The sequence below is a fragment of the Amblyomma mixtum genome, chromosome 8 (genome assembly GCF_055824585.1).
Source record: "Amblyomma mixtum isolate Tamu chromosome 8, ASM5582458v1, whole genome shotgun sequence".
NCBI lineage: Eukaryota > Metazoa > Arthropoda > Arachnida > Ixodida > Ixodidae > Amblyomma > Amblyomma mixtum.
In genome coordinates this window covers 99306409-99425340 of record NC_143019.1, presented here as the reverse complement: position 1 = coordinate 99425340, position 118932 = coordinate 99306409, and the positions used below count along the sequence as shown (strand labels likewise).

Genomic DNA, 118932 nt, shown 5'->3' with positions numbered 1-118932 from the left:
GACGGATCTATTTTCGGGAGTGCATACATAAGTACATCGCAATTCAGAAACTTGCTCCTGAATCTCCCGAGTGGCTCGAAAGAGTGGAGCCTTTGGTGGCGCTTAGAGAGTTATAAAAGACGAATCCACACCCCACCAGGCGGATAATGTTGTTTAATGTTGCTCGCTGTGCCCTGTATGTGTATATGTGTGTTGTGCTTCTTGCTGAAGTCAGGCAATATAGAAATGATTTCGCGTGGTAGAGTGGTTAGCGTGCTCGTCTCGCATTCCGGAGGCCCAGGTTCGATTCCACAACTCAACCTATTTCCTACTGAGTTTTATTTATTGATATCCCTGCCTTTCCCCCTCTCATTATCTCTCTTTCTCTACTTCTGGGATTTTTCGCTCACAGCCAACGCCACCAACGACAGCACCGGCTTTTCTGTGACACGGGGCACTTAATACGATCGCGTTAAAACAAAAATATTACCAATACACATGACTTGAGAACACACTGCACTAGGGTTCGGTGCTCGTGCTCACGGTTTCATGCTGATGAAGCGTTCCATGGACCTAGTCAGTGGCATCCAGGTAGCCGGCGTCGAGGTGGTGTTCGAAGTGCTCAGGCTGGCATCGCTGGCGGCGTCGTGTTAGTGGAGGCGATGTCGGCGTTGTGAGCGCCACCCGGTTGGATGGCAACGGCGTTGGAGGCACCGCTCACCGTAGCAGGTGGTTTCGTCAGCAGTTGGCTCCCCGGAACGGGCTCAGGAACGGCAGTTAGCCTACAGTGCGACGCCGTAGAACTCTAGATCAGCGGTGCAGTAGCCGGTGTTGCTCTTTTCCAGCCGAGGTGTTCCTGACCTGCCGGAACCTCCGCATCTCTGTTGTTCCCCCCCCCCCTCCCCCCCCTCCCCACTTGACACGCTATTCCTATCGTTTTTTATTGTTGCTGTTGTTGCCTTGGTGGCATGGCACATACACACGATGTGGGATAGGCCAGGGTTCAGTGAGGAAAGCCAAAAAAAGGTAAACTGGGGCAAAGCTAATAGATCAATTTATGGCTCTTGGGTGGGCTGCTTCAAAGATTCCCCTCTGTCTCCCAGGTGATATTCCTCTCAGATTGCCTCTCTGTTCTATTGGCGCTGGAGTCCAAACGGGACGATCTCTTGAGCCGCTCACTAAAATCTTTCATTCCTGGATGGGTGAAAAAGGTGCGCTTGGTTTGGATCCCAGGTCACTGCGGTATTTTTCACAACGATACAGCAGACTTAGCAAAATCTGCTCTGAATGCGCCGGTCACCTGTAGCGTCCCTAATCTCACCCTTTTCGGAATGTCTCGCTTTCAGTATATTACCACCCTGTGCAACGATTCCTTGCTCTCTACCGTTGACTACGAACATCTCATGCACCCATGGAAGGTGTGGTAGCGATCACTCTCGTGCGGTGCAGGATCCGCAGCTTAAATCTTTACTTATGCAGATACTAGTTCAGTCCCTCAAACCTTTGCCCGACTTGTGGAGACGTGGAAACGTTGGAGCATTTCCTACTCTATAGCCGAAGGTTTGCACATCAGTAAAGGAGGACGTATATAGAAATTCCAATTACTCGAATGGGACTCACTTTCTTCTTCTTCTTCTTCACCATATGAAAATTTGTCAGTTCCGCTTCTTCTTTCCTTCGGTGCTAAAAATCTCTCAGCAATTGTTTCTTCCACCCAATTGCCTAATTGTTTCGCCCGTGTATATATCCCAATTATTTTTATCTGTATTTATTTTCTTTTTTCTTTTAATTTATAGTTCAATCTTTAACTTTCTGAATTTCTACCTAAAGTTACATCATTAGCTTGTCGCTTTCATAACCTTGACATTGGTACACGTCATCCTTGTCGTCGTCGTCAGCGTCTTCTCTTCTCCACCAATCATCTCTTTCCACCGCACCGAATACTTCATCTTCTTTATTTTTCGGTTAATACACGTCATGCTTATCGCGGTCCTCGTCGTCTTCTCTAAATTTCTTTAGTTCATACTTGAAAACGAGAGAGAGAGAGAAAGGTATTTTAATGAGAGGAAAAGGAGGAGAAGTTGGACGGCGGTAACATGGCCCTGGCCTGCAACTGCACATTGGGGAAAGGGAAGGGGACGAAAGGTAAAGTGCAAGTAAACGTTGATGATGGCTTAATATAAAGTTTCATGGGTGATGTCCACACACACACACACACACACACACACACACACACACACACACACGCACACGCACACGCACACGCACACGCACACGCACACGCACACACACACACACACACACACACACACACACACACACACACACACATTGGCTGGCACTCGCATCGCGGTAAGCAGACGCACCTGAAGTTCATGTCTTGAACACAAACATCGACACAAATGTAAACCGTCTAAACTGTGTAAACCATGTAGGTTGTGCATAGGCGGTCAGGTGTATACTACGCTGACGTGGCAGGGCCGTCGCCCAATTGATTCTACACGGCCGCAGTAGTTCACCAGGATCAATGCGTTAACGGCCTCTCCTTTCGAGCTCGAAATTCAGGGCACGCCGAGGAAGTAGCCATTGCGCTTGTAGCCTCGGACTTGAATTCGAACGTAATCGTGACAGATTCGCGTCGAGCCTGTCAACACTACCTGGCTGGTGAGATTTCACCTTTGGCCTACTGTATATTAAAACGCGCAGTGAGGGAATCGGACCCTTCGCCGAAACGCATAGTTTGGACACCGGGCCATCAGGGCGTTAGAGGTAATGAGGCTGCGGACGCGGCTGCCCGAGCGTTTACCCACCGGGCACCTCATCCAGGCTCTTCCGGCTCAGAGATTGTGCAACCGCTTCTGCGGTTGAGAAATTCTTGACAGCTATTGCGAACGCCATCGGCTTTTCCCGGTCCCTGCTAAGGGCCTGAGTAAAGCTGATGAGCGAACTCTGAGGCGCTTGCAGACCAACACTCTGTTGTGTCCTGCAATAGTGAAACATGTCGACCCCAAAATTGATGGGCGCTGCCCTCACTGTGGGGAAGTGTCCGATACCTTCCACATGGTTTGGGCCTGTCAAAAGAATCCTTCCCTTCCCCCCAATCCTTCCCCTTCCCGAGAGGCATGGGAGGCAGCCCTGCTCAACTGCTCGGGGCTGGAGTCTCAAAGGGCTCTAGTCCAACGGGAGCGAGTAGCGGCCTCGTCCAGCGGGGTCCCGGACTAAGGACTCCACCAATGTAAAGGGCCATTTTTGGTCTGCAAACACTGCTTTTGTTTAATAAAAAGTTTTCACCACCACCAGACGGGTATCCAGGCCTGTTCAACATAAAAACTTGAGCACGGCCTTTGTCACGCACCACCAATAAGAACGTTTCGTCCTGGCGAGAAGAAGAGTTTCTTAAGATCTTCAGAGAGAGGACGAGAGTCCAGTCGTCTTACGGTGGCTTCCAATGTTCTGCTCTCATCAGTGTAGTTCGGGCACTCGCAAAGAAGGCGTCTAATAGTCTCAGGAGTGCGGCACTGAACGCAATTTGGGTTAGTTTCTATTCCGATCTTGTGAAGGTAGTGTTTGTTGTAGGCAACGCTAAGCCGTAACCGATGGATTAATGTCTCATGACCTCACATTACCATAGATGGCAGATGAAATCTTGAGCCAACGTAAAAGCTTAGAGACGCGGTCCTATTGATAGCTGGAATCGGTTTATTTGTTTATTGGGGTTTAACGTCCCAAAGCAACTCAGGCTATGAGGGAAGCCGTAGTGAAAGGCTCCGGAAATTTCGACCACCTGTGGTTCTATACCGTGCACTGACATCGCACAGTACACGAGACTCTAGAATTTCGCCTTCATCGAAATTCAGCCGCCGCGGCCGGGATCGAACCCGCGTCTGTAGGGTCAGCAGCCGAGCACCGTAACCACTGAGCCTCCGCGGCGATACTGGAGCCTTTCTGGCGCATTTAATCCAAGCCGCAATGCACATGCACTGGAATTATTCGATGGCTTGCATCATTTTAGTGCAACTGCATTGCGGCTTGCTTTAAATGCGCCAGAAAGGCTCCAGAATCGCACCTGGAAAAGGCTATTGCAATGAAGGCACCATCATTGCCAGCCGAGCCCCGGCATCAGCACGCTCGTTTCCGCTATGGCGCAATGACTCGATATCCACTGAAGCCTTATGATATGGCCGCGGTGAAAAGCCTCGGCTAACAAACGCACAATCTGTTGAACCAGCTGCTCGCATGTCCTGGGTTTAACATAAGTTTTCATGGCCTGCAATGCCGATCTCGAGTCGCAGAATATATTCAATTGGTGCGCTGACTGGTGACCAATATAACAGACAGCCTCTCTTATGGCTGCCAATTCAGTTGCCATAGATGACGTTTTTTTTGCATTAGCCTGAAACGGTGACATAAGGCATTTCCTGACACTATCAGCACTGCAGCTGAAGAGGTGGTCATAACGAATCCGTCCACAAAAACGTGCTGGGAGTGACCATACATAGATGCAATATATGACAACGCCACCTGTTTCAGATCGACAGTTGAGATGTGCGTCTTCTTTGTTGTCCCTGGAATGGTTGTAGGCATATATGGTTTCGGTTCTGTCGAAAGTGGAACTCCGCAATGTGGTATGCCATGTAGTTCGAAGGCACCGCATTGCACTGCATCCGGAGGGCTTTGAAAAAGGCTGAATGTGGACTAATAGAACTAATATTGTTCAGGCGAGGACGATCCCTGGTCAGATGTCGCAAATGCACATGAAGCGGCTCCTTTTGAAAACAAATTCGTGCTGGGCAGGCGCGGGCCTCGTAAAATGTGCTCCATGTATAAGTTCTGTGTGGCAAACCCAAGCATACTCTTAAAGCAAGAGCCAGCGCACTTTCACGCGCACGCAGGCCTGATAGTCTGACAACCGCAAGAACGGGTGCACTGTATCTGAGAATACCGACTCCCAGCGCCTGGTACAATTGAAGTAAAGATCGCTCGGACGGACCCCATGATATCCCTCCCATACACCGCACAATGCTTGCAAAGCTGTCAAGCTTTTTCTTGAGCAAAGAAATGTGCTTCGTCCAGGACAGCTAGGTCACGGTCTATCGTAACACCTAAGAATCTGTGGTTATGGTTATGGTTTATGGGGCTTAACGTCCCAAAGCGACTAAGGCTATTAGAGACGCCGTAGTGAAGGGCTCCGGAAATTTCGACCACCTGGGGTTCTTTGGCGTGTTACAGCTGCAACAATTTGTCCGCCGATTGTGACTGGATACCACGACTTTAACTCGTGTTTGAAAGCCAAGATTACGCTGTTAGTTTGGGGAAAGTTCAAGCTCATGATGGCTCAACTAAGCAGCTGTAATGGAATTCGAGCGCTGCAACCTTGCTTGCACTTGGGGACGCATGACACATGATGCCGTTATGCAAATATCGTCTGCGTAGGTGGATATCGAAACACTGTTCGGTAGTGGCTTGAAAAGGCCGATAAGCGCGAGATTAAACAACGTTGGACTGAGCACTCCTCCCTTAGGAACACCGCGAGCAACATGATGATGTGCTTTGTCTCCTAAGAGAGTCTCCATGTAGGCTGTCTGGTTTGTCAGATCGCTTGCAATCCTATTGCGCAGTCGTCCGCCTATACCCCATTCATAGATTGAATTTAATTTTGCATCGTGCTGAACATTGTCGAGTGCGCCCCTGATGTCGAGGAAAAGAGCTGCAGTCAACCTGTAACGGCGTTTTTTATGTTCTACCGTCGACACAAGTTTCATTACACTGTCGATGACAGATCGGCCTGTGCGCAAAACCCGTCATTGTGGAATGGTATAGGCCACGTTTTTCAAGGAACCGTTTTCAAACTTCCTATTATATGTGACACCCCTCCCCCGGCCTCTTCCTCCGTTGCGGCGAACGCCCGATAGCGCCCTGCGTTGCAGCGGGGGCCGCACGGTGATCGAGCCCCAATCTCTGCAACTCCCCAGCCGTAACGCATAGCCGCCACCGTCCGCCACTGCGTGTACCCCCCCCCCCCCCCCCCCAATCTCTCTTCCTCCGTGGCAGCGACCGCGCGATAGCGCGTGGTGTTCTCCAGTTGCCGAAGCGCCAGCTCGGCATTAGGGGATCACGGTGCGTGCATTGCAAGCCGTAATGCATAGCCATGTTCACTTGACTCGCTAGCAGCGTCAGCGGCATTACACAGTCGCTGCAATCTCTTTGCCGCGAAACGTACCTATGCGCCCTTTCGCCTACCCCTTCCAGAAATGCATGGGAGACTGACCTCCTCAACTGCTGCTCGCTTGAGTTCCAAAGGGCTCTGGTGAAACGGGCGAGAGACGGGGCCTCGTCATGCGGTGTCCCGGACTAGGGACGCCGACCATGTAGCGGGGCAACTCGGTGGCTCCAAAACTCTATTTCATCAATTAAGAGTTTTCAACACCACCACCCGCGCACTGCCTCCCGCGACCTTAACTGCGATAAGTCAATTGCTCCCTTCGCTGCTGCTCCAATGCCATTATTTGGGGCGGCAGTCACAGCGCCGGATCGGTGGCGGCGGATCTCCATGTGCGCCTCGCCTGAGCCGAAACGCATAGCCGCCGCCGTTCGCCACTGCGAACCGCCTGCCTTTATTAATAGTTTACTCTGCGCCATTTCTTTCTTAGCCATGAGTGAGGCAACAGATGGAAGTCGTTCATGAAAACCTCGCGAAATACTTGCTTATACCTCGTCGTTCAGAACAAGGCATTGGTGCAGCAAGTCGAGCATATATCCATCTATTTCTCCTAAAAGCTTCCTTCCTGACAATCAAGAACTGTTGGTGGAGTGTTTCTTGAAGAAGGAATATATGTGAAAAATAACCAGTTATCTGTAATTGTTCGTACATGTCTTATATATCGAAAGGCTTAAACAGCTGATGAGCTGCGCTCAAATTTTGCATTAGGAAGTAACGTAATGGTCGGCAATTTTTTTATCCAATATTTTTATATTTGTTCACATCGTTCTCTCTTATATTATATTTATATTATTATAGTTATTCTTCTTTATAAATTTTATTTTGCGCTTCGCTGCCCCCTAAGGTCCTGCATAACGCTGTGGCATTGAAGAACAAGAGTAGAGCTTGTGGTTTAAAAAGGAGAGATGAAAGTTAAAAATCAGAATTGGCTTTTGAGGAAAGCGAATGACGCATTAACACTTACATATCTCGGTGGACAACCGAACCGAGCATTAAGAGAATTTATAAAATAGAGAATAAAATAAGAAAGGAAGAAAGAGGTGCCGTTGTAGGGAGCTCCGGAATAATTTTTTTTCCTTATTAAAATTCTTATTGTTTCTTTATTACCGTTTCCTTTTATTTTAATTCTTAATGTTTTGAGAACCTGTCAGTCGCCGCCCGTGTCCTAGCCAATCCCCCGCAGTGGGCGCGTGCCATTATCTTCTTAGCAAACACAAGAATGATCTAGAACACCTGTGGATCTTTATCGTGCACTCATTCCGCACAGCACGCGGCACCTTTTGCGTTTCGCCTCCATTGAAGCACGCCCATCCGGCAACTTCAACCGGTAACGTAGGAAATGAATGACCGTCGGACACTGCGCTCCCGTGCGAACCCCAACCCCACCAGAGAGGAGTGGGAGGCGGCCCTGCTCGGCTGTCAGGAGCTTAAGACCCAAAAGGGCTTGATTCACCGGACGCGGGCGGCGTTGCTTGCCAGTGGGGCCCCGGAATGTGGGCTTCTCCTAATATTTTTAGGGTAAAGGGCCAATAGGGCCTACCCTAATCACCTCTCTGTAAAAATTTAAAGCAAGATAAATCTTTTTCCCCACCACCTGTGCGTACGTTCGAAAGCGACCGCTAGGATGTCCTCAATGGCACCCCTATAGGAGGTTCTCGAACACCATTACCAGTGTCCCGCAACCACTCTGCTGAAACACCTCCGAAAGTTTTTCTACTTCGTCTTCGAAAATGCGCTGCGTGACGACACGCTCAAAGCTGCTTTTTCTTCGTCAGTGCGGCGCTGGTCGAGGTGGCGCTGAAGCTGCTTCACGAGAGGCACGAGCGGCGCAGAGCAGCTCAGTCCTGGCTCGTTCCTCGTGCGGCTCGCAGTGCCGTTCGTTCCTGGAACGCCCGCCTCGGTCCCCAAGAGCAGCAGCCCTCGCCGACGCCCTAGCCCTCCCCTGAGATGGGTAAGCGCCGCTTCCACCTGGGCATTTTGTGCCGCCTGCCTCCTTTTGAGGGCACTAAGGTTCCCTTCACGCGTAGTCGCGATTTAGGAGTGTAATGCTGGCTTTTTACGTGGCAGGTAGCCTTCGGGATGCCCTTGCACGCACGCGCCTTTGCGGCGAATGCGGAAGCTATGTACTAGTTCCGCCTCTTTGTGCCCCTCTCTTCGGTACACTTAGCTTTAAAGGCTGACGTAATATGATCTCATTTTTCAGCCGCTAGCCTGCTGGCGGTCATTGTCAGAAACAGGCGGGTTCGGTGCCCGGGTACCTGAGTAACCAAAACTGTGCGCATGCAGCTCCTCCCGAATTCGAATGCCATCCTCGAACCCGTTAGCTGTACTGGATATTGTGCAGGGTATTTCGCGCTGGCGAAATTAGACCAGTCAGCTCGCTTAGCCTAACCAATCGAATTCTTTGGTTGGGCCATTTAGGCCTAGCCGGGTGCCCAGCTATCTTGGTACTGGATGCTCTTTTTTTCATCCTGTATGGACTGCTGTGTACCTATTGGGCCATATCAAGGTATATGTTTTCGTTAAATTTTTGTAAATTTCCCGATTTCTACCTGTTTTCGCCATGCTTTTTTGATTGCCCTCGCCGGGATCGATATGTCCTCGGAGATCTCTCGCTGTGCTGAGTCGAAATGAAAGTCGAAACGGACCTCCGCGCGCTCTGTTTTTTCTCGAAATTACCGTCGCGAAGCTGTTCAAGGTTTCAGCAGTCTTCGAGGAATGTCTTTCATTTTTATAGCAGTCGCACCCGGCGTGCTTTAGTTAACTGTGGCAGCCCATCCTTGCGCGCAGGTTTTTAATGCGGCTTTTAAAGGAATCACCAAAATGTTCCAGCTGCAATTACGGCGTTTCAGCCGATGACACTTTGTTGTATTCCATATGGAGTTTGCTCCCTTGCCGACGTCGGTCGGACCGCCGACGCTTGCAAACCGTCTCTTTAAGCTCCATAAGGCGTCTACGTGGTGTGGATACTTAGCAGAACTTGAAAAAAAAAAGAAACACTTTTTTCCTACCTCGTGCACCGATGTGACAGCTCTATCGCACCTCCAATGATTGCGCCCACGTCAGGCTTAACCACTGTCGCATGTCCACAGTGCGCGCATACTCAGAAAACACTGAAATATTCTGAGAACATAGTGAGGATATTTTTCTGAGAACATTATTTATTTTAAGATGGGTCTTCAGACGGTCCTCAAAATATACTGAATAACTCCTCATGTCCGTTCTCAGAGGAGCCGCTGAATCGCAATAGCTGATGTTTTGAGTACATTCTGAGAATGTTATTGTTGGTCAAGCTCCTTCAAAAAAATGATAAAAGTTCATGAAGATCATTTAGTTGCTGCGCTCATCAGTTTCTTCACAGCTGTCTTCAGCCATCCCTGTGCAAGTTGCCGGTTTTCAAGGTGAAAGCCTTTAATGCCTCACACTGTCGTGACCAAGACGTCTTAGCAAACGTGTCCGCGTTTCGGATTTACGCCTTATATGGGCATATGCCAATCACTAGCAAATCGATACTTAATTGGGAGCAATCGAAATACATTGTAACATGATATGATGGGATTTTATTTTTCATATAATTGTACTTAATGACTAAATGACTAGTTGGTAATTAGTGGTATTTAAGAAGTGGCATGTGGGACTGTGCACTGTACCTGTAACTTAACACTACTGTGCGATGTCAGTGCACATTAAAGAACCCCAGGCGGTCGAAAATTTCCGCACCCCTTCACTCCGGCGTCCCTCACAGCCTGAATCGCTTTATGACTTTAAACTCTCAGAAACCGGAAAAAAAAAATTCAGGGGGCCCTTTAGCTCTCTACAGTGCTGCAAGGCGAAAGCGTTTCCTGGCCACTGTTTGTTTTTATTTGCTTTTTGTGTTTCATATTTTCTTGTATATTTATTTTATCCTTTTCTTAATTTTTTTTGTTTTTTTACTTTCACCATATTTTTATTTTATTTTTTCATTTTGTTTATTTCCTTATTTTTATTCTTTATTTTCTTTTTCTTGACTTTACTCATTTTATTTTATTTATGTAGCCCATGCATTCACTAGATGCGCCTTTATTCATGCTGGAACCTTGAGCCTTTTAAGCAGTGACGCCGAAAGGCGGACGAATCTGCCGACACGTCTGTCGACACTCCTGCCGACGCGTCTGTCGACACGGCTGGCGACGCGTCTGTCGACACTCCTGCCGACGCGTCTGCTAACGACAGTATGAGGCATTAAAGGCTTTCGCCTTAAAATATCTCTGCCTCTCCCGTAACCGAGAGTAGAGTAAGCATGAAATGTTTACGGGCAAACACGAAGCGTACGCGGACACGACGAGACGCAGGCCTGACAAGAATATGTATGCAGCGCATTCGAAACTGTCTGAAGTGCGTAGAGGCGAAAGCGATTTCAGCACCACTTTGCCTATGTGACACTGGTGACGTCGCCACTGAATTACGTCACACAAAATTGATGGCGAAGTAATGACAAATTACTAATTAGTGACTAATTACTGATTAATGACTAAATGTTAATTAACTGGTTTGGTTTAAGTTTGGTTTATTGGGTTTAACGTCCCAAAGCGACTAAGGCTATGAGAGACTCCGTAGTGGCGGGCTCCGGTAATTTCGACCACTTGGGGTTCTTTAACGTGCACTGACATCGCACAGTACACGGGCCTTTAGAATTTCTCCTCCAAAGAAATTCAACCGCCGCGGCCGGGATCGAACCCGCGTCTTTCGGGTCAGCAGCCGAGCACCATAACCACTGAGCCACCGCGGCAACTGCTGATTGACGACGCTTAAGCTGCGCCTTTAGGAGTGGAACGCGATAGCGTGTTGTAGCGCGGCCAGTCAGTCCACGGAACAGCGCCACCCGTTCGGCGCGATGCCTTGCCCTTTGAACGCGACGCATTTTGAGTAAAGGAAATTGCGCAGTAATTGTCATCTCGGTGGACAACCGAACCGCACCGTACAGGAGGGGAGGAACCCCACCACCCGTTCGGCGCGATGCCTTGCCCTTTGAACACAAAACTTTTTGACCAAAGGAAATGGCGCAGTAATTCTGTCATCTCTGTGGACACCCGAACCGTACCGTAAAGGAAGGGAGGAACGCCACCACCCGTTCGGCGCGATGCCTTGCCCTTTGAACGCAACGTTTTTTGAGGAAAGCGAAAGGCGCAGTAATTCCCTGTCAGCTCGGTGGACACCCGAACCGCACTGTACAAGAAGGAAGGAACGCCACCAACCGCTCGGCGTGAAGCTACGAGCGCCTTTATGCCGGTCCTGTAGGAGGGCTTAGAGAGTCTCGTTAAATCTCGGTGCCAAATACTCTCGTTTCAGTGCCCGTATGAGTGGAATTCAGTGCCCGGATGTTGGCTGTCGGTCTCGGCGTGACGTCACCACACTGCCGACAATGGGAGCTAAAAGCATTTGACCTTGTCGCGCCCTTGTCGCGCCCTGTCGCGCCCCTTGTCGCGCCCGGGTGCAGTGCCCCGCTTCATTTTGCTCAAGGCCGCCCGGAGGTCGTGGAGCTGGAACAGGATTGCTGTATGTTTTCGCTTCGTCGAGCGCTGCTTCGGCCGCTCATCTGTTTTCTTGAGCAGCGTCCGCTCCGGCGGACGCAGTTGTTGCTGCGACGCGCGTATTTTCTTTTCTTTTTCTCTTTCTTCTAATCTTTTAACTCTCCTCTATCTGCACGTGGCAGCGGTGGTGGCTCGGCTGGAGCCAGTAGGCAGGCCCATGCAACTTCCTTTTCATCCTTCTCTGTCACAAGTCACACCAACGTCACAGTTGTCCCACCGGATCCACGCCGCTTCTCTCGTGCTCTGTCTCATGTGCTTTAAGGGAAGAGCACGTACTGCATCGGTGTTTCAACCAGGCCATGTCGACCGACACGTACAAGGCGAAGCTTCAACGATTTGCCGCAACTAGGAAACGTGCTCAAGAAACGGATGAAGAACGGGAAGAACGTTTAGCTAAACGACGTGCATACGATGCAGCCGGACGAATGCGGTCAACATCTTGGGCAAAACTTTCAGAAACGTAAGCTTTACTAAGAGCACCACCAAGACACACCACAAGCCAAACCAGGTGCAGCCAGGGCTATTGCTTTTGCAACTTACCGGACTTCACCAAGCTAAGCCTCTGCCGATTTTTTGATGTTGTTGTGACTGAGAGAAAGAAAACATGTACTACAGCTGGTATGACGTCACAGCGGCAGTAGCGCCACAGGTGTGCAGTGCGGCAAACACAGACCGTAACTGTAGTCGGGCTCTCTGAAGTAGCGAGTGGTGGGTGGTGAAAACATTTATTAATCATAGAGAGAGGTGTTGGGGGTCGTGACCTGAAGGGTCACGCCCTTACAACCACTAGGTGGGATGCCTAGTCAGGCACACCATTGGCGTTTGCCGCAGCCCGGGCGCGCTGCGTTAAGGCCCTTTGGGCCTCGAGGGTGCAGCAACCGGACAGGGTCGCCTCCCAGTCCTCTCGGGTGGGGTTCGGGATAGGGGGTAGGGATGGGTTCTGCTGGCAGGCCCACACCATGTGGTAGGTGTCAGACACCTCCCCACAGTGTGAGCACCGCCCGTCGAATTTAGGATCGAAATGCTTTAGAACTGCCGGGCACAACATCGTGTTGGTGAGCAGGCGCAGGAGTCCCCCCCCCGCGTTGTCCTTCCCCAGCCCTTTGCATGGGGTGGGAAGAGTTTGGTGCGTGGATTTGTAATAATCGCATATTTCCTTAAAAGTGTAAATTGGATTGAAATGGAAGTCCTGGTCGGCGTCGGGTCCCGTGGGAAATGCCCGGAGAGAGAGCGCGCGGGCGGCGGCGTCGGCTGCCTCATTTCCGTGGACGCCTTGGTGACCTGGAGCCCAAACGATAGATCGGTGCGCGGGATCCGAGTCTCGGCTACAATTTTGGTAAATACGATAAGCTAGGGGAGTAACCCACCCTTGCGTGACGTTTCGACAAGCCCCTCGTGAGTCGGTGATTATGTATTTGGAGGAGGTGTCAGAGGCTGCCAAAGCGATGGCAACCTCTTCTGCGTGAATTGCTGACTGGGCCTTGAAAGTAAGGGCGTCTACTGTTTTACCCTCGTGGACGACCGCGGCCGTGTACCATCCCCTAGAGTCCGGGCCGGACGCGTCCACGTAGAAGACTCCTGGTTTGCTCCGAAAATGGCGGTCCAAGGCTTCCGCCCGCGCCAGGCGCCTGCCATTATGATCCTCTTTGGACATATTGGTGGGGAGAGGCCGCACGTGGAGGGCGCGTCTCCAGTGTACGGGAAGGCGGCATCTCTCCTCTGTGAATTGAGTGTGCTGGATGTGTAGTCGGGCTAAAAGGCGGCGACCCGACCCTGTCTTTGTGAGACGAGTGTATTGGTTGTTGAGGTGGGCCTCCCGAAGCTCCCTAAAAGTGTTCACCATCCCCAGTGCCATAAGGCGGCTGGTAGAGGTAGAAACTGGGAGGTCCAGCGCTCGTTTCATGATTTTGCGGAGGATGACCTCGAGGGAATCCTCCTCCTGTTTCCGCAGGTGGAGGTAGGGAGTCGAATGCAAGATTCGACTGGTCACGAATGCGTTCGCCAGCCGCAAGGCGTCTTTGCATCGTAACCCACCGCGCTTGTTGGAAACCCGGCGGACCATGCGGCCCACCTGGTCCCCCACCTGCCGGAGCTTGGCGAGTGTTGTGTCGCAGCGTCGCTGGTTGTGCATGAAGAGTCCAAGGACTCTGATTTCCTTGGATTCGCGAATGGGACCGCTTTGCAACGAGAGATTGATTTGGGTCGAGCATGTGCGCGAGGGACGTAAATGCACGAATTCCGATTTCTGCGGGGAGCATTGCAGACCACAGTCTCGAGCATAGCGATCCACTATGCTGGCGGCCGTTTGCAGGCTAGTCTCCATATCCCCCAGGCGTCCTTGCGTAGCCCAGATGGTGATGTCGTCGGCGTATAGCGCGTGCTGGACCCCTTCGACCGCACCAAGCAGGGCGGGTAGGCGCATCATGGCAATGTTGAATAGCAGAGGGGACAGCACCGCGCCTTGTGGAGTCCCCCTCGTTCCGAGCAAGAAAGGTCCGTGCTCTTCGTCCTGTATTCTGATGTAGGACAGTCTGTCCGTGAGAAATTGTTTAACGTAATTGAAGGTATTGGTGCCGCAGTGAGTTTGACTCAAATGTGTGAGTATGACCTCGTGAGTTACGTTATCGAACGCTCCTTTCAGGTCGAGCGCAAGGACAATTTTATCGTTGTGGGGGTGTGTAATAGGGTTCAAGATTTCGCGGTCGAGTTGGAGCAGGACATCCTGTGCGAGTCGGTCGCCCATAATGTACAGCTGGTATGACACCATAGCGGGGGCTTGCCACAGGTGCGCGGCGCGGCGTAACTTCAGCCGGGCTATCTGAAGGAGAGAGTTGGTCGCCCATATTCACTGAGCTAAAGGTCAAACGTAACTGCGGCTGGGTCACGCGAAGGCTTGAAAGTGCGAGTATTATGCGAGGCGGAGGAGCAGCCACGCGTGTAGTGAAAAATTCAGGGGGGGCCACTTTGTTGACCTAAAGTGCGGTGAGGGAAAAGCCTTAAGCGCAGTGTTGCTGCTTGTGTCACTGATGTGTGGTTAAGATAAGCTTCGCCTCTTAGCGGAACGCGACAGCGTCTTGCAACACTACCATGGAGTCCACAGAACGTCATCGCCCATTCGCCTCTACGCCTTGCTCGTCGGTAAATTAGTTTTTGAGGAAGAGAAATGCATCTCTCGCATACCTCGGTGGAGACCTGAACCTTCCTGTAAGGGAAGGGATGATGGGAGTGGACGAAGGCGCCGTATTAGCCAGACACGTCTTTGTTCATTCCAAAACATCGAGCTGGCATGGCGGAGTGTTTAGCTTGCTCATCTCGCACTGCGGAGACCCTGGTTCGATTCCCAAACTGGACCAATTTCCTGCTCGGTTTTAAGGCGGAAGCCTTTAATGCCTCATCGTTGTAAGCAGGAGTTGTCGACAGAAATGTCACGCGTTTCAATTGGTAGGAATGGTTGTGACGTCACTGTGCGCGAATTTCGAACGGGGCCAATTGTACTTTGGCTAGTAACCATGCAACCAATTAAAAGGATATGTTTAGTGATGCTCGAATTAAGTGGGAATGAGTTTAGTTCTTTGCTTAATTAACCAATTAGCCTAATTAACCGTTCTAGCCAGGCCAGATAAATAAAAGGAATAGGAAATTGGTGGAGCTCTGGAATCGAACCCCGGTCTCCAGAGTGCTGGACGAACATGCTAGCCACTCCCACATGCCAGCTCTTTTTTTTTTCTTCTTTATTGCCTGGCTTTGACAGCTCGATGGTTTGAATGAAGGCGCATCTAGTGAATATGGTGTCTTCGTTCACTCCCATCTTCCCCCTTCCCGCTGCGGCGAGGTTCAGATGCCCACCGAGATATGGGAGCACATTTCCTTTCCTCAAAAACCAGTTTACCGACGAACAAGGCGTAGAACCGAACGGGCGATGGCGTTCTGTGGACTCCCTGACAGCGTTCCAAGACGCTGTCGCGTTTCACTCTTAGAGGCGAAGCTTAACACCTTAACAACACGTCAGTGACACAAACAGCAACACCGCGCGTAGGGCTTCCGCCTCACCGCACTTTAGGTCAACAATGCCCCCCTGAATTTTAAGCATGGAATGCATTTAGCTCCCGTTGTCCGAAGTGTGGTGACGTCACGCCGAGAACGAGAGCCAACATCCGGGCACTGAATTCCGCTCATCCGGGAACCGAAACGAGAGCATTCGGGCAACGTACGAGATTTAACAAGACACTCTAAGCCCTCCTACAGGACCGGCAAACAAGCGCCGGTAGCTTCGCGCCGAACGGGTGGTGTCGTTCCTCCCTTCCTGTACCGTGCGGTTCGGGTGTCCACCGAGATGACAGAGAATTACCGCGCAATTTCCTTTCCTCCAAAAGCCTTGCGTTCAAAGGCCAAGGCATCGCGCCGAACGGATGATAAAGTTCCACCCTTCCTGTACCGTGCGGTACGGGTGTCCACCGATATGACAGAATTACTGCGTAATTTACTTTCCTCAAAATCCGTCACGTTTAAAGGGGAAAGCTTCGCGCCGAACGCGTGGTGGCGTTCCACCGTTCCGGTACGGTACGGTGCGGTTCGGGTGTCCACCGATATCACTGGGAATTACTTCGTTTTCTTTCCTCAAAAAGCGTCGCGTTCAAAGGGGAAGCATCGCGGCGAACGGGTGGGGGCGTTCCACCCTTCCGGTACGGTGCGGTTCGGGTGTCCACCGATGTCACAGGAAATTACTGCGTAATTTCCTTTCCTTCAAAAGCGCAGCGTTCAAAGGGCAAGGCATCGCGGCGAACTGGTGGTGGCGTTCCACCCTTCCGGTACGGTGCGGTTCGGGTGTCCACCAATATCGCAGGGAATTACTGCGTAATTTCCTTTTCTCAAAAAGCGTAGCGTTCAAAGGGGACGGCATCGCGGCGAACGGGTGGTGGCGTTCCCGTGGACGGCCTGGGAGCGCTACAACACGCTGTCGCGTTCCACTCCTAAAAGCGAAGCTTAAACGTAATTAATTACCAGTTAATTATTATTAATTAATTAATCAGTAATTAGTCACTAGTTAGTAATTTGTCATTCATTCGTCATCAATTATGTGTGACGTAATCCAGTGGTCGCATTCACCAGTGTCGCATAGGCAAAGTGGTGAGGAAAACACTTTCGCCTCTAGCACTTAGACAGCTTTGAATGCGCTGCATATACATTATTGTCAGGCCTCCGTATCGCCGTGTCCGCGTGCGTGTGTTATGCCCGTAAACATTTCATGCTTACTCTACTCTCGGTTACGGGAGAGGCAGAGATTTTTATTTGTGGTTTGACTAGAAAGGTTAATTGCGCTAACTGGTCTTTACCATTCTTCTAATGTCATGCATTATGTCCTGCTACTCACCTGTCAAGTGATGGCTCTCTCCAGAATGCTCGACACAATGTCTACGAAACGTCTAGAAACGTCTAAACAATATTGATGGATAATGATGCTCATTTCGTGAGGCTAGTATGCTTAAGGATAGTTAACGTGACCTTAACTCGTCCACTATTAGTGTTAGTTAAGGTAGAGCGCAATGCACAGCCCCACATGCCACTTCTTAACTACTACTAATTACCAATTAGTCATTGTCATTAAGTACAATGATATAATCATGAAATCCTTTTATATCATGTTCCGATGTCTCGATTGCACCCGATTTATTTTCTATTGGCAATTGATTGGCATATGCCCTTATAAGGCATGCATCCGAAACGCGGACACATTTGCCAACATGTCTTGCTCAGGACAGTATGAGGCATTAAAAACTTTCACCTTAATATAGTGCTGTCTTAGAATGTTCCTTTAGAGACATGTACTGTGGTGTGCCTTACCTTTCGGGTGTACACCAAGATATGAGAGACAGACGTTTGCTTTCTTTAAAACCAATTTTCATTTCATTTCATTTTCCTAAATGCCCTTGCGGCGCGGTTCGGGTATGGACCGAGATATGATAGTCAGGAGTCCTTTCCTTTCTTCCCATAAACCAATTTTCTTATCATTTTCATTCCCTTACGGCGCGGTTCGGGTGTCCACCGAGATATTAGTTTCCTGGCACACTGTCTGTGCTTGTTTGTTAGTTTTTTGCACCTCTCCTGTGAGGTCCCTCGATTCTGCGCATGTGCAGCTGGAATTAATTCTGATCACGGAGCATACGGCAGACTCGAGTTTGACAAGCCTAGTGAAGCTTTTCGCTTCAAAACCGAGTAGAAAATTGGTCGAGTTGGGAAATTGAACCAGGGTCTCCGGAGTGCGAGATGAGCACGCTAACTCCTCCGCCATGCCAGCTCGATGGTTTGGAATGAACATAGGAGCGTGTAGCTAATACGGCGTCTTCCTTCACTCCCATCTTCCTCCCTTCCCTTGCGGCGAGGTTTAAGTGTCCACTGAGATATGCGAGAGGGGGTTACATTTCCGTTCTTTAAAAACCAATTTACCGTCGAGCAAGGCGTAGAGCCGAATAAGCGATGGTATTCTGCGAGCTCCCTGGCAGTGTTGCAAGACGCTGTCGCTTAACCACATCTTAACCCCACAGTAGTGACACAGGCAACAGCACTGTGCTTAAATCTTTCGCCCCACCGCACTTTAGGTCAACAAAGTGCCCCCTGAATTTTAAGGCGAAAGCCTTTAATGGCTCCTACTGTCGTGACCAAGACGTGTGAGCAAATTTATCAGCGTTTCAGATTGGTCGAGATTGTCATGTCACTGCGCGCGAATTTTGGCGTCTCTCCACCGAAATATGTGACTTACTGCGAAATTTCTTTTCCTCAAATACAATGTTCGACTGGTGTCCACCGACGTCTGCGACACAGTTACTGCGTAATTTCCTTTCCTCCAATACAATTTTCATTTTCTTCATTACGGCCCCTCTTTCTCTTTCTTCTTTGACTCCACTTCCTCCATTCCTGTACGGTGCGATTCAGGTGTCCACCGAGATGACAGAGAAATACAGCTCCATTTCCTTTCCTCAAAAAGCGTCGAGTTCAAAGGGCAGGGCATCGCGCCAAACGGGTGGTGGCGTTCCATGGACTCCCTGGCAGCGCTACAACACGCTGTCACGTCCCTCTCCTAAAGGCAAAGGTTAAGCGGCATTATTTTACAGTTAATTAACGCACCAAAAGAATCTGGAGTGAACAACCGCGTGGCAGAATGCAGCACTCAGGCTTTCGCCTTTCACCACTTTAGCCGCTAAAGTTCCTCCTGTAGGATGGGGGTTTGTTAAAGGCACTGGGACCTCGGGAGCAGGGCGGTAACAGTCCGTGGTCGGCGAAGGCGAGAACACAGCACGCGCAACGATGGCAGCGCCGCCGGTGTGGTGGTGGAAAACATTTATGTACAGGTATAATACAGGAGGTTATGCATGAGCTGACCCAGAGGGGGCCAGCCCTTACAAATACTAGGTGGAGGTCCCTAGTTCGGGACCCCAGTGGCATCGGCCGCCGCCCAGGCTCGCGCGACCAAGGCCCGTTGGGCCTGCAGGTCAGAGCAGCCGAGCAGGGTCGCCTCCCAGTCCTCCCGGGTTGGGTTGGGGTGAGGGGGGATAGCAGGGTTGGAGGGGCAGGCCCACACCATGTGGTAGATGTCCGAAGACTTCTCCGCACAGTGCGGACAGCTGCCCGAGAAAGAAGGGTCGAAGTGTTTCAGAGCTGCCGGGCACAGCAAAGTATCAGTATACAGGCGGAGCAGAAGCCGCTCCTCCGCCTTTGACAGACCTTTACACGGGCGGGGATAAAGACCATGGCCAGATTGATAGAGTAAAACGATGTCTTTGAAGGTGTAAGCTGGAATAAATTCGATTTCCTGATCGTCAGGGTCGGAGGGGAATGTCCGGTGAGAGAGCGCGCGGGCGGCGGCGTCAGCTGCCTCATTTCCCTCAAGGCCCATGTGAGCGGGAGCCCAAACGATACGCCGGTGCGCGGGGTCACCGGTGTAGACGCTGTTTTGAAGAATGCGGTAGGCTAGATACGGTACCCAGCCCTGCTCGACGTTCCGACATGCCCCTCGCGAGTCGGAAATAATTGTTTTTGAATTGGAATCAGATGCAGCCATCGCAATGGCGACCTCCTCCGCGTGTGATATGTCACGGGCTCGGAAAGTAAGGCCGTTCACTGTTTTGGATTGGTGGACGACTGCGGCTGTGTACCATCCCCCATGGTGGGGGCCTGAGGCATCCACGTAGAATACGCCGGGTTTCGATCCATAGTGGCGGGCCAGGGCTTCCGCCCGCGCCAGGCGCCGGCCATTATGGTCCTCACGGTTCATGTTCGCGGGAGGAGGGCGCACGTGGAGGGCGCATCTCCACTGGGATGGAATACGTACGCGCTCTTCCATGAGAGTGGTATGTTGGATGTGTAGCCGGGCAAGGAGGCGGCGACCCGACGATGTCTTCGAGAGACGTGTGTATTGGTTAGTCAAGTGGGCTTCCCGGAGCTCCCGAAATGTGTTCACCATGCCTAGGCCCAGGAGGCGCTTGTTGGAGGTGGTCACGGGGAGGCCTAGAGCCCGCTTAATAATTTTGCGGAGGATGACTTCAAGTGAATCCTCGTCTTGCTTCCGCAGGTGGAGGTAGGGAGTCGAATATAGAATTCGACTGGTTACAAATGCATGCGCCAGCCGCAAGGTGTCCTTACATCGTAACCCCCCGCGCTTGTTAGAAACCCGGCGGACCAAGCGGCCCACCTGGTCCCCCACCTGACGGAGTTTGGCCAATGTTGTTTCTGACCGTCTGTCTTGATGTATAAAGAGCCCCAGTACCCGGACTTCGATATTTTCAGGGATTGGACCTGTCTCAAGAGACAATGAAATTTTGGCTGTGCACTTTGGTGAGGGGCGTATGTGCACAAATTCAGACTTTTGGGTGGAGCATTGGAGGCCGCAGCGGCCAGCATAACGGTCCACTATGGTCGCCGCCTCCTGCAGGTTAGCCTCAATGTCTGCAAGGGAACCGTGCGTGGCCCACAGGGTGATGTCATCAGCATACAGCGCATGCTGCAAACCGGCGACAGCATCCAGCTGGGCCGGTAGGCGCATCATAGCCAAATTGAATAAGAGAGGAGAGAGCACCGCGCCCTGGGGTGTACCCCTGGTTCCTAAATGAAAAGGGCCATGTTCTTTATCCTGGATCCGAATGTAAGATTGTCTGTCGGTTAAAAATTGCCGAATGTATTGAAAGGCATTTCTGCCGCAGTTTGTTTGAGAGAGGTGGGTGAGAATCATCTCGTGGGTAACGTTGTCAACTGCACCCTTCAAATCCAAGGCGAGTACGACCTTGTCATTGTGAGGGCATTCCACGGGGTCGAGGACAGCCCGATTGAGTTGTAGCAGGACATCTTGTGCAGATCTGTGTGGGCGAAATCCGAACATGGTGTCTGCGAAAAGGTGTTTGGATTCCATGAACTCGGACAACCTGTCACGTACCATCGTCTCCATGAGTTTGCCCACACAGGAAGTCAGAGAGATGGGGCGGAGGTTGTCCGTGTTGATGGCCTTGCCAGCTTTAGGAATGAAGGTGACCAGGGCGGTCTTCCACTCGATGGGTAGTGGCACTTCCCCAAGCCAGATTGAGTTAATGTAATTCAATAAAGACATGTATGCTGGGTCGGGAAGGTTGGCTAACAATTTGACTGTAATTTTGTCCCGACCCGGAGCGGTGCCGCGTTTCGTTTTTGCCAGGGCCGCCTTCAGGTCGTGGAGCTGGAATGGTTGATCCAGCTCAACGTTCTCAGAACCTGCATAAGAGTACGCCGGCCCGCAGGAGTCCTGGGTGGTGCACAAGTACTGGTCCCGAAGCTTGTGCGCCAATTGATTTGTGTTGCCCTGAAAGCTGTGTATTGCTCTTTGGAGGTGTTTTTGAGTTTCCGTGCGTGTTTGCGTTGGGTCAATTAGGGCGCGAAAGAGTCGCCACGTGTTCCGGCTGGACATTTGCCGCGCGGCCGTATTGCATCGGGCCACCCAGTTGGAGTCGGCGAGTTGGGCCGCATAGTCAGCCGCTCGTTGAGTGAGCTCGGCGATGCGGGCTTTAAGTTTCCGGTTGTGCTTTTGCCGGCGCCACCGACGGACGAGGCAATGCCGGGCCTCCCAGAGATGGAGCAGGTGGTTGTCCACATCCGAGACCGCCTCTGAGAGCTGAATTGGAGTTTCGGAGGAGCGAAGGCCAGAGACCAATTGTTGTGACCAAGACTGGTAGCCCTGCTCATGTATGGGTGTGACATTGTTATAATTCTGCCTGAACTTGGTCCAATCTGGGAGTCGGGCTTGTGTTGTTGGTCGCGCGAAAGGAAGGGTCCTAATCGTAGTATTCAGGAGGCAGTGGTTGCTGCCGAGGGTTTCCTCGGTGTTGACCCAGTCTGCATATTGAATGCTGCGGGTGAAGGTCAAGTCCGGACATGTATCCCTAGTCACGGAGTTGCCTATACGAGTTGGGTGGACTGGGTCAGTGTGAAGAGTGAGGCCCAGCGTTGACGCAAGCTCCGCCAACTTGCGTCTCCGCTTCGCTTCACGGCAGTAACCCCACATCCGAGCGGGAGCGTTGAAATCGCCCACAATCAGGAGGGGGTCTCGACCCGCAACTCCCAGTGCGCGGCTAAAGAGGTCCGCAAATGATAACATTCGGCAATTTCGGATTGCAGTATACATTGAGTATGTGTAGCGGTGGGTCCTGTTTGCGGAGTGGGAGGAGGGTCACCATTACATAGGAGTATTGAAGTTGAATGTCTAAGTCGACCTGGTTGGCTGTATAATTTCTATGGACGCATAGACACGACGAGGGGTCCTGCTGGAACGTCGTATAATTTGTTAGTACAGCGCCTTTCCCTGGCTCTTGGAGGGCAACTACGGCAGGCAAATGCTGAAAGGTTGAAAGGAAAAGTCGGAGGTCGGCCCGCTTGGAACGGGACCGGAGCCCCCGACAGTTCCATTGAGTAATCGGAAAGGGGGAAGCCGATTTGGAAAGAGGGGAGCGCCTACACCGGTGGTGTCCCGCCATGCTCAGATTTAGAGGTGAGAGGTGGAAGTGAGGTTGCCCCCGAGCCAGATACCAGGGGCTGAAGCTCAGCAACTGGAAGGGGGCAGCTATCTTCGTCATCGTCAAGGTCATTTACTCGGCGGGACAATCTGGAGGGCCGACCAGATACGTCCTTAAGAGGACCGGTTCTTCGAGAAAGGCGGGTGTTAGTCCCGACGTGTTGAGCGATCATAGAGGGGATGGCCTCCATGACTCTAGCGATGAGGCGTTCCATCGCAGTTTCCAACAGGGTGTCAAATTTGGCATTAAGACGGGCTTCGAGTTCGGCAAGGGAAGGTTCCAGAGCCGGCGCCACCGCCGTCTCGCTCTCCATAGCGTCCGTGTCGGGGGTACTAGGGGGAGGGGGAGTTGTTTTAGCTTCTAAGGCTTCAATTTTGGCAAGTAGCATCTCGTTTTGTGCCCGGAGAGAAGCTACAAGGTTGTGGAGCTCAGCGTCAGCCGCCGAGCGAGGGGGAGGGGAGAGGGGGTGGGAGGAGGAGGCAACCCTGCCTGAACCGCTCAACTGTTTGCCATTTTTGACAGCGTTGGCCCAGGAACCGGCCGCGCCACTCTTGTCTTGGGAGCGGGCTTGCTTCTCCTGGCCGCCGTGTGGGGGCGGGGGTGGCACTTGACAGCCCTTGACGTCCTTCCCGCTGGTAGGCGTCTGTCGTTTTGAAGCGTCGCTGCCGACGCTACCAGGGTGATGTGGCTGCCTGCCCGTCACGCTCGATTTCCCGCCCTTAGGGGCGGCTGGCTTGGTATGCCGATATTTAGCACTGCAGTCCCGCGAGTTCGTGGCATGGCCACCACCACAAACCGCACATTTTGGCATACACTGGTGAGGGGCCCGCACCCCCTCTTTTATGGGTGCCTGCTGTCCACACAGGCCACACTTGTCTTGTGTTGGGTTGGGACAAGAGTCCGCCCGATGGCCGACAGTTCCACACAAACTGCAGGCCGGAATAGTGCGCAAATATTGGTGCACTGTGACAATCTCAGAATTGTAGTGTACGTATCGAGGCCTCACCGTGCCGGCAAAAGTGAGCCGAGCCTTGTTTGAGGAGCCGAATTTTCGGATATCGAGTAAAGTGCCGCTCCTCCACTGCACGCAAGGTTGGAGAGACTCAGACGTCTCTTCGTTGGCCACCGTAATGACCCCATAGCAGACGTCCGCTTCGTGTTCTTTGAGATGGCCGGCGAGAGGCACATCTCCTTTGGTCGATTTGATAGAAAAGTCGCCTAGCAGACGGTCTGCGACGTGAGCGTTCCGGGTGCTGGCGAGGATCAAATTTTGTTCCTTGCTTAAAAGGAGGCTCAACTTGGCTGCCTGAGGCGCCCCGAGGAAAGCGCCGAACGCGGCACCGAGCTCGCCGTGTTGAAAGGCGTCCCGGATGGCGAACGATTTCCGGGGCTTGATCACGATGACAAAGTCGTCCTTTTGAAACTTTGGTAAAGGCTTGGGCCTCCACTTGGTAACTGGGTTGCGGCCCTTACGGCCGGAGTCCTTCGCCGCTTGCGAGGCGGGAGCTTGGCGGGTAGCATTTTCGGCGGTTGCCGAGGCGTCCGCCGCTATTCTGGCCTCTCGTCTGGAGCGACGCTCAAGTAGACGGAGGAGAGATTCATTGCGGATCGGGTCCGCGGGTGCCGATTTGGGTTCCGCAGTAACGGGAACGGTCGACCAAGACATGGCGTCCGGGTCATAACCGCGTTGAACGGGCGTTTCCGTCATCTTGCAGAAAGCAGGAGCTCCCTCGCAGCCGAACGCCGGCGCAGCCTTTAGGCTTATCGTCGGCACCGGAGGCGGGAAGGAAAACCCGCTTTAAAATTTGAAACACTGGGCCCACCTGAATGAAATTGGTGTCCACGGATGCCGATCAGCTTGCCGAATCCAAAGTGAGCAAAATTGATGAGGTCCGACGACTTGAGTCGTGGCTCCTGTCAAAAAATGATGGAGCCGAAGCGCCACACGTCTGACAGACGCGATACGCTGCCGCGTTCCTCCTAGGCAGAACGGTCGTCTTCGTCTTCACAATTGCCCCCGGGGAAAAGAGGAGCCAACCTGGCGACTTAGGGCGCGGGCAGGATGGCTGGGTCGTAGAATGGCTTGAGGCGCTGCACATGAACAGTCTCGCGTCCACGGCAGCGGCGATCAGAAGACGGCACGAGAGGTTCGGCTGTGTAGTTAACTGGAGATGTACGCGCTACACTCTAAGAACAAAAGGAGTGCGGGGAACTCCTTTCGATGGAGTATACGCTTGTCCCATATTTCACTCCTTTATCCAGAGTCGCCGCACTCCTGCTAGGCGCACTCCCTCTGCAGGAGTAGAAACACTCCTTTATTACAAATGGCTGGGAAAAAAAAAGCTACGCCGGAGGGAGGATTCGAACCGGGAAACTCTGCATTGCGAGCCGAGTGCGCTACCTCTCGCCTATACCTGGGACGAGTGGTTATACTTTTCAGTAGTTATATATGCTAACATTTTGAGTCCAGCGGCAGTTTCGTGCGTATATGTCGCGAGTTCTGTTCTCTAAATTGGTAGATCGCTGGCTGGTTAGAGTTGGCACAGCTCAGTAAATGATGAAACAGTAAAGGCAACATCTGAACGCCACAACGCCACGGTAAATCTTTACTCGACAGCAATTTCATGGTGCACAGTACGTTGACTCGCCCTTCGCGAACGAGTTAACTGGTGTCCTGATGCACTATTATTCGTATTAAAATGATGTGTAGCTTCCCTAGAGCACTCGTCGATCATTCATACCGTAGTAGGAATGCCATATAAAGTGTTTAGACTAATGTTTCGCCGTCGACCGCGAAGGTTTACGGGATCTGACAGAAGTGTTTTCCTTTAACAGAAGCATGAAGGCGCTAGACACCGCAGCGGACACGGGACAAGAAAGAAGACGACACAGGGCGGTACTTGCAACTAAAATTTTATTTGAAACTTCATGGCTTTGACAGGTAACAGGTTGGGTGGCTTCCTTTTAACGTTCTTTTTCTTCCTTTGTCTTGTGGTTTTTCTGCTTCCACATGCGGTCGACGGTTTTTAACACTTATGATTTATGTAGATTGTGACTCGCATGATGAGCTTTGCATAACGTTTTAAAGTCTGATTTCTGTACATTGTGACGCGCATATCTTTCCTGTGCATTGTTGTCAGTTAGGTTTTGCTATCTGTTGCTTTTCATTCATCTTTTTTACCTGATTGTAAGATCACACGTGCCTCTGTCTTTATAAAGCCATGAAGTTTCAAATAAAATTTTAGTTGCAAGTACCGCCCTGTGTCGTCTTCTTTCTTGTCCCGTGTCCGCTGCGGTGTCTAGCGTCTTCATGTCTCACCAACTGGCCTACACAGCTACCCTCCTAATTTAACAGAAGCATCGCTCGTTTCTGCGAACCGCTTTTTCTTGGAGGTTGTTGTGCTGAAATAGATGTTGCAAAATGTGAATGGCGGTTCCGAAGGGCATAAAATATATTCACACAGCAATAAACTAATGTTTAGGATAAATTGCGACAGTTACCATGACAGTCTCTTCTTAAACGCATTCTACGGAAGTGCATGACTTCGCTGAACGGTATAGACTATTATACAGAACCCCGCGGCGGTCGCATTTCGATGAATGCGAAACTCCAAAGCCTCATGCACTGCGCGATGTTAGTGCACTTCGCTTTGGGATGTCGCGATGTCAGTGCAGTTGCTTTGGGACGTAAAATCCATTGAAATCAAATTAAATATGCTGTATGAATGCAACGCAATAATCTCCAAAGTGTACACTGCACGTATCGGTTATGTACAAGGTCTGGCTCTGTGGGCGGAGCACAGCGCACTTTCTTGTTTGGTTGTTTTTGCTTATCACTAGTTTGCAAGAGATGCGAGTCACAGGTCACTATATATATGGCTCCGCTGCAGTACAAAAGCTAAGAAAATAAACAACTTCCAACTCCCTCAGGCCCTAGAGGGAGTGCGCTCGCAGTTTTACTCTTTACCGAAGGAGTCGTTTCACTCCTGAGGCAGTTTGGGCGGAGTAAACTGCTGCTAGAGAGAGTACAGTAGCCGGTATACTCTATCATAGAGAGTATCAGTTCTTAGAGTGTAGGACACGGTATGGGCCATGGTATTTGGCGAGAAATTTTGACGACAGGCTCGGAGTATTTGTCGGCATCCACAGCCACACAAGGGAGCCATTGGGGAAGTGTGGCGTTGTTTGATTGAGGTCGTGGCGGGATTTCTCTCTGCACTGGTTGTCAGTTGTGAGAGCACGGGCGATGCGGCGACAGTCTTCGGCGTGCTGGGCGGCTTCAGATAGAGGCGTATACTAGGAAGCGTCGGGTTGGTACGGCAGAATGGTGTCGATGGTAGCAGAAGGGTGACGGCCGTAAAGAAGAAAGAAAGGAGAGAAGCCAGTAGTGGACTGCGTTGCGGTATTGTACGCATAGGTTACATACGGAAGCACAAGATCCCAGTTAGACTGGTTTGAAGAGAGGTACATAGATAACATGTCACCGAGGGTACGGTTAAAGCGCTCGGTGAGACCGTTGGTTTGCGGATGATATGCGGAGGTGGTGCGATGAATTACATTGCACTTGGTGAGCAGTGCCTTCACAACATCGGATAAGAAGGCGCGGCGTCTGTCGCTCAGCAATTCGCGAGGGGCGCCATGACGAAGGATGAATCGGTTAAAAATAAACGAGGCAACTTCGGAGGCTGTGGCAGCTGGAAGGGCGGCGGTTTCGGCATACCTTGTCAAATGGTCAACCGCGACGGTAGCCCAACGGTTGCCGGCCGAAGTGTACGGAAGGGGGCCGTATAAATCAATGCCGACGCGGTCATATGCGCGTGGCGGGCAGGGTAGCGGCTGCAATTCTCCAGCAGAACGTTGAGGTGGCGGCTTGCGACGTTGACAGGTAAGGCACGAGCGCACGTATTTGAGGATGAAGGTGTACATGCCACGCCAATAATATCGTAGCCGGATGCGAGCGTAGGTCTTGAACACTCCGACATGACCACACTCCGGGTAAGCGTGAAAATGGGCGCAAACTTCCGAGCGAAGGTGACGGGGAATAACTAGCAACCACTTGCGGCCATCTGAGCTGTAGTTGCGGCGATAAAGGAGGTTATCACGAATTGAGAAATGGGAAGCATGGCGGCGAAGAGCACGCGACGGAGAAGCAGCCGTAGGGTTTGTGAGGAAGTCAAGAAGAGAAGAGATCCATGGGTCGACACGCTGCGCCGAAGGCATGGCGTTGATGTGAAGCATCGGTGAGGAGGCGTCTAAGGTTGAAAGGCTCGAAGTATTGGCTGGGAGTGGGCAGCGCGATAGAGCATCGGCGTCGATGTTTGCGGCCCGTACGATACACGACGCGGATGTCGTATTCCTGGAGGCGAAGGGCCCACCTCGCGAGGCGACCGGATGGGTCTTTCAGAGAGGACAGCCAGCACAGCGCGTGGTGGTCGGTCACGACTTGCGCGAGTTGCGCGAGTACGGCGCCGAGGCCTACCCCACTGGCGTCAGTATGGCAGCGCCGCCGCTAGGCAGAACGGTCGTCTTCGTCTTCACACTCCTAATTTTTATGCGAAGCGTACTACTTTAGCTAGCACTTCAGCCCTTCACCGTGGTTATGCGCCTCCAAATCACGTGATACATGACGTCACACCACGTGACACGATGACGTCACGACAGTAGAGAAACGGGGGCCCACCTCGCGCCGTCGCTGTGGTTGTGCGCCTTCAAATTACGTGATACATGACGTCATATCACGTGACACGATGACGTCACGACAGTGGAGAAACGGGGGCCCACCTCGCGCCATCGCTGTGGTTGTGCGCCTTCAAATCACGTGATACATGACGTCACACCACGTGACACGATGACGTCATGACAGTGGAGAAACGGGGGCCCACCACGCGCCGTCGCTGTGGTTGGGCGCCTCCAAATCACGTGACACGATTATGCCACACCACGTGACACGATGACGTCACGGCAGTGGAGAAGCGGGGGCCCACCTCGCTCCGTCGCTGTGGTTGTGCGCCTCCAAATCACGTGATACATAACGTCACACCACGTGACACGATAACATCACGACAGTGGAGAAACGGGGGCCCACCTCGCGCCGTCGCTGTGGTTGTGCGCCTCCAAATTACGCGACACGATGATGCTTCGTATTCTCCAGGCTTAACCAAGTTAAGCCTCAGCCATTTTTTTTACGTTTCTTCTGAGCTGCTGTCTTTTGTGCTGCCCACAGAAATATAAATGGAAAGTCAGCAGTTGAGTATGTTAATTCAGTTCAAGCATGGAAGCTGGCAGTTCTTAATACTACTAGTACAATAAAGAGTTACAACTATGCATTTTAGTATCTGAATGTTACAACTTGCTGTGCGAATCCACCCTTAAGCATCAACAACTGCCGCCGCGGTGGCTCAGTGGTTATGGTGCTCGGCTGCTGACCCGAAAGACGCGGGTTCGATCCCGGCCGCGGCGGTTGAATTTCTTTGGAGGAGAAATTCTAGAGGCCCGTGTACTGTGCGATGTCAGTGCACGTTAAAGAACACCAGGTGGTCGAAATTTCCGGAGCCCTCCACTGAGGCGTCTCTCATAGCCTTAGTTTCTTTGGGACGTTAAACCCCATAAACCAAACCAAACCGAACAACTGCCATAAGAGTTAATCAGTGCCACATGTATCCCTGTTTCTGCACCTCAACTGCGGTACAGTCCTCCCGTCATTTCGGAAAGGTTACTCGGCTTTTTCGGAGTTTGAAGCTAAGCCACTAAGCTCTCGCCGATGACTGAAGCGAAGAAAAACAGCTATGGCTACGGACGTAGCCACAGCATGCGACGAATGACTCTACTGCCCACGTTTGAAGCTTGCGCCGAAAATTCGCTATGTCGTCGCCATCGCGCTCCTGATACGCTTCACAACCAACTTTGCCATGTCGTATGACCTCGCCGTCGCGTTCCTGATACGCTTCACAACCAACTTTGCCATCAACGAAAGGAAAGTAGTCTTGATTGCAATCAGCCCTTCTATCTACAATATCAATGTTCCAGGTTCAATGACTTCGCTTCTGAAATCAGGCTTCGGCGCGTCCTGCGTGTTGGCAAAAAATTAGGCAGTGGCTTAGTGTCACCCAACTTCCCGAACCCGCGTCTTTCGGGTCAGCAGCCGAGCACCATAACCACTGAGCCACCGCGGCGGCAGTTGTTGATGCTTAAGGGTGGATTCGCACAGCAAGTTGTAACATTCAGATACTAAAATGCATAGTTTTAACTCTTTATTGTACTAGTAGTATTAAGAACTGCCGTAAGAGTTAATCAGTGCCACATGTATCCCTGTTTCTGCACCTCAACTGCGGTACATTCCCTCTGCGCACGCCGTATCAGTGAGCGGTGGTGGAGGGGAGAGGGAGCCACGTACAGAGGCTAGTCACTCCGGGGGGGGGGGGGGGGGTTCCTTCTCCCCCGTTCGGCGCGCGCCCGCGACCCGCGTCCGCACGGCGCTGTTTTTTGTTTCTTTGTTTCCAAAATTGCGCCGAATTTTGTGACACTTAGCTCTGGTAAAGCCGGATATACAAGCAAAAAGCGGCAGTTTATTTGTCCACCCAGCAACACATAGACGGTCCCCAGGCACCCTGAAATTCAAGCCCATTGGCTCGGGCTTTTTCGTGAAAGGAAAAGCTTATGGCTCATGGCTAGGGGCATAGACACCCAGACACCCTTAGAGCATGTGAGGGTAGCCGTCTCGGACTCGAAGGAGATGCGCTCGACTGAGCGTGGTAAGCTCAGCGGAGACCGGCCACCAAGTGACAAGAGGTTTTTGGCCGTTTGGTGCCTAGCTTTCACCAGTCACAAGCCCGAGAATGGGTCGGAGCCAAAGGTTCACAAACAAAACAAAGTTTATACAGCAATGAGACGATACAGAGGATTTAACATTCACTCGTACAAACACACAATGTGATAAACAAAACAATGCAACTCGTGCATAGTTAGACTCGAGAGAGAGTATAATACAAAGGCAATATTGCACCTAAAGTTCACTAACAGAAGGGAGAGGCAAACAAAACAGATTGTTCACCGGGCACTGCGACAGTCCGACGACCCGAGGTCCACGACGATGCCATCCCGCAGACTGGCGAACGTTGCATCGTTCGTCCGATGCTGGTCGAGTGGTGTGGTCCCGGTAGTCAAGCGTGCGCGCTTCTCCGAAGCATAACGGCTGCTTGGACTAATCTGACAGCGGTCAACGTCCTTCTTTTATAGGCTCGCTCTCACGTCTGTTTGTTCTACCCGCCAGAGTAGGCGCGCACAGACACGCATCATCGACAGTGCTGTCTCCTGCTCCCCTTCACCGGCCGCGCGTCCCCATTGGTCACAGGTCGGGGGTCGCATCTCGAAGGTTCGGGCTAGTTCTGGCGTGGCGCCGTCGCCGACGTCCGAGCGCAGAGGAGGGGGGCATGTCTTAGCGCACGCAAGGCTACGCCCTTTTCCTCCGGTTAGCAGGAGAAGCGACTCGACGATCGAAAGGAATCTGAGGCATGGATGTCTCATTCCCTCTGCGCACGCCGTATCAGTGAGCGGTGGTGGAGGGGAGAGGGAGCCACATACAGAGGCTAGTCACACCGGGGGAGGGGGGTCCCTTCTCCCCCGTTCGGCGCGCGCCCGCGACCCGCGTCCGCGCGGCGCTGTTTTTTGTTTCTTTGTTTCCAAAATTGCGCCGAATTTTGTGACACTTAGCTGTGGTAAAGCCGGATATACAAGCGAAAAGCGGCAGTTTATTTGTCCACCCAGCAACACATAGACGGTCCCCAGGCACTCTGGAATTCAAGCCCATTGGCTCGGGCTCTTTCGTGATAGGAAAAGGTTCTGGCTCATGGCTAGGGGCATAGTTTACACCATGGAGGGCTGGAACCGGTTAGCAGGAACAGTCAGCACGATGGTATCATCACATAAAAGAACTACATTCACAACAGCGAGACACCAGAACTCAGATTTTCGCAGGGCATGAACCACCAGCGGTGCGGATTGTAGAATAAAGTTCAGTACAAGATTACAATACCCGTGGCCGCAGAGGACCGGCCGCCAACTTTTTTTCTCGTTTGCACTTCGTGCCGAAAAAAATGCTCTTTGTTCATGTACAATTAGCGTATTTACATTAACGAACCTGCATGAATTCGCTGTATTCAGCTGAATGCGCTTGCTCTCGTTTCCGCGCGCAACGATTTGCGTGAAAGGTTTGCTGTCGTTAACCAAAAACCTTTTCTATATGAGGTTCTTGAAGGGAGAGAAACTGTTCAGACTCGAGGTTAGAGCCGCGCAGTAATGCATCTCAAAAACTAGGACAGCATAGAACTATGTTAGAATGTAAAATACGAGCATTATTTTAGCGGCGATTTTCATGCATGCGTGTTCGCCGATGTGGCTAGAAATAACATTGTGAGGACCATGAACCCACTCGTATGACCAGAGGACATCATTGCGTGGACGTTTCCAGTACAATTCAACCTAGAGCATTATGAGGACATATTGATGTTTTAGAAGCCTTGTGGACGTTTGGACAAATTGAGGACGCCCTCAGTATGTTCGGTGTTGTCTGGGGTGTTTTCTTAGCGGCCTCCATGGGCCTTTATGCTCACATCCACCTGGAACCCACACCGTCTGATAGCCTTTGTGGCCGGTTGTGAACTTTGGCATATTGCCCACTGATGGAATTTGCGGTCCACTCTGTGCCGATATACCTAGCCCACAGACAGCCTTATGTCCCACCCCTAGCTGTAGAGCATTGGAATTCTATCTCCTACTGATGGTGTTTCTCCATTTTCCAGATGATATTCACGGCGACCTAGGGATTGTATGGCCGTTTTCCTGATGGCTCACATTGGCCACCAACCGTTTTTTAGGCCAACGTTGAGCAGGAATACATTGCCCAACGACGGCCTTTAGGTCTGATTCATAGCAGGAATACATTGCCCAACGACGGCCTCTAGGTTCCATTCATAGCAGGAATACATTGTCCAATGACGGCCTTTAGGTCCCATTCATAATAGTAGTGCAATTAGATCTCACTCGTGCTATGTCCCTGTGCCAGGACTGGAAGTTGGTCCCCTGTGACGTCATTGCGTTTGTGACGTCATGCAACGTCAGAATAATAAAATTCAGTGGGCACTGTCTAAAGTGCGTAGAGGCGAAAGCTTTTCCAAACCACTTTGACTGCCTCTTTGGAACAGGTGGATGACGCCACACATACTGACTAATTCAAAATTTATGGCTAATTACTGATTGACTAAATAATAATTAACTGCTAATTACGTTTAAGTTTCGCCGTTAGGAGTGGAATGCGACCGTGGAATGCGACGCTTTTTAAGGAATGGAAATGCCGCAGTAATTCTCTGTAATCTCGCTGGATACCCGAACCGCAGTGCGCAGGAAGGGAGGAAGTAGGACTGAAAGGAGGGAGAGTGGCCGTAATGAAGAAAATGAAAATTGTATTTGAGGAAAGGAAATTACGCAGTAGCTGTCTCACATATCTCGGTGAACACCCCTCATCCATTTGTAGAGGAAGTGAGGAAATTGGTGTGATGAGTCACACCAGGCACTTGATGTAATACCGGCAGACGTACGATACAATAAGCAATTAAATGCTTTCGTCTCAATAAAGAAATTTAATTCCGGTCTAGGTAGAAATCGAACCCAGGCCGCCGTCGTGCGAGATGACGTGACAAGATAGCGAAAAATTCGGGGTGGCACTTTGTTGACCTAAAGCGCGGTGAGGCGAAATCCTTAAGCGCAGTGTTGCTGCTTGTGTCATTGATGTGTGGTTAAGATGTTAAGCTTCGCCTCTAAGAGTGGAACACGACAGCGTCTTGCAGCGCTGCCAGAGTGTCCATAGAATGCCATCGCCAGTTCGGTTCTACGCCTTGCTCGTCGGTAAATGAGTTTTTGAGTAAAGGAAATATGTCTCTCATATCTCGGTGGACACCTAAACCTCGCCGTAACGGGAAAGGAGAAAGATGGGAGTGAACGAAGACACCGTATTTAATATACGGGCCTTTGTTCATTCCAAACCATCGAGCTGGCATGGTAGCGTGCTCGTCTCGCACTCCGGAGAAGGGGGTTCGATTCCCAAGCTCGGCCAATTTCCTCATCATCATCATCATCACCATCAGCCTGACTACACCCACTGCAGGGCAAAGGCCTCTCCCATGTCTCTCCAATTAACCCTGTCCTTTGTCAGTTGCCGCCACTGTATCCCCGCAAACTTCTTAATCTCATCCGCCCACCTAAATTTCTGCCGTCCCCTGCTACGTTTGCTTTCTCTTGGAATCCACTCCGTTACCCTTAAGGACAAGCGGTTATCTTGCCTTCGCATTACATGCCCTGCCCAAGCCCATTTCTTCCTCTTGATTTCAACTAAGATGTCGTTAACCTGCGTTTGTTCCCTCACCCACTCCGCCCGCTTTCTATCTCTTAACGTTACACCTATAATTTTCCTTTCCATAGCTCGCTGCGTTGTTCTTAACTTAAGCTGAACCCTCTTTGTTAGCCTCCACGTTTCTGCCCCATAGGTGAGTACCGGTAGGATACAGCTGTTGTATACTTTTCTCTTCAGGGATATTGGTAAGCTACCATTCATGATCTGAGAGAACCTGCCATATGCGCTCCACCCCATTCTTATTCTTCTAGTTATTTCCCTCTCATGATACGGATCTGCGGTCACTACCTGCCCTAAGTAGGCATATTCTCTTACTACTTCCAGCACCTTGCTACCAACTGTAGTCAACCAACTGATCAGGCAGGCGTTCGTAAAGGATACTCGACAATAGATCACATTCACACCATCAATCAGGTGATAGAGAAATGCGCAGAATATAACCAACCTCTATATATAGCCTTCATTGATTACGAGAAAGCATTTGACTCAGTGGAAACCTCAGCTGTCATGCAGGCATTGCGGAATCAGGGTGTAGAAGAGTGCTATGTGAAAATATTGGAAGACATTTATAACGATTGCACAGCTACTATAGTTCTCCATAAAGTCAGCAATAAAATTCCAATACGGAAAGGTGTCAGGCAGGGAGACACGATCTCGCCAATGCTCTTCACTGCCTGCTTACAGGAGGTATTCCGGGGACTGGAATGGGAACAGTTGGGGATAAGAGTTAATAGAGAATACCTGAGTAATTTGCGATTCGCTGATGACATTGCCTTGCTAAGCGACTCAGGACAAGAACTGCAAAGCATGATCAATCACAGGCAGAGCAGAACGGTGGGGCTAAGAATTAACATGCAGAAAACCAAAGTAATGTTCAACAGCCTAGCAAGGGAACAGCCAATTTCCTACTTCCTACTCGGTTTTATTTATTTATCTGGTGTGACTAGAAAGGTTAATTAGGCTAATTGGTTAAGTAAGCAATTAACTAAACTCAGTCCCACTTACTTGGAGCATCACTATAAGATCCCGTTAATTGGTTGCATGGTTAGTAGCCAAAGTACAATTGGCCCCATTTGAAATTCGCACACTGTGACGTCACAACCGTTAAGACCAATTGAAAAGCGTGACAATTCTGGCGACAACTGCTGCTTACAACGATGAGGTATTAAAGGCTTCCGCCTTAAAATTGAGAGCCTGATAATGTCACACTTGATGTGAGTTAGCAATCGCTGCCCCGGCACCCAGCAGACGGGAGGAATGATGGAAAAACGCGCGGCGCAAAACCGCGCCCACCGAATCAACGACGCTGGGTTGAGCAACAGACATCGCAGATGCTGTTGTTGCGACTGTAGGAACGATAAAAGGGAAAGCGCACGGGCCTGCTCCCTGGCTCGGGCTGAGGCACAATCGCTGCCGCGCGCAGAGGGACTTCAGAGGTAAAGGGAGAGATTGAAAGAATACACGCGCGTCGCAACAACCGCATCCACCGAAGCTGGGTTGAGCAACAGACATCGCAGATGCTGTTGTTGCGACTGTAGGAACGATAAAAGGGAAAGCGCACGGGCCTGCTCCCTGGCTCGGGCTGAGCCACAATCGCTGCCGCGCGCAGAGGGACTTCAGAGGTTTAGGGAGAGATTAAAAGAATACACGCGCGTCGCAACAACCGCGTCCACCGAAGCTGGGATGAGCAACAGACATCGCAGATGCTGTTGATGCGACTGAGGAACGCTGAAAGCAAAGCGCGCGGGCCTGCTCCCGGGCTCAGGCTGAGCCACAATCGCTGCCCCGTGCAGAGAGAGTTAACAGGTAAAGGGATAGATTGAAAGAATACACCCGCGTCGCAACTGCGTCCACCGAAGCTGGGTTGAGCAACAGACATCGCTGATGCTGTTGGTGCGACTTTAGGAACGGTGAAAGCGAAAGCGCACGGGCCTGCTCCCGGGCTCAGGCTGAGCCACAATCGCTGCCCCGTGCAGGGAGTTAACAGGTAAAGGGATAGATTGAAAGAATACACCCGCGTCGCAACTGCGTCCACCGAAGCTGGGTTGAGCAACAGACATCGCAGATGCTGTTGGTGCGACTGTAGGAACGGTGAAAGCGAAAGCGCACGGGCCTGCTCCCGGGCTCAGGCTGAGCCACAATCGCTGCCCCGTGCAGAGAGTTAACAGGTAAAGGGATAGATTGAAAGAATACACCCGCGTCGCAACTGCGTCCACCGAAGCTGGGTTGAGCAACAGACATCGCAGATGCTGTTGCTGCGACTGTACGAACGGTGAAAGGGAAAGTGCACGGGCCTGCACCCTGGCTCATGCTGAGCCACAATCGCTGCCGTGTGCAGAGGAGAAAGTTGAGAGGTAAAAGGAGATTGAAAGAACAGACGCTCATGGCATGAAGTGACCGCGCCGCTGCAGCAGATGCTGTTAGTGCGACTGTAGGAGCGGTGAAAGGGAAAGCCCACGGGCCTGCTCCCTGGCTCAGGCTGAGCCACAATCGCTGCCGCGTGCAGAGAGAGTTGAGAGGTAAAGGTATCGTATATCGCAGATACAGACGAAATCTCCGCGATGTAAGCTCTGATTTATTTCTATGTGGTGGCAATATTCCCGAATGCATTCACCAAATCTTCGAGCAGCCGTTCCATGCATTTCGGATGGTGGCAAAGCATTTCTGTTTCCGTACAGCTTACATTTTTTAGTCAAAATGATGCTGGCTTATGACTGGGGTTCGGACCGATGACATATGCACCTTCAGTTGCATGATTTGCAGCGTGATTGAGGTGTCCACTGAGATGTCGAGATTTCAGAGCGAGTCTCTTCTTGCGCTCAGAATTTTGTAGCGATAGCTACATTACCCGCAGTTTCTTCCTTTCGCTGTGGGCCTTCGGCGCCACACGTGCGCACGTGCGAGGAGCCGAGTGACGTCACAGTCGCGCAGCGAGTGATGTCACAGCCGCGCAGCGTTGACGACACTGCCGCGCTGCTCGGCTCCGACCGAGAGGAGCCACCGAGTGACGTCAAAGCTGCCGGTACTATGGCAACGACTCTCGCCTTCGACCGAGAGGGACTGCGCATGAGCGACTCGCAGATGGCGCGTCGTGCTCTACTGCGCATGCGCGGCAAGGGGAGGACGAGGGTCGAGGTATATAAACGATGGTGATGCGGTGGTGGATAAAAAAGGGAGGTGGTGACGAAGCGCGGCTTCGGCCGCTTATCTGTTTTTTCAGCCAGCGTCCGCTTCGGCGGACACGGTTGTTGCTGCGACGCGCGTCTTTCCTTTCTTCTCTTTTATCTTTGAACTCTCCTCTATCTGCACGTGGCAGCGGTGGTGGCTCGGCTGGAGCCAGTTGGCAGGCCCGTGCACTTTTCTTTTCATTCTTGTCTCAGTCGCAACAACAAAAAAAACGCGCTGTCATGGCTGCCAAGGAGAGGGAGACCGACGTTGTGCGGTGTACGAGACGGGAAAAACTCCCTTTAACCGTACCTCTCGCTGCGTGCACCTCCTGGCATAGCGCAGCTAAGCTACTGCAAGATTTAAGGCGAAAGCCTTTAACGCCTCATACTGCCGTTAGCAGCTGCGTCGGCAGATGTGTCCGCGTTTCGGTGTTCGCGTGCCTTATATGGGCGTATGCCATTCATTACTTAATCGTTACTTAGTGGATGGCATTCGGATGATATCTGAACGCAATTTAAGGCATTCTATGACACTTGCATGATAATTAAATGACTAGTTGAGCTTTATTAACCTTTCTAGTCAGACCACATAAATAAATAAAAACGAGTAGGAAATTTATAGAATTGGGGATTCGAACCACGGTCTCCAGAGTGCGAGACGGGCAATGCCAGCTCGATGGTTTCGAATGAACAAAGGCGCGTCTAGTGAATGCGGTGTCTTCGTTCACTCCCATCTTCCTCCCTTCCCGTTACAGTTGCGGCGAGGTTCAGGTGTCCACCGAGTTAGGCGAGCCAGATACATTTCCTTTCATCAAAAACCAATTTACCGACAAGCAAGGCATACAGCCGAACGGGCGATGGCGTTCTGTGAACGTCCTGGCAGCTTTGCAAGACGGTGTCGCGTTCCATTTTTAGAGGTGAAGCTTAAGAGCTTAAGCACACATCAGTGACCCAAGCAGCAACACTGCGTTTAAGGCTTTCGCCTCATCGCGCTTTAGGTCAGCAAAGTGCCCCCCTCAATTTTATGCGAAGCATATTACTAGAGCTACACTACAGCCCGTCGAGCGCGGCGGTGGAGCTACCATTGACCTTGAGCGTGACCACGTGACACCACGTGACAACATGACGTCACAGCAGAGGAGAGATGGGCTGCCGGCTCGCGCGGTCGGCCGCGGCGGTGGAGGCTCCACATCAGAGGCGCGGCGGCTGACCACGTGACAACATGACGTCAAAGCAGAGGAGAGATGGGCTGCCGGCTCGCGCGGTCGTTCGCGGCGGTGGAGGCTCCACATCAGAGGCGCTGCAGCTGACCACGTGACGCTACAGCAGCGGTATAAAGCTGAGCTTTCCTCGTTCTCCTGGCACTTACGAGGCGGCCAGGTGTTGGGATGCCGCCTAGAAGCAGGGCTGATTTGAACGAGAAGCGAAAGCTTCAGCGTGCCACAGAGACCGATGAAGAGCGGGATGAACGTCAACCAAGGAAAGCCATGTATTACCAAGCCTAGCCATCAATATGCTTCGCATCTGACTAGGCTTGACCTTAGCTAAGCCTCAGCCATTTTTTTTTGGCTTAGTGTCCAGGTTCACGTTCGAAGGATTTCTGTGTTCGCCTGAGGCTACGTCCCATTTTGAGCTTAAAACTAGCTCCTCGTGGATTCTACCCACTTCCAGCTTGGTAGCATTTCCCATTAATGGTTTTATGACAGACGTCTAGCCAACCAAATGCCTATAAATAGCAGTTAGGCCCGCTTACAGTTGGATAAGAGCTCTAAAGACGCCTATTAACACACGTAAACGACCAAGGACCAAACCGAGAATATATATGTATTCCTTAGAATGTGAACGCTGGTTTCACCGAATAAAATTGGTTTGGGGAACGAAAGTGGCGCAGTATCGATTTCACATATCTTGGTGGACACCTGAACAGCGCCGAAGGGAAGGGAGGAAGCTGGCAGTGGAAGAAGAAACAGATAGAGGTGCCTTTGTGAAGGCCTTAAATTGGTTTTTCAGGAAAAGAAATAGCGCAGTATCTGTCTCACATATATCGACATACACCTGAACCGTGCTGTAAGGGAAGGGAGGAAGGTAGGAGTGAAAGAGGTGCCGTCGTGGAGGTCTCCGGAATAATTTCGGCCACCTGGGGATCTTTAACGTGCCCTGACATCGCACAGCACACGGGCGCCTCTTGTGTTTCGCCTCCATCGAAATGCGGCCGCCACGGTCGCCTTCGATCCCGGGCACCCGAGATCGGGATATGAGCGCCTTAGCAACTGAACCACCGTAGCGGGTAGTTTCTCGTCTTTCTGCGTTCATCCGCTGAGCTTGTTGTCAACTCTAGCCATACCCATGAGCGCTCTCAAGTGCGCTGCATTAGTCAACTCCTTAGGCGACACCGTACCATTCTGAGTCGCTTAGTGGAGCAATTAATTAGCCTGGAATGAAAAGAGATATTGTAATATGAGAACTATTTTAGTACGAAAAGAATCGTACGATCTTCAGAGCCGAGTACAAACCTTGCTTTTACATCTTGCTTGTGCACCTTGCGTCTTGCTTGTGCATCGCTCGTTGCCATAGCAACTGTGACGCCAAGCAGAAAAAGAGCGGCCCGGGCCACCCCCGAAATTTGACCTTGGCTAATTTGAACCAGAATGGATGTCCAATCACGTTTGGGCGTACGCAATGCGATGGTGACCTCCACATTTGGCCCAGGATACCTCCGAAATTCCACCTTGAACGAATTGGACCAGTATCGATCTCCAACCATAATTGAACGTGCACGGCACATTTGCTAGTTCCAAATTTGCGCGGCTGTTGCTAAAATTTGGCTCCGGTGACCCCCAAGATTTGACCTCGGCTGATTTCGGCCAAAATAGGTGTTCAAACATAATTGACCATGGGTGACACGATGGTGACTTTCACATTTATCCCTGGTTATTTCGAAAAATTTATCCGGCCAATCTCAAAACATTTATCCGTGCCACCCCCAAAAAAGTTGTTTACAGCTTTGATATTTGCTCTATCTCGTTGCTCTAGTGGTGCTTGTGGCGCCATGGTTTACGTTACCCAGCTTTCGCACGTCACACATCGGTTTAAGCAGATTAAACCCTGGCAAATGTTTCCTAACCCAATTGACAAAACAGCTTCAGTTATATCACCGCTGCTTCACAACAAGTTTCGCCTGCATCTTACACTGACGCTGCTATTATTTTTTCCAACTTATGAGTCGCGTCCTGGAGCTACATTACCCGCAGTCTCTTCCTTTCGCTGTGGGCCTTCGGCGCCACACGTGCGCACGTGTGAGGAGCCGAGTGACGTCACACCCGCGCAGCGTGTGACGTCACAGCCGCGCAGCGTGTGACGTCACTGCCGCGCTGCTCGGCAGCGCGTTTTTTTTGTTGTTGTTGCGACTGAGACAAGAATGGTTGGTTGGTTTATGGGGTTTAACGTCCCAAAGCGCGAGACAAGAATGAAAAGTTGGTCAAATGTTTAGGGGAATCCCCCAAGGTGGAGTAGATTTGTAATAAGGGAGTAATTACTCATTGGCATCCACCCAAGCGCAGCCATACGGCTACAAAGGAAAGTAATTACTCCCTTATTAATGAGTAATTACTCCCTTATTAAGAATGAAAAGTGCACGGGCCTGCCAACTGGCTCCAGCCGAGCCACCACCGCTGCCACGTGCAGATAGAGGAGAGTTCAAAGATAAAAGAGAAGAAAGGAAAGACGCGCGTCGCAGCAACAACCGCGTCCGCCGAAGCGGACGTTGGCTGAAAAAAGATAAGCGGCCGAAGCGGCGACACTGGTGACATCACCACTGGATGACGTCACACATAACTGATGGCGAAGTAAGGACAAATTACTAATTAATGACTAATTACCGAATATTGACTAAGTACTAGATTGCTTATTAATGGCACTTAAGCTTCACTTTTAGTATTGGAACGCGACAGCTTGTTGTAGCGCTGCTAGGCAGTCCACGGAACGTATGCCACCACCCATTCGGCGCGATGACTTGCCCTTTGAACGCAACGCTTTTCGAGGAAAGGAAAGGTATTTGTCACGCATAGCTTGGTGGACACCTGAACGTCGTCGTAACGTGAAGGGAGGAAGATGGGAGTGAACGAAGACACCGTATTTATTAGACGCGCCTTTGTTCATTCCAAACCATCGAGCTGGCATGGCGGAGTGGATAGCATGCTCTTCTCGCACGCCGAAGACCGGGGTTCGATTCTCAAGCTCGACCAATTTCCTATTCGATTTTTTTATTTATATGGCCTGACTAGAAAAGTTAATTAGGCTAATTGGGTAATTAGGCAATTAACTAACCTCAGCCCACTTACTTGGAGCATCACTATACCATCCCTTTAATTGGTTGGATGGTTGCTAGCCAAAGTACAATTGCCCCCTTTGAAATTCGTGCTCTGTGGCGTCACGACCATTTAGGCCAACTGAAAAGCGTGACATTTTAGTCGACAACTGCCGCTTACAACGATGAGGCATTAAAGGCTTCCGCCTTAAAAATGGCACAGTATCTCTCAACTCCTCAGACATCTGAACTGCGCTAGGAGTCCGCCTCGATATGAGAAACAGATACTGCGCCATTTTCCTTTCCTCAAAAGCTAATTTACCACTTTACCAACACATCTTTTAACATACAAAACCTACAGCTGTGTCCTACCGCACTTGCCGTACATGTATATGTAAAACCACTGCAATGATTTGCAGAGCCTTGGTCGAGCTTTGCCCGAAAGACTTCAGATCATATGGTCCGGTATTAATCAGTGTTGTAGAGCAGCCATGGTACAAGTGAAGTCATCTCAATGGGTTTAGCAAAAAAATAGCAGGGTTTAATCTGGCTAAACAGATGTGACTTGCGTAAGCGCGGTAAAGCGCGGTAAACCATGGCCCCACAATCGACACTAAAGCAACGAGATATCGCAAACTTGAAAGTTCTGAATAACTTTTTGGGGGGGTGGCCCAGATAAATGTTCTGAGTGTGGCCGGGATAATTTTTTCGAAATGACCCGGGAGAAAGGTGAAAGTTGCGATTCGAATGTTTTCTACCTTCTAGTGCAATCGAATACGAGTGAAAACCGAAGCGACAAAGGTGAATCTCTCAGCAGGGACGACGACCAGACGCAAGCTCTTGAAAAGGCAGTTGGGCACTGTTTCATGGCAACAGCTCGACTACACTTCTTACGTTACGTCACCTCCCCGCTTTTCAGCCACCAATCTTCCAATCGCTGTTTACTTCTACCATGGATTCATATAACCATTTTATCTCCAAGTCCTAGAACCTGGGGAGTGTGACTGTGCCCGCATCGACATCCGATGGATAGCACTACATTCTAGTATAAAATGTTCAGTCGTTTCTACATTCTTAGCACACTCTGCACATGTGCCATATTTGTGGTTACATTTTTTTTGTCCTCGCTTTCAAGGACACTGATCTACCCTGTGAGAATTCGGCACTGCCTTTGTAATTGTCATATAACGATCCTTTCTGTGCCCTTTGCCACTTCTGGATGGTTCAACTCTCTGCTAGTTTTCAATTGAGTGAATAAAGGTTTTGCATGCTGTCGCAAGCTCGCTATTTATCTCTGCTTGTTTCATGCGTATTTTTGGTTAGCTACTTAGTCCTTTAACGTCGTTGGCGAGCCAACGGTCTTTATAAGCATTTAAACTTCCTGCTATCGTCCGATTTCCTCACGCGTTCTACATAAAATATATTGTTATCAGCTTCCCTTCCTTCAAACGATGCTCATACCTTCTCATATTGCACTGCCTGCGTCGCTTGAGCTTTTGCCGTGAACACAGTGCTGATCCTCCCATATCTCTGATTTATTTCTATTCCTGACCGAATTTCTGCCTTTCTGCAAGAAACCGCATTTTGGCAGTAAAGCCTTACACCTGCTAGAGTGCACCTGCTGGCTGCCGTGGCAGGCGCAAAACTCTCTTCCACAGTGGCATGACAATAGCTGTCCGTTATTTTGAGGGCCTTCTTTAGGGGTCACTTACGACTCCATTACTGAGTAGTGCCCGAATATCTCGCTTTGCTTTCAGCTAAACTTGACAAACGCACATCGATGAAGCTAACCAGCAAATAGCGATATCACGATAGTCTCTTAAAGGGGCTGCGGAACACTGCCTGGGGGAATACCGGCTATACTTCAGGTGGGTTCTTTATGTCACACAGATGCTGACTTAAAAAGAATTACAGGAATCGATGCACAGGAACGGGAGTTATTCAGTGAAGAAATTTCAAAATACAAGCAAACAAAACGCTGCCCTCAACTCGATTTTGGCGGGGCTTCCCACTCCTATTTCGCTCTCCCAATGACGGCACCTGGCGCAACCAATCAAAACAGCCAGCCAGAGCACGTCGCGGAAGTTTGTACTCCATGGTTGCTTGCTCTCTGTGAGACTGGCAGCGTTGTTTCCATGCCAGAGCGCCCCTGGTGGTGTATTTTTATTTTACTTGCTTTGCAGGGCTTTTATCTAAGACAAACAAATTGTTTTTGTTGATCTAATATAAAACGCAGACAGGTGACAAAATGTGTCTCACGCAATTTGCAGGATATTTACTGTTTGTCCGGTCATCAAGCTCGCGCCAGGTGATGTCATATCCGCTGCTAAAAACCCGCCACTGTGTGGTGACACCGTCAGAGCAATGAAGTTTTTTTTGGGAGGACATTAAAATATTAAAAAACGGAATGTACGCGGTATTACCGACGCTAATAGCACCATTATAACTTACTGTATGCAATGAACAGGCAAAACAGTTAACTAAGATTGTGTTTCTGGGCCCCTTTAAGTATAAGTCGTCCAGCCATGCAGCGCAGTTCCAGCGAGGTGCCACCTAGACTCCGCTTCCTTTTTTTTTAAAACGCCCGCTGCCTCGTCAACAATCAACAACACGAATAGAACTGGAATAAGAACACAGAAGAGGACCGACGCTGGACAAGGATTTTGGTTGTCTGAAAAAGATTTTGTCTTAATCTTTTATGTCCGATCTCTTTGTTCTCCCATATAGGTAGCTCATATAATAAAAGCGTACGTTCGCTGCCATCCCTGCCGCTACCATTTTATAGCATACCATGTTAGCAGGAAAGCTAACGCCAATTTACAATTCCGCTCTTGTGCTCCGTATGTGAGGTCACATAGACCGTTTCAGATGGTAAAATTACAGCGGTATCGTAATGTACTCTGCTGCCATGAAAAACTTGAATAGCATTGCTAATCATTTTTAAATCAGGATGCTTATAAGTGCAAAAAATAAGTTCTCTGAGCAGATTTTCTTGCTTAAGCAGTCAGTTATTGGTTTCTTTGTTGTTTCTGCGTATGTTCTTGGCAGTACGTGGCTGCACCGCCAAGGGTCAGCACATGTTTTCTATAACTTACCCCTCCTGTATTCTTCCATGTAGATGACATGTGGAAGGCCTACAGCTTTTTGTTCTTATTGCTACGTTTGTTTTCTTGCAGCTGATGAACAGGCGTCTGCTGTTGATCGTAAGTACTGCTACAACCATGGTTGCGTCAGAATAGTGGACAGCGTTATATCCGTAGTGTGAAAGAGTGCGCTGTGACATCACACATCAGTGCTGGTTATTCTATGGCTGTTTCGCTTATGGACATTTCGGCGCATGCGAATTAATTCAGGCGGAGTTCTCCTCGGCAGAGCTACCGCGAACTATGCCAGAGGCAGAGCTCGAAGTGTTGGCTCTCGTAAGGGAAGAGGAGTAGGTAGACACCTGGCGCCTGCAGGTTGTTACCAGGATTAATGTGCATCTAGAGATCATTGAACATGCCAGATTGAAAGGTTTGCTTCAGAACCGTTTCAATCAGTGCGCCGACTCCGCGGAGGTTGGCAGATGAAGCGCCAGCTAAGAACGGCAAGTAAACAGCCGCTGTTTGTTGTGAGGCGCTTTGGAAGTGCTTAGCAGTGCCCTTTTAGGTTACCTTACGGCCATTTATATTTCTGTATGTTGGTGTTTGTATCGGCTTCATTTTGTTGCTAAGAGCTTATCTAGGAGCTTTGGCACGTTAATTTATAGCCAACAGGTGTCTGACAGTTACAGAACCTTAAAAATGTTGCCCAGTAAGTGTCAGATTTGAATGAATGAGCCCTATGCGAAAGTTTCAACTTATGTATGATCAAAGAGCCAAAGAGCCCACCGGGCAGCTCCTTCCACATGCGAGCCGTTCTTGTAACAAACGGCACGACGTCACTGGTGATGAAGACTAATGAGTGGAGCTTCACGTGACAACTTTGCAGCCTTGTTGTCTAAAGCAGGCATTGTTGGCCGCAGTATGGGAGTCTAGAGAGATTTATTTACCTGCATCGTCTCAGCCATCACGCCGAGACCACAAGAGGAAAGATAAAAAATGGCTCGGGTTAAACGTGGCTTGAACCTAGTGTTATGACCGAGGGCTGTATTAAGCATGGTCACCGCTGCTTCAAATCAAGGGCGAAGGAATAAAATCTTAAAAAATCATTAAGCGCAGATCAAGTTCTAATGAAACGACAGAATGCGATATCGGTGTTCGTGTTCAATCTTTATCCACATATATTTTCCAAATGAGACTCGTGTAGACGTGAAAAAAGGAGTATGCTTCCAATTATGCGAACACATTCAGTCTATCAATATTTTGTTTAGTTATTATGAGTCGGACAAGGGTACAATAAATAAGATGTGAAATTACAATGCATTTTAAGTTTGCCGTTTGATTTGCACAGGCAGAAAGGTCCCGCGTCGTGACAATGCTCCAGAGACCGATGAAAGTATCTTACACTACTGAGTTACGTGCACGTCTAAAGTAAGGTGTGAGGAAAAGGTTATGTCCAGTATTTTATCGTCTTCAACGATCTCAGTCCATTTCCTTTAAAAGTAATAGTATTCTTGAAATTAATAGGCTTTTTTCTAGATATATAAAATAACATCTTTGTTTTCTTTGCATTAATGCTATATGATTGCCTTGCGACCAGGAGCACAATATTGGCAGCAGGCTATTGCATTTTGCTGCTAAAGTGTTGATGTTACGTGCGGCTAAGAGTATAGTACTATCGTCAAATAAATTATAAGTGTAGGTGTTTTGTTAATATTCACTATTTCATTGATGTAAACGTTAAATAAATGCGGAGCCTGAATACTTCCTTGGGGTACACCTCTTGAAATAGGAAGAACATGTGATCGATGGGGACCCAAAAACTCGGATTGTGAGCTATTTTTAAGTGATTCAGCAGTTTTAGAGGTAGGCTGCAAATTTTTGAGCACACTGTTTATCAAGGTGTCATGAATTAAGCAATCGAAAGCTTTTCAGAAATCCATGAATAGTCGCAGCGTGAAGAACATAACGCTTTTAGCTATTAAGGAAACCATAGTACTAAATATTGATGTTTCTGTGGATCGTCGTTTACGAAAGCCGAGCTGCGCTTCCGAGAGTGTATTATGTCTTCTGAAAAAAATTATTACTCGAATGAAAAGAATATCTTCTTTCGAGGAATCGGTATTGACCTGTAGTTCGATAATAAATTCTTTTCATCGCCTTTGTGTACTACAGACACTCTAGCTATCTTCTTAGAGCTCAAAATATTCCAGAAGTTTGTGATAAATTAAATATGTGAGTAACTGCTGGGGCACTAATACCTAGAACGTACTTCGCTAGTTTCATCTGTGTGTCGCTAATGTCCAAGGCCTGACGGTCCTTCAAGATCATGAATATTTCAATGATTTCATCTGCGTCATTGGGTGCATGAAAAAAGCTTTCACACACGGGCTGGTCGGCATTATTACAAAAAGTCATATTAGGGTGTTCATGAGCTATCTAAAAAGCGCGTGTTGAAAACGTTCAGCAGTTCTTGACCAGCAACGTCTGGATTATTGAGTGTTAATTTCTCAGCTCACCTCAAGATCTAGACACGGTTTATTACCTTGCATGCGGCGTCCGAATGCATACCGAGGAACCCATCGCTTTCTACTTTCTGGATTGTTTAAGCATTTTCATTGGGAAGTAATTAGCATAAGTGCGCGTGAACGCTTCAAGGAACTTAGCATAGGCGTCATTTGCATTTTGTATTCGCAACACAAATGACTAATAATGCTGTCAGATTTCTTGTTTAAATGATTCAAGAGCTGCTCGAAGCAGCTTTTAGCTTTCAAAACCTTCCAGTGCTATCCGGAGAATAAAATTGGCAGACGCTCAGCTTGGTCAAGAAAGGAAATTGCGAAAGCAACTTCATACGTTTCTTCAGCCCGCCGTCGTTTCCTAGCTTGAGCGAATCGTTGCAGCCTTGCCTTGTGCATGTCGGACGACATGGCCTGGCTGAAACACACAGCGTGGTTACGCCGGGACGACCGATGTTGATGCGACTGAGAGAAGAATGACAAGGAAAGTGCACGGGCCTGCCAACTGGCTCCAGTTGAGCCACTACCGCTGCCACATGCAGATAGAGGAGAGTTAAAATATCAGAGGAAAGAGAAAAAGGAAAGAAAAGACGCGCGTCGCAGCAACAAACGCGTCCGCCGAAGCGGACGCTGGCTGAAAAAAGATAAGCGGCCGTAGCCGCGCTTCGCGACGACTGCGACGAGCCGGGTCGGAGCCCCATATATCTCCGTCTGGCGTGACGTCATCACAGCGAGCGCCTCCTCGCGGCAGCGGCACGCAGCTGCTGCTCGGCGCACCGTGGTTACCCTGGGACAACCGCGACGAGACGAGTTGGGGCTCTTTCTCTCTCCGGCTGGCGTGACGTCACAGCGGAGGTCATGCTAAAGGTCAAACGTGGTTACACTGGCGGCACGACGCTGAAGGGCTCAATACTGCGAGCAGTATTGCTTTCGCAATAAATGTTCAATTCGTGAAGTTCAAGTACCTTACTCAAAGGCGTGAAGAGGGTACGGCTTGAGGAGGCTGGCCGCATGAGGAAACTGGTTTTTGGAAAATTGCTTTTTAGGATAGGAAATGGCGCTAATTGTCTCATCTCGGCAAGCACCCGAACCGCGCCGTAAGTTAAAGGGCGGGAGTGAAGAAAAGAAACAGATGCTTGAGAGGAGGGCTGCGCAATAATTTCGGCCACTTGCTGATCATGAACGTGCGCTGACATTGCACAACACACGGGCGCCTTTGCGTTTCGCCTCCATTAATACGTGGCCAGCGCGGTTGGGTTCGAACGCGGAAAATGCGGCTAAGACGGGCGCGCTACCCAAGGAGCACAAAAATGGCCTGGCTTAGCTCATGGTTCAGCCTAGGATGCGAAGCAGTTTTGCGGTCTGGCGAGCCGCCCTCTCCCTGGCCGACGTCTCGCTGCTCAACTGGCCTTTTGCGTGACGTCAGTATCTCCTAGCGGTAGGAGCGGGAGTTAGGCCGCCGGCGGAGGCTGCGCGTCCGCAAGCGAGCGCACGAGGCCCCAGCTTTCACAGCTGTTGTGACGTCATATCACGTGGTGCGCCGATGAAGGTCAAGTGGTAGCTACGCGGCCGTGCGCGGCGCAGCTAGGAAGAGCTCGGCTCTGCGAGTAATATGCTTCACATAATAATCGGACCACCATAGCAAGCACGGGCGCAGAAGGCGCAGAAGGCGCCCGTGTGCTGCGTGATATCAGTGCATGTTACGCTGACGTAACGCATTTTTTTATCCATAGCTCAAGTGACCGACTGACTCATGGCTCACCGTGCGGAAGAAATTAAATCTTACAGAGAATGATTACTACAATCGAATCGGAGTGAAAGCACGTATGTGCGCTACGTTGAAGACGACAGTTGGCAGGCAGTTCCACGGGACGGAGAAGGAAGTTTATGAAGACGACGCTCAGCAATGCATAGCACGAGAGGGCGGTGCAGTTCAACACGAGGCGTGTTGGTTGCGGTGATAGCCTGTGGTCTCGCTTAAAGGCCCTTAAACGAGATCTGTTCTCGCCGCCTCGGGTTCGACCCCCAATCATGGATATCGATTCAATTTCTTTTTCTTTTTCATGGTTTTGACCTCTAAATCAGCTGAAGGTCAAAACTAGGCACCCGGCGATCGAAGCACGAGGTCCCGTAGTGATGCTTTCGCTGCAAAACTTAAGAGCAGGGAGTGGGATTGGAACGCGCACTGGCGTGAACAAATTCGTTCCGTACGCCGGTCCCTTAGACCGATACGCAATTGATTGTATCACGAAAACACTGCTTCACGGAATCAAACCCAAGCAATAACGTTATGGCGTCCCTGACCTTGAGGGTTCAGAAATAACAAATACTTAAGCTGCAAAGCGCGTCATCGTCTTAAAAAAACTGAAATTTGGTTTTGAGGAAAGGTAATGTCGTAGTAACTGTCATTAATGTCGCAATAGGGCTGTGCGCTGCATTTGTTGACGTTAGCGTTTTGCCAGAAACGCTGCTCTCGAGCAACAGGCTGCCTGAAAAATTCAGGGGGAACTGACTCTAAAGGGCGTAAAGGCGAAAGCGTTTTCCCCACCACTTTGCCTGTGTGACACTGGTGACGTCACCACTGGATGACGTCAACTAATGAGGAATTAATAACAAACTACTAATTAGTGGCTAATTACTAATTATTTAATAAATGCTTATTAATTACTAATTAAGGACGCTTTAGCTTCGCCTTTAGGAGAGGAACGCGACAGCGTGTTGTAGCGCTGCCAGGATGTCTACGGAACGCCACCACCCGTTCGGCGCGATGCCTCGCCCTTTGAACGCTACGCTTTTTGAGGAAAGGAAATGGCGCGGTAATTCTGTCATCCCGATGGACACCCGAACTGCAACGTACATGAAGGGAGGAACGCCACCACCCGCCCGGCGCGATGCCTTGCCCTTAGAACACAACGCTTTTTGAGGAAAGGAAACAGCGCAGTAATTCGGTCATCTCGGTGGACACCTGAACCGCACCGTACAGGAAGGGAGGAAGTGGGATTGAAAGAAGAAAGAGAAAGAGGGGCCGTAATAAACTGAATATTATATTTGACGAAAGGAAATTAAGCAGTAACTGTCTCGCATATCTCGGTAGACACCAGTCAAAACGCGGACACCATCTGCTGACACGGCCGCCGACATGTCTGCTAACGACAGTGAGGCATTAAAGGCTTTCGCCAATACAGAGGACACTCTGCGTAGCGATCACTGTATAATCAACACCACCATTTTATGCGTCCCCTGAAACGTCCACTAATACAAGCTTGTGTCCCGGACTGGACGACTATCCGCACTTGCCTGCCTATCGTAGAACCTCTCCAGTCAGGATACGGCACCTGATCCAAATCGCTCACGTGTACACTAACACAACACAAAAACCAGATACAGCTCACGGAAACACGCATGGACGTGGATAGCCTCCCCCTCCACCTTTGGGAGGCTCGCCGCAGCCTCACCGCAGCTGACCCTAACTGGGTGGACCGGAGCAACACGGCTCCGAGTCAGATGTGTCTGGCCGCAACACGTGGCGCTTCTTCCACGCTCTCATCTATCCAGTACAAACAAGCTCGTAAACCAAACGCCACTTACGTAGGGCCTTGCACAACTATACATGAACGACAACACAGCTAGCGCACACGCTCAGGCATCCATACCTGTGCACCACCATGTATCCCGGCCGGCCGCGTTCTCGTGTGCAGGAGAACAGAACACGAATCTGGACTGCCCTTCCCAGGACCACGACCTCCGAGCGGCGTTATGAAGCCCGGCACTGGACCCGGCCGCGGCAAGGTTACGGTCAAGCTCTACGACATCCTCTCCGACTCAGCCTATGCTGCGCTCCTCAAATACACCAATAGCATTCGGGCCGGAGAGACTCCTCTCGACTGGAAGTCGGCTGTCGTCTCCTTCATCCCGAAGACCGGGAAACCTATTGATGTGGACAATCTTCGCTCCTGCTCCCTCACATCTTGGGTCGGAAAGCTGATGCACACGATGGTGCCCAACGGACTCGCCAACTTGAAACTGCACGTTTTCGCTTTCTGCCCTCGCAACTCAGTACAGGATGTACCTCTGCGGCTCCGCCGTGACATCTTCGATTTTGTTGAATGAACCTACAATGACAAGGTGGCCCTGGACTTGGGCCTTAAAAGCGCATTCGACAACGTCAATCACGAAGTAACCCTAGACCACCTCAGTCACACCAACTGTGGCCACAACACATTGCATTACATAAGTTTCTCATAGACCGTCAAGCCTTTATACGCATAGAAGATGCGGAACACGGGCCACACACTATCGGTTGGTTTGGTTAATGGGGTTTAACGTCCCAAAGCGACTCAGGCTATGAGAGACGCCGTAGTGAAGGGCTCCGGAAATTTCGACCACCTGGGGTTCTTTAACGTGCACTGACATCGCACAGTACACGGGCCTCTAGAATTTCTCCTCCAAAGAAATTCTGCCGCCGCGGCCGGGATCGAACCCGCGTCTTTTGGGTCAGCAGCCGCTTCGAGAGGAACACCCAAGGTGCTGTCGTGGCTCCCCTTCTCTTCAATTTGGCAATGTTTCATCTACCCTCCAAAATGTTTTATCTACACGGGATACATCATGCTCGTTACGTGGATAGTATTACAATCTGGGCCACGCAAGGTAACCTTGCCCACACGGAATTCTGCGTGCAAGCAGCGGCAACTCTCGCCGCCGACTGAGCGGCCTACTGCGGACTCCAGTGCACCCAAGCTAAATCTGAAGTTGTGCACGTCGTTCTTCCACTCTGGACACAGCTTTGCTACGCATTAGGGCCGATCCGAGAAGCCAAGGAGATCCGCGTCCTTGGCTTCTTAATACACCAGCTTCGCAGGGCCGACACCACGCTGGAATAACTTCGAACAGTGGGAGACTAGGTGGTGCGCATGGTTCGCCGGGTCTCCAGCAAGCGGGGAGGATTACAAAGCAATGATGCACTGTGGCTTGCCCACGCTTTTGTCACGAGTAGAGCCCTCTGCTCTACCCCCTTTTTGCACCTGTGCAAACACGATAGTGACGAACTGGACGTCATAGACCGGAAAGTCATCAAGCGTGCTCTCGACCTTACGGTCGCCACGTCCACGTAGACTTCTGGCCCTGGGCGTGGTGAACACCCTCCAGGAGCTTCGATAAGGCCACTTATGAATGAATACACGCGTCTACACATCAAACACGACTAGCACTTCGAGGGAGTGGAGAGACTGCCAGAACCCTGGAGATGCGCCCTCCGGGTGAGACCCCTTCCCCGCAACATCTCCAGAGAAGACCACAGCGGTAGTCGCCAGGTGCGCGTGGAATCTTGGCGCGATACTAAGGTCACCGAGACAACGGATGGGCGGACTCTGTTCGTCCGTCCGTTACATCACAATTGAGTCTTAACTGGTCGTTACTAGCCACAAGTCATTCCTAACTAGTCATTAACCAGTCCCGAAAAGTTAGTCATGATAGGTTAGTTACGACTAGTGAGTCATGACAAGTTAGTCATTAACCAGTCAAGACTTGCCATTAAACAATCATGACAAGTCAGTCATTAACCAATCATGAGTAGCTAGTCATCAACTAACTAGTTATGTCTAATATTTAACCAGTCATGTATCAGTTATGAATAGTCAGTAATTAACCAATCATTACTAGTTAGTCATTAACCAGTCATGACCAGTTAGTGATGGTTCATGACTAATTAGTCATTACTAGCCAATCGAAGTCGCCCTATAGCCGCCTCGTGTGTGCCCCGGCCGTCGTCTCGTTGATGCCAGGGCGTTCCCCTCGCGCACTTCAGATCGTCAAGTGCCCCTTGATTTTTTTTTTGTTGTATGTTGCTCGTGCCCGGACTGTCTCCAAAACATCGGAGCTCCTGCTGTAAAAGCAGGGGTCGTTTAATAACTTCTGCACAGCAAAGGAGATGGTGTTGAACTCCTCCAGTTCACACGTTGCCCACCCTTAATCACAGAATAGAGATGCGTGCTCTGCGACCAACAGGGACAGATCCCTGGACACCGCTCCTGGCCCAGTGGTGCAGCGGTTAAGCTAGCCATGCGCCAGTGCGGTGCGATGGGAGGTGCTGCTACTTGGGGCGTTTTGCGACTCGGGTTGCTCTTCCTGAGCGCTAAATATTAATGAAATTGCTACGTGCCACAGTGGGAATTTTTTCTCACAATGTAGTAAGTAGAATGTAGGTCAAGTGACCTAGGCGGCTCAGCTGTCTGCGAAGTTAATCCTCTGGGGATTTCCCTGTGTTTTTAGCTTAGACAGCGGCGCATACGCCGGCAACGCTGATGCTGGGTTTTCTGCGATACTAGCTCTTTGACGCTATCGCGTTACTAAGGCGCAAGTTTTTTTTCTGGGGCTGTGTCAAAAACCTGGTCCAACTGTACGGTCTCCGAGAGAAGTTTTCAGCGCCGTCCATTGCCGTGGCGGCGTTCATAACGCCCCATACATATCCGCTGAGCAATGCAGCAGAGCTATGGCAAGTAAACCTTCAAGGCTTACGGTTAAGCCACGGTTAACCAACGGTTAAGCGATTCACCACTGCTCTGCAACACACGTGTTGCCACCGGCGGTGGTTTACGAAACTGAGCTAACTGTTTCTGAGCATCCTCTCGCGACCAATAATTTTACTGCAACCAGCCATGGTGCGCAGTTTCTTGAAAGCGGCAGGTTGGCATGACGTCACAAGGTTACGTGACCTGGGAGGCCCACCTTTCTAGGTTGCTACTCGGGGAGGTTCCGTGTATTTACGCACATGGACAGCGAGGTCAGATTTTTGCGTCACGAGCTCCTTAACCCTATCGCATTAAAATGTGATGTGTACTCGACTGTACCACTTTGCAGTGGTTGGCTATTTTATTAGGTCTTTAGCTGCACTGTTCGTAGTCAAGTTAAAAGCAAAGCTACACTTTCTACCCTATTCAGTTTTGAAAAAGTACTTCTTTATACCCCTAATCAGGAAGCTCAGTGCACTATTATAGAACAGGCGCAGTATCGCACCCATGTTGCGGTTGTCCGCGTACCAGTTGTGGGCCGCATCTCATTCCCTGCCCTTAGGGTAGCGGGGTGGTCACGTCGCAGTTCTCCTACCACAGCTGCCCCGGCTCTGTCGCTAGAATTGATTTATGTTTTTTTTTATTTTTCAGAGCCACCAGCAGCATCGTCCAGCTGTGAGTCTATGCATTTTTATTTCATTGGTGACCGAAGCTAACAGTAGTCAAAAACGAACATTACTTTTCCCGCTGTTCAAAGACCCTCAAACCAAATGAGCTTTCGTGTACGCCTGTTGCTGCGTACTGGCTCTGAGTTTATAACGACAATCGGCTGGAAAGAACGCGTAAAAACACGTGCCGAACAAGTAACCAGTTTGTCAGGGCAGAATAGAGGAATGATGGCTATGCAGTTGGTATCGCTAAAACCACTACAGGCGGCAACCACTTGTTGTACATTGCCCACAGGGCCAGACTCTCAGCCCATTAGCGACCATTCTTTTGTTACTGGGGGAGACTGCGATGCTTTGTAATGCGCCCCGCAAATAATCATGATGGTCTCTACACTATATACATTATCCGCGGAGCAGGAACTTTGAAGACTAGCGTTGAAAGTCTGACGTCTTAAACCGCAAACCACATTAGGGGGATGTAATTTATGGAACCGCCGTGGCGTCGATGGAAAGAGCGGTGCTCAGTTCGCCCTCCACCACCAACCCCTCTGTCCCCATCGGCATCAATGGCTTTGTAACTTGCAACAAATAATTTGTAAAACACATCGAAACAAAAACCTACTCAGTGAACCTTCCAAAGCATTTAATTCGACAGAGGAGAAAAAGCAGCACGTAGCAGTAAAAAACGTGCACTAATCGGAAAGCGCGACGAATATTTTGAGATTGGTACTAAAGTGTGATTTAACACCATAACTACTCAGGCCGAATAAAGCAGTAAGAATTCACGCTTTGCGTGTGCAAGTAAAATGCGTTTACATATCTCGAGGAATGCTTGGCTTACAAACAGTACGAAGGTATGGGGTAAGTGCGTTTTCACTGCCATCTAGCTAAGACTCGACGGACAAGTATAGCGTTATCCCTCGGTCAGCTCCCTCGTACTCCTCGCTCATCTGCAGCTGCACCACCCCCTCAGCCCTGTAATCAGTGTGGTCAAGTGAGCGAATGAAGTTAGGAAGTGCGTAAGCAGCCGCAGCTTGGCCAGGACAGTGTTCATTTCGATGTTTCACGCAAGCCATTTTGTGGACCTAGCTTTAGCGGCGACGCATCATCCACAATTGCCCCCATTTGCAAAATCAGGTGACTCATATCCCCCATATAACCACCGGCTCATTTAACATGCACATGTTGCAAAATACTGCACCATTGGACCATGAATTTTTGCGATAAGTCTTCCCCATTCAATTGAACATGGACCTGTACCGTCACGCCGGAAACCCTTCATGATTTAACTCAAAGGTCAAAGACCGAGAACCGATTCATAATTTTTATGCACTTTTCAAAATTGTTCGGTCCGGCTTCGCACGTGAGATTGCTTTACAAGATTAACCGCCTACTTTGCCATAATCCTCTTGTATATTGGATGGTTATATATTTGTGAAATTGCCCCCCGCAGGTAGAATACAATGAACAAGTACTTCAAAGAGGACAAGGAAAAGCTGCCTACTTTATCTAAAACCGGCAGAAGAGCAAGGATTCACCTACCATATTTCTCTCACCGAGCGAAGATTAAGTCCCTAAAGTTTTTAGACCGGTGTACACACCGTTGTACACAAGCATTTTGGAATAAATGTGGCACAAGCCCTCGTAGTTAGCAGGGTGTGATGGTTTAAGCAGTTTATAAATGGAATAAAGTAAGGCCGCAACGGCGCAGAAGGGGCAGACTGCCGCTGAAAGTGCTTCTGTCCAGCGACGGAACCGCGACAGGGGGAAAATGAACGAAAATGAACTAGACGCAAATAAGTAAGATAGGTTGGCCAGTACAAAGAAAGAAAAATAAGTGCCCAGAAAAAAAAAAGAAAAACGAACTGCAGGCAATGACGATACAATAAATATGCACACAATTTTCATACTGCATTCAAATCAAAATGTTGCCCCGGCCACCGCGGTCGAATTTCGATGGAGGCTTAATTCGAGACGCCCGTGTACTGTGCGATGTCAGTGCACGAGAACCCCAGGTGGTCGAAATATGCGGAGCCTTTAACTACGGCTTCCCTCATGGCCTTCACTTTAAGACGTTAACCCCCCCCCCCCCCCCCTCCCATTACACACACATACAAAATGCCACTTTCCATGAAGCTTTTTACAATGTTTGCAATGTTTTCATATTTGGCACACACCGAATTCGGGTTCACATCTGTTCCAGGGTTCGCGAACAAAAGGCGATAAATTTCCTCTTAGCTTGCATGCCATGCACATATCAGTGCGGGTGTTCATTAAACCATATACTAGTAACGCAGTGTAGTTTTTGTGAAAGTCTTAACTGCCGGCGAAACGGCGAACCTGGGGATGCGTAGCGGCCAACACGGCACGGCCGAGAAGTAAACACAGCTGGAAGCCTTGGTCGAGTTCTGGCTAGCTTATTATGGCACCCTTTATTGCTCTTTTTGCACCTCTTAAGACCTTCTTACCTGTACGGGTGCGCCGTAAGAGTTGCACTCTAACACTGTCCTAGGTAGATGTAACCAAGTTTAAAAACATGACCTCTCCTAGGCGAATGAAACCAACTACTTGCAGTTCGGGGCCTTATGGCGTAGTCTGCAGTGTTTCGGTCGTTCTGAAAAGTTCGCCAATCGGCTTTGCGCAGAAAGTGCCCATTCAGAAGTTGTAGTTCGTGTAGAAACACTGAATAATGAAGTGCTTGCAGCGAGGTAATATCTGCGTAGTTTTTATTGACATTGAAAGAAAGCGCGCGAAATGCAATAACTACAACGGCATAGCTATCAAAGGAGGGAGAATGGTAGAGCGAAATGCATGCCTCGAGATATAAGAGCTACAAAATATATGCTGCACTCTCGATTGCGACACAATTTACAACGAACGTTAAACGCGTCCTTATTGATAGACGTTCACAAAGGATTCTCCCGGTGAAATTCAATTGTTTTAGCCATTAAGTTGGTTCCTTGCTAGCTATTTTTAGTGTCTACGAGCTCTGCATTTCTCTACATACACTGCTGTGGTTACCCGTTCGATTAACCAGGATCTTCCCTGGCTTTTATTTTCAGCTGCTGCAGAGTAAGTACAACTGTCTTTCACCAAAATACTTTCCAGGCTTACATCCAGGCGCGCCTGCCGTCACTGTCGTGCTTGTCTGTCGCCCCTTAACGTATCATTGATTAATGCTTTCGTAAATAGCTTGCCCTTATTGGAATGATATTGCGGTGTTTACGGAGAGCTATGGTATCTGCGCAGTCGTGATATCTGCCGGTATTCTCACAAATGACTCTAATACACCCTGATTATGCAATGCCTGCATGACTTCAGAGGTTTCCCCTGTGTCTAATACTTTCTCGTAAACACTCAAGGTTATATATAGCGTGATTATATTCTGCACATTTCTCTGTTACCTGATTGATAGTGCAAACCTGGTCTGTCTGATTTGGTTGAGTGAAGTCTAAGGTTGTCCTGATTCTGCTTTCGACTACCTTATTGAATACCTTGCAGTCAACGGAGAGTAAGCTGATCGGTTCGTAATTTTTCAAGTCATTGACATCTTTCTTGTGAATTAAGGTAAAGTCAACGTTCTTCCAAGTTTCTGGTGTGCTCGAAGTAATAAGGCATTGCGTATACAGAGTTGTACACAATCTCGCCAACGTCCTTCAAGAGATCTGCTGTTACCTGATCCGCACCAACTGCTCTCCCCCTTTACATTGCTGCTAAGGCTGTCTTTACGTACGCTTCCGCTACTGGTGGGATTTCGCATCGCTGTACACTACGGCCTCTCTCTGACGCTGTGATTACACTGGCTACTGTATAGATTTGTGTATTCGGCAACATTAACTATCTTATCCATAGCGCTAATAACATCGCCCGCTATATCTCGTTGCGAAAACATCTGGATTTAATTGTCTTGTTCACTCTTGACTGCTTTTTGGCTTTTTGTCCATAGTAAACTGCTTATGTCGGCTAATTTGCGCTTATTTCCGTTGATACCACCGCCAGTTCTGTTCTGCCAGTAGGGTTAGACGCATTCATAATTTGGCGTTTCTGAATCAGCTCTTTCGCCTCCTGAGATAGATTGCCGGTATTCTGTTGAAACATCCTACCGCCTACTTCTACTGCGCACTCCGTAATGATAGCTGTGAGGTGATCGTTCTTTGTTTCAACATTAAGATAGTCTTCCTCATCAGTCAGCGCCGCAGAGCTTCAGGCAGCGACACACGATCTCACCAATGTTATTCACCGCTAGTGTTCCAAGTCCTTTATTGGGAGCAGTTGGGGATAAATATTAATACAGAATACCTAAGCAGTTTGCGATGCGATGATGACATTGCCTTGCTAAGTCACCTAGGATAACAGCAAAGCTTGATGAATGGGTTGGGCAGGCGGAGCAGAACGGTTGGTCTAGAAATTAATATGCAGAAAACCAAACTACTGCCTACCAGTCTCGCAAGGGAACCGCAGATGGTATTCACAGCTGATCCGAATATGAAAGGGAAATAACTACTAGAATAAGAATTGGATCGAGCGCAAGAGATTCTCTCAGATAATGAATCACCGTTTATTATTATCCCGTAAAATAAAAACATGCAGCTGTATCTTACGGGTGCTCACCTAACGGTCACAAAAAGAAGGGAAATGAAATGGCTCCAGCTTGAGTCAAGGACAAGGCAGCGAGCTTTTAAGGAGAAACGATAGGTGTAATGTTAAAAGACCGAAAGCGGGCAGAGTGGGTGAGGGAACACAAGCGGGTTCATGGCATCCTGGTCGAAATCAAGAGTAAGAAATGTGCTTGGACAGCGCATGTATTACGATGGCAACGCTACCGCAGGTGCTCAATGGTAACAGAGTAGATTCCAAGGTAAAGTGTAGTAGGAGGCTGCAGAAACTTAGCTGGGCTGAGGAGATCAAGAAGATTTCGAGGATAGGGTGGCCGCGGCTGGCAAAGGGCATGGTTAATTGAAAAGACATGGGAGAGGCACTTGCCCTGTTGTGGGGGGTAGTCAGGCTGATGATGATGAAATAGCTGGCATTGGCGTCAGTTTTTTCCGCAACACAATTGTTCTTTATTAGTTACTCCTATGTAAGTCCGGATTTTCCACACGATGGGATGCCCTCTGGGAAAGTCGTGAGAATTCGTTTGCTACGCACAATGCTGTCAGTTCAAAATCACGTGGTCGACGCGCGCGATCTTCTTCCGCAAGGCGCCACCTGCACATACGAAGAGGATGTGGCAGGTGCCGGCTTGACAGATGTCTCCATCCTCCGCTTTCACCTGTCACCGGTATGAACTGCGCATGCTCACCACTGCCTGGCGGTTCATTTTTAACCAGTGGAACTCGGGGGTCAGCAAACGAGGAGGTCTATAAGTGTGGAGCGGTCTTGTAAAAAAGGCACATTCTGCCTTCGCAGGGGTGCACCGGCTCAAGGCGGGGGCAGCCTGCCACTAATCATCGGTGGTGTGGTCGTGCTAGCTCTCCTGGGAGGCGTTGGCGCCTTCTTGGCGTTTTCGAAGGGGGATAAAGCAGACGGTGAGTACCCCATCTTTTTAGCTTGAGGGAGTGAGCTCGGTATCTCTCAATTTTGACTTCGTAAGCTGCTTCCTTATCGTTTTATGCGAGGAAAGTTATCGAGTAGCACTAAAACCGTGTGGTTGCATTGGAAACTTAGCTTAGCGAAAACTCTTAGTGATATTTTTTATTTAAGAAACAGCAAAAAAGAAATAGGCTTAGGCCATAGAAATTTCTACCTTAAGCACCCGGTCTGTGGTCGGCTTAAAAGGGAATGTAGGGATAGGTAACAAAGAGCCTGTCGCAACGCCGTATAACGGACGCTCAACGAAGCTCCACCTCGGGGAAGGATGGGATCTCGAGTCTTTTGCTTTGTGTTCAAACCCCCATCAGCCTTACTTTAATACCTTAATATCTTATTTCCATACTAAAATATCGCCCATTGCATTACATAGTATAATATAAGAGAAATACAAGAGAAATAACTAATAATTTTACGATAAAGCAGTGGCCAACCCTGGATACTGTCACGGACTTAGGGTGGTGCACTGGGTTCGATGCTCGGAATAATTGTGCTATTAGAAGCTTCCTGAGACACTTGTACAGCTTCCTCTAGGCCGTAGAGCTGCGCTTGAGTCAGAGCTTATCAGCCATTACTCCTTAACTATGATCTATTTTTTATTACACTGATAATTAAGTAGCGACCATTGTGCTCGAAAAACTGTGCCACCGATAAAAGCGATTTCCCTTGAGTGGAATCGAACACCTAATTGACAGAGCCGTAGTCTCCAGTTTACCAAATTCTCATGCCTTTTTGAGGTGCTTGACAGAACTCTTGCTGCTGCTTTTAGCAGCTGGTTCTTGTTCATTGTTTTCTTGTTATCATCAGGCCTTTAGCTTTTGCTTTCGGTGCGTTTTGCTGTGAATTTCTTTTTGTTCGACGAATAACGCTTGTTTTGTTTATGAGAGGGGGGTTACGTTTTGCTTAGATTTTTTTTCTGCAATAATTGCTTGTTTCCTTTCTGCGTGAATCACGGTGGGGATATGAATGCTGCACATATCTATGAATAAATAGCCCATGGTCACAGCATCAGTCCTGACCGCGTTTCTTTTTCGTTCTCCATTTTTTACCCTCCCTCGTCTCGCATTTTTCTGGGAGTCTCGAGTGGACTGCTGCGCAGTGAATCACAGACACCGGCCCTTTGTTTGCAGGTTCATGACAGCTTGCTTATGCCTATGTGCATAGCATGCTTGCCTTTTATTTTATACCGGACGCTCTTTGCACCGAATCGCGTGAAAGCTCATGCAAATCGAGTTCTCTGTCACGACACAGGCGGCAGACAGTGCGCATCGCCACTTCTGCCTGACGATGCACTGTTTTTGCTAAAAAGCAGAGCGCGCTCAACTGTAGACCCATGAACCATAAGGCGTAGGGCAGTGCAATCTGATCACCCTAGCGCCAGCTAACCACAGGCCGAAGGCAACTGACGCTGACACCCTATGGCCTTTCAGGTATAATTAAATAAACGAATACTATTACTGCGCTCAAACCCTCTAACCCAGTGTACGTAGAACTCAGCAATGCGTCATTGAACGAAGGCTGACACCAGATTTTCCGGTGGAAAGCATAATCTCGTCTAAAGAACTTTAGCGTCTTCACCTTTGTTTTCGTCATTCGTACTTGCGCATAGAGATTGCCATGCTGCATTGCATATTTCCTCCTTTTCAGTTATCTCCACTGACTCGACTGTTGCTCAAACAGGACCGGAAAATGCAGCTACTCCAGGTAAGGTGACCCTTTACTCTCATGGCTTCTCCATTTGCTGAGTGATAATGAGCCAGAACGTCTAGTTCTCTAGTCGTTGCTGATTTCGTGCGTGGGCATTTGTCATGCAGTGCCGCTCTCCGCGAGCATCGCTAAGAAAATTAGAATTCCGTGCATGTTTAATTTAACATGCTCGTGGAATCTTTCGTTCCACCACTTAGGTCAAACCGCCATGGCTGCAGTTTGGTAGCTTTGTCTTCTCGCATTTGGTTACCGTTCCATTCGGTGCAAGGTCGAATGGAACCTCTTGGCTCCTTTTCAATATGCTGCCGCAATGATCCCCTCTATACCAGTTCGGGACAAGTTTGTCCAGATGTGTACACAGTGCTCGCACGCTCAAGATGGCCGGCTTTGTGCGGCAAGCAGTGAAGAGTTGGCGAGATTTTTCAAAATCCCTGCCCAGTCTTCTAGAGTGAAGTCAAAGCCTCCATTGCCACCTGTTTTTCAAGCAAGAGCTTGCATGGAAGTTTCGGTAAAAGTATACGCCCACGTTGGACACTGGCTTGGCAGGTGTGTGACTGTTGTGCTCAGAAGGCTGGCTAAGCAGCGATTCTTCCGGCACGTCTTCATACCCATCCTAAGGTCTAGACGCTCTTAAACTGCCTGCCAGTGCGTGTCGACGTACCCCCACCAATCGAGAAATTGTCGCCACAGTCTGCGTCTGGCCAATTTGGTAGTTCCGTGCTATTCTCGCCAAGATGCAATGAATCGACTACACGCGTAGGTCTTCCTAGTTTGAGCGCCACAACTCCTAATTTGAAATTTTTTTTGGTAGAGATCCTGGTGTGGCGCTCACGTTCGTCTGCTCAGCGATGGCTTACAATCATGAACGGACAAATGGAGCCAAAGTGCGAGAGCATTGCTCTTGCCCTTCTTCTGTCGGTTGACCTTGTACTTTTGGGTCATTTGATCTGAGTGTGTTATTTCTTCAGCCCTGCTGTCCAGCTGATCTTTCGTCTCCTTTTCCACACAGCTGTTACAACAGGCCCAACTGGTGAAGGTAAGATGGCCCACTACCACTATTTTTAGGACGCGTTTGATGAGTGAAACGAAAGTGAAAGGTATATTAGGCTTCAATTCCTCTAGTCATTCTTTTACTGAACAAAATTTCGTCCACTCAGGTTAGTTCACAACTCAAATTCAGAGAAATTTCTGAAACGTGTATGAATGGCTTGTTCACCTAGGCTGCGAAGACTGTCGGCACTTATGGACGCAGTACGTGGCGCATAATATGATGAATAGGTTTTGAATTAGCTTTCACTTTAACAGGAAACGTAAGAAATAAGGAAGGCGCCGGTAAAAGTTAGCGGTAAGTGGGAAAGTGGACGAATGCAGGATCTCGCTGTAGAACATATAAGCCAAGGATAACGACTGAATGTGCAAGCAATGAATTATAATCTCACCGTAGTCATTACACAGCGCGCAGTAAAGTAGGCCGTAGGATAGACAGGATACCGGGAGGATCTCTCAGGGGTCGAAAGAATAAATGAAGGCAGGCCGAGCTATCAAGGTTAATAAGTATTAGATAAGCGACATAAGTAGAATATGAAATGAATCTCGCATGATCGAAAGAGATGGCCTGAAAGCAGTGAGTTGGAAAGTAGGCATAGCTAAAAATCAGATGTATTAACTACTAGGCAAGCAGGGCAATGTTATTATCAATGTGGATAAGATAGCTAATGTCCCCCAGGAGTACTACACAGCTCTATACAGCAGTCGAGGTATAGAGGAGGATGTGAGAAGCAGTAGTGAAATTGGACAATATCTGTAAAGAAGGAGAAAGTAAAGAAAGACTCAGAATCCGTATGGATATGTGAAAACTGCTGGTGATAATGATGTAACAGATCAGTTAATGACGGTGGGAAGATTCTCCTGGAAAAACTGGCCACCCTGTATACGAACCCATAAGGCCTTGAGCGCAACAAATTATTGTAAGAGCTTTAACATTCTTTATCCAGTTCATACAAGGTATTTGCAAAGGGAGTCGCTAATAGAATAATTAGAACATCACGCTTCAGTCATGTTACCAGGCATACTTAAGGAAAGTATACACATATTTACACTCTCACTAAAGTCATAGAGAAATGTGCTGAAATTAACCAATCACCATACGCCGTAAGAAATCAGTATTTCATTTAGTCGAACCCTGAGCAGTCATGTATGGAAACTACAATAAGCAACAAAACCCATTATGAAAGGGTATACGGAAATGAGACACGATCTCTCCAGGGCTGTTCACAGCTTGTCTACAGGAAGTAACGAGTGAAGAGGGCCCGATTCCACGAAGAAAATCGCCGTCTAAACCATCTTTTCGTTATAGAGGAAGGGAAGGGGCAGAACTGCTCACTCTGCTGCTGCATGCCTCAACAGCGCAGTGAGAAAAGATGTGGCTGTGGCTCAGCTCAGCAAGCACAGCCAGGCCATCGAGAGCGAAAGCAGTTGAGCATGGTTAGGTATAGTTTAGCTTTGGTTCATCTTTATTTTTTCAAGATTTCAGAGAGAGCATATTTTCGCAGCGAGATCGAATCACGCGATATAGCACGTGCCACAATTGCGAGAACGAGCGTCCAGAGCGGCGGTCGGCGCAGCCACGGACGCGACTGCCAAGCGCAAGAGCGAATCACGTGACACATCACATGCCACAAGTGGAGAGGAGGAGCTGCCGAGCAGCAGCCAATGCAGCGGCGGACGTGACTTCCAAGTGCGCAGCTATGACGTCACAAGATAGAAGCACCTTCCACGCGCCATTTTGCAGATGCGGCGCGCCTCCCGTTCGAGAGCCTGCTTCAGGCTCATGATGAGAAGAGCAGATTTTCCGTTCTTAAACACACACTAGCTGGCAACTGAATCTTCAATCGGCGTTCGTTTTTCTTTTCGAAGCGTACGTGTCCGAACTTTAAATCCGAATTGGCATACATTACATTTAAAAGGCAGTACATTGTCCACTTGTGCCCTTTCGCAAGATATGCTGGCCAAGTCCTGGAGCAGCCATCCACCACTAATTACGCGGATTACTTCTGGTAGGGAACTGCGGCATATTCCCACTGCAAAGCGTAGCAACTTGACGCTGTTCGCAATGAAATGATGCTTTTAAACATTGCACCAGTGGTCTTGAGAATCTTCAAATTGAGGAGGCTAAAAACTCGGTTAAAATCTTACAACTGCTATAATTTTATGCTTTGAAGGGGAATTTGTTTGCGCTGTGAGCCGTAAAGTTTTGCTATTTTATTGACTAAAATCAGCCCCAGTCCGTGGCCTTCATACCCTTCACCTAAACGGGAGTGCGCTAGAGCACAGGTCACTCCCTTTTAACTCCTATATGGCTAGAGAGCACGCACAATGTGAGCGAGTTATGCGCCTTTCCTTTCCACAAAACCAAGAGAGGTTTTAGACCTCGTTTAATATGACTGCTAACTAGATAGCAATTTGTTCGTTCAAGCGGGCCCTTGATTACTAAGAGTTTGAGATTTAATGTTTTTAGGTTGGCAATATACGATTCGCTGATGACATTGCCTTGACTCAGGGATTGAATTGCAAAGGATGATTAATGACCTAGGCAGGTCAAGCCTGGCAGTGGGTCTAAGAAGCAATATGCAGAAAACTAGGTGATTTTCGACGAGCTCGGAAAGCAACAGAAATTTACGACTCCTAGCGAGGCGCTGGAAGTTGCATCAACCTAAATCTTCAGTTAACGAGATAGCGGAGCCCACTTGGCAGGCATTCTCAAATTTGGAATGACAGTTTGCTAATCCCCGGAGAAAGTATGCAGCAGCTGTATCAGCTTAAATTCAGTACAACGCCGCACGCTATGGAAGGGAAAATGATACGTACAACGTTGAAAGGAAGAGAGCAGAGTGGGTAAGACAACAAACACGTTATCCCAAGCTGGCGTTGGTGTTATCGGTTAGGGTCGGTAATCTTAGCAAATTCCATGAAAAGCTGTAATTTCCGTTTGTCTTGTGCTGACAGAGGCTCCTTTCACTGCGAACGGTGCTTATAGCATATACTGCAAAGGGTCACAAAATGATACATTGGTCGGCACTGACGGCTGTTTGAAAAGCTAACTGCACTGACCTCAAGGAAACTAGGGCCGGGTGCCTGAAGCAAGGTTGCGGTGCCGTTTACTTCCAAGCAGCTATCACGAACTCCTTTTCCGTAGTGATTTAATCTCAGCCATAAACTCTTTTCCTGTCCAACAAGCACCAATGTAGTCGAGGAGCTGTATTACTGATTTTCACCGATATTTGAGTGGGCCGTCTTCTGTTTCCATTAACAGAAAAAGTCATGCATTTACCATGTTAGCTTGCAAATCGTCGTGGCTTTCAGTATGGAAAACAGCGCAGTGTGCTTTTCGACGTTAGCGCGCTTGGTACTTGACTATGGTGCCTCGTATCCCAGACCACGCCCAAATAGCCCAAGCTGGAATGACCGACGAATCATGTTTTGCGTTCTTCTGTCTTGTTTGTGGTAACACAGGGAGTTTGTTACCGGCGCCCGATTCTCAATACCTGTGCTTCCTCGAAGATAGAATATGTTCTGTGCCCTGACGATACTCATCACCGTGCCCCCTGACACCTGTTTTCGCATCTAATGCCTGCTCTATTTCAATTCCAGAAACATTTCTTGTGCTTACATAGGCTTCTGTCACTACAAACGCTGTGTATATATGCTACAAAGGGCCATAAAATAAAATAAATGTTCCGCCACCTTCTGTTCCTATGAGGCCCTATGTGCCGAAAATTAAGAAAAGCGGTAGCTTAACTTCACTGTAAGCAGCCGTCACAGCTGCCAATTGTTTCTCGCCATAACATTGGCTGGTCTGGTTAGCATTCGCAAGCCTGAAATATTGAACGAACACACTGTAGACCAGACATGGGGGAACTCAACGTTTCAAATTTTTGAGAGTTGGGACTACCCAAATTTTGGGTGTGGGCCAACCACATTTTCGGAGGTGCGCGAAATCTGTTTTGTTGTTTTTGTAGAGGGTGCTTTCTTCCTATCGCATATGGAGGGTCGATAGCTACCAAATGGGACGTAAGGGCAATTAGGGAAGGTTTGGTTTCTCGGCACCAACTAGTCACGCTAGTATGGATACCTTAAGTCACACGTAGGATTTCGAGCCAAAATTTTGCGCATTCGCGCTATCACTTTCTCATGGGCCCCCAAATTCTTTGCTTGCCTGGCGGAGAAGGCTACGCAACCATCACACCGAGTTCCTTGGCGAAGCAGCTGCTACTGGCTGGCGGTGATAACGTGTTCTGCGGTTATTGACTTGACCGCTTTGTGCTCACAGCCAGAATCTGTGAACGTCTAAGCAGTTTCTTGCCCTTTCCACCTCACAGCCATCCTATATGGCGCCTTGTTCAGTTGTCAGCTGTTTTCTCGCATACGCGATCGCTCGCTGTCTATACGACGAACTGAGGCGATGCCTCCTGCCGCCTCCAAGACTGCTGTCATACAGAATTTTTGCCCAAGGGCATCGATATTAGGAAAGCGAAAGAAACAAATGGAAAAATCCATAAATCGAAAGTATCAGACTCGACATCGTGCTTAGAAAAACTGCAACTTCGCAATTTTCTTGACTGAAGTTCTGATCAAGTGAGCTGGGACAGTCTCTGCAAGAAAAAAGGCAGATACAATCTGGTTAGCCCAAATGGGAATTATTTGCGCTGGCAATTCGGCTTCAGTTCTGGGCTATTTCCAAGTTGAAGCAAACTTCAAAGATCGCAGATATCGAACGTAAGCTCCGCCGTAGTGGTATGACTCCATAGAGTTAATCGGTCAATGCCCATATATGCAGGACTGGTCACACACTACTCAACATTCATAGATGGCTGGGAGTCTTCATACCATCCCTGGCTCAGCGGTGCAGTTATTAAAAGCGATGCGCCACTGCCGAGCAGTGACAAGTGCTGTCGTGGGTGGGGCATGTAGGCGGCCTAGGAAAGGTTGCCCACAACCTGCTGATCAGTGGGATGGTTCAGAAAACGGCTGAGCGGTCGCATCAAGCTAGTGCTAACGCACTAAAATAAGTGCTGTTCTCAGTCACTCGCTCTGCGGCAGGCGTGAACACTGCGACCATATGCAAATACTGCAGGACACACGAGAAGCGTTAAATGTCACAGGTGCTTTCGCAGCTGTGAAACCGGCGGCTGGTGGCGCGGTGTTTAGTAGCGGTGTGCTCTCAAGGGGTATCCGAAATTTAGGCTCCAATGGCAAGCGCACACATTACGAATGCTGGGACTAGAGTCCCGGTTATTTTCCTCTTTGGTTATTTTCGACGAACCCTGCGACTAGCACCCCCGTCAGTGAAATCCTTTGCTTATTTAACACTTATTCGTCCCAAACTAGAATACGCATACGCGGTCTGGGACCCTCATCAAAATAACCTTTCCACTGCTCTCGAATCTGTACAAAATCGCTCAGCTCGTTTCATTTTCTCAGCCTATTATGTAAGTGTAACCGAGCTAAAATGCAATGATTATCTCACCACCTTAAGGAACCGCCGAAAAATTTCCACACTGTCTGTTTCATACGTTCTATTATCATCCATTGCTTAACTCCATTATCAGCGCCGCACAGCGCATCTTCAATCGCAAAACCACGGGAAGGCCGTCTATTGCGGGAAGTGCGGGTAGGCCCGCACTTCTGTGCATCTGTCATCATTTTTCGTTCGTACAGCAAGGGGCTCGAATGACTTGCTAAACGCCATCGTGGATCAGACCGACTCATCATCGTATAAATCGTCCATCGAAGAAATGTGCTGCTGAATATTCCCCCCCCCCCCCCCCCCATGTAACACCCCTTCAGTGGGGCCTTTGAGGTACGAATAAATAAATATGATAAAACCACGCTCTCTGCAGGCAAGCTGCGGCAAAACTCAATGTATTATCTCCGGTGCCGCCTGTCCTAGAGCTAGGCTTCTCTGTGGCGAAATGCTTGGAAAAGTCTGCGAACCCATCTTTTCTAATGAAAATACCTTGCATCGTGGCGCTCTTTCGCCGAAGCTCTCCTTCGTTTGATTCGGGCTACTGAGTTGGTAGCCGTCAATCCATTGCAGTAGCCCATTCTCGCAAACAGATAAGAGACTGCAGCATTGTGATGAAACCTTTCACAGCAATGTGCGTTGCCTCAGTTCTTCAACGACAGATTGTTGGGTTGTAACCTTCGATTATCCCCTTTTTTCCCTGTTTGAGCGAGGGGGAAAGGCTAGCGGGAGCACCCGCATTACGGCGATAAAGACAGTCTGAGAAAATAGTGTGAATGCTTCTATAGCTCAGCCCTTCTGTTGACATTGAGTACGCATTCCTCGCAGCAATGACCTACTTCGGCAGGAAATTAGGAGATCTGCAGCCTGCGGGGGACACAAGCAAAGTAACTGGAACGGTATACGCTTCAGCCGAAAAGGAAATCTACATCGTTGGCTTCAGTTTCGATGGAACCCCGGATGGTAAGTGTCAACCAGCATTTCAGTGGGAGTAAGAAAAGAATGTCGTTTACCTCTAAACGATTCCACATTTCCGAAATGTGCAACTACGCTCTAAGATTGTGGTCTCTGCGGAGTAGGAATGTCGCTGCGTACGTGAAAACACCAATTGACCGCTATAAAACTCTTCGTAACTTATCACGTTACAAGGTGTTTCAGGCCGCATTTGTGGCCCGCGGCTGATCCTTCCAAGCAATGTATGAGGCAGAATTAAGTGCGTTCGGTGAAATGAGCAACTTGAGCTGGGAATCAATGTAACGTGTTCTACACTGCTGGGTGCGTGTGAATCACTGTTACGCTGTAAGCACGTCCTCATGACACCACTTTAGTGTCCCGTTATTCACCCTCCATGCTTACCAACTGTACACAGTGCAGCCTGAAGTCCTGAAAAGCGGCTTAAAAATATCCTATGCAGAGACGATAGTTGTGCTGGTGCCGGCGCTTGGAACTTAAAGGCGCGGCTATGATTACGGCCCTCCTGCTGAAGTATGACCTGCTGATTGTTTTCATACTGTAAGAAGACCCTGAATAAGACCGAGAAAGGCTTATTTCGAAACGTTTATTGCAGCAATCGAGAAACTGTTTACGTTTTACCTACACTCTTTGATATCTTTCACGCACGCTTTATGCTCGTCTGCATAGAAAAATCTGGAAATTTGTATTGGCACCACCATATCACTCAACCCGCTGTGCTGCCTCAGTTCACGCGTTTGGCTACAGAGCCGGAGGTCCCGGGTTCAAACCCGGCCTCCCCGGCTGAGTTTCGATGGAGGTGAAACGCACAGACGCCCGTTCGTTTTGCGATGTCAGTGCACATTAATGATCCCAAGGTAGCCTAAATTAGGCGGTCGAAATTTCTTCTTTCACTCCCACGTCCCTCCCTTCCCTTACAGCGTGGTTCACATGTCCACCCAAATGTGGGGCAGTTACTGCGCAGTCTTCCTTCCTCAAAAAACAATTTTCATTTCTTCAGACCACTTCCTTGGCGCCGTAGCACATTGCACACTTCCATCCTTTTTTTTTCCTTTTGAAAATGACGCCATGCCGGAAATGGTATTTTATAGCCATCCTTCCTTAACTCTTTTGCTACCGCGGAAAAATGCACGATTTGGAGCGTACTGAAAGAAAATTTTTTTTCTCAAGAACTAATACACCCAGCACATATTGCAATGCATGAAATTGTAGCTTATTAGTTACACTTCTGAATGAAACAAACACCAGAGTTGTGTGTGCAAAAGTAAATGAACATTTATTTGTGAAATTTGCTAAAAACACAAAAAAAGTAAATAGCAAAAGCAAAAATTACCGGCTGCACTAAGCCCGAACTTGATTAGAGGAAAACTGGAATATACAAACTGTTGCACATGTTTATAGCTGTCATTATTCACAGTTTCAGCTATGAGAAAAATTTACTGCACTTTCCATGGCTTGTCAAGTCAGGGGTCATGACTGTGGTGCCACTGTGAAGAGCAATCAGAGGTGAAGATGTGAAGTAGAGGTAGACTGACAAGTGCTTCACATAAGGTTTTATCTTTGTTCCTCCCTTGTTCTCTGATAGCCGAGCTTGTAGTTTCTTCTTTTTTTCATTCTTTTTGGTTGGTGTTGAATGGATTCTATGAGAGGATTGGGGGCGTGGACTTCTTTTCCCTCATCATACCCGAAGATTTCTTGAATGAGCTGCTCCCTGAAAGCCAGCTGATAAAATTTGGCATTTTAGGCAAGCTCTAAAACATCAGGATCGATGAAATAAGTTTTATCGATGTGGTTCAAAAGCCAGGACACTTTTCAAGTGTTGCCAATAGAACCTGCCGCCACTGAATCATCCGGGTCCGTTACGTCCAAAAAAACAAAACAGAAAAAAGCGAAAAACCAATTTTGAGAAATGATTTTTGATGGCAGAGGGCCAGAATAGATTATTCTGGTATTTCAGTAGAGATACAGTCGTGGCAGGTCAACAATTCCAATGTATATGATGATTCCAATGCACATCAGAATCTCCAACATATTCACGTCTTCCCATGAGCCGTCACGCCGAATTTGCTGAAAATCTTCATCCATGCATACTTATTAGTGTTTCCGCACACGATCTTCATCATTTCCGCCGTGAAGAGCATCAAAAAAAAGTCGAGAAGTCGAGCGAATCTCCGAGCGCCGCTCCGCAGCGATGTGCCGATATGGACACCTAGCTGTCGTCTTGGTTGAAAAACGCGACGCGACCTTGAGCATTTGGCAAACTGTCTTCGCCATACGTTGTCAAGACCCTGAAGCACAAAAATAAACCACTGTCATCAATTACAAACCGTATGCACCGCAGAAAACATACAGCGAACGAAAACAGAACTTACATGCAAGTACGCGCTGACGTTCCAGGCTCCCGAGGCGAAGTCTCGCTGCCGAAACCGAAATCCAACGTTTGTACATTGTTGCCCGACTAATAACCGCTGCTTTCGTCGCAAAAAACGAAACCAAAACCGGCCGACGTGCTCGGTGTCAGCTTTCGCTTCCGAGGAGCGCGCGGCGACGCGGACGCCATTTTCTCCGGCTGACGGTGCTGCGGCCGTTCAAAGTTTTATTTTTCACGGCGCCCCCTCATGTCAAAACACTGAAACCAAGGCTGCAATCGAAAGAGCAGTTGTTGAGCTCGCTAACTAGATGGCAGAGCACGTCCACAACGCTCCAAAATTAGCTTTTTTGCGCGGGCGATTTAAATCGATCATATGCGAACGATCGCCTATGGCGCGGTAGCGAAAGAGTTAATTGAAGGATTACTTCTCTAATGAAGGTTAAAGTGAAGGAATGTTGTATCAAAAGTACTTGAGAAAGCTTTCTTCATTTTCTGCTAATTGTATTCCCTATCAAGTCATTAATAATTCCTGCAGAAACAATATTGCACTAAAGAATATTTGGAAAAGGAAAATTACGTTAATGTCAACCCGTAGCCACCTTAAGGTATTTTGTATGGCCCTCCTGAGCTAGTTGCGAATGACACAAGAAGTGTAAGCGCCGTGCCGAAGTTAAAGAAAATAAGTGCTCCCGTCATTCATTTCATTTCATTTATGGAACCCTCAAGCCCAAAGTCATCAAAGAAGGGAGTGGTTACAAAACAAGAATATACATACAGATGCAATGCATGATACAAAACAAAGTATTATCATACTCCTGTTATACAATGTTAGCTGGTGCAGAACGAAAATGCTGATTATCACATATGTCGACGATATCTGCGGAAAGGCGATTCCATTCGCGTGATGTACGAGGCAAGAAAGACTGAAATGTAGTTAGTGTTACACGTTTCAATGCGAACTGTGTGGCGGTGATCAATGCGGTTTCACACGTATATGGGGGACGAAATGAGGGCATCATGTAGCTTGGGATGATGGTATAGTTTGTCTGCCGGTGGGATGCTAAAAGAGGCATGTTACACTTGCGGTACGGTTAAATTTTGACGGGATAAAACGAGCAGCGTAATTTTGAACTAGCCTAAGCAAAGTATCAGTTTTTCATGATGGGGATCCTATATGGTGACGGCGTATTCCAGATTAGAACGTATTAGTGTTTTATACAGCAATAATTTCAAGGAAGATGGAGTTTTGGAAAAGTTACGGCGCACGTAGCCCAACATGCGGCTAGCTTTGTTAGCAATGTACTCAATATGGCGCGTCCAGTTTAGGTAATATGAACACCCAGGTATTCTTATGAATTAACCGCTTTTTAGGCAACGTTATTTAGGTAGTACACAGGCGGAGTGGTGGCACTTCTTCACATTCGCATAATTTTGCACTTATTCAAAGAGAAATTTAGAAAGATCACGCTGAAGAAGGTTAGCATTCGAATGTACACGTTGTCTAGTGGCACGACTCCTCTCCTTGTGTGATCTCCATGCAAATAGCGGCAGTTGCATGATGACCCTTTACTGTTTTGTTGCATCATTTCATGTATTTGTTTTACTGGGGGCCTGCTTGATGCCCGATGCTATTTTCCTTATTGTGAGGCTCTGTCCAGGTGTCACTTAAAAAGATGTGCATGTTTTGTTCAAGTTTGGCACTTGTGTACTGGATTGCATGCTAGGGAGGCAGGAGTTTTGAAGCCTGCGCACTGTCATTGTGTATATGCGCTGAATTCGAGAGAGTGCCTATATCTCTAGCTGTAAGGTGGAAAGCTGGCTATCTATCGAGTGACGGCTGGCCTTACATTCCCTTCTGTTGCATATTGCTTGCCTTAACCGCGTCTTTTTCACTGCCTTCGATGTGGATTCGGTTTCTAAAGCTCACGCCTTTTGTGCAATGCGGTGCGTTATTTTGGTTTGGTGGTTGTATTGGGGTTTAATGTCCCAAAGCGACTGAGGCTATGAGACGCCGCAATGAAAGGCTCCGGAAATTTCGACCACCTGGAGTTCTTTGAAGTGCACTGACATCGCATAGTACACAGGCCTGTAGAATTTTGCCTCCATCGAAATTCGGCCACCGAGGCCGGGATCAACCCTGCGTATTTCGGGTCAGCAGCCGAGCACCGAAGCGCTGAGCCACCGCGGCGGGGGAATTTGGCTCCAGCTCACAAATTCTTCAGTGTTGTTCGCAAGCATGAGTACCTCGAAGATGCGCTGTTTCTGTTCTAATGGAAATCCTTATTACTGTCACACTCTGCATGCTGTATTCCTGCACCAGAGCGTAGCTAAGACTCATTGCTTTGGGCAGTAGGTGCTTGCGTGCCTTCGTTGTTGGGGGGGTTGGACATGTGATTTTGAATGCCAATACATGACTAAGAGCCCTGGCATCGATTCGCTCGTTTCAGATTTGGAAGAAGTGCAGGACTGTGCTTGCCGTTAAATTCTTTCTAATTATAACCGAACAAGCAGTGTAACCACGAAGAAGTCAAGGTTAATTCCACTTCTTTCCCACAACAGATCAATAGATTCATTGTGTTTCTTCCATAAAATTTACGACAACAGTTTCGCAAGAAAAGTTACTATGAAGAATTGCATCCATCCAGAATTATTCAAGTATGCGCTTGCAGCGCATCATTGGGTGCATAGATTTCTTTTTACCAGCTTTTGAAAATGGCGCTGAGCAGAGAAAAGCAAGGGAAGAAAAGTGAAGTATCTTTCGCCTGGCACAAGTAGACCTCCAGTTTTCTCGTTTATTACCTCCTTTCCGCCCATTCCAAGCAGCATGATGAAATCACAGTATTTGCTGCCATCTTTACAGCACCTACTCCTTCATTGGTGTGTTGTCGATGCATTAAGCGTGTGGCGTCTTCCGAATGTTTATGTACGCAGCGACGGTATGAGAGCGCAATGGGGGTAGAGTGTTCTCGCAGTTTTTCTGAGCGTTAGAGCAAGAAGTTAGACCTTATTCAGAAACGTACGCGCGAGTGGACCTTTAGCTGGCGAACATTCCTCAAAAGTGGTTATTTCACCAATCCCCTGTATATTTCTTATATCTAGAATTGTTTTTGGATGACGCAGACTTTGTCTGGACACAGGCAGCTTAACACTTGTGACTCCTGCAAGGCGAAGCGAGAGAGGCTGAACAAGAAGTTAATTACGTGCATAACAGAGGCGTTTGTTCGTATATTAGAAAAGAATTTTCGAACGACCAAGTCCAACATTCTTGGTCAATCTTTCTTGACGTGTTTCCATCGATTGTATTGAGCAGTTAAGTCTATCATAGAAAACTACTGACGAGCGCTTCTGCCGGTAGCAAAAAACGTTAAAAGCAAAAAAAGCTGCAAGACTGCCATCGAAGTATCTGTTGATATTGATAGTGAAAGGTTAAAGAAAAAATTTAGTTCATAAGCAGTTTGCCGCAAAAAAGTTTGCTGCTAAAAAATGTTAATGTCCAGATCTGGTGGGCATTTACGGCATTGCATCGGTGTGTTAGCAGTGATACAGAAAGCCAGAAACAAAATAAAACCTTCGCTCTACTCCGTAGCATTACCTTTCCATGTGGTTCTTTAAGGAATATTTTTAAACGCATTGGGGTGCTATGAGAATTAGTGTAAAGGTAACTTTGGTTTGCCGACACGGATAATGTTCTCCCCCAGTTCGTATTTTCGAGAATAATAAATGAATTCATGCGATACTCTGGACACGTTGATAGGCAGCTGTTTAAATGCAGCAGTTTAACTTCCCAGCACGCCTTTCAATATATTCTTGTGGACAGATTTGGTCGCCTGCTATGACATTTTATACTGTGTTCTTAGTGTCTTCTAGCTTCGTTGTACTGGACGTATCTGAAACTTCCACGGAGGAAGTTCTGGTGCGGTACCCTTTAGGACCGCAAGACTCTAATAAGAGTGCATTGGTTGCATGTATGTACTGAGTGCATTTGACGCCTACAGTTCTGCGTTTTAGGCATGTAGCAGAACTTCTACAGCGCGTTTCCGTGCTTTCAAAGTGTTCACTTCTTCTTGCCACGTCGTTTTTGCGCGCCCGCAGATGTGCGTTTCCAGGTAGGAACTAAACCTGGCGAAGAGGCAGGCGAAGATATAAATGACGAGAACGGCAAGTGAGTGGCGTGAAGCTGCGAAAATATATTTATTGTGTAGACGGTTCTATAGCTACTGATGCAAATTGATTGCTGCGCTCTCAGGTTAGGAGTTTCACGTGATATTTACTTGCTTCTGAACAAGCCGCGACTTCTAAGCCCAAGGCGTCCATGTGCGTCTCAGCGCACGTTGTGACAGACTTTTAGAACAGTCACTTTGCTGTTGTTCCTGGGCATCAAGAAGAGACTTTTACCATTCCAACTTTACTCACTTGCTTCATTTTATGCCGTACTACTTGCGGCTAAGAATATTTCTTAAAGATTAAATAGCGGTAACGAAGGATATATCGTGCATGATATAATACTGCTTTGATTAAGCCTTTCGTGAATGCAGAAATCGCGTACGTCCCTTACATTCAACGGAAAGGATATAGTGGAAACACTTTGCATGAAATTAACGAATTTAACTGAAATTTACCTAAAGGAAACACGGAAGCACTGATCTAAAATAGATCTCTTCTCATGGTCGCATAATTGTTACGCGGCTCGCATCTCCAGAGAGTATTTCTGTGATGTTTTCTGCAAGTGCTCACCCTGAGGTGTCGACTTTCAGGACGGAACCACTCAAGAAATACGAAACAAAGAACATCAAGCTTACTTTGACTGCTGCTATCAGTACATACGCCAAATTCAGCCTTCGCAGCAAGACTAAGGTGAGTGCGTAGAGCGGTCACGTGATAAGGGCGCTTTCATAGTGACAATTATTGTATGATCGCCATGCCAGACTTGGTTAATACTGTACAGTCGCGATAACCAAAAGATATATTAGGGAATTCGTTCGCAGACCGGTTTCCTAAGGCGCGCCGTCAACTGGCAGGTTCCTTCGATACAACCAACTTTCCGTAATTGTGGCTTCGAGGAACACACTTTCACAACCTGGTGCCCTTCGGATAAAAACCAGGACGCCGTATCCGTTGTCTTTTTCCTATGAAAACAGAGCAGTATCTTGTACATCATAGCTCGTGTTATGCTCTGAAATATTCTAGCAATAGACACAAGGATTACCATCTACCATGAGCAAGTTGATAGATGGCAGGAAACCTGCACCAGTTCAGAAATCTAAGGAAACATTTCTCGCAGGCCGCTCAGTGGTTCGTTAAGGAAGCTGTTTTTCCTGCCGAAGATAATCGGTTTTGAGACTGGTTTAACCTTCTCTGTACTGCCTTCTGTTCTTAGAGGTTCCCAATTTGAGACCAGACCTCGTCCTAGTCGTCACAAAGCCTCGCTGACTGTCGGGAAATCTGGAAGTCGTCTTATCAGGGCAGCAAGGTTATCTTGTCTGCTTGTGTTTTGTTCAGAACTAAGCCTTTCTCCAACAGGCTACCGGACAACCTATCTTTTTCTTCTCTCAATGGCTTGCAATGTTACTGTATTAGGTGCGCTTCGCGCTTCAGCAGCTGTTCCCCTCAGAAGCTAATTGCCTAGTTGAAATTAGGGGAACACACACAACCGGTCTTGTTTTTGCTGGAATACTCGAGTGTTAGAAGCATGGCGGTTTGTGATCCACACCGGAGCAAAGGCTACTACGCGAAACTTCTTTATATTCTGGATATTCTGTTGACGTGCGGAAAACATCGCATTAGGTGGATAGAAACTACGCGTCAATGTCACCCTGTTCAGCGCCACTCGTTAACGTGAGCTGTTGGCACTGGTCAGCCAGATACTGCATTTTTTCTCGTGTTCATCCTTTCAAAAATTTTTAACGTTGATAAAATAAAGTAAATTTGTTATATTAAGCGCTGAAAAAATCAGTCTTATGCCTGTACTGTTGTGAAGCGTGCGCTGTCGATTGCCATTTTTATGTCTTTATTGGCGTTAAAGAAAAGTGTGCCCAGCAATTGTTTTCTGTGCATGTACTTTTCTTTTGCACGAAACTTTCTTCTTTGGACTGTAAGTGATCGCATCATTTTTCTTTTCTTTTTATCTTCTCCTTCGTTCGCTCATTGCAGTTCTTGTTTATTAGACCTCACCCCCCCCCCCCGTCCTCCTCCCGGTCCCTTAGGGTATGTAAATAAATAACTGGGATGTCGCGAATATATTTCGCCATTTTTGTGCAGTTCATTCGAGTGGAATGGATAGTCGACTGTCATAACAGTTGCACAAGGAGTTGTTCTTGTGGTGGTGGTGAAAATTTTTAATAAAAACAGGAGAGTTTGCAGACCAAAAATGGCCCTTTACATAGGTGGAGTCCTTAGTCCGGGACCCCGCTGGACGAGGCCGCTACTCGCGCCCGTTGGACTAGAGCCCTTTGAGACTCCAGCCCCGAGCAGTTGAGCAGGGCTGCCTCTCATACCTCTCGGGAAGGGGAAGGATTGGGGGGAAGGGAAGGATTCTTTTGACAGGCCCAAACCATGTGGAAGGTATCGGAAACTTCCCCACAGTGAGGGCAGCGCCCATCAGTTTTGGGGTCGAAATGTTTCACTATTGCAGGACACAACAGAGTGTTGGTCTGCAAGCGCCTCAGAGTTCGCTCATCAGCTTTACTCAGGCCCTTAGCAGGGACCGTGAAAAGACGATGGCGTTCGCAATAGTCGTCCAGAGTTTCTCTGAACCGCAGAAGCGGTTGCACAATCTCCGAGCCGGAAGAGCCTGGGTGAGGTGCCCGGTAGGTAAGCGCTCGGGCAGCCGCGTCCGCAGCCTCATTACTTCTAACGCCCTGATGGCCTGGAGTCCAAACTATGCGTTTGGGCGAAGGCGCCGATTCCCTCACTGCGCGCTTTAATATACTCCAGGCTAAAGGTGAAATCTCGCCAGCCAGGTAGTGTTGACAGGCTCGACGCGAATCTGTCACGATTACCTTGGAATTCAAGTCCGAGGCGGCAAGCGCAATGGCTACTTCCTCAGCCTGTGCTGAATTTCGAGCTCGAAAGGAGAGCCCGTTAACGCATTGATCCTGGTGAACTACTGCGGCCGTGTAGAATCCATTGGGCGACGGCCCTGCCACGTCAACGTAGTATACACCCTGTTTGGATCCGTGTTGGTGTTCGAGGGCCCGAGCGCGCGCCTCTCGTCTGCCTTCGTGTGTATGTGTGTCCATGTTGCGCGGGAGTGGAGGGACCCAGACCTTGTGACGCCATAGCTCCGGAATCCGACACGTCTCCTCTGGAGTGCACTCGTGTTGAATGTGCAAGCGGTCTAGCAGGCGGCGCCCGGATGCCGTCTGCGAGAGTCGCGTATATTGGTTCACGAGGTGGGCCTCTCGTAACTCCTGGTAGGAGTTGATCACCCCCAACGCCGACAACTTAGCATTGGAGGTGGCCACTGGGAGGCCCATTGCTCGCTTTGTAGCCTTTCTAACGATGGTGTCGATTCATATTTCTTGTTGTTTCGTAGTGCGAAGGTAGGGAGCGGAGTAGAGGATCCTGCTGGTCACGAAGGCATGGGCGAGCCGAAGCGCGTCCCTGCCTCGCAACCCGCCGCGCTTGTTAGAAACGCGATGGATCATGCGTCCGACCTGTTCGCCTACGCGCTTGACTTTGCAAATAGTGGATTCCGGGCTGAGCCTGTTATGGATGAACAGACCTAGTATGCGGAGCTCCTCGACCTCTTTGATGGGGCCTCCCGTCAGAGAGATTTGCAAACTCGTGTTGTCCTTAGGATCGGATCTGATGTGCAGAAGTTGCGATTTTGCGGGAGCACATTCGAGACCACAGCCGATAGCGTAGCTATCGGTTATGGTGGCGGCCCGCTGAAGGCGGTCCTCCATTTCCCCAAGGATCCCTTCGGTAGTCCAAATTGTTATGTCGTCCGCGTATAGTGCGTGATGAATGCCTTCCACCCGGGCCAATTGGTGGGGAAGGTGCATCATGGCAATATTGAAAAGAAGTGGCGACAAGACCGCCCCTTAGGGTGTACCCCGTGTACCCATCGTGTATGGTCCGTATTCGTCATCCTCAATCTTGAGGAAGGCCTGACGCTTCGAGAGAAAGTCTCTTACATATGTGAATGGCTTGCGCCCACAATCAGTGGTACTCAAGTTAGCCAAGATGCTGCTATGACGAACGTTGTCAAAGGCCCCTTTAAGATCAAGGGCAAGGATGGCCTTGTCGTTGTGGCGCATGGCAGTGGGTCGTATTATGTAGCGGTGTAACTGGAGCAGGACGTCCTGCGCTGACATATGCGGTCGGAACCCGAACATAGTGTCTGCAAAGAGGCCCTTGGTCTCGATGTGTGGAGAGAGGCGATCCCTAACCATCGTCTCCATAAGCTTGCCCACACAAGAGGTTAGTGAGATGGGCCTCAGGTTGTCGGTATTCACTGGCTTGCCTGGCTTAGGGATGAAAGTGACCAAGTAGGTCTTCCATTCGGGAGGGAGTGGACGCCCGTCCCAAATCTGGTTAATGTACCCTAGCAGGTGGAGGTAGGCCGAATCTGGGAGGTTGGCCAACAGATTGACTGTTATGCGATCCCGACCCGGAGCCGTACCTCGCCGCATTTTAGCTAAAGCCGCCTTAAGGTCGTGTAACTCAAAAGGGGCATCAATGTCGGGATTCGGCTTTCCCGCGTACTCGTACTCGGGCCCAACTGGGTCCTCTATGCGGCAGAGATATCTGTCGCACAGGGTGTCCGCGAGTTGAGCCGTCGTACCTTGGTACCCGTGCAAAGCCCGCCGGAGCTGTCTTTGCGTCTCCCCTCTCGTTTGAGTGGGGTCGATGAGACTGCGAAAGAAGCGCCATTTTCCTCTCGAGCTCATCTGACGCGCTGCCGAATTACACTTCTCTATCCAGTTTGAATCGGTGAGCTGGGCAGCATACGCCGCAGCCTGCTCCGTGAGGTCGACAATGCGAGCCTTAAGTTTGCGATTCAGCTTTTGCTTCTTCCACCGTTTGGTAAGACTCCGGCCAGCCTCCCACAAGTGCAGGAGGTGATTGTCCACTGCAGGGATCTCTTCAGTGGTCTGAAGTGTCGTGACGTGTTGTCTTTGTATTGTGTCTAATTGCTTTGCCCACTCCGCATATCCGCCGGAAAAGAGCACGGGAGGTATCTCTTTTGTTCGAAACTTATGCCAATCGGTCAATTTAGTGTGGCCCCACTTTTTGCGAGCCGCCTTCGCCAGAAGGGTGACCCGGAGAAGGCAGTGATCGCTACCAAGAGTCTCTCTCAGGTTCTCCCAGGTAGTGTCTCTGGTGTTCGTAACGAGAGTCAGGTCAGGGCATGTGTCTCGCGTAACCGAGTTGCCCACACGTGTGGGACAACACGGATCCGTGAGGAGTGTAAGGCGAAGTGTGGAGATGAGCTCCGCCAGCTTGCATCCTCTGGCCTTCTCAAAGTGGTAGCCCCAATGTAGGCTTGGAGCATTGAAGTCCCCAACGATCACTAGGGGTTCCTTGTCAGCCGATTTGAGCGCGCGGTAGAAGATTTCGTTGAAGGTCACGCGCGGCTTATGCGGGGGGGCAGTAAATGTTAAGGACATGTATTGATGGGTCGCGGCGCTTGAGCGGCAGGACCTTGACCATACTGTATTCCTGCTCAGTCTCCAGTTCGAGGTCTACTGGGACTGCGGTGTACTCTTTGTTCACCAGGATGCACGTTGTAGGACCGCCTTGAAACGAGCTATACCCTGTGAATTTAGCATCTGCGCCGGGTTCCTGAAGAGCTAGGAGCGCCGGTGCGGTACCGAGAGACTGCAGGTAGAGCTGGAGGTGTGACCGTTTCTTCCAGCTCCGTAGACCCCTGCAGTTCCACTGTATGATCTCGAATTGCTCCGAATTATTGTTGGCTTTCCGCTGGGGTCGGCTAGCCATCGTGAACGTGATTATTTAATTTTGGGGGCCAGGTCCCACCCCCGAAAGTGATGGGGCCTCAGGCAGAGGCACCAGCACGTCCGGAGAGAGAGCGGCCGGAATGTTTTCTAGTGAGCCTGTGGCCTGGCGAAGGACCACCTTCCGCCTGCGGAGGTCTGGTCGCGGAGACCGCGAGCGGGAGCGGCTTTGACTGAGTTGAGCTCCAATTTGGTCTTGAACGACAGAGAGAGCTGTCTCAGCAACCTGTGCCACTATAGCAGGCATGCTTTTTGCCAATTCGGCCTGAAGAAGTTGCTGAATGGAGCCCCGGACCGCTTCCATGATTTTACCTGGCAGAGCATCAATTTCGCTCTCCAGGTTGTACAGGCGGCTCTCCACCATTGGCAGCCTACCAACCACTGTGCTGGCCGACTGCTGCGACACGCTTGTCAGCCCAGATGCGACCGAGGCACTCTCATCTCGGTCCTCCGGCTCGGCTAGTTCTATAGGCTCGGAAGGACCAGCTTGGGGTTCTTTACGTCCCTCTAACTTAGCCTCCAGCTCCTAAATTTTCCGCACTAGGAATTCTGTTTCGCGCCTAAGTTCAACATTTTGCCTCTGTAGGGCGGCTTCCGTAGGAGAGAGGGAGGGAGAAAGAGGCCCGGAGGCAGCCCTAGCCCGATCGCTCACCTTGTTTTGGGCGGTCGCTAGAGGCGGGAAATCCCCAGCGCTGAAGTTCGGCGACATCGCCTGGGTCCCGGATTTCACAGCCGTCTTGACATGACCGGACTTGCCCGGCGCAGAAGTGGACTTGCTGTCCTTGGCATTGGTGGGCGGAGCTTGCTTCTGAGCCGACTTCCGCTTGCTTTGACTCCGTGATGGTCCCGGCTTGATCGGTTTCCGGTACTTGCCGACGCAGCCGGCAGCACCGGTGAAGTGGGCACCCGCGCACAGCAGACATCGGGGGGTGCACTCATGTTGTGCTATGCCCTCGGGTGTGGTGGCCACCTGAGAGCCGCAGAGGCCGCAACGTCCCGACTGCCGGCCGCGGGCAGATGTCAGCCCGGTGCCCCACCGTGCCGCATCGATGACAGGCGGGGATCGTCTTCTTGTACAGTCTCACAGGAATGCCCTGGTCGCTGCAGAAGATTTGGCGGGGTACCTTCTTCCCTTGAAAGGTGACCACTGCGATGGCGGTGCCGCCCAGCTTGCGCACAGAAAGTATTTCTCCGTGTCTCCACTCCAGCTTCTGCTTGAGGGAGGCCGACGTTTCGCCGGGGTGAACGTTGATCACTCCCTTGCAGACCTCGCCAGAAGCTTTGGCGTGCCCGCGAAACAGAAGCTGGCGGTCGCCGACCCTCAGCGTGACATCGCCGAGGAGCTTCTCAGCGGCTGGCACAGAGTTCACGCCACACACCAGCACATTTTGGTCCCACACGGGCCATACAGAGAGTTGCACCTCTCCACAGTCCCGTATGATGTTGCGCACGGCAACTCCGGCTGCACCTGGAGTGAAGGTGGCCTTCAGATCCAGCGTCTTGCGTGGCTTGAGCACCACGATGAGGTCGTCGCGTCCAATGCGCGGCGTCTGCTGCGGCCGCCACTCGGATTTGAAAGTTGCGCCCTTCAAGGCCGCGCCACCGACACTTCCTTGCGAAGCGTGCGGGGACCGAACTGCAGCCTGGTGCTGGGCGGCGGCTCCAGTTGGCTTGGGAGCGTTCGTCTTCTGCCGGCGTCTCCAGATTTTGACCATATCTGCCAAATAGTCATCTTCCGATGTTGGAAGGTCTTCGGGTTGAACGGTTTCCATGCGTACGACTTGCATGGACAGCGGATCATAGCCGGTAACCGTATTTGGAGCCGCCATCGCCGGGGATGGCGAACGCCGGCGAACACCCCGCCGCCGTTAGGCTTAGCGCCGCGGCGGTGGGCGAAAGCTTCAAAATCTCAGAATTTCGTCAAAACTGGGCCCACCTTGATGGAAGTGGGGCCCACTTGTGCCGCTGATCTTCGCGGAGACGATGGTGCCAAGATTCGTGGGGTCCGAGTTGACAGACCGCAATATGGAGCGATCAGAATCGGAGCCGATGTGCGCCCGTCTTCTCCCTTCGCGCGCCCTCAGCGTCCCCCCTTGTTCTTGTGGGTTCAACACCGGCCGCGGCGCCCGTGCCTTGATGAAAGTGAATTGTTCAACTTGCCCTCATGCTGTGCGATGGTGAAAATATATTTCCAACTGCCTCCTCTTATATTTTCATCTTCAGTCAACCGATCTCAAGCGGACATGTACTGTGCGACTGATAGTAAAACATTTTATTCGTCGTTAAGAGCTTGGTGCTAAGTCGTGTGAAGTGGACTTGCACGTTAGAACCCGAGGGGGTCGAAATTACTGGACCTTTACTCTACGGCATCTTCATAGCCTGAGTTGCTTTGGGGCATTAAAACGATATAAACCAAAACCATACCAACTGCACATCTCAAATGCAAAATCCGTTCCGTATTCTTAGCGCTTCATTTTCGTGCTGATATAAATTGAAAACAAATTTCTGTAAATAACATAGCATGCCATTACCCATGTGTCACATACAATACAAATTCCAGAAATAGCAATATTATGTACTCTCAAACCTAGCAGGAGCCATTTCATAGATAACAGCTTGTTGGTTGTGAGCGGGTAGCGCAAGGTCATAGTTAAAAAAAGGAAACTCGCCGCTTAATTATGTGGCGCTATCTTTTGCAACCGCTACCAATCGCTTTCTACTGTAAAGTGCGCTTGACTAAAAAGAAAGCCCGCGAAATCAAGGAGCTGTAGGCAAACCGAAGAGGCTCCGGCAGCAATGCGTGGATATCGTGGTGTCATGTGACTGCTCTTAGCCAACGGGAGTGCGACCGGAGCCTAGATGATATTGGAGTACCGCCGTCAGCACATTTAAAAGGAAAGCTCAATAGCGCGTCTTGCAGTTCCACCCGAATACTGTCTCAGAGGCCGACGCCCAGCGGCGCTAATGCAAGTGAAAGACGTCCGCTAGAGCCTTCGTGTCAGGTGTTCTGACGGCGGTACCTTCATTTTCAATCAATCAGCCTCAAGATGGGCTTGACGGGGTCTGCCACCCCGTGCACATGCAAACACACAGCAAGCACAGGTACATAACAATTCATACATGTCATAAATATATTCACACATGCATTCATATATACATTCATACATACTTTCATACATCGGTTCATAAATTTAGAGTTAGTGGGTAGGCGCGGAATTTACCAATGTTGAAGTTGGCGAATGTTGCGTGCGCGTACTCTAAAGTTGGCGATACTGCTGAGGGCTTTGTTTTTTTTAATGTTTGCCTCGTAACGCTCGATTAGCGTTCTGTAAATTTCATGGATACACATTAGATTCAGTTCTGTAAATATATCGTCTATGGGGCTGTCATAAGAAACATTCATGACTATTTGAACTGGCTTTTTTGTAATCTGTAAAGTATCAAAATGTTTGTTAGTAGTACCTCATATCAAATGACAGTAGTTTGTATGCCACAGAAATAAATATTTCTATAATAAGGGCTTGATCTTATTTGGTAAACAAGATCGTAGTTTAGAAAGGACGGCAGTGACACGTGAAATATTTTAGATGAAAAAATTAGCATCCTTGTTCCATGACATAAGCGGTTCAAAGAATGCACCGGAACATTTGACAACGATTGCTATGGTAATATTTGAATTCATACCAGTGAATCTTGAGAGCCTACTTTGCGGTTTTTGAGTGTGAACAGAACAGCCTTAGTTGTATTAGTATTAATAAGAGAATTCTCTTTTCCCGGTGATGCTGATGACATGAGCGTGCGATTTGCTTCGGAAAATAGGTTATATTGATTTGATGCACTCAGGAGTATAGTAGTGACGTGTGCCTGCATCACAAAATTAACTGTATTTTCAATGGTTACTAAATAAATCATTTATATATATGCAGAACAACAGGGGCCTCAGGATATTGCCCTGGGGCACGCCTGCGTGAATTTGTTTCAGGACACATATGCATAACATTGTAGTAACGCCAGAACCATGCCCGGGAATCCATGGTGAATTCAGATTGTTTTAGCTGCGTAAAAAGTAAATGCGGTCAAAAGTCTTTCAATAATCGACGAATATGCCTGACGTAAACATTTTTCATTCGAATGATTTCAATATGATCTTTTTTTTTTGTCAGTAAAGCCGTTTTTGTCGAAATACCTTTAAATGAAACTGTGCAGGTGTGTCTTTTAAAATGTATTAGTACGTATGAATATGCACTAGCTTCTTTAAGCCTCTAGAGAAAATTGGAAGAATATAAATGGGTCTTTAGTTTTTATCCACTCCTTCGCACAAAAGTTTTCCTCTGCGATTTGAGGTTTTTTAGGGAAGGTAACTGCGGAAAACGAAAGATAGAAAATATGTCAGATCGAGCACGTGCTTAACCGGTCGAATGACTAGTTCGTCTAACAGCAATATTACTATTTTTGAGGGAAAGAAACATATACAATTCGTTCGCTTTTGCACGCGCCAGAAGATGAGTAGACTGAGTCTGTTCATTACAATAGCGTAAGAAGTCAGAATCGTGCGCGGCATTGGCAGCTGAAAAAGAAAGCAATTTACAAACTGAGCACCTGGTGGACGTAAGCCATTCTGTGTGATCTCATTCAGTTGCACTGAATCGCAGTTCTTACTATTTAAGACGTGGTTGACTCGCTTCCAGACTAAATCACATCGCCGAACTACATCACTCTTGTAGGGATTATGCATATATTGCCTTTTTTTCTCAACCTAACAGGCTATTGACTTTGTTTCGATGGCTATAAATAATTTTAGTGGCGTAATGGGAACGACCGGCAGCCATTCGTGCGGTGCGATGAAGAGGTGAACGAAGTGCTGTGCTGGTTCCTGAGTGACTCCTGGGTATGCGCCTGCCGTGACGCGTCTTCTCTCAAAGGCCTCCGACCTGAGCTTCGGAGACGCACCTGTACACTTGGTGGAGGTGCTCTGATCCCTGTCCCGGTGCTCAACCTGGAACATAGGAGCGGAACGTTACTCACACTGCCTACAATGTCAAACGCTCCGATTCAGTCATCGCCGGCCATCCCTACCACCGTCCTCTGCTCCGGGATGCGACGCCAGCGCGACTCTTCCCCATTTAGCGGTACGGACGACCATGACGTCGACGACTGGCTGGCCTCATTCGAGCGCGTCAGCACTTACGATCGGTGGGACGATTCTGCCAAGTTAAGCAACGTCCTCTTCTATCTCCCAGTCGTTGCCAGCTTCTGGTTTCGTAGCCATGAAGCCGACCGTCCCACCTGGTCATCATTCAAGACAAGCTTCGCAGACGTTTTCAGCCGGCCCGCCGTACGTAAACTCCGCGCCGAGCAACGTCTACGTGCTCGAGCCCAGCTACTGGCCGAAACATTCACCAGCTATATTGAAGACGTCGTCCATTTATGTAAGCGCAGTCCTTACTATTATGCTCCACCCCGTCCATGCCACTTCCACCAGCCTCGTTTCTTGGCCCACGATGACACCCTACGAACCCTTGGCGTACCGCCGATAGTCGGCCCATCTGCTACGCTTGTGGGCTTCCAGGGCATGTCGCACATCTGTGCCGTCAGCGCTTGCCTCGCTCTGGGGATGCTGTGCACCCGTAAGGATACGATCACGAGCCACCCTTGCCCAATGGCTCGTCTGGCTCGTCTATGCCTCGCCCCCAGTATTCGACTCGCTGCTCGCTTTCCCATCACCGCCGTTCAATTTCCCCAATGCTTCGGCGCCCGGAACCCCTCCGAGAGGAAAACTAAATGCCGCAGTTCCGGCGGCAAGAACTGCGTTTTTGCGAACTCGCCAAGTCCTCCGTTTCGTCCCGCTAACGTGATTCAGGCGTTTCTCGAAGGTGTCCCTGTTCTCGCACTCGTTGACACGGACGCTGCCGTGTCGGTCATAAGTTAGTCCTCGCCCCAAAATTCGCAAGGTGACGACGCCCCTGTCTTACTTTTCGCTCCGTACGGCCAGCTCGCAGCGCATCCACCCCATCGCAGCCTGCACGGTACGAGTTTCTATCAACCACGTAGCATACCTCATCGAGTTTGTTGTGCTGAGTGCGTGCTCTCATGATGTCATCCTAGGATGCGACTTCCTCTCAACCCACCACGCAGTGATTCATTGTGTTCGTGGTGAACTCGCGCTATTTTCCGCGTGTAACGTTTCCCTGTGCGACCTGCCTGTGCCCTCCGCTAAACTTCTCGTAGCTGCCGACACCGGCATACCTCTCTTCTCTTCTTCCCTCGTCCCGCTCCTACCTGACTCTGCCATCAGCAGCCCTGTTCTCTTCACACCAACCACTGCTGCCACCCGCCGTCACCGCCTTCTGATTCCTTTCGATTTTCGAAGGTCACTGTGCCATTTATGTCTCCAACCCTTTTGTTCGCCCGTCGTCTCCTTCGCGGCGAATGCCTCGGTCGTATCGAAGAACTGGACCCTGCTCTTTCCTACGAGTTCCCCGATCACCGTGCCTGTCCCGAGGTTGCTCTCCTGGATATTTGTGCCACCAAGCCCGAACCGCTTCCCGTCGACGTCTTTCATCGCGCCATCGCTGCCTACATTGCGCCCGCTCAACGTGACCAGCTACTGACACTTCTCCAACGCTTCAACACTCTTTTGACCTTTCCCAACCGTGCGATCGCCGTGCGATTGCCGTCTCTCATGAAATTGACACAGGTACGCGCGCCCCCTTGCGCCAGTACCATACCGCGTCTCGCCCACAGAGCGCCGCGTCATCCGTGACAGTGTCGACGATATGCTACAGCGCGGCAACATACAGCCCTCTCACAGCCCTTGGGCCTCTCCTGTTGTCCTGGTGACGAAAAAAGATGGCTCCATCCGGTTCTGCGTGGACTACATTCGTCTCAACCAGATTACTCGCAAGGATGTTTATCCTCCACCCCGAATCGACGACGCACTGGATATCTTACAGGGAGCAGAGTATTTTTCGTCCTTAGACTTAGACTTAGGCTACTGGCAAGTCCCGATCGCTGCCGCTGACCGGCCGAAAACCGCCTTCGTCACCCCAGACGGCCTCTATGAATTCAATGTCATGCCATTCGGCCTATGCAATGCCCCAGCCACATTCGAGAGAATGATCGATAATATTCTCAGCGATCTCAAATGGCATACCTGTCTGTGCTATCTGGATGACATTGTCGTTTTTTCCAAAGATTGTTCTTCTCATTTACTGCGCCTCCAGCGTGTTCTCACCTGCCTTACTGCAGCCGGGCTGCAGCTAAACCTGAAGATATGTTACTTCGGTGCCACGAATCTGATATTACGCCTTGTCATCTCCAAAGATGGCAATCTTCTTGACCCTGCCAAACTTCACGCCTGCGCTGACTTTCCCAAACCGACCACCTTAAAAGAACTTCGCAGTTTTATAGGCTTGTGTTCCTACTTCCGCCGCTTCATCCGGAATTTCGCCTGTATCATCGCCCCTTTAACACAGCTTCTTGCCGGTAGCCTGAATCTCTCGTCTTGGTCACCCTTCTACGATGCAGCATTCAACAATTCACGTCGCCTCCTGGTCTCCCCTCCAATACTCCGTCATTTTGATCCACACTGTCCGATCGAACTTCACACTGACGCGAGGGGTGTGGGGTTGGCAGCAGTTCTTGCCCAGCGGAAGTGTGGGTATCCGGAATATGTTGTCGCTTAGGCCAGCCGCGCCCTCACCAAGGCGGAATGTAACTATTCTGTCACAGAAAAAGAATGTCTCGCCGTCATTTGGGCGATTGCCAAGTTCCGCCCTTACCTCTACGGCCGGCCATTCTATGTCGTCAACGACCATCACGCTCTCTGCTGGCTGTTCTCCCTCAAAGATCCCTCTGGCCGACTCGCCCGCAGGGCTTTACGTCTATAGGAATTTGATATTCACGTCATTTATCGCTCTGGATGCAAGCACGCCGACGCCGACGCACTTCCCCGTTCACCACTTCCTTGCGATTGCGCCTCTGCCCTCGTCTGTGCCTACGATTTCTCATTGTTCGGTGTCCCTGATATGCTCTCCGAACAACAGCTGGATCCTTGGATCAACTCCCTCATGCCCACCATTTTGCCGTTCGGGATGGCCTCTTATACCGGCGTAACTACCTCTCCGACGGGCGGAAGTGGCGGTTGGTGATTCCTCGCCACCTCCGTGCTGCCATATGCACCTCTTTCCACGCAGATCCACAGTCCGGCCATGCCGGTGTATTGAAAACGTATTGTCGCCTGTGTCGGCGATATTATTGACGTGGTATGTACAGCGGTATGTAACCCTCACCGCCACGACCCCGATCCACTGCAGCCGTTACCTTGCCCCGCCCGCCCCTTTCACCGCGTTGGCATCGATCTTTACGGTCCGCTTCCAACCAGTTCGGCTAACAGCCACTGGGTCATCGTGGCCGGCACATAACCCGCTACGTAGAAGCGTCGCCTCTCCAATCTGCTACCGCACAGGATGTTGTTTCTTTCATCCTACACCGTCTTGTTCTTCGTCACGGCGCAGCGAAATAACTGCTCAGTGACCGTGGCCGTGTTTTTCTATCGGAAAGCCGAAGCAGCGCTGCTAAAGGAATGTGAAATCGTTCATCGTTGTACCAGCGCCAATCGCCCCCAAACCAACGGCATGGCTCAGCGGTTCAACCGCACACTCAGTGACATGCTGGCCATGTACGTTGATACCGCCCACTCCAACTGGGACAAAGTACTTCCTTTCGTAACCTACGCGTATAATACGGCTACGCAGAAACGACGGGATTCTCCCCTTTTTTCCTCTTATATGGTCGAGAGCGTATATCCATCATCGACACCATACTTCCCTATCGTCCTGAGCCCTCCGAGACCACGTCCCTTTCCGAAGCTCACATGTATGCCAAAGAATGTCGACAACTGGCGCGCTCTTTCACCCCACAGCTCCAGCGGCACCAGAAGCACCGTCGAGACTCCTCGGACCCTCCAGCGTCATATCCCTCCGGCGCACTCGTTTGGCTCTGGGTGCCTTCCTCCACTCCCGGCTTCGCCACAAAACTGCTTTCCCGCTATCTCGGCCGTTGCCGCGTTCTACAACAAACTTCTCCCGTGAATTGCATAGTTGAGCCCCTTGACCCATCTCCGGATCATCGTCGCCGGAGGCGTGAAACTATGACCCTACCACTCTTTCGTCCTCGTAAGTCGCCAGGATGGCTTCTTTTCGCCGGGGAGGTAACTCCTATGGGAACGACCGGCAGCCATTCACGCGGTGCGACGAAAAGGTGAACGAATTGCTGTGCTGGTTCCTGAGTGACTCCTGGGTGTGCGCCTGCCGTGACGCGTCTTCTCTCAACGGCCTCCGGCCTGAGCTTCGAAGACGCACCTGTACAGTAGTTACTCTTTTTTAGTCTCAATAACGAACCTATGTCAACTGTGCTTGATACGTATTTCTTTCAAGCATTCCTTTGTCATCCGTGGCTTCATACCTTTTCGCGTGCACTTCAGGCTTTTCTTAGGAAAGGAATTATTATAGACACTTATAATTTTCTTTGTGAAAGAGGTCGTAAGCTTGCTCAGCATTTGCGATGGAACAGACATCGCGTCAATCAATTACCCACACATCTTGTCTAAATTTGTCTGAACTCTGGGCATTAATGCAGCGGACAGTTCTAAGACTGCTTTGTTCTGTTTTCTTTTGAGGTAATTCATTATTTAGAATTAGAAATATACGAAAGTGGTCACTATTCCCTTAGGCCATGCATGCATAAACGTAAGTACCGTCAAATGAAGGGAAGGCGGCTATGCAGGTGCATGCAAGAAAAATCGTATGCTCGGTCTTCGATGCAATTCGCAATTGCAGGTAAGCGCAGTGACTGACTGAATGCTCTGACCTAATTGCAGAATGATATTGCCACGGTGACGGGGGACCAAGGTAATTTCAAAGCGCCAGAAGACCATAAACTACCCGACATGGCCGCTACGGAGTTTAAAGCGGCAGTTACACTTAAGGACGCAAAAACTGTCGAATTCATGGTCACTGAGAAGCCTAAGGAAGGTGAGTATCCGGCTTCCTCGCGGCACGGCTGCATGATGGCACCTGGGAGGGTGCGCCCACTCAACTCGCAATGACTAGGAGGAAAAACATTGATTCCGAGATCTGTTACTGCGCCGTGGTATCTAGGACCATCTCGATCAAACGCCATATGTAAAACGAGGCCTACTTACGGCAGGTAGTGGACGCTGCTCCATATCATTAGGCGGAAGTAACTAGAAGAGTAGGAGTGGGGTAAAGTGCACATGGCAGGTTCTCTCAGATCATGAATAGCAGTTCGCCAAAAATGTAATACAACAGGTGTATCTTACCGGTACTCACCTATCGGACAGAAACTTGGAGGCCGAAAAAAGTGTTCAGAAAATCCACCGAGAGATGGAAAGAAAAATGGTAGCCGTAACGGCAGATCGGGTGATATCGAATGATAGGGAAGAGTGGGTGAGGGAACGTTGGTTGCTGACATCTAAGTGTGCTTTAACAGGGCGTGTATTGCGAAGGCAAGATAACCGCTGGTCCTTAAGGGTAACTGAGTGCATTCCAAGGGAACGTAAGGGTAGCAAGGGGCGGCCTGAAGCCAGGTTGACAGATGATGTTGAATTTGGGGGGATACCGTGGCCACAGGTGGCAAAGAACAGGATTAATTTGAGAGACACGGGAGAGGTATTTCCCCTCCAGTGGCTGTAGTTAGGCTGATGATGATGGTGATCTAAAACGAAGTATGATTTAACACCGATGCCTTCGGCTCCGTGGAGGAACTAACCGATTGAGGCCTTTCTTAGAGCGAATATTTCAAATAGTTTCACTCTGACGGGCATAGATGGTAACCGAACGGCAACTACCCTTTTGCAGTAGGGAAGATTAGTCAATTTTACGGTGACCGCCGTGCTGTGCTTTGAATTCATTTTAATTTTTTAACTATTATTTATTGGATACTTCCGTACATCTTTGCTCATCTTAGCATCTGGCTTCGTAGGCTCCTAATTCGTTTGTATTTTCAGCATATCTACGCAGAAAAAGATGTGTACACTATCTAGATACCTAGGGTACAGCCACAAAGTACAAATCCATCGCTGTGCAGTAAAAGCAGTGCTAAAGCACTCTCTGTAGTCATTCCACCATAGTACACAAATCTCATGAGATAAGCGGACCTTTGTGTAATTTCTCAGGCAATCATTACGGCTCCCAGCGCAGGGTTCTTCAATATGAAGTTATTTTTTTATGCAACTTTAGGTAGTGCTTCGCTCCTGTAATTGACTGTAATAAGCAATTTCAACGAGGCTATAGTGTTGTAGTTAATGTCTGATCTGCCTAGTTGTTGCTGTGCATAAATTCGTTTTAACTTGAAGTGTTTAGATCATATTCGATAATCCTATGCTGTTGCCGCGTTTGGTTAAGCTCTCAGCGGTGGGTCCGCATTTCGCGCTCTGAATGTCTCGGCCTTATTGCTCCGCACTAATCATTGCAGTTCACCGCGACGGTGCATGCAATTAAGCCGCCACTTTCTTTGCCCTTGGAATATCTCATGAAATACATTATTGCTATTCGCAGGCATGATGTGCAGAGTCAATCACACTTGTCTAGGGCGTTGCCGGCAGGGAGAAATAAATTGTACAACAGACATTCACTTTCACATCCTGCTTGCGTTCGAGCGCAGCAGAATGAACCGCACAGGCACCAGCACCTTAACCTTTAGCAAAGCGGCTGCAATGATATTGCACGTAATTTTCTCCACAGAGCACCACTCGAGCGCTCTAGGCAAGTGTGATCGACTCTGTAAACCTGAAACTACTCGTTCAAAATCATTCATGCAGATGTTAAACCGCAAAGACCCCAACATTCTAACTTGTGGGACACCACGCTTGTTTTGGGGGATTGTCCTAGACGACTAAAAGCCACTCAGGGCTGTTGAGAGCCGTGTGACCTCGTATGCAGTACTTTTTTTTTTCGCTGTGAGAAGAAAAGTCCTGCCAAGAGGGCTTTGCGCATGAAATGGCCGCACGATGTAAGGGCATATTATGAGATCGTCTCGGGAGGGCAATGTAGCACCGCTCCAGAGAGGTAGACTGTCAAGTTCATGCCGGTAAATCTACGCTCAGTAAAGTCAAGCGAATTGTTTTGCTTATTGTTTCAACCGGATTTTTCAATGTGACCTAGAACCGTTCTCCCACAGCCAATGTTTTAAGTGCAGTAGTCAGTCTTAAGTGATTGATATTTCACGAAACAAATAATGCAAACTAAGCCATACGACACTTGAAAGCACTGTTTTCGGTTCATTGCGGCCCACTTGGAGAGCAGGCCATAATTGGAGCCATAATTACGTTAGCTGTTTTTATTGTAGTTTTCCAACTGTTACCGTTTACGCTGCAGGCAACAGCTATGGCGCTAGGCGTACTTTGGACAAGGAAGTTGGCTCAATCATTTTTGGGTTTAGTTCGCCTTAAGCCTTGGTGCCATTATGACCGCCGCAAATAAACGCGTGCTTTCTGCCTCAGCAGCGCCATTTATGAAACTGCACTGCTTAGAAGTAATTGATGACGTGTCTATACATTGAGTGACAATGTTTAAGCGATTTTTCACTTGTAACCTGCATTCACTATCTGTGTTTGGCTTTATTTTTTTTTCACGTGGCAGAACTGGTCATCGTGGTCGGAACAGGACCCCAATACGATGAAAAAACATCTGTGAAGCTCGAGTAAGTGGAGCCGGCTGCATTTTAGACCGCGTGCACGGAAGCTGTCCTGGTTTATCTGCGACGATTCCATTGATGCAAAATTACTGTCTCCTGTCGGCATCCCCGCGAAGCTTGCGCGCTCGCCATCTGATGTATTTCATCATTATTAGTCGCGAATTTGCATTGGCGTAATCATTCAGTGATTAGAAGTAACAGAAAACGGTGTAGTTTTCTTTTCGAAACCATATAACTAGAAAACGCAGTCCTTCGCCTTGATTCTTGAGCACAAATGTGGGTTGTGGCTGTTCGACAAGAAAATAATTTTTCGGCGTGTTCAAGTTTAGCACTGAAGTGATTTTTTATTCCTTTATTATCTCTGCCAACATTCGGTGAGCATACTCGCTTTTTTTATTCGCCGACTTTCAAAACATGCGGGCGTTGTTTGCGAATGCGACAGAAAGTCTTTCGATTTAAGCGCGCTCGAAGTCACTGCTAAAAGCCTAGTTGCCGCATATACTACAAAGTTTTTTGTTCAGTCCTTTTGGATGCTTCGAGTAAGGGCTGGGTGTAGAGAAGCACGTGAGGACTAAAATAATGGCTCACACGAGACCGCCTGTTCTCTCCTCTCGAGGAACCGAATTTCGCTTCGTATTCAGGTTTCACCTGAACAGTTACAGTCCCTTTCATATTATCGATTCACGCTGGCCTCCATAAGCTTGATGACCTGCCAGGCTGGTCGCGCTGCTTATTGCAGTCGTGCCAGTGAGCACGGATCAAGAAACCTGAACTGTTTCTTGATCCGTGCACGGATCAAGAAACCTGGTTTCACTAGGTCACGCACCAATGCTGCCTCGCAAATCTTTTCCGCGCCACGGTCAGTTTCGCAAAATTCACGTAGCTTCGAGTTGTATTTTCACTGTTTTCTTTAGTTCTTGCAATTCATTTTAGAGATGGGACATACCGTACAAGAGAGGACTAGGCATTCTAGGCTGTGCGTTAGCTATACCAAAGAAAGCCATCCTAAACCAGCCGGAAGGACTTTTCGCAGCCCTTAAATGCAAAAATTACAAAATTATCTGCCCTAGCCAGTTAGTCACGTTTTTAGTGAAGGTTTTTGAATACGACCTCAATCGCTCGTCCCGGAAAGTAGCTGGCATCTGTGAGGCCAAAACAGAACCTAATACAAGATCACACCCGGTGGAGACTTGCGGCCCGTGTTCAGATGCGCTTAATATTCGATGTGCTGTCATTAACCGGTTCCAGTCCTCGTTCTAACGAGAGGAAGTACACAACTCACTCCTCGTTAAACATCGAACTCATCAGCACTTTTCTCCTCTGTGGCTGTCTTATTCGGCGCTGACGCCTTGCAGCATTTTACTCTGTATGCCTAGTGGCATACGGGAAGTGGTCACTTATGCTTAAGTGAGGTACGCTCATCATCATCTGTTTCCATCTGTGTGTGGGGCAGCGTCACCACCTTTGGGACATAGAGATGTTTCACAGAGCGTTGTTTTGCCAAACCGGGCCCACTACGTTCCCCCTCAACTCCGGCTGTTGTGTACATGACACTCAAGTGCATACATGACACGCTGAAGCAGCGTACTGCACCAGCTCCGAAGCTTTTTATCAATGGTGAAGTGAGAACTGCACCACACGTCACCGCCTTCCGCCTACACTGGGAACTGATGAGTTCTCGTAGCATTCATTTTGATTGTTAAACCTTTTTCCTGCCCTGCAGTAAACTATTATACGACTGACAGTATTATGTAATAAAGCTTAACATTTATTACAGAAAATTGGAGGGTACATGTAAGGTCCTTTTTAAGGGTTTGATGTGATATCATTAATGAGTTGATGTTATCTTTCCTTCATTGATCAGTGGATGTCTTCTATTCACACCTGGCGCAGTGGTGCAGATTTTAAGCAATGCGGCACTGCACTGGGATTGCAGCTGCTGCCGTCAGTGGCACTGGTGCGATACAGGTTGCTCGGGTTGCTATCGCGAGCTGTCAATATTTGCCAGCCACCCACCGTGGTTGTCAGTTTGCTCGCAATCCGGCGGGCAGGTTGTGATGGCTACACAAAACCACTTGACCTAGGCGGGCCATATAAGTTGCTATATTGTTAAAATATTTTTGCCGGTGCATCTGTCCTCATAGCTGCATGTTCGAACCGCAAAGCACTTGAAAAGATTATCAGGAGGATGACAAGGTTTCTAGAGCAAACCGTGATATGATATGAACCGTGATATGGCCTTAAAGCTCAGCGGGAAACTGGACGGTGGCGGAGGAGAATAGTAAGAGGTGGATCATTTAGAGCTGGTGACCCCTCGATCAACTGACAGGAGTCAGAACAACTGTGTTCTGTAGCCACGTGCACCGGCCGCAGTATCGCCACCATTCGCCCGCCAGGGTGGCGAACTGGTTACGGGGCTGAGCTGCTGACCCGAAAGACACGCGTTCGATCACGGCTATGACGATCGAATTTTGATCGAGGCGAAATTCTGGAGGCCCGTGTACTGTGTGATGTCAGTGCACGTTGAAGAATCTGAGGTGGTCGAAATTTACGGCGTACCTCAAAGCCTGAGCCTCATTGGGATGTTAAAAAATGAACCAAACCATTCCATGCGCCAAGCTACCGTTGTCAGCCGGTCAAATTCACGGAGGAGCACGCATCAGCAAAGCACTGCTGTGTGCGCATTGTTCTCCCCGGAGTTCTTTCTGCTCCTAGCCTTCTGCTGCTTTTGAAATTCCTCTTGATGCAGCTCGTGTCTTTATTTCAGCGCGAAGATCGACACAGCATCGACTAAAGTCACAGCAGTGCTGCCTGCCAAGAGCTGGGACCAGTATAAATGGATTGCAGCATATAACTTCGCAGCAAGTCCACCAACGGAGGTAGCAAAGAGCGAACTGCCCGCACCAGATCAGTTGACGGTGCCGGTCATGGCTCCTAAATCCACACGACGCCTACGCGGAGTGAAGAGACGCGGTCGTTCCGGACACCAGACCCTCAACGCAGAAAGGAGTAAGATAACAGCACTGCATGTACTGCACGTGCTTATGCAACGAGTGCACACTAGTGTTCTCATGAGTGCGAAATCGGATGCTAAAAACTACGCATGCTTCTGAATGTTTTAGATATTGTTAACATTTTATTTACTATTTGCTAACATTAGCTATTTAGCTATTTACAACTTATTTTGCTATTTACTAGCTATTTGACTATTCACTAATAAAAATACAAAAATACAAAAACAAATAAATACAAATAAATATACAAATGGTATGAAATGTTCCTGGCCACGGCATCTGACATCGAAACCTGAAGCACCTGAGCTAGGGCTAGCTTGAATAAAACGACGAAGAGGACAAAGAGAGGGAAAGAAAGGGAAAAGTGATAGTAAGAAAAGATAGTGTACAAGATGTGAAAATAGAAATATATGTGGAGTTCTGCGCCGCGCATGGCTGTCAAGATGTTCTTGAAATCTTGAGAGCTCATTTATAGGCGCGATCTCACTTCAATGAGCAGATACAAAGGGTTCCTTAAACTTGTACTTTCTGCTGTCGCAGATGACAGGAAAATTTCATTTTCTTGTTGCCTGAAGAAAAATTGTGGAATATGCTTATTTCAAGCATAATGAGAAACAAGGATAAGGTTCAGGTTGCCTTCGCATAACTAATTATTTGTAGCATGAAGGCTAGCATATATTTCCACGTGAATTACTGTTCTTGCGCATCCGTTAATATATCAGCTTTTATTAAGGCGCTACTTTTAAACTGCTTATTCTAGAGGCCCATGTGCTCCGTGGCACGCTATGCATTCTCTAACATCACCGTTACTCCACAACCGTAATTATCCGAGAGTAAATTACTGCTCATTGGAAAACCTGGGTATCTTTATCATTTAAACTGTATTTCAGTGTTAGTATACCACCCCTTCTGTTAGTACTCATAACTTTCCTCCTGATTTCTGATACTGAGACGGAATGGCTCAAACATTTACTATATAATCATGCATTACTGGCGCCCAAAACTCAATATGACTACTACAATGCTAGCGTGGTGCCCTCGTCCAGCATTAATCAAACCCTCCGGACATTTGCGAACTACGACTCTAAATACTATAATTTCCAAGTAATGTTTCCTCTAGCTCATTTCCTATGATTTCCAGTGTTTGTTTTGATTTGCGGACACTTCGCCGCGTTACCACCTGTAAACGCGCAGGCAAGACCAAGGTGCTCGTGTGCACATTTGGAGAGTCCGGTGTGGCCAGCTCCATGGTGCCTCCAGATGGAACATGCGACGTCATGTTCTACACTGACATGGAATACGACAGCGACAAGGACGCCATTGTTCCAATGGACGGAGGCCCAGCTTTCACGGTTCTGAAAACAGCAGCGAGGAAGCACATCAAGACAACCTTCGGCACCTCTATGTCTACCGGGTGAGGGTCGCCTAGAGTAGATAGACGGGCCGCGCAGATTGCTTAAAAAGGTTGGCAGATCAGGCTAGTTGGTATGGGTATGTCATATTTTTAATCGCAGGAACGACACGGACACAGAAAGAATACGAACGAGGTCTACTTCCAACAGGGTTATTGTGTGAAAATTGGAAACGCTTTATGGGTGTCCAGAAACACCAAAATGCCAGCAGCAGCATATATAATTGCGCGAAATAGCAGTTCAATACCAAAAATGGCAGGAATACATGTGCGCGATTATTGTGCGACAGTGAAAGAGGGAAGCTGGTTTCTTTGTCAATGAAATTCTCGATGTAGTCACACAGGTGATTTCCAAGGGATGCTATTTTCAGATTTGATTTTAGACAGCTGTCGCCCATGCCGCACCAGGAGGATGCAGTGTCAACGCAATGGAGCCCAGCTAGGTGCTTTCGCCTTTTAACAGTCGGCACCTTTCTTTGCGGCCAGAGTAGATGTTGCCAAGGCCTAGGAATTTCTCAGTAGGAAGGAACCCAGGTGTCGCAGAACACAGTGTCTTGCGGCATTAGCTCTCAAGCGGGAATTCACGGGCGTTTTCTGCGGGCCCCGAAGGCATCGTATCGTATAGTGTTTGTGATTCACGATAGTAGGAGAGGGCGGCTACTGAAGTGCTGTCCCTGTGTAGGAGTGGCTTTCCAATAATTTGTCAAAGCATGATTTGGACCAGGTGCAGAGAATCCCGTTAGATTCGGTGCAGTTCCTGCGGGACGGCGTCTCTCTTCTCGTGCCCTAGTGCCTTTCCGCGTGGCTCTTTCGTGGTGCGCATTAGCACCACCTTCTTTTGCTGTGCTGATAAACTTTAAGGCCCGACACCACTGCTAATAAGCTTGTTTTTCCACAGATCGATCGCCGACGCTGTGAAGGAAAAAGAGACCGATCTGACGTCGTCCCTGGAAGAGCTGTTCAGCGCTCGGCTCATTCACTTTGGCATGCTCAACGTCGGCAACGCCGAGGACTATGATGACTTAAAGGCCGCTGACTTGCAGTACCTGAAGGTGAGTGCACAAGCCTTGTCCCCACTACTGGCTGGCGAAAGGTATGTCCGAACGCAGCGTTATGGCCACTCGCACAGTTTAATAGGGGTGGTAGTTGTGCTGCGCGGGCATTGGATGTACTGCGCGAGCAGCCACGAGTACGTTGGGGAAGAAACGCGAGTTGATGATCAAGGCATGCGATGCTGAACGCAGATAGCCAGTGTTCAGTTACGTCAGTGGAGTCAGGCTGGCAGATGAGGTAACCAAATTTGCAGGGACTGCGTGGTCTCGGCCGGCTCAACTCGCTGGAAGTCATGAGTACGCTTGAACCACACGCATTGTGAATCGATTGTCTCATTGGCCACTTCACCGTTCATGGCGTGTCGTGGCATATAATTACGCCAAATATGTGATCAAAGCTTGCGCGCCACAATCATTTCTTCCTTGAAGAGAAAGACTGCTGGCATTCTTCTCGCTGTGAATCTTCAGTTTGGTAGAGTCCGCTTTGAGGCACAGCTTCGTGCTATTTTTAGTAATCGTTGTCAGTCTAGTGAGATTGGCGAGATTCCTGTCATGAGTGTTGAGTGGGTGAAATTGTCGTCAACAATTTCTATTCCGGCTCTCGCTGATGTCTTGTTATTACCATTGTAACCCTTGTACGCTTCAGGCTTCATATCCCTGTGAGCCGTCCATGAAGGCGTATACTCGCGGACACAATAATGAGGATGTTCTGGCTGTCCCACTTCTTTTTCGCGCGGTCCATAACTTAAATCCATCTGCTACACGAGCGTGCAAGCGGTGTTTACGTGCATAAAAAAATAAAAATCATCGTCAAATGTCTCAACCGCCGAAGCGTGGTTGGCATTAGCCTGTCCGCAACTGCACGTGTGAAGATGCTCTTAGAAACGTGTGCATCAGCAAATGGCGTTAGTGTACGCGAAACCTGTACTCACGCTCTCAATATTATTCGCGTTTTGTGAAATCCACATTTTTGGCGCAGTTTCTATTTGCAGCGAAAGCTTGCGCAGCTTTGGTTTAGCCAGTTAGCTCTACAATCTAGCTCTACAATACAGCACCAACCTTAAGTTATTTCGGTAACTACCTAATTTAATAAAGCGTTGCAGGTCACCACTAGTGCTGTGAAGTGGCAAAGTAGAGACAGAAAAGTCGCTGTCGCCATCTGTAAGGGAAATGAAGAACGGGAAAAGAGGTTGAGATGGAACTTGTCTTAGTTGTTTGGGAGGTTATGACGGCAGCGTATGAATACGCAAACGGAACGCCACTGCGATGAGAATCCAAAGGGTTGCCACAGGAATGGAAGTCATGACCAGAGTGGAGGAGTGAACAAACTGAGGGTTGTTCCATGGCAGAATGCAGGACTATATGGCTAAACCAAAGCTATAACAGCTTTACCTGATTGCTGGGCTTAGCCCGTAAACCTAGGTGCACAAAATATCTGTCACATGGTATGGTTTTTTACGCGACTCGCCAGTGATATCTGACTTGAACAATATGAATTTCGGTCAAATCAAGAGTGTGTTTCTTTGTCGGCCCCGACTAAAAAATTTTGTTGCCACTTCACCAGTGTATATATGCAAGAGGAAACTCACCACTGGAGCGTGATCTATGTCCTCAGCAGCGTTTGATTCGCTTGATAGTTATAGGCCATGTTTATCGAACAAGGCTTGTCAATAGGCACATGACCGCTGTAATGAACAGCAAGTTCTTGCTATGTCGATACCGGTCTACATTTATGACATCCTGTTCGTCAACTGTGCAGATCGTGGCCGAATTCCTGAAAACAAAGTCATCCAGCCGGCAGTACCACTGTGCCCTGGGCATCTCGCTGCGCGACGGCTCCAAAGCGGAAAAGATTCTGGACGCGGCAAAGAGAGCGCCTCGGTGAGTGAATATCTCTGGTGCTGTGGCGAATCACTGAGGACAGGCAATAACGGCGTTAAGCACTACAAGCGGCATGTTTTGCACGCCTCTTAACCCGAAGGTACCATGGAAGTTAACCTTTATGTAAGCAAGTTAGTTTAGAGAGTAAAGCGAAAGCAAAATAAACCAGTGTTTCAAAGCAAAAAAATGAACGGGCAAACTAAAAAAAGGACCGGGTAAACGGCAAAATGGTCATTATATCGATGTCCAGAAGCATGCTCTACTCCATATCGCACGTCAGAGAATGCTTGGTCGAGTTGGATTCGCTTGCTGTCGTCAAGGTATTGGAGAGCATTGCGTGCTGGTGCCGTACGGAACCCTAAATTCGGTGCTTGTGTAAGAGCCGTCAGGGTCTTTCATGCTTATGAGCGTGGTGTTGTGAACGGCGTGCTACCGGATCAAAGCAATCGCGCTTTAACCAGGTTTTTTGTCTCCTCTCAGCGTTTTGTTACCACATAGCAGAAGCTCGCTTTGCTTAGTAAGGTACATTGCAGCAGGGGCTTATCCCAGACCGGGACCAACCCGTTTACCCTAGAAAGAGTAAGAATCCAGTCCGAGCTAAGGTTATCCAGGTTATCCAGTCCGAGCTAAGTTCTGATCGTTGGACTGGTAGGAATTAAGCTCAATGAGCGGCGACGAAAGCCTCAGTATGCAAGCGGCACTATGAACGCCGTAGGTCTAACGAACAAAGAATATGTAATACGTAACAAGGTAGCCGCTACGGGATCCATCTATCTGGCCCAAACAGTACCGAAAGCGAATCCCCGCAGACTAAACCAACACGGTAAAAGGATAAGGTCAAATGAATTTTACACGCGCTTCCAAGTTTTTAAGACAACTTAGGCCTGTACCCATACAAACGAAATTATGCAACAGGTGTATTATTTGCAAAGTCGGTGAAGCCTAAAATGACTGGAAGCGGTAAGGCTCTTATATTGTGCTTGTAGTTTCCGCATGCTGTTCTAGTGGTTTCTACGCGACTTCCATGTGATTGTCACGTCGCGCAGAGTCCGCAGTATTTCGACATTCCATACGCACTTTTCGTAAACTTTGCGCTCTGTATGGAATCCATGCGGGGCATAAGGAGATTGTGCAAAATTATAGGAGTTGTCACAAAAATGATTGCACCGGTCACTGGTCCGCTGCATTCCCGTGCGTTAATGTATTCGTTTTCTGCCAGTGACTTCCCTGGACTGACGATGATCATCATCAAGCTTCACACAGAGAGCTCGGGCAATGGCGACCTCTGGCCCCTAGCACCCAACCCGGACGGAGTTGACCTCTCCGAGCACAACGCCCTGTCCTTTGTGAGTGCCTGCGTCTGTGCACTTCTTCTTCCTCTTAAAACATGGCACATACCCACATGGGGAGATTTGAGCCAAGGTGTAATGGCTTTCCGCGTGTGCTTCGTTCTCGTCTGCGCCATAGTCTACCTATGAGGCACTTCCCCTCGTTAACAGGCGAACCGCACCCTAAATGAAGGAAGGAAGGTGGGAGGCAAAATTTAAATTCCACGATTGGAACATGAAACAAAAGGTACGCTGACCTAATGGCTTCGCACCTCAACCATAAAGTTAAGGAAGTTATTGAAGTGATGAGAAATTGAACAATTTGAAGCAAAGTGATTGCGCACTAAACCAACTGTTGCTGGACGGAATGTAAATTGAATGCGGTGCGCTCCCTGCTCGCCGCTCCAACTTAATATTTCGGCTTTGATGGTACATTGAGACTGCTCTTCCGCCATGCAAATGATGGGCCGTCGTTTTGTGTGGACGCTTTTGAGAATATGGAGAGATCAGATTTTCTGACGCCGACTGCAGTTAAGGCAACGCTGCCTGACACCGGTAACCTAACATACTCCACGTGAACGTAGGTGTGCGTTGATTCCTTTCAATCCGACAGCTTGCAAGCGAACTGTCCCAGTACTGTGTACGAACGTCATGTCCATGTAGCACTGGACACTACGCTACTCGGAGCTAGCTTTCGTTTGAATGCTGACAGTCACCTGTCAAACGATATATGTGAGATTGCAGAATAAATACAGCTAAAATAAACATCCACTTCTGTATCTCGTTTCGGCTTCTTAGGACGCTATGTCGGACTAAGCCACGCATGTGGCAGCACCTGTTTCTTGCCATAACAGCAGATGGCATTTAGGCACAGCGAGAACTGGAGGTAGCATCAGGGTTCAATACCTTCCACACAGTGCTTCCGTAAAAGTTTTATGTGGGGTCAGATGCTCCAGCAAAAAGGCAATGTCCAGGCTACATAACTTTCTCTGAAAATAGCCACAAGCTTTGTAAAACTTCAAAGAAGAAAAAATATAAGGGAAACCAGCAGAGCAGGGCGCGTACACAAGAAAAGGAAATCACACGGACGACGCGGAGACTCAAAGTCTTACCTGATCAAGAATCGAGCAGAGCATGGCGCACAGGCGCATGAGTAGGAAACGCCTATAAAAAACAAATCCAGAAAGTCGAAAGATAAGCAACTGAATATACTGCTATCGTACACTTGGAGACACATGCCATTCATGAATAGGTATTTAGAAGAAAATTTTATTCATGTATGAAAGACGCAATCAGTGCCTGAAATAATTTTAAAAAGCTTTCAAGGTTTCGCGTTAAATTTGCATTTTTCTTCGGCCGATGATTTTAATATTAACAAGAGAGTACAGTTTTGACGACTGGTGCAAGTTTTGGGAGGTTGGCTGAATTATTTTCTCCCATATCCATCGACGTCGAGGTCCTGCTCTATTCAGTAATGCATTAGAAGTTACTTGAGACTGTGCGTGACCTAATCGACAGCAGAGGTGTGATTCCGTTTCAGAACAGAAGGTGCCTGTCTGTCGACTCGTTTATGGAGCTGCTAACGTGTAATTTGTTCTCCACTGGTGCATACCTTGAGGATCACAGTACGCACAGAAACAGGGTATTCCTACTGGTTCGAATGTAGCTCCTGTGTTGTGCCAGATATTTTTATGTAGATTTGACAATCTGTTGCCTAACAAGCCTAATACTGACGCACAGATTGTTAAGGTTTGATGACGATGTTCATGAATTTTTAATCCTTTTTACACTAACTCGTCTTGACGGCGTGGAGTTCGCGTTTTATCTACGTTTAATCAAACTTCCACTCACCCCAGATTCACTCCTGAGGTGCCATTGCATGGCATCTGGTTTTGAGACTTCTCACCTTTTTCGACGATGGCCACGTTTGCTGGAAACAGGCTCGTCGAACTAAGGAAGGCCTTTTACCCTACACCCCACCAGACTCTAAAACTACACCCCACCAGACTCTAAAACTAGTGAAAAGGGGCATAGCCAGTCTGTGTGCAGGATTCCCTGCGAAAAAGCTGCCCTCACGTTATGCAGAACAGTTCCTTTGAGCAAGCTGGTCGTTAGCGGTCAGGTTACCGCGAGCAGGTCCTCTTCTCAGTTGCTCAATCGCTGTACCCTTGCGCGTGCCTACAGCTGTTCTTGTGTGTTTGTTTTCCTGTTCTGATCGCCAGGTGGTATAAAAACCCTGCTGGTCTCGAATAAATCTTAGTTGACAGTCAGCGCTGTTGTGTCCCCTTCTTGTTCTGTGCCGTCTTTGCGCTGTAATAATGAATGTATGTAACCAACTCGCCCAAAATGTTGTATTATGGTACTATTAGGCTGCACCTCTTTCATGACCACCAACAACCCTCCTAATTCCCAAGGAAAACTGTCAGCGGCGGAAGAAAATTTCGATTCTGATTTAAGTTAGCGCAATAATACATCCCCCTGAGGGCTAAGGATATTGTTAACAACTGCTGCATTTGTAAGAAGTATCTTACTGTTGCAGCCTATCAGCACAGATTAGATTTTCCTGACCCTGCGTTTGGTGCATGATAGCATTAGCTACTTTAAGCACAATATAACCTCCAACAGCAACCAACCTAATCTGTGGTGGCTATGTAAACAGTCAGTCCTCGCTCAGCTTTTGGTACTCATCGTACATGACTTGGTAGATAAGAGCTTTGAATCCTGATTTTCATGATGTCATACAAGCTAAAAGACGAGACGTAGTCTGCTAATCAGCCATGATATAAATTCTCCTGGGCAGCCCTCCAGTGCCGACTCCTTCAGTATACGGTCCTCTAGTAATTCCACCGCTTTTGATCTCGACCACAGGCGGTCGAAATTTGAGGAACCCTTCTCTGCGGCGTCTCTCATAGCCTCTCATGCGAAATATGGTTATTTCCATTGCAAACTAGGAAGTTATAACGGCGTCCCTCGTTGTCAAAATGTAGCCAGCGCCCATTCCGGCGCTCAGCCTTTGATCTCAGCGTCCTCTAAAGCGCTTTCTCTAAACGCTGGAGGACGTCCACAGGCAATGGAACAGAATTTTTTTCCTGCTATACGTCTTGAAAAGAAGCCTAAGCAATTTCCATCTCTCGCGCAAAGAAACTCAGCCTAGCATTCGGGTGCAAACTTGAATAATTTTGGGTTTCAACGAGTGATGCTACAGAAGGCATGCATGCCCTCATTTGCCCACTCGCCTCTCCCTTTATGTTTCCTCTATTTTCTTTGAAATATTTTCTCGGCTTTATAACAGATAGTGTGTGAATTCACCCACCTACTCTGTACACCTTTTTTTCTTGTCATGTGCTAATGCTACTCTTCCTCTCTTCTTTATTCAGGCCCTTGTCAAAGACCTCTTGAGGAACGAGCTCGAGGACATCGCTAGGCGTGGACGGTACGCTCTGCTTTCTTTCGCCTTGTACGCCAGGACGTACCACATGAAGACCACCTGGAACGAGGCCTCAAGGCGAGAGGTGTCCGAGAGCACCCTCAACATGGACTATGCGGCGGTGAGTGCGTGGATGAAGCATGCGTCGTGCGTACGCGCACTGTTTGTACCTGCATTAACGAATGGCACTGTCCTCCTGAGTAAGGCTATGCAAGATTCGTAGATGATCGAGGGCGTGTACAGACAATGCTGAATACTGGCTATAAAAATTATTATGAAGGACACCTTCAGCTGTCGTAGAAAGTATTTTGTCATGTACCCCGATAGCATGGTTGGCGGCTTACTAGAATTCATAAAAGTGAAGCATAAAGAAACTTTGTCTTGCCGTACTTATCGATGCTGCAAAATGTTGACGAGCTATGGAAAGGAAAATGGCAGATTTAAAATCACGAGACTGCAAGAAACCTAAATATAGACAGGGAGCAAGGGCAAGTAAACATTGTACTGGTCGAAGTAACGAAGAAATTTGAGGGATGAGCAGGGTATGTAATGTGAAGGGAAGAAAACTACAAGTGAAGATAACGGTGCGGCATGCTATCATTTCTTTTTATGTAGCTTGAAACACCGTCCTCTAAATTTTTACTTTTCGCAATGGTAGGCATAGCTTCCATGTAAGGTATCGGAAAGTACATGATATTGTGGGATTCGTCACAAGGAATGCTTCACTAGAACTTGCACGTTTAAGCATTATTTAATTCCGGTGGGGATTCAGCGTTGCTGCTTATCATGATGGCTGAAAAGTTGTGTGAGCAGGAGGCATGTGATGTTCCCTTAAGCGTCGATTAATTAAAAGCAACCGTTCTTTCCACTTTGCAGGTGTGCAGGATGAAGACTGAGAAAGATGTCACTGAAGAAGAGACGGTCTACGCAGCTGACGAGCATAAAAAATTCCTCGCGCTGTTCGACTCGGCAGTCACGTTTACAACTAAGGTAAATGACTTTACGCCATGCAGAGGGTTTGAAACTAACCCTATCTCTTGTGCTTGTGTAGCACAGGGCGAATTGCGGGGCGGGCAGTGTAGCACTGTGGTTATGCAAGGGAAGCAGTAGGTATTTTTCCCCACTTCAGAGTACATGGGGCAATGAAACATGGACAACAAGAAGCGTAAGCACTAGCACCTAGCAAACTGCGGCAAGATACACAACACAAAACGCCGCGATTCTTGGCACTAGCGCTCCGTATATGCGGAGCCAGTTCAAATAAGCTCCCATTTGTTTTATTACAGAAAATACCTTCTACTTCTCTCTCAGGCAGGTAGGACGGTGGCTGTCCTGTCCCAGGTTAGCTGCCAGGCTAATTTACCGGCTCGACATAAATTGAATGTAATTGATCGCCATATAACCCAAGTGAAATGATATAAGGAAGCAAGCGAGATGGGTAGACATCTGAATAATGTGCACTACCGCTTAAGTCTGTTGTCGACTAATGCTTTCTGCTCTTGAGGTTGCAATAGCATCAAAACATTTGCAGCCCCATTTCCGCTTTGTGAATTTGTTGAAAGCGGCAAGAGTTATCACCACATGTGAAACCACAGGCGAACCAGGAACCCTATCTCCCTCTTAGGCACCTGCTACGCGCTATTTTCTCTTGGCATCGCCTTATCATCAGATAGTAAATAAGATAAAGTAACAATGCTAGGCGTCAAGAACAATGAACACGATTTGAATTAACAAGCATAGGAGCCCGTACAGTAGCGATGTAAGCTCTAAGGCTGTACCGAATGGTAGCACCTCCAAGCAAGCATGAGTTGTCTGAGGACATTCGTTAACTTCAACAGCTTGCTGTTTGCGAGGATGTCTGTAAATGCAATGGTTGTCAAAAGAGCTACTACTGGGGCTAGTTGGAAATACATACTTGAAGGAATTGTTGAGCGCTAAAAAACCACGGAAAAAGGACGAACACACGGGACGAAGCGCTTTCTAACAACTTCCTTCATGTTCCTTTTGAGATTAAAACAGTTGTTAGAAAGCGCTTCGTCCCGTGTGTTCGTCCTTTTTACGTGGTTTTTTAGCGCTCAACAATTCCTTCAAGCAATGGTTGTGTATTCAAAAGCATGTTGGTACTTTCGTTAAACAGAGCCTAAACACTTTCTGACAGGATGATTGACCCAATTTGCTCGCCTTGCCCACTTGAGACGTTGAGGTAATCATTGCTTCTGGCCAAATGGCTTTCATGCGTATTATGCCATTTCCAAGATTCCACTGTATTCACAGCTTTAACTTTCAAGAGACGTGCTTTCCTAAGCAAAAGGGTTCTAAATACTATTTGCAGAGTTGCGAAAGTCAGTATTCCAGGTTGCCTAGTGAAAAAAACTATTCATGATTTAAGCATATAAAAATGTTCTTTGTTGCCGTGTTCATTGTTGCCATAATTCATCATATTCGCGATCAAGCAAATCTATTTATTCTATATATCTAGTCGAATGGCAACAAATCTTGAACTTACGAACGGGAGGAAAGGTTGCCATCAAGAGGGATGATCCTCAGGTATAGTGTAAATAGGGCCCCATAGGCTATGAGACATATAGTAATCAGCTAACAGAAGCCGGAAAACGATCATAACATGGCGGGCTTCAATTCCCTCTCCTCTCCTTATCTTCTACAGACGAAGTCCAGGCTGACAGTGATGCCGAATCACTACACCGGATTGGCGGTGTACAGTGTTGAGATGGACGATTACAAGGACAGCTGTGGCAAGGGAAAGTTCGCCCGCCTGAAAGCCATTAAGGAAGCGCTTGGGGCTTGAGCCGAGCTAAGTAGGTCTTGACTACAGAGCAGGCGCCCGAATAAAACTTTGCACAGGCAGTGGTGTGTTTGTGTTTATAATGTCACTGACCATGTAGTGCTAGTTTTTTTTTTTTTTTTTTGGGGGGGGGGAGGCGATTTTGTTTGTCTCCTGACAAATACTCTACTTTCCGCTAGACAGCGCAGCTGTCTTAAAACTGTGCCTTGAACTCTCGATGGAGTAGCTACTCCAGGAGCAGTGCAGGTGCTCTGTGGTATGGCAGATCGGTTCTGATGAGTTGCTTGTTAGCACGTGCCCAGTGACTCCTCCTGTTCGAAAGCTCTTCTGGAGGCAGGTCGGTGGTGGAAACTTAGCTGCTTGCTGACAATAACTAGGCTCCATTTCCCCTTAAAGCAAACCATTTCATGGCAAAACATTTTTTAGAGCAAAAATTTGGCCTCTGATGCTAATTGTTACTAAAGCACCTGGAGACTTTCAATCGCAGTTCAATTCTTCCTTTGCACGCAGGCCTACTTAAGGCAAACGGCAGATAATTCAGTCCCACTGCCAGCGAGCACAACCTATCATTTGACAACAGCACTGGTAGTAATCAGCCTGGGCAGTGTATACATCTGATTTCGCTAAAACCTCAGTTTTAGAAGCGAAGTGCACGAGACATATACAAGTATTTACATCTCTAAAACTGGTGACAATGCAGAAGCAGCCCTTCATTGTTGTTTTGAATGTTCAGTCTGGGTCTGGATTCTTCACGTCAGTGTACACATGGCGTTCCTCTTCCTTCCATTCTTCTGCTCGTCAGCTTTTTGATCGTTCATTTCCTTGTACACTCATAGAAAGTGTCTTCTAGCAATGCCACCAGTTGGAAGTATACAACTAGCCCACCAGAATGCGAGTCCTTCCAGTAAGTGGAGTCTTTTTCCTGAACATGTAGGAAGGTACAATGCCCCAATTCGGTCTTCGACGCATTTTTGAGGGGGCTTAGAACTCTATGCGCCTTGGCTGGAGCTTTTATTTTTCTAAAATCTTGGGGTTTTGTAGCGATAGCGTACGCCATCTTTAAATGGCTAGATATCCATGATGTCGATAGCGTCAACAATAAGTGGCTAGAGATGTGACGCCTACCCTAAGAATAGTCAGTTCGTAGACCTGCCTACGTGCCACTCAATCACTATGGAACCTCTCCTACCCCTCCCCCTCTTCCCATGCACCCGATTACTGTGAGATCTGGATCCCTAGCCCTGCTGCACTAGACGGACACCGCTGCCACTGCTTGGGGCCCATATGACCCACCTTCTGGGCAACAACTTGCGAGTTCCAGCCTCAACACATCGACTTGAGGCGGCGACCCTGACGTGGCTCGTCCATTAAGCATTTTACCATCCTACCTTGTTTTGTGAACGGCTACCTCGTGTGAGCCACTTTCCATTGCCAATCAGTATCATCATCAGCAACAGCCTGACTACGATCACTGCAGGTCAAAGGCCTCTCCCATGTGTCTCGAATTAACCCTGCCCTTTCCGTTTGCGGCCCCCCTACCACCGCTTGCCTTCTCTTGGGATCCACGCCCTTACCCTGAAGGACCAGCAGTTATCTCGTCTTTCATTCCACCCACTTCCGGGCTCTTAACGCTAGGCCTATCGCTGTGTTGTCCTTAAGCTGAACCCTTTTCCCTAGCCTCCACGCTTCTGCCCCATATGACGGTACTAGTAAAATAGAGGTGTTGTATACTTTTCTCCTGAAAACCACTCTGGGAATCTCGTTAGCTAAGAGTTTTCGATCTAGGGACTATTTTGTTTTAATGGCTGAGAAGCTTAGGCTTCATAATATGCCGAGTCACATACAAAGTAAGCATGCATAACGAACACTCCGCAATTTTGCCGGCATTCCATCAACCACTCACCTTTATTTACTTTGAGAAAGGAGCACGGGAATAAAAGCTCGGAGAGCTTGAAGAGGTCCCGAACCCTTACTAGTCAGCGAAGAGCAAGATGATGGGCAGTCGTACATCAAATTTAAAAATAGACAAGTATCAAAGAGTATGCAACAATACACACTGAACGTGGCAAACACAAAAACACCAACTGAAATGCCGGTGCAATTAACAGTACAAACAGAAGCTACCACGAACAAAATGGAATTCTTATTTTAATCCTGCAAAAAAAGTTGGCAAAAGCGTTTGACGATATCGTTTTGGTTACAGGTAGGATCCAGCTCCACTTGGTTTAGTAAATTTAGCAGTGAGGGCACCGTGTAAGACAAAGATTGTTCACCGGAGGATGTCCTAGGGGTGGGCGCGGACCACATTTCTTTGTATCTGGTTTGACGATCACTTGTGCTCAACTGTAGTCTTGCAAGACGAATTGCATAATTCATATGAAAGTTAACGACGGCTTTATAGCGTACAATCAACCAGTAATTGTATAAACAAAACACAGGAAGAATATGAAACGTTGAAAAAGAGGCTTCATGGAGAAAGTACAATGTGCATCAGCAATATAACGCATGGCTCTTTTCTGAAACAGTTGTAGCCTGCGCAAATTGGTCACAGCAGTTGTGCCCCACACCATCATGCAGTACTGCATGACCGATAGCACTAAAGCATTGTAAAGCATAAGTTTCACTTTAGCAGGGATAAAGCGCTGCACACGCGCAATAGCACCAATGGCAGTTGACAACTTGGAGGTGGTCGATGTGTTCATTCCAGGTAAAATGCTTTGAAAAATATACTCCAAGACTATTTACAGAGTCCACCATCTCTAGCTGTTAGGAGCCAAGAAAGAAATTCATCTGTTCTGTCAACACTTTACCTCTAGGCATATACAAAATTACATTTGATTAAGGGGATTTATTTTCAAACACTTCACGTCAGCCCAGACCTTTAAATCAGCCAGTGTCTTGTTAGACTTGCTTTCAATATCTTCGCACAAGCTGCCTGTAATAAGCACTGTCGTGTCATTGTGGAGTGTACAATATCATTTACATAGATTAAAAGTAAAAGCGGCCCTAAAATGTTTCTTTGCGGCACACCAACATTAACGGGTTTCATTGCGGAAGTGGCATCGTTGGCATCTACAAATTGCGTTCTGAAAGAAAGGTAAAATTTAAAAAGCGCATGGGCTTTTCTCCGCACATCGTAAGTTGCTAATTTGTTGAGAAGGATAGAATGATTAATCAATTCAAATGACTTAGATAAATCAATGTATATACCTAATACCACGTGCTTACGACTGAATGCATTTGTAATTGTTTTTGAGTGAGGAGGGCTGTTTCGATAGAGCGGTGATGTCTCAAACCATTTTGACAGTCATGAAGCCAGTTGTGGCGATTAAAAAAATGATAGGAATCTTTCGTGCATTGTTTTCTCAATACCTTTTGAAAATACTGGAATGAGTGAAATAGGCGGATAGTTAGTTACGTCAGTCTTATCACGGCATTTAGACAGCGACTACGCGGGCAATTTGCATTTTCTTGGGCAATATACCCATAGACAATATTATGTTATAAATATGGGTATGGACCGGGCTGATAATAATGAGCACATGTTTACAGGACGAATGTCGATACCATCGGCATCCAGTGACACTATTTTTTCTCGTACTAATGCAGGAAAAAACTTCAAGCTATCTAGTTAGAGCAAGCAAAAGCGATGTTCCATTCCTTTTAACTGCTAGAAACATCAAACAGTTGTTCAGGCTGAGGTCGTCGCACTGCTAGGGTTGTGCGGTGAAAATTAACACTTGTTGAATAGCTTTTCCGGAAAGTTGCTGTTCATTGTAATATAAAACGTCTGGAATAGCTGAACTGGAGGTGGGATGCAATAACGTATTCAATTTGCGCCAAATTACATCACTTCGATGATTGCCAGGGATACTAAATATACCTAAAAAATCAGAATCGTTTGCTGCTCTAAGCTTATTTCATAGGCTGTTACTAAATTTTTTAAAGTCCATAAGCAGCGTTGCATCTCGACTTTTCACAAATCGTGCATACAAGGCGTGCTTATGTTTAATCATGTCAAGAAGCTCGGCAGTTAGCCAAGGTTTCCGCGCTTTAGATGCGCTTGCAAGTTTCTTCAGTGGGAAGTGTGTATTATATAAAGTATTGAAAATATATATAAAATATGAATAGGCAGAGTCACTATCTTGTGCGCCGTAAACGCTTTCCCAAGTTTGCTGGGCTTTTGCACAGCGAAAAGCCTGAAGATTTGGTGAAGTGATAGACTTAACATAAACCGGTTTCTTCGTTTTCCGAGTTGCACGAGAGTTTTACTCACTAGCAAGATGATACCCAGATGGTCACTAATGTCAGTGTGCACAGCGTCAGCCTCCAAAGAATCGATACTAACCCCAGTAGCAAAAACAGGGCTCTGAATTGCCGGCCCTCGTGGGCCCGGCACGGGCAGCCCATGTGGGCCCGATGTGGGATATGTGAGGGATTTGCAAATCGGCATCGCTCGGGACCCACAGGGGCAGCCCAGTGGTCTTGCTACATAGGACCAGCAGGGGACCCCTATGGTCTGCATGCACAAAAACAATACATGGGGCTTTCCTCGGTCCTTTGTGGGACCCATAGGGGCAGTAATGGGCTTCTCAGAGGGGACCTGCACGGGGGCTTAGGCGGCAGTGCAGCGGGGACCCACGTAGGCTAGCCCATGTCAGGCCGACGTGGACTAGCCCAAGCCCGGCCCGCCAGGGTTAGGCCACGCCAGGCCCACATGAGCTACCCATGCTAGGCCCACAGGCAAACACACATAGACCAAGAAAGAGACAGGACACACACCAGCGCTGAATTCAGCACAGAATTCAGCTGTGTTTGTGCTGCTGAACCACTATTATGAATCTACACTAATTACCCCAATCTGCACTTCTGCCACAGGTAAAACAGTCCACTTTCGCATCTCAGCTGGTTTTCCTTCGGACGATCGCTCCCCCGCCCAATTTCTTTTCCCGGTTGGAGACACCCCGGTGCGCGCTATATTTTGCCCATCATACCAGAAACACGAACTCTGATGCATTCCTGGACAGGTCTATTGGACAGTCGCTGGTATTAAGCGACAGTGTAAGGAGCTCGTTCAGGTGAAATCGCGGCGCCACCCATCGTCAGTCGGAAAAAATCCCACAATTCCTGTTAATAGAAAAAGAAAATGGCGGGCGTTTGGGTTCGAACCCAGCCCCACTGCGCCAGGTGGGCACGTAACGCGTATACCACGAAGGTTTTTTTTTTTGTTCTTTATTCCCCATAGGCCACGAAGGGTTGTTGTTCAAGGCGTGTTTGAGGGTCCGATGTATGGCTTAGTAACCTGTGTTTTGGGATTTGTTCTGGTCTTACAGTAATGAGAAAATCCACTGAAATAGCGCTACTTAAACAAAAAGAATTATTTTTAAATAACGTAGAACACAAACTACTGACCCTAGGTGTATTCGTAGACTATTCAAAAGCCTTCGATACGAGGCAGCACTTAACTCTGATACAGAAACTCTCTATATATGGCGTTCGTGGCGTGCCGCTTAATCTATTCTCCAGCTACTTGAGTGACCGCACACAATCGGTTCACTTGGGTAACTATCGCTCGCAATTTAAATCGGTTAGTCATGGCGTCCCTTAGGGAAGCATATTGGGACCCCTGCTGCTCAATATCTACATAAATGACTTGGTACAAATAGACAATGAAGTCGATTACATTATTTTCGCCGATGACACTTGCATATTCATTTCAGGAACGAATGCAAAATATTTAACACGTAGAGGAAACGATGTACTGGCGAAACTGCATGTATAGTCCAGAATAAATGCGTTGCTCATCAACTCAGAAAAAATCTAAAGCCGTCATATTCAGAGCTAAAAATGTGTATCTTGCGACTGACCTCCCCTTGACACTTGGTAATAACACAATAGCAATAATGTGTGCTGTAAAAACACTAGGCGTTTATTTTAACGAATTTATGCTGTGGAACAATCACGTGGACCTGATAACTACTAAGCTAGCTCGTGTTGTAGGAGTATTAAAAAAGTTTCAGCGCACATTACCAAATAAAACAAAGATCGCAATATATCATGCTTTATTCGAGTCTCATTTTAACTACTGTAATTTGGTGTGGGGAACCACAACGTCTACGTGAAAAAATAAACTTCTGAAACTACAGAAGGCTGCGATGAGAGCCATAGCGAATGTATCTTTTATGTCACACATTAGTTCCCATTTCTCGACATACCACATCATGAAAATCGAAAAAAATATATGAATTTCGCATTCTTAGGTCCTATAAAGTTCAGGTTAAACAAAACAAGGTGTTGCTTAGAGACATCGCTAAATTACATGAAAATCCCTGTAATTACACAACACATGTCGAGAACACTTTCATGTTCCACATCCGCCCTCAAACTATGGCTTTGAAACACTTTACTATGCTTTGCCATACACATTAAATAAATTTAAAATTACAGAAGAAAATATTACCAGCTTTTTCTTTTAAAAGTGTAAAAGAACTTTTTTCTAATGCATTGGTGTATTGATTGCACGAGTATCATTATAAAGTGAACATATCATAATGTCTTGTATTGTTGTATTTGCACAATTTTTGTTCTACTGTACTGCTTCTGGCTGATTTTTGTTATCTGTTATTTTTTAGTGTAATCTGTGTTTTCTTTCCTGCACTGCCGAGTACAGAAGGGTAATAGGAGCTTTGTCAAGCTGCTCTTGAGCGGTTTTTACTCCCATACAATTCAAACACGTATGTAAACATTCTTGTTTGAAATAAACTCATACTCATAGTCATACTAAGAAATATTAATATGCTAATTACGCGTCAGAAATTGAACGGAATGAAAAGGGGTGCAATGGTGATTCATTATTGTGAAACAAACGGTTTGTAGGTGTAGAAGTGGTTTAGTATGCTGTGCTCTGTAGGCTAGATAGGGATTGATGATAGGTAATCGATAATGGGGATTGTAATTGAGATCGTTATCTGTAATGTGATTGTCGATTGGTGGTCGCAACGAAATAAGAAAAGAAAAAAAGAGGAAAAGGAGCTACCGAGTATCTCACGCAGCAGAAGGTGTACGTCACATTACTTAAAAAGAGGTAATGCGCACAAAAAAACACAGGACGAAAGAGAAGGCATGGACGAGCCAGGGGTCTCATGACGCCTTGCCGTGAGCATTGGCACCTCACCCCATTCGTATTTGAATCAGTAATGTTTTGCAAATCTGTGTCGTAACATTGTTGGTATGTAAACAGGTTGCTCGGACGATTCCAATGCTTGCGTGGTCATCGTCCTTTATTTACGGCACATTCCGCAGCATCGATGCGATGCGTGATGTTTTTTCAAGGCCTAGAGCCGCTCCTTCTCAGGACGCTTATCGCTGATTGCTCTCGCACGTATACACCATATGCATCTGTAAAGAAAAAATACAAACCATAAAACTAATTTTAGTGATGTTACCATGAACGACAAGATATTTAGGTATGTAACTGAAAGAAAATTTTACGGTATTTAGTGCCTCTACGCTGTGCAATCTACATTTTTCTAGTTAAAAGACACTGAATAGCTAGAACGTTTCTGTTGACGCCGAGCATATAACATAACAGAGTGATTTGAAATACGTACTTAGGTCCTAGCAGCACGACGTTTCCGTCATAAAATCCGCCTTCAACGCCGTGGCCTCCACCGCTAAAATGTCAGTAAATGTTACTGCTCGCCACTCCCGTCTTTCGGAGCGAGGTCATTCGATCATCACTGAGACAAGGACGATAGGGTTCCACTATACATGCACTGGACATACGCATCGAAGCCGACGTCATCTTCGATCGTGGATTGATCAAGGCAATACGAGGAAAAGCGCCAAAAACTGTATAACAAAAATTCAACGAGGATGTGTGAATGCCAGCATGTTTTCGCAGCTCCCTTCATCGCCTCACACTCAACTCAACCGCAGGAGGGAAGAAAAAGTTTGTTCCAAAGCAACGCAGGAAAGGCCGAGGAGCACTTCTGCATGACGTCAACGCGCAGTGATCGGGCACAGTGAACAAGTAGAATCGGAGCCTCCTCTCCACTTCATGCAAGCGCCGCTAGGAATGTGTTAGAGAGGGCGGCTCAAAATGTTCGGTAGTTGGTTGTAGAGTGAGCGCTTCTGTGCCATTTCGGGGAAGGGGGCTGGGAGGGACAAGCCAGACGCAGAGGTGCCCTCGGGGAAGGAAGAAAAGCCGGCAGAAAAATTGGCTGAGGCTTAGCTTGGTTAAGTCCGGTAATTGCGAAAGCAATTTCCCCTGGCTGCGCCTAGGTTGGGTGATAGTGTGTCTTGGTGGTGCTCTTGGCAAGGGTTATGCTATCAAAGTTAGTTAATAACGCTAACGCTTCGTCTTTAGGAGTCGAACGCGGCAGCGTGTTGTAGCGCTGCCAGGCACTCCACGGAACGCCACCACCCGTTCGGCGCGATGCCTTGCCCTTTGAACGCAACGCTTTTTGAGGAAAGGAAATTACGCAGTAATTCTCAGTGATCTCGGTGGACACCCGAACCGCACTGTACAGGAAGGGAGGAACGCCACCACCCGTTCGGCGCGATGCCTTGCCCTTTGAACGCAACGCTTTTTGAGGAAAGGAAATTACGCAGTAATTCTCAGTGATCTCGGTGGACACCCGAACCGCACTGTACAGGAAGGGAGGAACGCCACCACCAATTCGGCGCGATACCTTGCCCTTTGAACGCCATGCTTTTTGAGCAAAGGAAATTACGCAGTAATTCTCTCTCATCTCTGTGGACACCCGAACGGCGCCGTACAGGAAGGGAGGAACGCCACCACCCGTTCGGCGCGATGCCTTGCCCTTTGAACGAAAGTCTTTTTGAGGAAAGGAAATGGAGCAGTAATTCTCTGTCATCTCGGTGGACACCTGTACCGCACCGTAAAGCGCTGAGCCTCGCGCTGCTTCCGCTAGGGGGCGCTACAGCCGCTCACCGCTGTTGTTAGCTACCGCCGCTCTACACCGGTGTATATTATGTAGACGTAGCAGGCCCATCGCCCACGGGATTTTACACGGCCGCTGTCGTTCACCAGGAAATGCACGTTGATGGACTCTCTTTTCGAGCCCCGAATTCAATGCGAGCAGAGGAAGTAGCGATAGCGCTTGCTGCCGCCCACGCCAATTCGAGAATCATCATTACGGACTCCCGAAAAGCATGTGATCATTACTTGGCAGGGGAGATCTCCCCCTTAGCTGCTTGCATTCTAAGACGGACTGCCACTGATCCAACACCCAAAAGAATCATTTGGGCTCCTGGCCATCAGGGCTTACGAGGTAATATGGCCGCTGACGCGGCTGCCCGAGCGCTTACTCACCGGGCTCCTCATCCCAGCTCTTCTGGCTCGGAGACTAACCAGCCGCTGCTGCGATTCAAGGAAATTATAACGCATTATAGCGACATCCACCGCATTTTCCCGGCCCCTGCAAAGGGGCTGAGTAAGACGGAGGAGCGAACTTTAAGGCGCCTGCAGACAGGTACTCTACTCTGTCCTGCAATCTTAAAGCATTACGATCCTAACACGGATGGGCGATGCCCACACTGTGGGGAGACCTGTGATATCTTCCACATGGTGTGGGCATGTACTCAAAATCCCCACCTCCCCCCTTCCCCTACCCCTTCCAGAGAGGCATGGGAGACTGCCCTTCTCAACTGCTCCTCGCTTGAGTCCCAAAGGGCTCTGGTGAAACGGGCTAGAGACGGGGC

General features: G+C 48.6%; 1 protein-coding gene across 5 annotated transcripts; it reads left to right on the top strand.

The window, feature by feature from the left end:
• The first annotated feature begins 8002 nt into the window (after nucleotides 1-8002).
• Nucleotides 8003-109268, top strand: LOC149333670 (uncharacterized). Of its 5 annotated transcripts, XM_089558744.1 has the most exons (19): nucleotides 8022-8150; nucleotides 44853-44879; nucleotides 54433-54456; nucleotides 59859-59977; nucleotides 61686-61742; nucleotides 62755-62781; nucleotides 69097-69231; nucleotides 75704-75773; nucleotides 76366-76465; nucleotides 91454-91607; nucleotides 94236-94296; nucleotides 97058-97299; nucleotides 98499-98718; nucleotides 99614-99767; nucleotides 101527-101648; nucleotides 102868-102994; nucleotides 106354-106524; nucleotides 107280-107393; nucleotides 109069-109268. In XM_089558744.1, the coding sequence occupies exons 7-19, from the start codon at nucleotides 69099-69101 to the stop codon at nucleotides 109207-109209; spliced, it is 1809 nt and encodes a 602-aa protein (XP_089414870.1). In that variant the 5' UTR covers nucleotides 8022-8150; nucleotides 44853-44879; nucleotides 54433-54456; nucleotides 59859-59977; nucleotides 61686-61742; nucleotides 62755-62781; nucleotides 69097-69098; the 3' UTR covers nucleotides 109210-109268. The 5 variants fall into 5 exon arrangements, with proteins under 5 accessions (XP_089414868.1, XP_089414869.1, XP_089414870.1 ...); XM_089558742.1 differs by lacking the exon at nucleotides 59859-59977 and having other exon boundaries at nucleotides 8003-8150; XM_089558745.1 differs by lacking the exon at nucleotides 44853-44879.
• The last annotated feature ends 9664 nt before the right edge of the window (nucleotides 109269-118932 follow it).

Bases quoted from the DNA above. Each gene is read 5' to 3' on its own strand.
- LOC149333670 (XM_089558742.1), top strand. The intron at 76,466-91,453 runs GTGAGTGCGTAG...ACCTAATTGCAG, and splicing joins GCCTTCGCAGCAAGACTAAG to AATGATATTGCCACGGTGAC. The intron at 98,719-99,613 runs GTGAGGGTCGCC...GTTTTTCCACAG, and splicing joins GGCACCTCTATGTCTACCGG to ATCGATCGCCGACGCTGTGA.